This window comes from Notolepis coatsorum, assembly GCF_963971535.1.
Source record: "Notolepis coatsorum genome assembly, chromosome: 18".
Taxonomy (NCBI): domain Eukaryota; kingdom Metazoa; phylum Chordata; class Actinopteri; order Aulopiformes; family Paralepididae; genus Notolepis; species Notolepis coatsorum.
In genome coordinates, this window is record NC_140182.1 from 48,334,162 (window position 1) to 48,478,340 (window position 144,179).

At 43.4% G+C, this 144,179-nt stretch overlaps 4 protein-coding genes across 5 annotated transcripts; 2 read left to right on the plus strand and 2 right to left on the minus strand.

Moving 5' to 3' along the window:
- The first annotated feature begins 33,296 nt into the window (after positions 1-33,296).
- man2c1 (mannosidase, alpha, class 2C, member 1) lies at positions 33,297-51,388 on the plus strand. Its single transcript, XM_084334534.1, has 26 exons — positions 33,297-33,472; positions 33,649-33,774; positions 33,866-33,989; positions 34,552-34,622; positions 35,017-35,194; positions 35,301-35,490; positions 35,591-35,697; positions 36,082-36,192; positions 36,354-36,446; positions 36,589-36,705; positions 36,788-36,883; positions 36,978-37,123; positions 37,463-37,586; positions 42,879-43,000; positions 43,159-43,244; positions 43,361-43,516; positions 43,903-43,982; positions 44,073-44,167; positions 44,562-44,666; positions 45,063-45,219; positions 46,750-46,893; positions 47,933-48,042; positions 48,718-48,797; positions 48,919-49,061; positions 49,147-49,250; positions 50,684-51,388. Exons 1-26 carry the CDS (start codon positions 33,372-33,374, stop codon positions 50,793-50,795), a joined length of 3,078 nt encoding a protein of 1,025 aa, XP_084190660.1. The 5' UTR covers positions 33,297-33,371; the 3' UTR covers positions 50,796-51,388.
- A 1,224-nt stretch (positions 51,389-52,612) lies between these two features.
- On the minus strand, positions 52,613-71,233 carry neil1 (nei-like DNA glycosylase 1). The gene is made up of 10 exons (XM_084334995.1): positions 71,127-71,233; positions 69,043-69,590; positions 67,130-67,249; positions 66,759-66,867; positions 58,424-58,511; positions 55,867-55,988; positions 55,039-55,066; positions 54,859-54,929; positions 54,602-54,776; positions 52,613-53,004 (listed from the first exon to the last, which is right to left on the minus strand). Exons 2-10 carry the CDS (start codon positions 69,498-69,500, stop codon positions 52,961-52,963), a joined length of 1,215 nt encoding a protein of 404 aa, XP_084191121.1. The 5' UTR covers positions 69,501-69,590; positions 71,127-71,233; the 3' UTR covers positions 52,613-52,960.
- Positions 71,234-72,639: 1,406 nt separating this feature from the next.
- Positions 72,640-80,539, minus strand: commd4 (COMM domain containing 4). 2 transcript variants are annotated; one of them, XM_084335499.1, is made up of 8 exons: positions 80,461-80,539; positions 80,129-80,200; positions 79,948-80,013; positions 79,809-79,848; positions 75,167-75,286; positions 74,675-74,755; positions 74,419-74,595; positions 72,640-74,319 (listed from the first exon to the last, which is right to left on the minus strand). In XM_084335499.1, exons 1-8 carry the CDS (start codon positions 80,461-80,463, stop codon positions 74,279-74,281), a joined length of 600 nt encoding a protein of 199 aa, XP_084191625.1. In that variant the 5' UTR covers positions 80,464-80,539; the 3' UTR covers positions 72,640-74,278. The 2 variants fall into 2 exon arrangements, with proteins under 2 accessions (XP_084191625.1, XP_084191626.1); XM_084335500.1 differs by lacking the exon at positions 74,675-74,755.
- A 12,193-nt stretch (positions 80,540-92,732) lies between these two features.
- On the plus strand, positions 92,733-130,643 carry sema7a (semaphorin 7A (JohnMiltonHagen blood group)). The gene is made up of 14 exons (XM_084334704.1): positions 92,733-92,879; positions 95,560-95,699; positions 97,416-97,454; positions 97,583-97,678; positions 99,946-100,039; positions 100,223-100,333; positions 102,744-102,886; positions 106,306-106,484; positions 106,892-107,000; positions 125,045-125,240; positions 125,746-125,861; positions 126,077-126,222; positions 126,568-126,623; positions 127,971-130,643. Exons 1-14 carry the CDS (start codon positions 92,780-92,782, stop codon positions 128,432-128,434), a joined length of 1,989 nt encoding a protein of 662 aa, XP_084190830.1. The 5' UTR covers positions 92,733-92,779; the 3' UTR covers positions 128,435-130,643.
- Positions 130,644-144,179: the final 13,536 nt, after the last annotated feature.

A 144,179-nucleotide genomic window follows, 5' to 3' on the forward strand; every position in this document is an offset into this window, starting at 1 on the left:
TCATTATTTATTTTTTTCCATTTGACGCCGAAAATTCCACTCAGAAAGGGTTAAAAAGGTCCACGCACGAATAACATGTATGGAGCCAATCAAAAAGCTTATCAGACGTCACTACCGGTAACTGTTGCCTTATGCCTGTCCGGGTCATAGTACTACTGGCTATATGGCTCTGGCTAACGTTACCCCGCTAACGTTAGCATTATGTCTACTGTCGTGAACCATTTTAAATCGGGGCATGTAAAAGAGTTTTGGGAACGAGTAAAATGTGCAGGTCCTCTTCTCAGACCTGTGGGGCAAAGCACTGCACACGCATCATGCCGGCTAGCAAGCTACACGTCACGGCATGTTGATACGATAGTAGCCCCCTAGTAGCCCCACTCGGTGCATCACAGTCACGAAATGGGCTACCACGATAGCTATTAGCTAACTAACGTTAACGTTACAAGCTCAAACACCTTATAATAGGGTGACCATATTTTGATTTCCAAAAAAGAGGACATGCCCCCCCAGCCTCGAGATACTTAATGATACTCAGGCATGCGTTGCTCATGGGACGACTGGTTACACTATGTTTTAATGACGCTGCGCGCGCACGCTCCCGCGCATGCACATAGATGTTCCCTCACATAGCACAGACTAAAGACAGTGCCTAATTGCCTCTACGAATGGAATGTAATACATTTCATTCACAAGTTTTGTGTGAATGTATCTGAGAACGTATTTGAACACACCTGACGACCGGCCATATTGTTATGCAAAGTAGTACTTAGCGAGTTGGCGCATCAGTCGGGTGCAGCGCATTCCTGTGTGCACGCGTGTGCACATCCGTGCATGTGCGTGCTTCTGCTCACAGACTGGTTGCACGGCGTGCAACCCCGTCTCATGAGCAACGCATGCCGATACTCAACGTTTACTCAAAGATGCATTATTGTTTTAATATATTTAAAGTATGCCTCCTCTCTATGGATATACAATTATTATTTATATTATTTTATTGTATATAACACAACTCTATCTCTCTATAACCAAAGACACACCAAACCAAAGTTAACAATCAGCATGCTTGATGATTATGCCTATAGAATTATCTGACAAATCTCAATGGCACAATTACTTAAAAATCAACCTGTAACAAAATAATAGCTCTCTTTTCAAGTCTTACTGGACAAAAATAAATAACAAAATATATGAAATAATAGAAAATAGAAAATCCTGTTAACAAATATCTTTTTCAGACAAATCGTTGTTTTTTGCCATGTTTCAATGAGATATTATGCAATGGTTTCTGCTGTCTCATTTGGTGTATTTAACCTCGATTAATTTTGTTTGCATGCCACCCATCTTCCAGTCAAAGTACTATTATGATTGGGAATATTGTCACTGCTCCGTGGTTACTCCTGTCTGTAGAAACACCACAGTACTGGATTTGATTTGAGTGCTTCATGTGCGACATCAATCGAGTCGAGTGGGGCGCTATAACACATTGGCTTCGGATTTAGTGCGCGCACTAGTGAACTTCGCCTCCCATTTGTTCCGACGGGTCGGTACATTTGGAATTTCTTCTGCAGTTCATCTGTAAAAGTACATTCTTTGGCATTGTGAATGTGAGCTGCGCTCCACTCTGTCCCCTCTTCCTCTGTTTGTGTGTGAGTGTAGTTGTAGAGCCGCCCACAAAGCTTCTCAGGGATTACGTCACACACGCAACAGATTACCGTAGTATTCTGTGCAATGCGCCAGTCAATTTAAGTAAATGCAAACGGTCCGTGAAAGCCGGACATTTTCATGCATTTATAAACCCCCCCCGGACGGCCCGGACAGGGCGTGAAAAGAGGACATGTCCGGCCAAAAGAGGACGTTTGGTCACCCTACCTTATAACTACTACTATTGTCGTGTCCATAAGTTCCCTGGCAGAATACTTGTGAGGACATAGGTATACAAAGAGGAGAGAACCATTTAAAATCGGGGCATGTTAGGAGTTTCGAGAATGCTGGCTACCAAGCTAGCTAACTTAGCTACTAACGTTATATACACAATATGTACAACGACACAATGATTTACATTATTACAAATATGGTAATGTGGTTGTGGCTCTTACAAATAGTGGTTAGCTTTAGAGATGAATGGCTATGATCACGGAGCAATAGTGTTAGGTGAAACAGATACATTTTCATTCATTCACTCCTCGGCTAGTAGTAACAAGAAGGCTCTGCTTCCTGCCACTACCTGCCTGTGACTCTCAGAGCCCCTCGCTGCCCTGCACCTGCTGTGACGTCATCATTAAGATGACACACGCACGTTATGAACCATGGATTAAAATATCCACGTGCGTGGTGGTTCTATTTCATTATGGCTTTTGCTCAGCATCATCTTGCACTGTACTTCACTTCGTGCACGTGCACTGAATAAAAAATTCCACCATGTACCTTTACATCCCAACATTCGTCTGGCCACACCCCCATCCGCTTACCTTCATAAGCAAGTGTGTGGTCACCTACTCGCCTCCTTCTTCACTTTCACCACAAGGAAGTGCCTTCGGTAGATCCCACACTTGACGAGGTTGTTAGCTGAAGAAAGTTGAGACGTGTTTACATTGTTGCTTGTTTTTTTCTTCTCTCATATATTTCGATAGAAAAAAACGTAATGTCTACTTCGGGGAGTCGCACTCGCAACGCTACTCTTCACCAGCGGTTCTCCATTTCCGCCTCCGTCGTGCGTCTTGGAGCGGGGCTGAGACCTCTCTCGTGGTCGGCAGCCACGCCCGGTAGGCGTCCGATGGGTAGTTTGCCTCTCCAAGGAGCTGGTGCACCGGGGCCGTCGCCTGTGCGATGGCCTGGTTCCGGCTCTGGTTCCTCTGCTTCCGGGGAAGCGTCCGCTGTTGGGCGGCCGGTTCCCTTGGTTGCGGGGGATTTGAGACGCAAACTTTTTGCGTCAGCTCCAGTAGCGGCTCGTGGATGCTTCGCCACTAGGGGCGCTATACCAAACATTTTGCAAACATGTACAAGGCACGCATTGGCGAATATTATCACCATTGCCATCGATCAAGTTTCAAGTTTCAAGTTTCTTTAATAGTTGTCATACAGAAGTACAGAATACTTTCATACAAAATGCTTCTTACTGTTACGCTCCAGAGACTGTGCTAGACAAGATAGTATCAAATAACATAGTATAGCATGTAATTTTAGAAGAAGAAAATGAGGTCACAGTGTTCGGTATAGACATATGTACAATGTTCTGAGTTACCATATAATATACAATACTATGCAGTGTACTAATGTACAGTACTATATAGTGCAAAGCAGAAATGGGATGAGGTACAATTTAGGTACAATTTACAGTAAGGTGTACGAGTTGTAGTGCAATCCTTCATCAATAAATATAAAGTGTGGGGAGTGGGTGCTACAGTGTGTTTGTTTAAAGTGGGTGTGTGCTATAAAGTGTGTGGAGTGGGTGCTACAGTGTGTTTGTTTAAAGTGAGTGTGTGCGTGTGGATGTGTGTGCTATGTGCGTTTGGTGGTTGTTGTTGTGTAGTGTTCATTCATTGTTCGTTTAGCAGCCTGATGGCCTGGGGATAGAAGCTTCTTCTGAGTCTTTCTGTGCTCGCCTTGAGACTCCGGTATCGCTTGCCTGACCGCAGCAGTTCAAAGAGGCAGTTGTTCGGGTGACTGGAGTCTTTAATGATTCTCTTCGCCTTGCCCTTGCAACGCTTGTTGTAAATGTTCTGGAGGGTGGGGAGCCCCCCTCCAATTGTGCGTTCGGCTGAACGTGTCACTCTTTGTAGTCTGCTTCGGTCTTGTGCAGTGCTATTCCCAAACCAGGAGGTGATGTTGCCGGTCAAGATGCTCTCTATTGTACATGAGTAGAAGTTCTTAAGATATATGATCAGTCAGTCAAATGCAACCACGTTTCCAATAGCCCAACACAAACACGCACAGCTGTCTCTCTCTCTCTCTCTCTCTCTATCTCTCTCTCTCTCTCTCTCTCTCTCGCTCTCTCGCTCTCTCTCTCTCTCTCTCTCTCTCAGATGATGTCAGATCCATTCAATAATAAACACATTTGTATGTCTCTTAATTTTAAACAAGTTACCATTCATTGTCTGAGTGGTTATGCCCCACACACGGCGAAATTAGAGAGAGAGAGAGAGAGAGAGAGAGAGAGAGCGAGAGAGAGAGAGAGAGAGAGAGAGAGAGAGAGAGAGAGAGAGAGAGACAGCTGTGCGTCGAACAGACTGCAAACTACCTGGCGTTCTATCGCCATGCTCTAAGACAAACTCTAACCTTAACCAACTTTGAAAGAGTGCCTAAGCTTAACAGTCTAAAGAACTTGCAGTCACGGCACGCTCTAAGACAAACAGCTGCATGCATCTCACAACAACACAACTATCTCTACCACCAACGGACCAACCTAGGAATAAGCTAGAATTGGAACATTAGAAATTGGATTCGGCCAATCAGAGATTGTCTCTGTGAAATTCTGCTACGGAAAAAAATACTGGCGTCGGCCAATCAGAGAGCGTCTCCGCGAAATGCGGCTACAGAAATTCTTGACGCTACTGGCTAGACCGCTTCAAATCGCGCCCGGATTCCAACATAATAGTCATATTTCAACGCACAACGCATTACGCACTGATTGGCTGTGACGGATACAGCGATCAAACCGTGACGCGCACTCAGAGCGCTATCGCGTCTAGCCCGGGCCGAGAAATACAAAAAAAGAATAAAAAAAAATAAAAGTGAGTCACTTCCTGTTCAAGAAAACAATTTTTTTTTTTTATATATAATAACGTTATATTGTGCATTGGAAACACAAACATACTTAAAATGAGTAAATATTATTAATTTTAAACATGTTTATATTATTTATAGGGCTATAAAACAAAAAACTAAAAACTTATTTTTCTTCTTCTCTCATATAACCAGGGTAGGGCCTGAGGGGGGGGCGGCGCCCGAGCGCCCCTAGTGGTAGAGCCGCCACTGGTCAGCTCGCTCCCGTCGCAAAATGGTGGCTTGCAGACGCGAACGGCCCGGTTTTGGTGAGTTGCTGGAGCCAGGTGAGGATGCGTCGGTCTCTACATGCCCGATGGAGACAGAGGACTACATAATAGAGGCGGACGGGTTCTTATTTGAAGGCCCGGTGGAGACATGTCTCCCGCCCGTCCAGGTAACACTGGAGGGGGGTGAGATGTCTCCTTGGGGCGCCTCGTTCGAAGACGTTGGGGTAGAACCTCTGACTCGTCGGCGGGATGCCCTGCTATCAGCCACATCGGAGTGTGGCTCCTTGACCAGTAGTAGCCTGCTGTATGTGAGGGATGCGGGCTCGGAGGAGGAAAGTCTGCAGGGGGAACTGCGTGCTTTGTTTCCCGAGCTCATGGCGGCGGCGGCAGTCGCAAACGGCGTGCCGCTGCCGCAGCCACTGCCTGTTCCTGTCCCTGATGATCTCATAGGTCATCTATGGCAACGTCGCCTGGTGAGAGGGGTGGACGTTGTCTACCCATTTTTCCCCTCAATGGCGGCCTATGTCCGTCAGGGCCAGGTGGTCTCCCACATCATAGGCCTTACCCCTGCCTACGTGCAAGTCACGCGGGTGGCGGGTTTGGTCGACGGTATGAAGGAGGGCGTGCCACGGCTTGATAGGCAGATGGCGGCGCTCCTTTGTCCGGAGGTGGTGTGGGAGCCGTTACGGAAGCCGGTTCCTCAAGGGAAATCGGCGAGGCGGTTGGCATATTGGAGCGACCAGTCATTTATCACCGGAACACAATCTCTAGCTGCCGCGTCTAACATTGCGCAGCTGGCAAGATTCATGTCCGGGATATTGACGGGCGGCATGGAGCTGACTGATGTACAACATGACCAGCTCGCCCAGTCGGCAGGAGCCATCCTGCATCTGACTCAGCCGCAGGCTATAGCCGCTGGGAAAGTGCGCGCCCTGGCAACTCTGGTCCAGCGCCACCTTTGGCTGGAGCAGGCGCGTGTGCCGGAGAAGAAGAGAGTTCCACTTCTGACGGCACCCCTCTCCGATGCTGGACTATTCGGGACGGCCCTGCAATTGATGACCTCGACTTGCAGAGAGATGCAGGAGGAGCGATCCGTGCTCCAGCCTCATTTCCCCCCTCCCGATGTTGCCGGTGGAGTCAGACGGCCGCCACGTCGTCGAGCATCTTCCGCCGTGGCCGCCGCTGCCACCAACGCCACTGCTGGACCTTCGGGGAAGAAGGCCAGGAGGAGAGAGGGTATTTTTTGTTAACAAACTGTGTGTTTATTCCCCAAACATATGATGGGGTTGCAACGTGTGAATCTTCACTAGTATGGGTTGATAGGAGGGTTACGTTCATGTTAGAGCTTAAGCAAGGCCTGCAACCTACTGTACACTCGGTTGAAAAAGGGTTTTTTCTGCCTCGGCCTGAATCTCCACATAAAGGTAGAGGCTAGTTGTGTGTTCTGTTGCTTACACAGTGATATTGAGCTACAACACTGTTGTGTTGGGTTTGCAGTAATGCTCGTATGAAAACGTACCACGGCTCAGCCGTTCTCTCTCTCTATCAGTGTTTTTTCTGTGTTACAACATGGATACGGGTGTAGGATTCACACACACACACGACTTGGTCTTGTTATAAACCCTGTTCACAGATTGTCTGTGGTTAGCGTGCATTGTATTAGCTTGCGCTATTCATTAGCATTGCTACTAAAGGTATTATATGGCTAAGTTGTTGTTGTATGCAAGGGTTGGGCTTGTGAGGGGGTACCGGATAAACCCCTCCTTCCCTCTTCTGATTGGTCAGGGGGTTTATTTCCTCTCTTGTTAGTCCAGTCAGGGCCAAGCTGTTAGGCGGCTTGGCAGGGAGGGGGGGGGGGGGGGGAAGGGTTTCCCAGACTCTGCACCTATTAACAGGCGTTGAGTCTTGGGTTTCCCCCCGTCATAGCACACGTCACTACGCACGTTGCTATTTGACGATGGCTTCCGTGAGTTAGACCCGTATGTAAGGTCTGTTATTGTCAAAGTGTCGGGATAGAGCGTAGGAATTACGGTTCTACTACGCTCGATATATGTGTAACTTGAGTCGGTTGGTCACATGACTCAAGGTTACCATGGCTTTTTCAATCTATGGCTCACGTGGGAAGTCTCTCTGGGGAGTTCCGTCTATCCTCTGTGGTAGGGATGACGGGATATAAAAATTTAAACAGTTTTTATCCTCGGCTGCGTCAAGTGGGATTCATGTCAGTCGGTGTTTCTTTCTTTTTTAATAAAAGAGTGTGGAGTATATGAAGCACGACACCCTTCTTGTCGTTCTCCCAGGCGCCTTGAGGGATCAATGTGGGGTCTGGTTAGACTGTTCATTGATGTGTTTTGTGTCCCGACGCATGCATAGTGCTAGCTCGGGGTGTTTCTGATAAGAATCATGCGGGTGGCTAGTACGCCTTGGTTGCTTGTTATTAAAACAGCGTTTTTATAAAGCAACTGGGATGGGGGTTTTTTCCTCTTCCGAGAGCCTGTTACTGGGTCTCGACGGATTCTCGTTCATATCTGGGGGATGTTAACGGAATAGATCAGAACATAGGTAGAGGGGTCTCACGCCCTTGGGGTGGGCCACCGAGCACGGTTCAAACCGGCCCGTCTGGGTGGCGCCCTCTTTTCATGTTTTAGATCAACACACATATCTGCCCCTTCTCCTGGAGTAGGCATGTCGGCGTGGTTAGGGCACGGGACTGGTTCTGGTCACGCTGGTCCAGGTCAGTTAACCCGTTGTCCACCGGGGATGCAGATCTGCTGTTCTGGTACCCTGAGGAACTTGGGCTTTTTTCAGGGGAAAAAATGCCGGGTCGGCCCGGGTGTCACAGGATTAGGCGTTTTGGAGACCCTTTGTTGGGTACTCTTTTGTACCTGGCACTATCATAAGGGGCTGGTTCTCCTTTCTTTCGCTCCTCTCTCACACATGGCGAAGAGGGGGCTGTTGGGGTGGTCTTCTGGACCTCCTCTGGTAATCCTGTGTGCTTCCCGAGCCGCCGGGCCCGGTCCGAAGTAAAGTTTCGTTGATACCGTAGGCCTGGGATAACCCTTTTTTGGAAACTGAAACACTTGTACTGCGGTATAGCTGGTGTATACCCGCAGGTGTGTTTTGGGTTTTTTTCTTGAGGGGTTATAGGAACAACCACCGTCTGTACCGAGAGGGTAGTTGATTCCCTGGTATGTTGGAGCAGTGTCAACTCCCGGGTTGCCCGGTTGAGTGTGCCCCTGCACGTTCATGACGTCTGCCAATCATGTCAGCCTTCTCTGCCTCGACCCCTCTGGGTGGGTTTTTTTTAATGGAGGCTTTGTCATGGTGATCAACAACGCCAGCATACGCCCCTTCCGCCGGGGGGGGCTGTTTTCAGCTGACTCCTTTGGCGCCTGTCTCGTCCGCAGTGCTCCAGGCTCAGGTTACAGCCTGCTGCCTGGTTTCCCCGGTGCGCTGCCTGCTTCCGTTGGTTAACCTTTTTGAGTGCTTACGGCCATGCTGACTGCCTGTTCTGCAGGGTCAGTGTGCCAGGCGGTGTGCTATTGGGGGGAAAGGGCCCGCTCTTGGAGGGGCCTTATCCGAATACGCTGGCGATGTGGGGGGCGGTGTCACTAAGTGACCGCCTGGTGGGGTCTTGATGCCTGGCGTCATTGACCTCTCCGGGCCCCCTTTTTCCAGGGGATCCAGTCCCTTCAGTGGGTCTGGGTCTTCCTTCGCGCTCCGCTGCTACAGCCTTGCCACGGGGTTGGGTTTGCTCTTGACCCCGTGATTTTGGGGGCAGTAACGAGGTTTTTCCTTCCGTTCGTTCTCTGGTGGCATGCGGGTTGTGCGTGTGTGTAGTCGTGGGGTCAAGCCACGGTCTGCTCACCCTGTGCGTTGAGTTGCTTGAGTTCCTCTTCGCACGGTTGGATCCGTCTCCCTCCTGTAAGCCTCCAATAGGGGGGGTATCCTCCATTAGGGAGGGTCGGGGGGCTCGGTCCTCCCCGGTCTGATGGTTGTGGGGGGCCTCAGCGGGGTACATTTGTCGGGCTATGGCTCCCGCTCAGCCTCCCTTGTGCAAGATGATGCTGAGCGAAAGCCATAATGAAATAGAACGTAAGGTTATGTATATAACCAAGTTCTATGAATTATGGCGACGCTCAGCATCAGACGCCGCTGCGGCCCTTGATCTCGCCTTGTGGTGAAAGTTTGGGAAGGAGGGGAGTAGGTGACCACACACCTGCTTATGAAGGTAAGCGGATGGGGGTGTGGCCAGACGAATGTTGTGATGTAAAGGTAGTAGGTACATGGTGGAATTTTTTATTCAGTGCACGTGCACGAAGTGAAGTACAGTGCAAGATGATGCTGAGCATTGCCATAATTCATAGAACTTGGTTATATACATAACCTTACGTTCTATTTCATTATGGCTTTCGCTCAGCATCATCTTGCACAAGGGAGGCTGAGCGGGAGCCATAGCCCGACAAATGTATATACATAACCTTACGTTGTGGTTGGGTCGACAAAATGTTTGATAAAAACGCTAAAACTGCATACATTTTTTCCCCCTCTTCATGAAAGTCACCGTTGGCCTAGTCACATTGTTTATTGAACAAAAATACAACCTGCAAGTTGGCCTTTAACCTCTTAGGCCTGAGCCCTATTTTCTGAAAATCCGCCTAAAATACATACCTAAGTATGTATTCCATACCTAAATGGAAGATTGCTCCACTTCTACACTTGCATGTTCTTGGTATCTAGGGACATCTATGGATCTCATGGAATGTATTCCCAGTGTCCTAAATATTGTGTCTATTACTAGGCTTGCTTAAATTGTGATGAAACAATATGAATTATGATTTTTCTTTGCATCTTTGACAGTGAATAACACCATGCAAAAAATTACCAGACATGAAAAACTGCCACTGAGCTCGTTCAGTCCTGTCTTGAGATCACGTGTACAGAAAATCTAAGGAAATGAATAAAGGGAAGATGATTAAACAGAAGGTTTTGTAGATACAGTACTGAATTCTGCCATCCGGACCCATGCCATTTGAAATATTATTAATATAGAATATAGAATATGAGGCCTATAAATTATCTTATTATAGCCAACTCGCACATCTATCCTGCCAAATCTCCTCTTTCAAATGGCAGAGTTCAATTTGGATTTAGTATCACCAGGCGTGCATCGAGAATGAAGAATGAAATCTACTGTATGTACAGTTCGATTCTTAGAATGGATATGGCTCCGCCATTTTTGATCGGATTTCAACACAGATGGTTGCTAAATGTTCACAGAAAGTAGACACACTAACTGCACTCCAATCTATGCCAATAACGTTCAGTTTTGTGGTATAGAATGCAGAGAAATAAGAGAAATAAAAAAGATTCATACACAAGTAATTTGCTTGCAGGAAGCTAGAATTAGCTGGGTAGTGTAGTTTTTCAAAATGTCAACGCTCATTGAGAGCTCTGGATGCCCTGTGCTCATATAACTACACATCATCGTCATTCTAAAAGCTCACTAATAACACTTTAACCTATTGGTAAACAAACGTATTGCTGAAAATATACACTATGACTGCTGTTGTGACATGGTTATGATGTTTACTCTTGGATACATTTGAAAAAAAAGGCAACATTATGTCATACAGTCTAGACAGATTGATTTATGACGTGATGTCATTTGCGGTCCGCCGATGGACCGTACGGGTGGAAGAGGGACCTTAAGCATGAGCCAGTCATTTGAGCGGGTTACTGTAGATAGGGTCCAAAATTCCAATCTAGCATCATTGCAGTATAAGGTGGTAGCTTTCCGACAATGACCTTATAGGTAAACAAATACTAATGATCATTACGCCTCTCTGCCAGAGAAGACCAACCCACCTTATCATAGAGGACACAGTGGTGAGTAACACCAATAAATCTGAGGGCAGAATGATAGACCGTGTCCAGAGGTTTAAGACTGGAAGGAGCAGCATTTATATGAATCCAACACTGATAGGAAAACTGCTTAATAAACAATCCTTTTTCGACTAAATATAGGGAAGCTGCTTCTGTTTCTATAGAAGAAGCCAATTAATTGACGTAATCTACTGACAAGATCATCTATATGGTATTTAAAACGTAAACTTCACCACCACCATCACAGAGACAGGCCTATAGACCCCCACCACCATCACAGAGACAGGACTATTATAGACCTCCACCACCATCACAGAGACAGGTCTATAGACCCACACCACCATCACAGAGACAGGTCTATAAACACCCACCACCATCACAGAGACAGGTCTATAGACCCCCACCACCATCACAGAGACAGGCCTATAGACCACCATCACAGAGACAGGTCTATAGACACCCACCACCATCACAGAGACAGGTCTATAGACCCCCACCACCATCACAGAGACAGGCCTATAGACCACCATCACAGAGACAGGTCTATAGACACCCACCACCATCACAGAGACAGGCCTATAGACCCCCACTACCATCACAGAGACAGGCCTATAGACCACCACCACAATCACAGAGACAGGCCTATAGACCACCATCACAGAGACAGGTCTATAGACCCCTGCCACCATCACAGAGACAGGTCTATAGACACCCACCACCATCACAGAGACAGGTCTATAGACACCCACCACCATCACAGAGACAGGCCTATAGACCCCCACCACCATCACAGAGACAGGCCTATAGACCCCCACCACAATCACAGAGACAGGCCTATAGACCACCATCACAGAGACAGGTCTAGACTCCCACCACCATCACAGAGACAGGTCTATAGACCACCACCACAATCACAGAGACAGGTCCTAACTGAACTTGCAGTGCAAGAAATGCGAAACAACTTGGTAGAGAAACTATTCTGGAGAAGTGGATCAGAAGTGGATCAGAAGCAGACCAGAAGAGGACCAGAACCGGACCAGAAGCAGACCAGAACCGGACCAGAAGTGGATCAGAAGCGGATCAGAAGCGGATCAGAAGCGGATCAGAAGCGGTCCAGAAGCAGATCAAAAGTGGATCAAAAGCAGACCAGAAGCAAACCAGAAGCAGACCAGAAGCAGACCAGAAGCAGACCAGAAGCGGATCAGAAGCGGACCAGAAGCGGACCAGAAGCAGACCAGAAGCGGTCCAGAAGCGGATCAGAAGTGGATCAAAAGTGGACCAGAAGCAGACCAGAAGCGGACCAGAAGCGGACCAGAAGCGGACCAGAAGCGGACCAGAAGCAGACCAGAAGCGCACCAGAAGCGGATCAGAAGCGGACCAGAAGCGGACCAGAAGCAGACCAGAAGCGGACCAGAAGTGGACCAGAAGCGGACCAGAAGCTAATCAGAAGTGGATCAGAAGGGATGACAGGAGCTGTGAATTTGATGTCAGATTTTTTGCAGGATAAAGGTTCATGGGTGTGTCAAGGGCAGTAGGCCGACAGAGGCGAAACAGCCAGCAACATTTTATTTAAAAGCCGTCTGTGGTGAAGAGGATCTTGTGGTTTCTTATATTTTGGTTGTATATAATTGGTCTCTGTTTTGTCACGATGACTTCTTTTCATGAGGATTTCTTGGCGCGACAGTGGCTCAAGAGATAGAGCGGTCCTGGTTCAATTCCGGCTCCTCCCGGCAGCATGACGAAGTCTCCTTGAGCGAAACACTTAACCCCTAACTGCTCCTGATGAGCAGTTTGGCACCTTGCATGGTTGCCTCCACCATTAGTGTGTGAGTGAATGGGTGAATGAGAAGCATACATTGTAAAGCTCTTTGGATAAAAGCACTATATGTAGTCCATATAAATATAAATGCAGTCCATTTACCATTTTTCCTTTATGCTTCTTCTTTCTAGCTGTGTGACTCTAAACTGTCTTTCTCTTTGACAATCTGACCTCCACCCTGGTTCTCTCTCTTTCTCTCTGCTACCCAGATGGCCTATCTTGGACAGACCTTGGTATGTTGCTCTTTGCGTGTCACTTGATGTATCTCACCTGTCTCTACTGCTGTATGTTGTTCTGTCTATCCATGATTGCTTCACGTGATCCACATCAAGCATCATGCCATTCTTGCTCACAGTAGACTGTAGGCTACTAACACTTATCCATAAAGCCCCAATCAGAATATTGGTAGGTCTGTTTTACTATAGTGTTTACAGACATTTCCAAATGTACACAACCCTTTCATAGCCATAAAATACAGCAAATACAAATAAAAACTCTATTTACTTGTTAGTCCTTGTATCAAGAGCTCAATCAACTAGAGAATGAAAAGATGACTCATGGTTTTCTTTGAATTATTGATGGTGGGGCCACCCATTTGTTTCTGTTTAGAGTATAGATTGGGGCTTTAAAGGGTTTCAATAAATGTGCAACACAAGTGAAAACTACATCCTCTATGTCTTGTATATCTGTAAGACCCTTGGTTGCAAAATTATAACATCACTTTTAGCTTTTAGCTATTTAAAAAAAGTCTTTAAATGTTTATTTTTAATTTGTTTAGTACATTTAAATAGTCAATGGGTCCTGTTATTCAGCCTCACAATGCTATTGGATAGTAAATGTGTTTATAGGTCCCACATTCTGGCCTCTGAAGTTGATAATGTCAATTTAATTTGGGCCTTATAGGAACATGCTGTTCCTCATACTAGCTCCGGCTGGTTAGCCGCAAACCAATTCAAAGTCAATGTGGTGAAGCTCCTGTCTGTACAAGCACACTAAAATCTACTCCACCGTGCACACACAGTAGATTCCCGCTCACTTGTGCACAACATAGATAATTGTTAGCTATCTGCTGGATCAAGGCCAGTGGTTTCCCTTAATTGAACTAACACTATTTTTTTCCCCATGCTGGAAACATGCCTTTAAACATAGTTCCAAAACCACTCAAATGTTTGAAACATGGCCAAGCATTTGGTTTGGTTAAGATCATGTTGGGTTATGGGTTCGTTTCTTTTTGGACAAGCCGTCTCTAAATGACTCCTATAACCCTTCTCACCCTTGATCATTTCAAAACACACACACACACACACACACACACACACACACACACACACACACACACACACACACACACACATACACACACACACGTTACCAGGACATCCCTCATGGTTGTCTGTGGTGGTTCTTACCTCTGTCGCTCCCATGCTTTGCAGGTGTACTGGTTTCCATAGTGGTGGGCTCAGGGCTGGGACTCGTTCTCGCCATCTGCTTAATATGCTGTCTATCAAAGCAAAACGGGTAAGTGAAGAAGGGAAGAGTATAAGAGTATCAACAGAAACTACACACCCACAATATCAACAGCAACTACCAGAAACTACACACACACAATATCAACATAAACTACCAGAAACTACACACCCACAATATCAACAGAAACTAGACACCCACAATATCAACAGAAATTACACACCCACAATACCAACAGAAACTACCAGAAACTACACACCCACAATATCAACAGAAACTACCAGAAACTACACACCCATAATATCAACAGAAACTACACACCCATAATATCAACAGAAACTACACACCCACAATATCAACAGAAACTATACACCCACAATATCAACAGAAACTACCAGAAACTACACACCCACAATATCAATAGAAACTACACACCCACAATATCAACAGAAACTACCAGAAACTACACACCCACAATATCAACAGAAACTACCAGAAACTACACACCCACAATATCAACAGAAACTACCAGAAACTACACACCCACGATATCAACAGAAACGACACACCCAAGATATCAACAGAAACTACACGCCCACAATATCAACAGAAACTACACACCCATGATATCAGCAGAAACTACAAGAAACAACACACCCACAATATCAACAGAAACTACACACCCATGATATCAACATAAACTACACACCTATGATATCACCAGAAACTACACACCCACAATACCAACAGAAACTATACACCCATGATATCAACAGAAACTACACACCCACAATATCAACAGAAACTACACCTACAATATCAAGATAATCTACACACCTAAACTACACACTACCACTTAAAATAAACTGGACACAGCTGTCCAATCCAATGAATTGTACCATCCATATGGGAAAAGTGACACTTAGGTCTGACTTGGAGGCAGGGGTGGGTGCAGAGTTTGAACTTTAGGCGAGCTCAGCTCCCTCTAGGGGGGTCCAGGGGCATGCCCCCACCCAGCCCCCACGGGAGTATGTCTTTTTTTTTAATGAATTAATTATTTCGCTTTTTAAATTTTTTTTACAGACTCTAAATGCTCCTCTCCCTTTAGGGAAATAGAGACAAGTTTTCAATTAATATTTGCAAGTTAGGCTACTCTTTTATTATTATTATCGTGATTATTTGTGAGCATGAACAACTACCTTCAGAGAGTGGGAAAGGTACTATCTACCCGTTTCTGCAAAAATTATTCAAAACAAAAGCTCATAAGGGGTCATTTACCACAGACTGTGTCAAAGCGGTTCCATGGTCAAGGTCAAAGTCAGCACTAGGTGCCACATACAAGTGTCCTACAGGATGTAAAGCTGGGACCCTAAGGAGTCATTTGAGATGCAGCTCAACACTGTATGTCAATATGTACGTCTATTATTATGCAATAAACCTGTTTTAAATCTCGCCTATTCAAATGATTAAAATTCTGATTGTATAGAATAGAGGCTTGGGACATATCTATATGCCTAATAATAGACATTGCCATGCTCAAATATGTCTCATAAGTTAGTGACCACATGAGAATTGATAAACATGGTCATAAATCCCTCCAAAATATTCCATTAAGACCTTGAAGAATACTTCGGATAAATTCACTCAAAACTTTTTGACATCGGGAAGAATTGCATTTTTCGGCAAGCACTTCTGTTCTGGAAATGGGTCAGAAACCCTCCCTTATTGTCAATATACACACCCAACAGACACCCATGATATCAACAGATGTCGTACAGTATATCCTTAAAACGGCCCTGGACTCTAGTTTGTGGTTGTAAAGCGTCATGAGTCTGTGATTATCCAGAGGTCACACGTAAATGTTGGTCTCATTGGATCCGCAGGAGTCTCAGCTTTCTGGTCATACCCAAGTCATGCAATTCCCAGACTAAGGACCACAGTGTGCAGAAATAGACAAACACACGTTTTTAAAATAAGCAAAAAAATAACACATTTGTGGGGCGGCGTGGCTCAGTGGTAGAGCGGGTCGTCCAATGATCGAAGGGTTGGTGGTTCGAATCCCGCTCAAGCCCATATCCATCCCACTGCCGTTGTGTCCATGGGCAAGACACTTAACCTACTTGCCTCGTATGAATGTGTATGCATGTGAATGCATGTTGGTGGTGGTCGGAGGGGCCGTAGGCGATGATTATTCGCCACGCTTCCGTGAGTCTGCCTCAGGGCAGCTCTGGCTGCAATTGTAGCTTACCACCACCGGTATGACTGTGTATGAACGAATAATGGACTCTGTACGCGCTCTGGGGTCACTGGGGTGTCATGAAGAGCGCTATATAAATCCAATCCATTATTATTATTATTACTACATTCAAATAACTGCATGGTTTTGCCCCAACACTGCATGGGATTAGCATGACTTGGACATGTCAATAAAGGGGAGACTCTCGGTCACACATAGAACGCATTTTCATTCAGATACCTTGAGGTGAGAGGTCAACGGGCCCCTTTAAAAATGACCCTTCACCAAAATGTTACCTAAATTTGGAGTCTGCTAATTGTGGTTTATAATAACTGACGTGTATTCCCAGTGGTTTGGATTGGTGTGTGATGAGCAATTCATATGGATTTTTAATTTTAGGAAAACTTAACTTTAGAGGAGGCTGTGATGGATATTGATCCCAATCACAATAATAATCATAACTTTATTTGTGTAGCACTTTCTTTTATTAAAGTTTGTATTGGGTAGTTTTTTTCCCTTTCATTTTATCAGTTTGTCTGCACCTAGTTCTCAGCTATTTATCAGTAGGCTATAGGCCAAAGAAAATTATCACACAAAATATTTCCCTTCTATTCTAAAGGAAATTTATTGGTTTATGTTCCTGGAAAAAGTACTTCATCCCCCAATAATTTTTTATTTTGAACCCCGCCCCTCCCCAATCTTTATAGATGTGTTTTGTGCACATCAGACTCAATGTGTGTGCGCACACATTCCCGGCCAACCATGTATATATATGTTATTGGGCGCCAGCGGTTAACGGCCAAAAACGTATAATACGTTTTTAGATAGTTTTCCCTTTTATTCTATTTTAATACCCTATTCAATGTCAGGGAGCTATATTTTGCCTGTAAAAGGCATATTGGGACTCTGAAGGTGCAGTACCGGCCAGATCCTGCTAGTAGCGCTGTATCGAGAATGCAGTAACCCCTGTTCCAGACCGGGTGCCACACTGAAAACGCTCCGGGCGCTCTTTTCATAACAACGCTAGCGTGAGTTTCATAACAACACTAGCGGATGTTCCTGGGCAGAGCGTCAGGAAACATGGAGGAGTATAAGGCTACAGTCTATACTCTGCGCAAGGCTGTAAAGCTTGCTAAGAGGACATACGCTGACAAGATAGAGGCACAAATGGTCCGGAACGACATAAGAGGTTTATGGCGAGGACTACGGACGATAACTGACTACAAAGTCAGCGCCCCCTCAATGGGGAGTGCCGACGCCTCTCTCGCGGACCAACTCAACTCCTTTCACGCACGGTTCGGTGCAAACAGTGGCGACGCTAGCTCACCGGCTAACGACGTCACTGACGCACCGGTCGTTGTGGTGGGAGGGGGGCATCCGCGGGGGGGGGGGGGCACTCTCTCAGTGACGGAACACAGTGTGAGAAGAGCATTTATGCGGGTGAACATCAGAAAGGCAGCTGGCCCAGATGGGATAACAGGACGTATACTTAAGTCCTGTGCTAACCAGCTAGCCCCAGTGTTCACCACCATATTTAATCTATCCCTGGCTGAGTCCGTGGTCCCTGCCTGCTTCAAGGTGTCCACTATAATACCGGTACCAAAGAAATCCCCCCCAACAGGTCTTAATGACTACAGACCGGTGGCACTCACCTCTGTGGTCATGAAATGTTTTGAGAGGCTGGTTAACACTTTCAGTGCCACGAGGTGGCGCCAGAGTTAGCGCTTCAATGCCACCATCGGCGCCAATGTTACGCTTAATATCGCCTAATCTATGTTTTAAATTATGGCTATGTGTCTAATCTGCCCGTCGCTTATCAAAGAATCCTTTTCCAGTCAGTGCTGTCAAGGCAGATTGGTTTTTTATCGCTTCATTTTCGTTTGAGAGTATTTTGAAAAGCACCCGTTTTGAGGTAAAAAACAGTCCATTCTGGGGCATTCTATGGTAATCGTCTTTTACTGGAATATTCCAGAACGTTGTTATTTGTCGGCCTATTTATTAATCGTTTTCAAATAAACGCTAGATGATCAATATTATACATACACGCACGCCCATTCGAGCCGCGCGTGGATAATCGCTGTGTTCATTTCCTCTCGGATTTTTACAGTGAAACCGAAAGAGCCCATTTCACAAAACAGCTTATATCTTCATCCAAATAAGTCTGATTATCCTAACACTGATAACATAGATTCCTTACCTGACATCAGATGGTATCCAACTGGTATATTCCAATTCCTGATCACCATTCGAAAAAATCGATAAGTGTATAGATCCAACGTGATACAGTAGGAACTCATGATCCGCGATGCTCACAGGATCCAGAATGAACTGTGGTAACCCCGGCTGGATCAGTGGACTGGAAAATGTGGAGTACAGGATTTTTTTTCCCATCCATTTTCATTGAGTCCATTCCAAAATCCCTTATGTCATCTGGGAGACGATAGGGGGCGCTTTTTTCCACATCTGATCGCCGGCGGTGCTCGGGTATACTAGGGTAGGCTTGCGTGATGCAATATGATTTCAGATCGCGAAAGAAAAAAAAAGAAAATCAGAGAAATCTCGTGAGTGGCTTTCAACGAGATATTAATAATTCCGAGAAAACTCGTGAGTGGCATAGAAAGTGTTAAGGATTACATTTGTGCCTCCCTACCCAGTGATATGGACCCTTTGCAATTTGCATACAGGCCCAACAGGTCCACTGACGATGCAGTCTCTCAAGTACTACACAGTACCCTCTCTCACCTAGACTGCCAGAAGGGGGGCTATGTGAGACTGTTGCTCATTGACTACAGCTCAGCGTTCAACACCATAGTCCCCACCAGACTGGTGGACAAGCTGATTGAGCTGGGTCTGAGCTCCGCTCTGAGCGCCTGGATACTGGACTTTCTGAGTGAAAGGCCCCAGGCGGTCAGGGTGGGGGGTCAGACCTCCAACACCATCACCCTGAATATCGGGTCCCCCCAGGGCTGTGTTCTGAGCCCCCTGCTGTATTCACTATACACACGATTGTGTGGCCAAGTTCAGCTCCAACTCCATAGTGAAGTTTGCGGACGACACAGTGGTGGTGGGGCTGATCTCTGACAACGACGAGAAGGCCTACCGGGAGGAGGTTGATGCACTGGCACGCTGGTGTCAGGACAACAGCCTGCTTCTGAACATTGGTTAAAGGTGAAAAGGTAGGTTTGTGGGCAAAGGGTGTGTGGCTTGGTAGATGGGTTGAGGTGAAGACTGGGGAACCTTCATTGCCCGGTACACTAACCTGCTGGGTCTGACTGGGCGCTCGTGACCTCCCCTCACCTGGGCTCGGCCCTGGGGAATTAAATAGTTGTAAACCTCTCCCATAAGAATTAAGCAGCGATGAACCCCTCCCCAAACCAACACCCGGCGAGTTAATTCGAGCCAACAGCTGTGCCCCCCTCCCGGACGCAAAATCACTAGGGTCATGGACCACCCTCTCCCCAATGGCTCCCCCCTCTACAACAGACCCGCTCTCTTCGACGGCTCCCCCCTCTACAATAGACCCGCTCTCTGCGACGCCTCCCCCCTCTACAATATTGGGATCCATCTTTTTTTTCTATAAAACGGGCTATTCCTACACCAAAAGAGGAAAACAAATATATATATATATGTTGGTCACAATATTCCTCCCTTCTACTTGACTAAGAGAGGAGAAAAAAATATATATATATGTTGGTCACAATATTTCTCCCTTCTACTTGACTAAGAGAGGAGAAAAAAAATATATATATGTTGGTCACAATATTTCTCCCTTCTACTTGACTAAGAGAGGAGAAAAAAAAAATATATATATATGTTGGTCACAATATTTCTCCCTTCTACTTGACTAAGAGAGGAGAAAAAAAATATATATATGTTGGTCACAATATTTCTCCCTTCTACTTGACTAAGAGAGGAGAGAAACCAGATATAAAAGATAAAGAGAGAAGAAAAAAAATTCACATAATTTCACGTTTGACGACTTCCGGTGACCAAGCTGGTGTTGGTTCTTGTGCAGATCCGGGTCAAACGGCACCAATGTAGCCGGTCTGCAGCCTACTCCTCTGTCGAACATGCATGTGAAGTAAACACAGGCTCGTGATCCATTTTCAGTATTTATTCACCTGTGGTTCAAAACAGATAAACACAATTATCTTTTGTCCACAGGATGGCGCCAAACAGCTCGCAGGCTCCTCAACACCCAGTAGTGACTGCCATTTTTAATCAAGCATTGAGATAAAACATTTATAATAAAACAACACAATAAACCAATACAAAATAAACAATATGGATCATTCATTTACCTGTGGTTCAAAACAGATATACACAATTATCTTTTGTCCACAGGATGGCGCCAAACAGCTCGCAGGCTGCAATGAGGGAAATATGTCACACTATCAGGTCGAGGCCACACAACTCTCAGACCATACTACTAGCCTAATCAACATGTGTTCTTACAAAAGTTCGTTACCACGGCTAAATTCCTCCACAACAAGTGCACAACTGCTCATCCTTAACATAGATACTATTATATACAAATGGTTCATAGCCCGAAACCTTATTTACAACATTTAAACCATCATAACGTTCTTTTAGACCAGAAATATATTTACAGACAGTGAGTAGACATCTTACCTCCTCAACACCCAGTAGTGACTGCAACGTGAGGAGGGACGGTCAAAAGGAAATACGTCACTTCGGGAGGAAGTGACAACGGTGTCGATTTCAAAATAAAAGGCACCAAAAAGTGCAATAAAACAAAACGAAAGCAATGAAATAAAACCAAAGCAATAAAATAAAACATGAGGGATTATTTGTGGAATACATAACAGTATATTATATATACCTGCTACAATTGCACCTGGGGTCGCAAAAATCAACAGGTTTCCTCCTGTAGGGGTCATGGATGTTCTCAGCAAATGTTGTGACTGTACGACTAAACCGGTCAGGAGATTATTTGAAAACTCTTTCCTTGTTGATAGTTCCTTGTGAACTATCCATCCCGATTTGTAATGTAAAAAGAAAACATGGTGACACTCGAGGAGGTTATGTTGAGATCATGGAAGAAAAAGGTGTTTGATTTATTTTTGCAGCTTTCCATGTATGCGTTCAGCCTATCGCATCCACACTGCTCCCACTGTCGACGCGGTTCATTCATCTTGCCGATGCGCAGCGTTAATTTCTCAGGATGTGCACAAGGTACGCTCCAAAGGAACACAGGATACTCAGCTGATGAATAGACTGTGTTGGGAAGATCAGGAAGTGTACCCAGGAATAGTCTCAGTCAAATAAGGTTTGGTCTAGGCCTGTCCCCGACTAAGGATTTGTATAGTCTACTTTGATTGGCCGAAATTTGCCGATAGTCGAGTGGTAGTCGACTACCCCCCCCCCCCCCCCCCCCCCCCCCCCCAATTATAAATAAACAATTGTATTAAAAGAAAATATAATTTTTTGGGGGGATCATTCCATTTGGGCTGTGGGGGTGCTTAATGTCTGAAGGAGTCGATTGAAGGCTTCTTGTCCTCTGCGAAAGCATGCAATTGGTCCACTGATGGATACATCTTGATATTTGTCTAGTGTGTGAAATCCTCTTTCAGTGCCTCTGTGCCCGTTTTCTTAGGCAGTTTAGCCTCGCTGGTATATGTGCGCCATTAGCGTTAGCCACGCTTCTAGGCCTCTTTGCTTTTGGAAAGAATGATTTAAAAATATATATATACGGCTACGGCTCCTTTCGATCGATTAGTAGACTATTCGACTAGTCGAGGTCAGCCCTAGTTTGGTCATAGATGTATTTTCATTTTTATTATTATTAAATGTTTTATATATTAGCTTGAAATGGAAACCATTTGAATTCCAAGGTGGTTGTACTCATCTCACCGGCCTGTCATTTAAAAATTATGAGAGTTGTCTTTTGTATGACAATTCTTTTATTTAATTTTCTGTTTCAGAACAGATAACACTACAATAGAGTCAAGCTTGTTTGGTTGTGAAGACTTAGACAAATATTCTATGGATCCACAAAATATGTCTCCAATTCATTGTCTATACTACTAGACCAAAGGAATAACTATATGTAATTTCTTAAATTTACTGGTATTCTGTCTTAAAAAGAGCCATGACTTAGATCAATAACAATGTTCAATTATGTAGATGAGGAAACAGGCAACAGGCGTGTAGCTGAACAGGCAGGAAGACAACAAGAGGATGAGGGAATAGGTGGGGATGATCTCTTGATTACTACAGGCCAGTGAAGTGGCAGAGTCTGAAATGACACAACAGTAAAATAATACAGCAAAGACAGGCGGAAAATGAGATCAACAAAGAAATCAGGGACGATTCATGACAATGATAACAATAGATTCCATTATATTAACTGTAAAGCTACTAATATATTTGTGAATTTGGCTTTGGTGTTTGACGGGCTAGTAGCACAACCTCCTTTATCAAGGCTGGATTAATTCCCACAGGGGCCCCTCAGCACTGAGACTCAGAGGGCCGCCTGCATGCCGCTGTCACGCCTCACACACTGTGCCTCACACACCAGGCCTCACACACCAGGCCTCACACACCGTGCCTCACACACACCACGCCTCACACACCGCGCCCATCCCACACAACCATTGAACTCTACCTTAATTATTCATTATTTTGCACTTCCAGTCAAGCTGGCAGGTCAAGACTTATTAAATCACATGTCAATACCCTTTTTGGAAACAGATTTAATTTCATTCATTGGTCATATATTCATGGTGATAGAAATGACCTTGTTTTTCAATGTGTATATAATGTAAATATCAGTAGATGACAGCATCTGCTATTAGATCTCAGATGAGGAGGACAGTATTAGTGGTGTGTGCTTTCAAGTTAGACTGGGAAGCCACAGGCTAATAGAGCCATGCGCTGGGCTCCAAGGTCTGGTCGGCAAGTTGGTAACATCAACAACTGATAGCACTGGTGGGGGGAGGTTTGGTCAGAGAGTTATGGGGAGAAAAGGGACGTTTAGTGTGTCAAAGACCAGACTGCCATTGCCATGGTATCGTGTCACTTAGTAACAAGAAAAGGGGGCGGGCCCCGTTGCTAGGGGAAAGATGTTATGAGATGTGAGTTTCTTTCCAGGGTAAGTTAGACTAAGACACGAGGCGGATACGAGCAGACACGTTGACAGAGACTTTGAAACAACCCTCGCGGGGGGGAGGAGGGGAATTGCCACGACATCGCTGGCTTCGGTTAACAGGGACGGCCTTTTGGCTAACGACGAGGCCTCAACCACCATTGGACTAAAAGCAGAAGAGACGGTAGAATAATGAATTTAGTTTGTCTTCAAAGACTGTTCAAGGACATTTCAGAATGGTTTACATCTTGTACGAGGCTATGTTTATGAAAATAAACATCACGATCCGAGGAAGTAGATCACGTTGCCAGTGTCGAATTCTTTATGAGGCGGATTGCATGGACGGGGTTGATACAGTGTGTGACAGCCAATGTGAGATAACCAAGTATTGATGACAAACACAACACAGAGGAATGTCACGGAGGAGAAGGTGACGAGCTGATTAGAGGCTGAAGAACACTGTAATCTTTCAATGGTCATATATTTCTGTGGAGCCCAATGTAAAAGAAAATTATTAAAAAAGAAACTGCCACATGCTGGCACGTGCCCAGGTTGCCCATATGGTAGATCCAGGCTTGACCTTTATCCTCACTGAGTTAAAGATGCACTAATTACGACTGTTGATCATTTGAAACGAGGAATGTGTAGACTCAACCCTGTACAATTATGTGGAATAAGTACATCATTTAGTGATTGAGTCTACAAGGTCCTCATCGCCAGTCCAACGGCATGAGGACCGTGTCAACTCGACTACACTGTCCCTCATTTCAAATGATTGAATATTGGACCTCATTCTCGAACGGACATACGAGAAAGTTACCAAGACATTTCTTCGTAACTCGATTTACAAACTTATTTGGCATTCTCGAACGGCTTCTTTTTGTAAATTTGTTCGTAGAAATTATGAACTCGGACAGACTGGTGTGTGTTTTTAACGGCTTAATTTGGGAGAAATCCTTGGGGATTGTGGTCACTTCGATTCTACAGACATCTGCGGAATTAAATAATTATAATAAAAATAAATACGACTGTCTGGATGTATTGGTGTGCAACCAAGTTTTTAAAGGCTTCATTTCGGAGAGGTCTTTGGGGATTGTGGTCACTTCGATTCTACAGACATCCGCGGAATTAAATAATTATAATGATAATAAATACGACAATATTTGTATCATTAACAATTACCTTTTACATTTTTTTTTGTTTTGATCCACTTTTTCTCCCATTTTTCTATATTTTTCTCCCATCCCAATTTCGTATCATCCAATTCAACCCTCCCCTGTCACGAACGCTGTTTCTTGCCTCCCACAAGCCGGCTGCAATGTGGACTAAGTCATACATAGCACAAGTCCCCTCCGGTACTTGAGGTAACAGCAGTCGCATCTTTTCACCTGCGCAGCTCGATCTCTCAGTGGCGAGGAGTAACGCGTGGGAGGCTCACGCTGCCCCCGACACTTCCTGATTTTACTGCGCAGGCGCACCAACCGACCTGTAGGAGTCACTGTCCACAACGCCCGATCCCCACCCATCAGTTTCCCACCCCCTAATACGGCCAATGTGTATTAGTACGGACGACCAGCTAAACTGAAAGCAATGTGGAGCGCTGGGCTCGAACAGGCGAGCCCAGCGTCTCCAGTATTCGTGGCGAGTGCCTTGCCCACTACGCCACGTAGCCTCCCTTCTTATCTTTTACATTTATAGTCATGAATCAACAAACCATGTCCGAAAATAAATAAGAACTAAACCCAATCGCACGGATGTAGCTATAGTGGAAAAATGTATTAAATGAATAATAAAACAAGTCATTAGAATAATATAAGCCTACTGTAACTGTAACGATTCATTACGCACGTATACAGTACATGTATGCACTGAGTGCATCTGCCTTATGCATCATCACCAAACCATTTCTCCACTGGTTCTTAGATGTGCGCAAGCAATGTAAGAAATAAATAAAACCAACAATAAATAATATCATAGAGAACAAGACGGTATATGGAATATTAATACAGTCTATTCAACTAAAGCTACATCCACATGATTGGGTTTAGTTATTGTTTATTTATTTATTTTGACTATAAATGTAAAACGTAATTGTTAATGATACAAATATTGTCGTATTTATTATTATAATTATATAATTTGTGAACGCAATCACCATGATTTATCTGAAATGAAGCCTTTAACCAGTTTAATCACCTGTGCATTGTATGTACTATTGCACTTTACTGTTAGTGTTACATTTGCACTCTGGTTGGATGCCAAACCTGTTGCCAAACCTGTTGCACTACCTGTTGAATATTTCCCCCATAAGGGTCAACACAAAGCAGACGCAATGGATAGCCTCTCCTTATAAGGAGCTGGCAGGGCGTTTCTGTATGCAAATTAAGGTGTACTTCATTGTTATTGTTACTGTATGGTGTTTGTCTTGTTTTGTGTATAAAAAAAAAAAAAAATTGATAAAAAAAAAAGCAAATGAAGGTGTACGAGAACGCACTTCCAGTTTAACACATTGAACGCCATAAGCTTCCCCCATCCTTCACTGTCTAGCGCCAGCTTTTCATGACCATTTTCGCGATATTGATGGAGACAATAGCTATGGAGACAATAGTATGGCTCATTTGACAGACACTATTTCTAGTCCAACATGTAAATAAGAGTTTGTTTCTACACACTGTAGTTTATTACACGCTAAACATCGTCCATTTCCAAGATAATCCAGTCTTTTCCCATAGATTGCGAGATAAAACGCGTTATATGCAATAAACCCAAACCGTTCTGGTTGATCCCCAGAAACCCCAAATACTTCCAAATCAAAGGTATATACCGTGTACACAAAATTATCAAGGGTAGTCTTACCCCGAAAATGCGATCGTTACAACACGCTTGGTTTATGTCCGGTAAAGTAAGCCACTGTGATCGTTACAGGAACATGTTTCAGGTTCAGTAAAATAGACATAGGGGGTCCTTACCTTAGCCAGAAGTTAATCCAAAAAGAATAATTCCAATGATCCCATCGGCGATCGCGATTACTCGTTTATATGTAATTAATTACACGTGTTTACGGGACACTATACTTTTGAGGCAAGCAGATCTGCTAGCAATTGCTTTGGAAGAGCTCCTCCCCCTCAGAGTGAGTCTCGATAGTCCAGTTCATTCATTGCCTCTCCTGTTCCCTTTCTATCAGAGTTCAAAAGGTAGGCGATACTGCCACCTGGTGAGATTCGATCGGCATTGCAATTCCAATGTAGGGAAACGAGCCAGGGACACATAGAATGATCCGGATGATGGTTTAGAACGGGGCTCAGAGGAAAAAGATCAAAGGATCAAAACCCGAGAAATCTCGGGTATGACGCTCAACCGCTGGCGAGATAACCCAAGAAATGTCGGGTCTGGTGCTGAATGAGTTAAGAATGGGTGACGTTCTTCATTCATGGGAACCCAGCTGCGATGATTTTGGTCACTTACAAAGACCGTTTCACACATTCAGGAATCCGGAGGAGGATTTTCGTAAATCTGTTAGTATGAACTTTTTACAAAGATAGTTACGAAGATACTTACGAACATGTGCGGGAATGAGGTCCATTGTTTGTTGTTAGTATCTTTGTATGTGTGTGTGTGTATTTAAATTGTAATTAGGATGATATGTGGCTATACTTAAAATGATCAGAGAAAAAGGTTTGCATATAACGTTACCCTAGACCAGGGGTTCCCAAAGTGGGGGTCGCCAGATGATATAAAAAAAAGATAATAATAATAATACACTTTTTTTTTTTATGCAGTCAGGCCACTGAACTTAGAAGCAGGCCAGGCCAATGTTTCTAGTTGCAGCAGCGCAATAGTTAGATAACCTAGGTGGGGAACAACCAGGAGATCACTGTGATTGGTGGAGGCGGGACCCTTACAAAAAACTGTTGTTGCTAATCATTGACACATGCTAGCCTGTAATAATCCCCCCCAGAAAAATCTACTTTGCATTTGATATATTGCAAATATATGCCATCACACACACTGGCATTTAAAGGGTTAGAATTATAAAATGAATATGTGGTGTTATGATCAGTTGAATAAAAGATTGTATTTTTTTCAATCTGACATTACAAAAAACAGAGAATCCATCAAAATCAGTGTTGTTGCTAATCATACATAATGCTAGCCTGTTTTTTAACAATAATTTGTGATGCCATCACACACACTGGCATTTAAAGGGTACAAATTAAAAAGAATCCTGCACCAGAATGCAAAGAAATTCCTGGTGGGGGACCCTGCTTAAAAGGTGGCCTGACTGGGGCTATATTTTGCACTATATTTCCTGGCCTGAATGATTTCCCCAGTCCGGCCCTGGTTAAAAGCCTCCAATACTTATTAGTGTGTGTGCGTTTGAACGTTTGCATGTTTCAACCATACATTTCCATTTATATAAAAAATAAATATATATATATATATATTATACTTTTTTTTATTTTAATTTTTTTTACCTCCTATAATAGTGGGGGGCGCGGCTCTCTGACACCGTTATTTGGGGGTTGCGGCCTGAAAAGTTTGGGAACCCCTGCCCTAGACTGCACTATTGGTATCACAAGCTTTTTATATCCTTGGATTTAACAAACAAATATAGTTTAGATATAGTCAGATATAGTAAATATATTTATTGGCAGAGCGATGGATGAAGTTACATCTATGAAAATAATGAGACCATCTCTATTGCTGTTGAATGATGTTTTTCAGTTTGCAGCCCCTATACAGCTAAAGAGACTAGTTTTATCTGGTCTCACAGCGGCTAAAAAGCTGATAGCATCACGATGGTTTCAACCGGAAAAAATGTGCCGGAAGGTATGGGTTCTTACCTATCTCGATGTGATTTATCTAGAAATATCTACAGCAAGAATTTTAGGTGTCAGTGAAACCAAAATTGCAATCTGGTTAGAAGTGGTGGAGAGAATAAAAGCTAGCATATGAATTGTAGTGCCTGGTTAGAAACGAATGATAATGGATGGATTATCCAAGTGGGGGTCCGGGGGGGGTGAGCGAGCGAGAGCATATGTATGTAGGGTATTAGATAGAAAGTATTAGGTATATATCTCGTATACTACATTTATTTAAATGGTGATATCATTGGATGTTTACTGTTAATGCTTGTGTGTCTAATTTGATGTTATGTTTAAAAAATAATAAAAAAAGAAAATACAAAAAAAGAAAATAATGAGACCAAGAGAGGGTGGAATGGGATACAGAATAGAACCCTGTCACTGTGCTGGCGAGCTGCAGCGAGGACGCGACGGCTCGATTCCCTTATGGTAATAATGCAAAGCCCACTTCTGGAGGCAAGGGACTAAGCGGCTTTGTGCTCACAGATGGGCTTGGTACCAGGCTCCCTCCCTGCAGCCAGAGCACCATGGCAGGTGTTCTTCCTGTCTCCTCTCCTTCACATCCTCCAGTCCAAGGCACTGGAAACTTTTCAGAACAAACACCACTACTCTGCGATGGTAGATAATCTAGTGACTTTTGACAATATTGCCCGCATAGGAGGTCGGACAACATTGGATTTACGGTTGGTTTTAAGGAACAAAAGTATCATAATAGCCTACTGCAGTGTCCGGCAGCGTGGCTACATGAGTAGAGCTCCAGACTCATGATCGGAAGATCACCGGTTCGAGCACCGGTCAATGCCGTTGTCGTAAAGTGGTGTTGTGGTCCAGCAGGGAGCACTCCCTGTCCTGTCCTGATCGTTGCTCGCATGTTCCCCCCACTGGCCGGTCGTAGGGAGGATAGAAGCCCATCACATGTCCCCTCCGATACATGTGGAGGCAGCCAGTCACATCTTTTGACCTGCCAGAGCGGACTCTCATTGGCGAGGAGTAACGTGTAGGAGGCTCACACTGCCCCCGCCATTTTCCTGTCTTTGCTGTGCAGGCGCCCTGACCGACCTGTAGGAGTCGCTGTTTACAACGACCAGACTACCACCCATCGACTCTCCTCCCGCTGACTCTGCCAATTGAGTCAGTATGACGGCCGGCCCAAGCCGGAGGCAACACTGACAGCCGGATTAGATACCGGTGTCTCTTGCGTTGGTGACGAGCGCAATGTCCGCTGCGCCACCCAATGTTATGTACATATTAGTTGCCGTATACACTTCCTTAAATGATTGTCTGTGTGTATCATTATAAGGAACAAGGAAAATACTCTGTACTTGTGCAATGACAATAAAGTCACAAAAATGTTGATCATTATAGAATTTACTCCCAATCCAAGGGGCATTTTTCAAGGCCGCAATGTTTTTGAAAAATTACATGAAATATTATAGAAAACAAGTGCAGGGGAAGACTCAATTTCAGACTGATAAGTGCATGAGTGGTTGAAAGAATTCAAGAATATTATGTTTATCTGGCGGCCGGGTAGCGCAGCGGACTAAGCGTCTGTCTACCACCACAGATACACTGGTATCGAATCCAGCTGTCAGCGGTGCCTCCGGCTTGGCCGGTCCTCATACTGACACAATTGGCAGTGTCAGTGGGGAGGGAAGCCGATGGGTGGTATTCTGGTCATTGTAAACAGCGACTCCTACAGTTCGGTCAGGGCGCCTGCACAGCGAGGAAGGGATCTGGGTGAGGTAGTGTGCCCTCCCACGCGTTACACTCACCCAATGAGAGTCCTCACTGCCAGGTGAAAAGAGGCTGCTGGCTGTCTCCTATGTATTGGAGGAAGCATGTGATAGACTTCAGGGCTCCCTAGACCGGCAAGTAGGGGCAAATGCGCGCAACGACCAGGAAGGGGAGGGGGGAATCGGCATAACGACTAAATTGGGATGGGAGGAAAAGAATACAAGAAAAATAGGAGGAGAAAAAGTGTATAAAAAAAAGAATATTATGTTTATCTGTCTTTTTCCATCACAGATCGGGTGCCGCCCAGGAGAAGGGTAGCGATGTTCAGTACGACGTTGGAGACAGAGATGAGTGTGGCTCAAGAGTATAGCTCATTATACCTGGGCCTCCCATCTCAAGGAACCCAAACCTTCACCACTCGCCCTCCACCAAGATCGATCTCTTCATGCATCGCTTTTGTGTTTCTGAACCCTGGACAGTTTGGACGTCTGGTAGCATAGGGGTACATTTAGATCAGAGGACAGAGTCTTGCATGCATCTCTCTCTGTATTGGAAGGTGGGCTACTTCCTTTGCGATTTGTTGTTGCTGTGAGAAACAACATGGTCACGCTCCTTGATGTGAGTGGAGAGGAGGATGTTTTTTTTATATATATTTTTGCTATATTTCTATTTCCCAAGGGGAAAGAGCTGTCATCGTTTCTTGTCATTTATCTGACCCGGCGAGTTGAGTTTCTCAAGCACCCAAGCTTCTGGGCAAAGCAGAGTGCCGCCAACACCGAAATGGCCAGATTTCTCAGGCCAAAGTATGACCATGACATCTGTTCCCTCGGACTGTCCAGACATGGTGGAAAGCACAACCACAATCCAAACAATAGGGGGGGGCACGGGAGTCCACAGACATCCACTGATGTTCGGGTGGCCTGAGAGGGACGGGCTATACCACCATTTCAACCGCCCTATACTTAGAGCTGCTCTATGGATCTTATAATCAGAGGGCGCCCGGTTCAAATCAAACACAACCACTCAGTTCCTGTCCCTGTGAATAATGCTGGGAGAAAAAAAGCCTTTTGTCTCTCCGGGCTGCATGTGGGCCGGCCTGACCTTTGACCCTCCTCGGCTTCTCTGATCACAAGACTGAACTCCCCGGCGCTCCTGTGACGTTCTCAGCTGAGACCGTAGCCTACATAGTCCACCACAGCGGGTCTCACTGTAATGAACATTATGCTGTCTCGCCATCACTGAGCCTTTGTTTATTCTATTCATACGGATAATTTCGATCAGTTTTTTTTATAAAAAATAAAATAAATTACAATACAGTAGAATGCAAATGCTTCTGCTGCAGTTTAACACGTCGCCGAATAACTGATTTGTAGACGTCACGATAAATTAATTAATAATTAAGGTAAATAAAAAGGGGTTCTCTTGTAAAGCTAACGAGGAAATGACAATTAAATCCCAACGGCGTTGAACGGAGTTCCTCCCCTCAGCAAGCCTGGCTGGGCTGCTGGCTGTATATGTAGTTATTTGTAATACGTACACATTGTACATTTTCATAAATACGTCAATATATTACTTATGGCTATAACATAACGTACAATATGTACCTTTTTCTTGTGGTCGATAAGTACTTTATTTACATATTTTAAGTAATGGCACTTGACGTTTAATTGTCACTCACCGGACCCGCTCCGTTACGACCGCTCTCCCTGCTCACTGCTACTAGTGGTCTCATTACACTGTGTATTCCATAAGTAGTGTCATAATAGACCTCCTAGAAACAGCCAACCCCGTGGAAGCATGTATTCAAATGAAGTGGATTCAAGAGCTACTATTTGTGCAGATGGTGTTTTTGCTTTGTGATGATCCACAGAGGTTGGTGAGAAGACCATGTCACTCTAGTGTGATTATGGATGCACTGATAGGCTGCTGGTGTTGGATATCCCAGGCTAAACCAGGATATTGGTATTATTGGATAATTTGGCCAATACCAGAATCCAATTCCAAAAGACCCATTATGTAAACAGTAATTGGAGCGAGGCGACTTCATCATATGAATGAATGGCATGTTATATCTAATGGAGTAAAATGTTTTGTATCACAATCATTTTCATTAAGTGACCCCAAACTAATGGTCTAGGTTCATGAGCCTACTGATCACAAAAGTGATGAATGGGATCAGTAGGCCTACCCAGTATTGGCCGATACTTAAAGATGCTATAGATAAAAAAAAATGATGTAGAGTAATCATTAAAAAATAATAATACAGCCACAGAGCTTTTAGAAAGGTGCGGAATAAAAGTATTGCTCTCCCCCCAAAAAAGTATTGATTAATGAATGTATCGTATAAAAAAGGTTTGCAAGTCCAAAATCAATGTTGTCATTTACATTTACGTAGGCATGTATCTCCTCCCTACTTCCCATTTCCCCATGCAGAATGCACCTGATTGGATAAATGACATGCTGTACAACATCTAGTGGCTGAATATAGCACCTTTAAAGTGCATGACTCTGACTCAATATCAGCAGTAGATGATGAGTGGTATCCATGCATCAGTGTGTGTATTGGTTACTTTGTGTCACATTATAATAAATAGTTCCAATTCCAGTGTAGAATCTGATAATAAAGTAGTGTGGTGTAGAACGCATTGTCTCTGTTTTGCTTTGCATACATTTGGTACATAGCTACTGTTCTAATGTCACCTGTAAGACGTAAATAGTCATAAATGAGTCCACCTCTCACTCTTAACATATGTTTTCATGTTTGGAATAGGCCTAAATCATGAGGTTCAACCTGCAAAATAATATTTTGAATCTAGATAGTTATGTTATTGATTATGTTTTTGTTTATGTTACCCTCTCTTTGTGGTGATATTCCATAGACTTGCATTCCCTAACCCTGGGCCCTTGCCTTAAACGACTACATGCCTATATAATCCTATTATTTACCTTAACCTAATCCTACCTAACCTTAAAATGGCTCCTTTACCTTGAGAGACCAATGTAGGCTATCCCCAAGGATAAAAATAATTCACACACACACACACCAGATGTTGACAACCCAGTAAATTACTAAATAAAAAAGATGACCCCCTATAGCCCCATAGTTCTATGCAGAACATTACTGACATCTAGTGACCCTTTTCTGTAATTACAATAATATTGAGTTGTACTTCCGGTTTCTCAAGTACGACCTCGCGGAATATTATATTGCAGGGTTTATTGCTGGTTAAAAAGTTTCAGCCAGCTATCTAGCCACTACTACATTATGTATCACCAACCTGTATTGAAAAACAGGCGGACTCTTTTGGAACGGGCTGAGAAATTCATATCCGAAATTTATTTTACAGACTGCAATCTCAGAGGAAGGTACAGTAAGCACTTTCATTCATTCTTCATTTCTTGCAAACTTTGTTGACACAATTGGCAATATAACGTGAACGCAAAAAGGTGTATTTCTCTAACGTCGTTACGCTGCTCACATGAATTATTTGTAAATTCAGAATATGCAACATTAGTCAGAGATATTATATATTTTTTTGCAGACTCTATGGGGATTCTTACCCACTGGAGTCTCTCACCTCATTCCTGAGCTCCAAACGGATTCCATTCGTGGAAGCTGCCAAGCAGAACTTTGCCCCTCATAAAGTTGGCGATACCTTTGGACCGACGTAAGTGATACTGTCATATTTTATAATAGTTGCATGAGAATGATTTCTCCGTATCCGGCCAATGATGTTAATGAAGGTTTTGATTATTCAGATGGTGGACCTGCTGGTTCAAAGTGACCCTGAGAATCCCCGATTCCTGGAGAGGGAAGGAGGTTCATCTGTTGTGGGAGAGCGATGGAGAATCCATGGTTTGGAGAGATGATCAGCCAGTGCAGGTACAGTATCATCCAGTCAGTCAGATGGCCTTTACTCAACCCCTTTTTCCTTTTTTAAAGGAATGTGTCATAAATGTATAGATGTAGCAGTACTGTCTATCTGTATGTCATGTATGTCATATATGTTATGATGAATTGAAAATGGGGGACCCTGATGTAAACAAGACTAAAGTCTTTCTCTGGTCTGCATCCCCTTAACAATTGTATGTATTGAGCTGTACTGTATTGTACCCATTCTGCAATCTGTTAATAAACTTTTCAATCAATCAATCAATCAAAAGGTGAAATCTGTAACCCCAATGTTAACAAATGGGTTGCCCCACCATTGATTGTGAAAATGTGAGATTGGAGTGGCAGGCCTATTTTGAGTTATGCACATTAGAAAAAGCTTATTTATTATCTACAAGTCAGACATTTCAAGAATCTGACACCATGTGCATAGTCAAATCGTGTATGGTCAAATAAATAAAAGACTGGGCCTTTATACTGCCTATGGTGTCAAACTTAATACAGTGGAAACAATTACAAAAATGAAATAAAAATGCACTCAAATGTTGTCTAGGGCTTGACTAAAGAGGGCGAGAAGACCAGTTACATCCTGAGCGAGTGTCTGAAAGATGAAGAGCCACACAGGTCAGTCAACCTGACTCTACAGAGCTTCCATGTGTCAGTCCTTTTATAATCGGGTATCAAGTCAGTAGTCCTCACAGCCTCTCTTAATAATTGCACTTCGTCGTAAGAATTTTTACATTGCGGCACAGAAACATCTGGTTCTCTTGAGATTGTAAAACATCTCGTCAATTAAATGTATTTCCTAAAGAGAGTTTGAAAATGTATATAACTTTTACAATCTCAGAGAATATTTCCTGTGTCAACTTTCCCAGAGGCTGTGTGAACATAAAGAAAATACTTCCACAGCCCAAGTGGGCGGGCACATCGGAGCTCTATTGTCACTACTATACAGATCAAACTGGGTGGATCACCTCACCTCCCATTGACTGCCTTTCATTCTGTTTCTGATCCTCAGCGTCACTCTCTATGTGGAGATGGCCTGTAACGGGCTCTTTGGAGCCGGTAAAGGATCCATGATTGCAGCCCCGGATCCTAACAGGAAGTATTCAGTGCAGAAGGCTGAGCTGGTGGTGTTTAACCGTGACGTACAGGAGATGCTGACTGACTTCGAGATGCTGGTCGATATTGTAAAGGTACACTCATAGGGAACGAGGCGTATTGCCATGTTATTCTACCATGCTGATAGTCTGCTCATAAAGATGAACATTACATTCATATTGGTTCCATGCTTCATCCCAGCATTTGGGCGAAGGAGAGCAACGTGGCTACCAGGCCCTGTTCACCGTCAACGAGATGGTGAACCTCTGTGAACCGGCCGATCCCAGCTCTTTCTCAAAAGCACACAGTCTGGCCCGCAAGTTCTTCAGCCAGCGGAACGGACAAAGCCAGCACACTGTCCACGCGATGGGCCATTGCCATATAGACTCAGGTCTCAATCTATAATTGTAATTGGGGATACAGAATCTTTATATATACAGTATATATTTTAAATAAGTAAATAATCATGATCCCGATTCCCGTCTCCTCAGCGTGGCTGTGGCCTTATGAAGAGACTATTCGCAAATGCGGTCGAAGCTGGGTGACGGTGGTCCGCCTCATGGAGAAGAATCCTGAGTTTGTATTCACTTGCTCACAGGTACTGAACCACAAATACAAGCCAACTGGTGGCAGGGTAGATGATGCAGATGCTTGCTACGATTTCACTGAGTTTAGTTTTGATTTGAAATCTTTATTTCGAACATGTAAATACAACAATATAAAATCAAAACAAACATTGATCTCTAAAAAAAAAAAAAAGCAAACCATAACTCAATTTACATGTTCGAAAAGGAGTAGGAAGAAGTATACACTTATTTAATCCTACCCCTTTTACACTACTCAAATGAGTATACTAATTTAAAACCTAATAAAGTGTACTAATAAAAAACTAAAAAACTAAAATTATATATGTAAAACATGAAATAAAAAAAGAATAAAACATTTTCAGTTCAGACTCAAAAACCCATCGGTCTCCATCCAGGCACAGCAGTTCCAGTGGGTGAAGAGCTGGTACCCAGGTCTCTTCTCTGACATTCAGCGCTACGTCAAGAAGGGCCAGTTCATTCCAGTCGGAGGCACATGGGTGGAAATGGCAAGCTTAAATTTGTTTACACTGTTCACCTCCTGTAAACATGTGGTTTAACCTATTATATTATTCCTAATTGTGAACTTGTTACTATTCATACGTTATTGTAAACATCCAATGTGCCATCTCTGACCACACTGTGACTGACGTGCTGTTTAACCAATCAGGACGGGAACCTGCCTTCAGGAGAGTCCATGGTCAGGCAGTTTCTGGAGGGCCAGCGTTTCTTTCAGAAAGAGTTTGGAATCTACTGCAAAGAGGTTTGATTTCAGAAGACATTGCCATACCCTTACACATGTCCGCCTGCATATGAGATGCCGCTTACCTTTCATAAAACCTTTGTAGCATGTGCAGTTTGGATATGCAGTGTACTACTAATAATATTCTCCCTGTCCACTCTAGTTCTGGCTACCAGATACCTTTGGCTACTCTGCCCAACTACCTCAAATAATGCAGGGCAGTGGCATTTCCAACTTCCTGACGCAGAAGCTCAGCTGGAACCTAGTCAACACATTCCCTGTAAGTAACCAAAACTGCACCACTCATTAAACTCATTAAAACGTTTCGGTTTGCTGTTGAACATTTTTCTCTCTCCTGGAAGCACAACACATTTTTCTGGGAAGGTCTGGACGGCTCCCAGGTCCTGACTCATTTCCCACCCGGAAACTCGTACGAAATGAAGGGCAAGGTTGAGGAGGTGAGTGTTCCAATACATCCCAGAAGCCTTCAGAAGGGGCAAAATTCAATGTTTTAAACACGTTCTGAGTTATTCTTTTCCCTCCGTCCACCAGTTGGTCAACACTGTGAAGAACAACAAGGACAAGGGCAGAGCCAATCATAGTGCAGCTCTGTTTGGTTTCGGGGATGGAGGCGGGGGCCCCACACAGCTGATGTTGGACAGACTCCAGCGTGTTCAGGATACAGATGGGCTTCCCAAGTTAGTTCCTGTCCCACAGTTTTGACAACCCAGTCTAGACATCAAAACCGCACCGAAAAGCCAAACAATAAATTGTGACACGTTTTGTTAAAATCTCCCCACACTGTGGGATTCCTCCCATGACGCACATTTGAAATAAATTAACTCGCCCACACATAGTAGAGTATTCTGAGTCTGTCAGACATGAGACAGATATGAACAATTTCTATTGAACCTTTTTATTGAAGATATTCACGTTGTTGTGACGCCTTCTATTTCAGAGTGACGTTCATTAGAATCACGTCTTACTCAAACCAGTCACCTCCCTTCCCACTCAGCTTTCCGTCTCGTGTTCCTCAGGGTGCAGATGTCCAGTCCTGACGGGCTGTTCTCTCAGCTCCACACCGACTCTGCTCTGTTGTGCACGTGGACCGGAGAACTGTTCCTAGAGCTGCACAACGGCACGTACACCACGCAGGCCCAGGTGAGCCACGTACACCATGCAGGCCCAGGTGAGCCACGTACACCATGCAGGCCCAGGTGAACCACTTACACCATGCAGGCCCAGGTGAGCCATGCAGGCCCAGGTGAGCACACTGTCTTCAGTCACTCCTGGATTTAACACGAGTTCAACCACAGGCTTGCAGATTTCACGTCTGTGTGTTGGTGAATGTGACTGGTAGGGAGACAATGGGTTGCAGGCAGGCCTGCTTGCAGTGTACTGTATTTTAAAGTTACGCAACACTTTGATGAACATTGTTACTCAGCTGATAGAGTTGTACCCTTCCTGATGACTTGTCGTACAGAACTTGTAAGTCGCTTTGGATAAAAGCGTCAGCTAAATGTAAATGTAAAGTGTACCGGTACTTTAAAATGGTAGTTTACCAAATACTAGCTACTTCACAATGAAAAGTAGTTAGATCGGGAGAGACTATGTTTACGAAAATAAAATAATTGTTTATTTCAATACAATATTTAAAAGCTTTGGTGATGACTCCATTAGCTGTGATGGCTCATTCATGGGGTACAAGCAACTCCATATACATGTAGAATAGCTGTAGAGCAGAATACCCTCCTAAATAAAGAAGATGTTTAGAGTGGGAGCATTTGAATAGTGGATGATGACCTGGCTGTTAAATATGCCAATGCCAACTGATAGCATGGCTGCTTTTGCTGCCCAGGACATTATACTAAAAACATCTCTATGATCCACTTCTCAACGACTGAACCCGAAGAAGATACTGGAGCACACGATTCACTTTGATATTTTACTGATCAGGTACAAACAACTAACGTTTCGATGCACACTGCGTGTACTGTGTTTAACACATATCTCCTAATCTCTGGGAGAGAGTAATTTGTTCAACAGGTTTGAGCATGGGGGGCACCATTTACTGCAAACCACTAAGCAGAAACGCTCTCCCGAGAGCCACCTGAAAGGAAATTGCAGCACAGAGGAGGAATTTGAACTGAAGGCCTCCTTGTTAAAGCACCTGCCTGCACCTCTGTTTCTCCTCTTGGTTCGTTCTCCATCGGGGGTGAAATCAAGAACATTGTAAAGAAACACTGGCATGTCTTACTTACACAGCGGCCCTGAATCTGAAACTAATTTGTGCCGAACCCCCTCTTATTTCTTTCAAAACAGACAACCTTTCGCACAAGAAAACAGCAAAATACGATTTAAAATCTTTAATAAAACAGCATCTTTTGACCAGGGATATTTTAACAGATATAGAAACTTAAAAAAAAGAAAAAATTTAAACTATGTTTATTGTTTTTTTTCTTTGTTCGTTTACAGCATCAGTCCACATAGCAACCAAATAACATCAAATCATAAAAAGCCGCAGCGGTTAGGTGGCCGAGCGGAGATTGCGTTCGTCACCAACCCCGGAGCTCCGGGGTTGTCACCAGCTTGGCTGGCCGTTCACACTAATACAATTGGCTGTATTAGAGGGTGGGAGAAGCTGGCGGGGTGGGTCCGGGTCGTTGTAAACAGCGACTCCTACAGTTCGGTCGGGGCGCCTGCTAAGCGCGGATAGGACCTGAGGGGGATAGTGTGATCCTCCCACACACTACGCCCTCTCAATGAGAATCCGCGCTGCCAGGTGAAAAGAAGCGGTGATTGGCTGGACGTGTGTCGGAGGAAGCACGTGGTAGCCTCCACTCTCCCAGATGATCTGACTGTGGGGGGTAAGTGCGCAGCGACCAGGAAGGGATTGGGAATTGGCATACGACTAACATTGGGATGGGAGAAAATCGGAGGAAAATGGAGGGGAAAAAAGATTAAAAAAAAAAAAGAAATCATAAAAAGCCGCAAACTGCCCCCTCCCAGTCCCCGCCCCCCGAACCTCCCCCTCACCCACAAGCTCCAAAAACAACCACCTCCCCTCCAGTAAGAAATGCAGCCGTAAGCACATAAATCAAATCCCTCCCCCCTCAAGACCAGACCCCCCCACCCCCAGACTAGGGCCGCAACAAATTCCATATCTACACACCTTGAATACCTAAAAAGCCCAGCTACACCTGTCTGTGCAGGTGCTCCTACATCCATCCCAAACAATTAAATATTTAACGTTACATATTTTCTCATCAGAAAACAAATAACCACATTTGCATTTTCACTAATTTGCAATATATCCCGCACCATGTGTGAAGATATACAATACATCACTTAATAATTGCTTTCAAACAGAGTCACGCCGGTAGAGGCCTCAGACGGAATGCCCGTGCAACGGTTGTGTTACAGGCAGCCATACTGGAAGAAAGAGTTACAAACACTCCATGAGAGGCCTCCACTGCGCGGCCATACTGGAAGAAAGAGCTACAAACACTCCACATTATGTTTCCCTTGTACATTACCCATTCACAGCATCTTCTATGAATGACTAATGTACGCAGTCATGGGTAGACAAAGAATAAGTAGTGGTTTCTGAAGAAGCAAGATGTCATGTTTTGAATTTCCAGACGGTTTGAACAACAGCTTCTGCCCCGATCTTGGGGAAAACGTTACATTTATGGTCACATTTGAACGGGCATAGGCCTACTGCAGTTCTGCATGAGGCATAGTACTGTAAACCCATCCCAAAAAACAAACATCAACAACATTAACTTACTGTACATCGTCAACCTGCTATAAAATCTGTCCTATGTATTGCCTAAATCCAGACCAGCATTTATCAAAGATATGTGCTTTTCTTTTGAGATTGAACATAATTTTCTCTGGTGCCATGTATGAAAAATGTCACTAAGCCACATAGATAAGGGGGGGAATCAACACTCTTCCACAGCAAGGCAATACACTTATTACCAGCAATCATGGCCAATTTGATGAACCGCACCTTGTTTCTCTTATCAGGAGAGATGTCAGACATGTCGCCTAATAAAGCTAGTTTAATTGTACAAGGGATCTCAAACCCAGCGATCTCTTCGAGAGTCTCTCATATTGAGCTCCAGTAAGTTCTTAGTTTGTTACAGTCCCAAAACATATGGAGAAGGCTACCTGTTTCAGTTGAGCACCTAGTTATATGAAAAGGACAATGAGATATAGAAACTATTGAAATGTATGAACGTGTATATATGTGTATGTATCGGGAACGAGGTAGAGCAGTCGTCTGGCAATCCGGAGGTTCCCGGTTCGATTCCTGCTTCTCCCGGGCAGCATGTCGAAGTGTCCTTGAGCAAGACACTTAACCCCTAATTTCTCCCGATGAGCAGGTCAGCACCTTGCATGGTTGCCTCCGCCGTCGGTGTGTGAATGTGTGAGTGAATGCGTAAAATGTGAGGAACAAATCGTAAAGCGCTTTGGATAAAAGCATATTCTACAGATGTGACCACTGTACCCACTGTGCCAAGTCATCAGACACTAAACACGTTTTTCACCCACACACACGTTAAAAAAAAAAGATACAACATAAACTGCAGTACCACCCATGTTGTCTACATTCTGAAATGCCCATGAGGGTTGGTGTCTATGTTGGCCAGACCTAACATCCTCTCAAAACATGGATTGTGGAACATAAGGCTGTTATTCACAATCAAAACATGGACTATGTAATAATAGCAGGACACTATTCTCAATCAAAACATGGACTATGTAATAATAGCAGGACACTGCTCAGTCAAAACATGGTTCCCCTGCATCTCTCAAATGACTGTCTCCCAGAGAGGAGGAGATAATAGTAAATACATAAAGAAAGGCGTTTTGGATATAAACATTAAACACAGTTGAACCACATGGACTTAATGAAGAACTAAGCTTCTCTTGTTATCTATATGTTGCTATATGACTCCTAAAAGAGCAATATGTGATGTAATTTAAGATATTGATCGTTACATTTGGATTCTTGTTATGTGTAATATGGTGATTGTTGCTTCATAGCACCTCCCTTCTTGAATTAGTGCTGTCAAGGTAGTGGTTTATTTATTGATTGATTGGTCCATTAACCAGTGAGAGACTGCTCTCTGGATAGAGGAGGGTTTATAACTTGTTCTTTAAGATTGTGCATCGAAACGCTAGACGTTTGTACCTGATGGTTAAGGTCTCAAAGTGAATTGTGTTCTCCAGTGTCTTCTTTGGGTTCAGTCGTTGAGAAGTGGATCATAGACATGTTTTTAGTATAATTGTTCTATTCTGAGCACCGACCTGCAGCCGTGGAGGAGCTGAAACACTAGAGATTCATTTAATTTGCCCACTTGACTCACAAATGGCTGCTTTTGCTGCAAACAGATGTCCAGCACATGTGCCTCACACATGGCTGGTTTTACAGTGGCCCAGGACACCTCACTCACACATAGATGGCTTTGCTACAAACAGATGCCACTGGCTTTCCCCAGGATTTACAAACAAGATGGTGCTGAGGCGCAACTAGGGGGTGGTCCGGATGGGGGCTGTGTGTGTGTGTGTGTGTGTGTGTGTGTGTGTGTGGGGGGGGGGGGGGGACACATGGCAAACACGGTATTTAAGTACCGTGTATACGGATGCACAACAAACAATGAACTAAATGTTTCTTCTTATATTTAAAACTGAAAAACATTGAATCTGAAATTAAAACATGTATCCCAGCCAATTTCTTACTTACATCAAAACTTTTTCATATCTCATATTCCATATTTGTAGGTTAACTCTCAACTTATCTGCCAGGAAATGCACAAACAAAGAGAAAAAAAGTTATGAAAAATAACAGAGGACCAAGCAATCACGTATTAGACAATGATGCGTCTGTTTCTAAGCTGGTCAAGCTTTCAGTATTATTTAGCTAATTATTGGATATTGGAGGTGTGTGTGTGTGTGTGTGTGTGTCTGTGTGTGTGTTAGGACCATCAGACACCCAAATGTATGTGCACAAACACTGAAAAGTGAGTTTTTCATAATATGTGACCTGCAATGCAATCAATCATGAAACCCAAAATGTTGAAACATTCAAACGGTATTACCATCTTCCCCTGAAGTCAGGTTACCAGCAGCGATGTTGGCCAAATGCTCTGCAATTTAGATTGTGGTATTACTGACAAGATTTGAGAACATGTATAATGGACACGCAAGAATGCAAATCCAACTAAATAAATTGGATTAAAAAGAAAATAGAAAATTAGGCAAAGAAAATAGATGCAACAGAAACACACAAATCACTCATTTGTGGTCCAAGATGACAAGACTTTGAAGACTTTGGTTGAAAGCAATCAGTATGTTGTCAGCTGATCAAAAAACAAGGTCTAGTTTGAAAATAACTGTAATCATTCATTAAGCCTCTGTTCATCCCAGATTTGATGTTTGCAGATAAAGCTTGGGAACCGCCAATGTGAGACACTGCTCCACGACATCGAGGTAGCCAGCAGCTTGGCACTGTCACGGGACAAGGCCTTTGAATACCCCTCAAAACAGCTACAGGAGCTCTGGAGGTACAAACAGAACCAGTAGACTTTGATCAAGTAAAGCAGTGATTCATAGTCTCTATGCTAAGCAGAAGGAACTGGTTATGTATGTGTCTAGGCGACCTTGGGTTTCCTGAAAGGCGCTATAGAAATCTGATTAATTATTATTATTATTATTCTTGCAGGCTGCTTCTTCTGAATCAGTTCCACGATGTGATTCCTGGCAGCTGCATCGAGATGGTCGTCGAAGACGCACTTCGGTATTATCAAGGTACATTATGATGAACGAGATTTGTAGTTATTCACCACAATAAAGAAGCAGATGAGTTGTTTTAGGGGTTTCAAATGGAAACACTACACTGTAACCACAGTAACTTTATGCCTCAGATATCCGGAGTGCCGGTGCCAGGCTGCTGAAAGATGCATGCAGAACTCTGGGGTCAAAGGAGCAGAGGGGTGACTCTACTGCTGTGTTCAACTCTCTGCCATGGGAACGGAATGAAGTCATCCAGCTCCAAGCGGACACTACTGACCCTGGTCTAGGTACGTCAGACAAAGAGTTATGTCTTGTGTCGTGTCGTGGTGGTGATGTCTTGTGGGGATCCCAGAGTTATGTCTTGTGTCGTGTCGTGGTGGTGATGTCTTGTGGGGATCCCAGAGTTATGTCTTGTGTCGTGTCGTGGTGGTGATGTCTTGTGGGGATCCCAGAGTTATGTCTTGTGTCGTGTCGTGGTGGTGATGTCTTGTGGGGATCCCAGAGTTATGTCTTGTGTCGTGTCGTGGTGGTGATGTCTTGTGGGGATCCCAGGAAGAATAGCTGTTTCTGCTGGAGCTCACGGGGAACCTAATAAAATAAAATGAAATATTTTACATAGTTGCATTCCAGTCTATATTGTCATGTCTGATGCAGTTTATCTGTGGTATTGCAGCTCTGGTGCGAGTTCCCAGTGTTGGTCTGGCGACTGTGAAAGACATACAGCCTGCGCTTCCGGTCTCTGTCACTGTTCAGGTATACTGTATGTACTGTAGATCTTATCAAAAGGAGCTCCGCTTGGTGCCATTTAATTAGACTGACCAAGGTGTTGTCTTGACATCCCAGGCTGATGGTACTGTCGTCATGGAGAATGGGATTTTACGCACGGTTGTAAACAAGGATGGACGTCTGTCGTCCCTGTATCTGGTCGAGGCAAACAGGTAGGACTTCATTCAGAGAAGAATACAGTCGACACCCAATGGCTTAGATATTTGTGCTTGATTTATTTTAACATCTGTGTATGAAATGCAGAGTTCCTCTGTTAATGGATTATTCCTTAGGTTCTAGCATAATATTTAAGTTGCGTATAGTGTTGAACTTGTTGTTTTTCAATATAGAACCACCACATTTAGAGACATCTGTGTATTGCGTACTACAGTATGATTTACCTGTCTCAAGCCCTGCCCTCTTTTCTCAATCCTCTAATTGCAACTGTTGCTTCCATCGGACAATAGCAACAGCCGTGATTGGAGGATCAAGAAAAGAGGGCGGGGCTCGAGATCTAAGTCCATTGGAATTGCATTCACGTTTTCTCGCCACTCTGTTGGTTTCCAGAGAGGCCATCTTTGACGGCTGCCACGGAAACCAGTTTGTGATGTTTGACGACGTGCCTCTGTACTGGGATGCCTGGGATGTGATGGACTACCATCTTCAGACCAGGTGTCACTTATCCCTCTTACATATTTGTCTATGTTAAATATTTTACATGGTTACTTTCTATTAGCCTACATGGTCTATTTTTAGACCAGATGTGAATATCATAAACTCCTATATAATATCATAAAGTTCTAGCTCACTAAATATTTTCAAAAGTAAGCTAAAAACGTACCTCTTCACCTTTTAATACACTCTGCTTCTTAGACTGATTACATCCACACTGTAGGCTACTGTAAATTATTATTGCATTGCTTTTATTCTGTCCATTCTATGCTCATTTTATGCCTATGTCTATTTTATGTCCATGTATGTCTATTTTACCGCTGTGAAGCACTTTGGGCTGCAATTATTGTATGAAAGGTGCTATACAAATAAAGTGTATTATTATCGCCCCCAAAGGAAGCCAGTGGTAGAGGTGGTGCAGTCTGTTCAAGTGGTTTCTACAGGAGGCCTCCGAGGCAGCGTCAAGTTCAGCCTCAAGATCAGTGACAAGAGCACCGTCACGCAGGAAATAGTCCTGGATGCCATGTGTCCCTACATCAAGTTCAACACACAGGTACTCTACTGCCATGTGTCTCTACATCAAGTTCAACACACAGGTACTCTACTGCCATGTGTCTCTACATCAAGTTCAACACACAGGTACTCTACTGCCATGTGTCCCTACATCAAGTTCAACACACATGTACTCTACTGCCATGTGTCTCTACATCAAGTTCAACACACAGGTACTCTACTGCCATGTGTCTCTACATCAAGTTTAACACACATGTACTCTACTGCCATGTGTCCCTACATCAAGTTCAACACACATGTACTCTACTGCCATGTGTCTCTACATCAAGTTCAACACACATGTACTCTACTGCCATGTGTCCCTACATCAAGTTCAACACACAGGTACTCTACTGCCATGTGTCTCTACATCAAGTTCAACACACAGGTACTCTACTGCCATGTGTCCCTACATCAAGTTCAACACACAGGTACTCTACTGCCATGTGTCCCTACATCAAGTTCAACACACATGTACTCTACTGCCATGTGTCTCTACATCAAGTTCAACACACAGGTACTCTACTGCCATGTGTCTCTACATCAGGTTCAACACACATGTACTCTACTGCCATGTGTCCCTACATCAAGTTCAACACACATGTACTCTACTGCCATGTGTCTCTACATCAAGTTCAACACACATGTACTCTACTGCCATGTGTCCCTACATCAAGTTCAACACACAGGTACTCTACTGCCATGTGTCTCTACATCAAGTTCAACACACAGGTACTCTACTGCCATGTGTCCCTACATCAAGTTCAACACACAGGTACTCTACTGCCATGTGTCCCTACATCAAGTTCAACACACATGTACTCTACTGCCATGTGTCTCTACATCAAGTTCAACACACAGGTACTCTACTGCCATGTGTCTCTACATCAGGTTCAACACACATGTACTCTACTGCCATGTGTCTCTACATCAAGTTCAACACACATGTACTCTACTGCCATGTGTCTCTACATCAAGTTCAACACACAGGTACTCTACTGCCATGTGTCCCTACATCAAGTTCAACACACATGTACTCTACTGCCATATGTCCCTACATCAAGTTCAACACACAGGTACTCTACTGCCATGTGTCCCTACATCAAGTTCAACACACAGGTACTCTACTGCCATGTGTCTCTACATCAAGTTCAACACACAGGTACTCTATAGTCAAAAGTCAAAGTCAGCTTTATTGTCTCTTCTCGTAATGTGCAAGACATACAGAGAAATTAAATAGCATTTCCCCCTTCCCACGGTGTATATAAAAAATATCTAATATAAACAAAGTAACATAGGACACTATAAACATAAAGTAACATATGGGACACGATGTATACACAATATACAGGACTACTATACTACTACTATATACAATAACAGTAGCTAAAACACTACTAAAATACTACTGCCATGTGTCTCTACATAAAGTTCAACACACAGGTACTCTGTATTACTGCTTTTTTTTTACGTCCGATTTCGTTCGAAAGGGTCAACGGAGCCACTGATTTGGCACATGTTCCCGTCTCAGGTGGAGTGGGCAGAGTCACATAAGTTCCTGAAGGTGGAATTCCCGGTGAGCGTGCGCAGCCCCAACGCCACCTATGAGATCCAGTTCGGACACCTGCAGAGACCCACACACAGGAACACGTCCTGGGACTGGGCCAGGTTTGAGGTACAGTGGTGTGGAATGAGGAACTGTATGGCTACAGGGAGGCAAATGCATACTTAGATATACATGCATGTTCTATGTTTATTATTGCTACTTCTTTCTGTGAACAAGTTTTTTTTTTTAGTAAAGTTCAACATGTTATGTTACAGTACACATTGTATATTTAATTATTTATCATCTCTGCATATTCACATTGTCCATACATCTCTGTTTACTTCTCAAACAGTCCTGTTATCACGGAGGCATAGACCACCGCAACACTTCCGGTATTTTCAGCTCATGGGAGACCACAGGGGGATAAAATTAATGAATGTTGATGAGAGCCTTGACGTAAGTGGTTGCAGCTACGGCTGTGTGGGTGCTGGAGACATGATCCAATAGACTTTCTTATACTCTTGAGTCTCCTGAACACGGAGAGACTAACCCCAAGTCGATCGGGACTTTCGCGGCCAAGCTATAGTAAATTTTTCGCACCTACTCCCCAACCGGCGCATGCGCAGATTGCCCAAGGAGGCTCTCTGGACAATTTGCACATGCAGAGTGTTCTATCCCCCTTCCACATTTCCAATGTAGTGACCTTGGCTTTGTTAAACCGTGCAGTGGATAGTTCTAGCACCATCACAAAGTACTCTCACCATTTCTTTAGTGTACAGTTTGTGGTGGTGGCAGTCAACGTTGAACTATTGCGTTTTTTGCCTGCGGTCACACCCGCAAGCCACAACTTCTCATTCAGTTCCATGTGTGCGTCATCATTAAGTAACAGAGGAATCGGTTCCAGGGGTACAGGTTTGTCAATCACATCAGATATAATTGATGTCACTTTCCTCTATACTGTATGTTCCAGGTACATTAAGGAGCACAAGTCATATCATGCGTTTATACTGTATGTTCCAGGTACATTAAGGAGCACAAGTCGGTTAAGGGCTCACTGCATATTTCATATGAAATCTCCCAAGTGGTGTATGTTATGCCCTTTGACACAGCTTGAAATTAATCTTATTCTTATTTTTGGCTGCTGTGTTTACGTTGTTTTCTCCCTCAGGTTTGGGGGCACAAATGGGCGGACCTATCGGAGCACAACTTTGGAGTAGCTCTGCTGAATGACTGCAAATATGGTTACTCAGTTCATAAGAATACCATGACATTATCCCTGTGAGTGTTTCATAATGTAGCACCTACCGTAACCACAGAAGAAGAGTACAAACTGATGACTGAGTGTAGATGAGTGAGATGTAGTTTTCTCTAGTCTCCTAACTGTAGCCGTCTTCCTCAGACTCAGGGCCCAACTGTAGCCGTGTCTTCCTCAGACTCAGGGCCCCTAACTGTAGCCGTCTCTTCCTCAGACTCAGGGCCCCTAACTGTAGCCGTCTCTTCCTCAGACTCAGGGCCCCTAACTGTAGCCGTGTCTTCCTCAGACTCAGGGCCCCTAACTGTAGCCGTGTCTTCCTTAGACTCAGGGCCCCTAACTGTAGCCGTCTCTTCCTCAGACTCAGGGCCCCTAACTGTAGCCGTGTCTTCCTTAGACTCAGGGCCCCTAACTGTAGCCGTGTCTTCCTTAGACTCAGGGCCCCTAACCGTCTCTCCCTCAGACTCAGGGCCCCTAACTGTAGCCGTTTCTTCCTTAGACTCAAGGCCCCTAACTGTAGCCGTTTCTTCCTCAGACTCAGGGCTCCTAACTAGCCGTGTCTTCCTCAGACTCAGGGCCCCTAACTGTAGCCGTCTCTTCCTCAGACTCAGGGCCCCTAACCGTGTCTTCCTCAGACTCAGGGCCCCTAACCATGTCTTCCTCAGACTTAGGGCCCCTAACTGTAGCCGTGTCTCCCTCAGACTCAGGGCCCCGAAGGCTCCGGATGCCAACGCAGACATGGGGACTCACGGTTTCACCTATGCGATCATGCCACACACAGGTGGGTTTCAATTAGACAAGATATCGTTATTATTTCCCAAATCAAACTGCGCTTTGCGCATCCACACTCGTGGCGAAAGCAACGTGTAACTATCCTTCATCGCTTTGTCGCTTTGCTACAGGGTCCTTCCAGGATGCATCTGTCATCCAATGTGCCTACAACCTGAACTTCCCACTGAGGCTGGTCCAGAACGCCCCAGATACCGCGCCATGGAGCGCGTTCTCAGTCGACGTTCCGGCTGTCGTCCTGGAGACAATTAAACAGGTGTCTTCCCGGGCCTAATGTTCAGTTTGACCTCAGTCCACCCACCTGCCCCCCTCACCCTGCAATGTCTTTCTTTCCTCCACAGGCGGAGGACAGGAAGAGTGTCCTTGTTGTCCGGCTCTACGAGGCACATGGGAGCAGTGTGACGGCCTCTCTGTCTACCTGCCTTGCTGTCAGAGAAGCCTGGCAGTAAGTATTCCTGGAAGAACTTCCAATAACTTTTAGGTTGCGTCATTTGTTGGTACTGTAACTAGGGATGGGCGTGCGTAATCCATTGTTTGCCGTTTCAACTGGTGGTTTTTGAGGAAGACAAAACACTGGAAGCTGTAGAGCAAAACGTTAGTTGCGTTGGAATACAGCTAGCATAGCATTATCTAAAAGATAAAAACAGCAGTATGTTGTGCCAACATGTAGCCCACTTTGCATAGCATTCATGGATTATTGATACGGACATGCCGTTCCATGAGTGGAGAGACGTTCTGCAGATAGAATGGCGGTAATTATATAATGCTCTTTAAGAGACATTCTAAAAATAATCGATTACTTGATCACTACAAGTTATTCATGAGTACTCGATCTGGGAAAACATTACTCGTGCCCATCCCTCATTATAACTGACCCCCTCTTAGCTGTGACCTCCTGACCCCCTCCTTCTTAGTTGTGACCTCCTGACCCTCTTAGCTGTGACCTCCTGACCCTCTCTCTTAGCTGTGACCTCCTGACCCTCTTAGCTGTGACCTCCTGACCCTCTCTCTTAGCTGTGACCTCCTGACCCTCTCTCTTAGCTGTGACCTCCTGACCCTCTTAGCTGTGACCTCCTGACCCTCTCTCTTAGTTGTGACCTCCTGACCCTCTCTCTTAGTTGTGACCTCCTGACCCTCTCTCTCTTAGCTGTGACCTCCTAACCCCCTCTCTCTTAGTTGTGACCTCCTGACCCTCTCTTAGCTGTGACCTCCTGACCCCCTCTCTCTCTCTTAGTTGTGACCTCCTGACCCCCTCTCTCTCTCTTAGCTGTGACCTCATGACCCCCTCTCTCTCTCTCTTAGTTGTGACCTCCTGACCCCCTCTCTCTCTCTTAGTTGTGACCTCCTGACCCCCTCTCTCTCTCTTAGCTGTGACCTCATGACCCCCCCTCTCTCTCTCTTAGTTGTGACCTCCTGACCCCCTCTCTCTCTCTTAGCTGTGACCTCATGACCCCCTCTCTCTCTCTCTTAGTTGTGACCTCCTGACCCTCTCTCTCTCTCTCTTAGCTGTGACCTCCTGACCCCCTCTCTCTCTCTCTTAGCTGTGACCTCCTGACCCCCTCTCTCTCTCTCTTAGTTGTGACCTCCTGACCCCCTCTCTCTCTCTTAGCTGTGACCTCCTGACCCCCTCTCTCTCTCTTAGCTGTGACCTCCTGACCCTCTCTCTCTCTCTTAGTTGTGACCTCCTGACCCTCTCTCTCTCTCTTAGCTGTGACCTCCTGACCCTCTCTCTCTCTCTTAGTTGTGACCTCCTGACCCCCTCTCTCTCTCTTAGTTGTGACCTCCTGACCCTTTCTCTCTCTCTCTTAGTTGTGACCTCCTGACCCCCCTCTCTCTCTCTCTTAGTTGTGACCTCCTGACCCTCTCTCTCTCTCTTAGTTGTGACCTCCTGGAGAGACAGGATGATACTCGTCCGGCACAAATGACATCTTCTGGAATCATCTTGAACTTCAGTCCCTTCCAAGTGGTGTCTCTGCTCCTCTACCTGTAACGAGGCATGTTTTCATGTCTGATTGTAGCCTGCAGTAATTGTAGTCCCTCAGTGTTGGACAGATAAAAACATGTTTTCTTACAATCTGATTAAAGAGGGTATACCATTCAATTCAGGGATTCATATTTGTTACTTAATTTAAATTAGAAACTATACACAGTTGTGATTTTAAAGGTTTCAGTTCCATCAAACGGTCCAACCTGTAAGTGTGAATGTTTCTCCTTTGAACCACCCAGGACCTGGTTTTAGAAAACTGAAGGTTTTTGTAGTTATGGGTGTTTTTACAAGGGTTGATATCAAAGCATCGCCTTCTCCATTGTGGCATAGGTTCACATACTGCATGGAAATATTAAATCAATACTTGTATAGTGTGTATCGTCGTTGGAATTATGTAAAATCATGTAACTGCAAATGTTTACAAAATTAAGCCCTGAACAAAGTGTGGGCGAAGCCAGACACCAATTTGTGACTGATGTACAGCGTGGAGCTGCTTGTGTACTTTACCTACTTGTACAATGTTTATTTGAAGGTTTACATCCAAAAGGGCTACATAATGTAGTATGGTGTCCCAATAAAAATCACCCTGGATGCTATCACCTTACCTTGTACAATTAATTCTCTGTGGAGCTGTACTTCTGTGTGACATCATAGATTGGGCTGTGGCAAATAAATCTCTAGCGAGAGGGTAAGTGATGTTTCAACAAAAATATTTAATCTCACTCCCTTTACTTTGCTTGCATCACAACATTATATTCAACAGGGGAACTTTTCAAATGTTTTGGGGAAAAGTATTTAAAATGTACAAATATTGTATATAAATGGTCCCACACAATAATGTACACTTCCTATATTGAGCAGTAGAATAACATATATTGTTCACAGTATTTTGCTTGCATTGCATCAGCACACTATCGGAATTTATGTAAAAAAAAATATATATATATTTAACCAGGCAGGTCAATTAAGAACAAACTCTTATTTACAGCGGCCTGGCGAGAGGACAAAATGGCCTCTTGAAGGGTAACAAAAAATAGAACAAAAGAGACATACGGTACATCAGAGGTAAAAGGGAAATACTTAAAACACATCAGTGTTTCCCTTATATGCATTCAGCAGCGGCGCTGCGCCTCTGCTGAATTAGGACCGCCGCTGCTATGAACTAGACTATTAAAAAGAGTATTATAATATATATATATATTTTTATCATTTAATTTTGGCTGAGGGGGGTGCTTAATGTAAAAGACTGACCTGAGGAAAAGGCTGCAGGGAGACCATCTGGCTGCTTGTATGCGTCTCAGCATCAATGGCCCCTACCAGTGAATTCCCCTACCAAAGAGCCCTGGAGCTTTTCTTTCAAAAGCCCAGGAAAATGAAATGCTCTAAGGCAGAATGTAGCCTATGCCACTGAGACTTCTTAGGTGTAAAGTGCTGTTGTAGTGTTATGATTTGTGTATGTTAGACAGTTAGTATGTTAGTATTTATATTATCTATTAAATCATCTATATCTATGTTCAATACAAATAGTAGTGTGTTGAGGCATGTCATTAATCTTGACATTTACTTTTATTACAACTACACTGCAAAAAAAAGTATCTTATCAAGTGAACATATCTTGTATTTGGTACAATAAGTCTATATTGAGTAGAATTATCTTGAATTATCTTATCCCACTGGCAGATAATTTAGCTTTTTTTCTGATGTCAATTTAATCTTATTTTAAGAAAACAAGATTAAGAAAACAAGATTAACATTTTCTTAAAACAAGATTAAATTGACCAATCAAGAAAGAAATAAGCAAAATTATCTGTGGAATAAGATATTTATTTAGATTTCTTTTTTTTGCAGTGTACAAATATGCAGCTATACCTGGGCCTCCAGAGCACTTCTAGTGTCAGCGGACACATCAAAAACATCCTAGCAAATTCACACGCACATGACTCCATGAACATGAATAACCTATCTCGAACAATTCTAAGGTAGTTTTAAGTTATTTCTTTTCAGGGGAAACACTGCACACCAAACAAACAAATACAATTACAAAGTATGTAATACATGAAGCAGAACAGACAATTTACAGTTAAAAATGAAATACATCAGTATTTTACAAAACCAGTATAGAAATGGTCCCAATCAATGGTGTCCCATGTCCCGTGGTGAGCTTGTTTTCATGTGCTGTTCCGTCTGCTCCTTCGTCCACTCCTTTGTGGAACTGCAACAAACATCACTGGTTACAGTACAACCTCGTTTTGGTAACAACTTTTGGTCCACTTGTCCCTCTCCTACGCACCGGTCTCAGGAGATAGATGTGTGTTCCATTTTGATACATATGAACTAGTAAAAATGTATCCGTACCTTCATGTACACATCTACTGAATAATTTGCTAGGAGAGAGATTTTGTCCCAATTTAAAAGTAGAATACCACCTGTTTTAAGAATTCACATATGTTTTTCCTGTATCCCAAGACAGTTCAGTCAGTATTTATGAACATTCAGCACTCTCTCCTAAAGCTAGAAATCAGAGAGAGAACCCTCCAAACTCATGTGTAAAATCTACCGTTGCTCCATAAACGATGAATGAGGCCATGAAATGTTTATGTGAGCTCTTACACCCTGATATGGAATCATTTGACCCGATTATTTATGGAGGCAGACAAAAGTAAGTGGTACCTTGACGTACTACAGACTATGAGAAGGCTATGTGGACAGAAGGCTACATGGATGTATGTGTGTGTGTGAGAGGGAGCGTGTGAGAAATAAAGTGTCAATATGGTATGCAGACAGAAGGCTGTGTGTGTGATGTGATATACTGTATGTGAAGGTTATATAGATATTTGTGTGTGTGTGATAGAAAGAAGGGGAGAGAGATGAGTGAAGGCTATGTGTTAGAAAGGGGGAACAATATGAGTTTCTTGATCTTGCACTCTAAATATGGAGATAAATCTAACCTTTAACCGCGTTGAAGGTTAAAAGGCACACCACCAAAACAATGGGTATTTACAAGGCTGTACCATCCATCTGCAGATCAAACTGTCAAAGTCGACAAGCAAACATGCCGCCATTTTCTTTTTGGAAACGGGACGGAGAACCACAGACTGCCCACTAGCAGTGCATGTATCCAATCAGGTGCATTCCATGTGGGGAAATGATTGGTGCATCCCTAGATACATGCATACACAACATGCACATAACCCTTTCACCGCCGCAACGGTTAACCCTTTCACTGCGACAATACACAGAAGGTTAACCCTTTCACTGCCACACGACAGCCGGCGACCATCGGTTGTGTGATAGTAAAGGGTTAACCTTCTGTCATGTGGCAGTGAAAGGGTTAACATGCACTTGCACTCACTGCCCAAAGGTTGACACCCAGACACGTCCCAAGCAGCAGAATAAGAAAATCCAGAGGGTCTATGCAGATAAACACACTTGTAGTGGGTCAGAAGTCATGATTGAGAGGGATTATGTTTTGTTTGTATATACATTATACCTCAGTATGTCTTTCAAACCTGAGGTTTAAAAAAATATATATATAAATGACCTCATGCAATTTTTACGCTGACCAATTTTTCAATGGAAATCGAATTTTAAAAAGTAAAATCTTAAATCGGAATGCTAGGAATTGGGGACATGCAAATGTTTCCAGAAAAATAGGTCTTAATTTAGAAAGAATCTTCAAAGCGATGATCATGCCATACCTCCCCTCCCCCGTGCTGCTAGGACACCTGCATTTCCCCAAAAGAGGAACTAAAGGAACAATTGACTAGTATTTCTCTCACATTTCGAGTGTAAGATGAAGCTCTTCCTACCGGTAGCTGGTGTTTTTCTAAGCGCCTTGGCTTCCTTGCCGTTCCTCTCACACGTCGGCCTCGTGGATCCGGCCTCCCTCTGAGCTGTATCCTTTGCTTTCTTTGGCCTTTTTGTCACCGTTTCCTGGCTGGCCGTCTTTTCCTTCTTTGTGCGGTTAGAGCGACTCTTGGCCACCTGATGGAAGTAAAACATTGCCGTTAATGGTTTTCGTGGGGTAAGGGAGGAAAGAGTGCCATTGTTGTTTGTATTTATTTACCTTTTTCTCACTAGTGTAATCATGGCCATCGTCTTTCTTTGCTCTCTTTTTTGCCTTGGGTGATTTTGAGTCTGTAGAAGAAGAAAGAGAAACCAGACATGTGTTCGGTATAATCCTAGACTTCACTCACAGACGCAGGCTCAAGTGTTTTCCTGGTCTTATTCACAAATGAGTGTGTACCTTTGGGGGCCATGGCGCCTGCGTCTCCCTGAAAATGACAACAGATGTTGGTTATTGTCCTTGTACCATAAAACACCTACCATATACCATAAAACACCTACCATGTACCATAAAACACCTACCAGAGATAAGACCTTCGGCCACGTTCACACTGCAAACCTTAGTGCTCAATTCTCATTTATTTCTCTATCTGATTTTAGTTTGGTTTTTTTTTTTCATTTCTTTTAAATGTGGCCGATATGAACTGATCCCGTTCCTGAACTGACCTGCATGCTCAAAATGAACAATAACGAAGATGAATGTAAACATGAAGAACACTGGTCAGTTTATAGTTTAATTTATAAGTTGATGTGCAGTGGAGGCCAGCTAATTTGTGAGCAGATGATAATGGGTGCAAGGAGGAGGTGAAAGAGACATTTCCTCTTTCAATATGCTTTCAAACATAGACCAGTTATGAGACGTCCCCTCAAGTTTTGCTTGTACAGAAGTATCACCTCAAATACTTACAGTATATGGTAAACGCCTCACTGTCCACCTCCATCACAGCAGTCCTCCATGTTTGTATTCACAGAGTGACTCCCGAGTCTAGAGTGACTACGGTGAATTTCAATCTAGAGTGACGTGTAAGTTGCATGAATTCTGATATGACTGTTCAGACTGAAGTCGCATTGCAAAAGAATATCAGACCTGTATCTGATTTAGGACCAGATATGAAAGTGGCCCAAATCATAATTCAAAAGATCAGATTCTATGTGATTTGTGCTGTCAGATTTGGGCCACTCTTTCCTGCAGTGTGAAACGTAGCCATAGAGGTTCTCTTTTACTTACAGTGAACCACATTGTTCTCCCATTGTGGTCTCTGATGGACTTCATCCCATCTACATAGTAACACTGGAGCCACGCCTTGAAGTCAGAGTGGTCTGCTTTCTCAGGATCGTAGCCCTTTCCACCTTCAAACGTTAACAATCACACCATGAACAAATTTCAATAATAGTCAGCATGCATTTAAGAAGAATAAATACTGAATAACTTCTACTTTTTACATGTAGTCATTTAGCTGACGCTTTTATCCAAAGCGACTTACAAATTGTGTACAAGTCACCAGGAGGTAGGGGTGGGAATCGCCAGAGACCTCACGATACGATACTATCGCGATACTTGCGTCACGATACGATAGTATCACGATACTAAATATATCGCGATACGCTGAGTATTGCGGATTTTTTTTTAGATCAAATTTGATTTATTACCTTTTTTCAACTGCAAAGTAAAACTTTGTCAACATGTTTTATCTAATAAAATAAAGGCGAGATCTCACTTCAATCATTTTTATTGCAGAACATAATATTTTCTCAAGCAGACAGATGTAAACACTGTAATCTGTGTTGCATGTACCTGACAAACTGAACTGTTTGTATTACAGTCATATTCCAACTTAACTGAATGCACATGTGTGTGGACTACTGTACTATTACAGGTATTGAAATGAACAATGCAACTTCCTTATACAAAAACATTTATAAAAATGTTTTATGAATAATTAAATATCGATACTTGGCGTCCCTGTATCGATACAGTATCGCCACGCAAAGTATCGCGATACTACCACGTATCGATTTTTTCCCCCACCCCTACCAGGAGTACAACTCTGGCAGTTAAGGGTAAGTGATATTGTTCGTCAAACAGTATACACTCTGAGTGCATAGTAGTATAGACATATTAGCATGATGGGCAGTAGTATAAGGATAGTAACATGGAGAGAGCATGGCTCTATAGATAGCAGCCTGGGAGGAGAGAGATTTTGCCGTAATGAAAGCCCCCCCCCCCCCATGCTGCGGTAGCCAATAAATCACAGCAGAAGACAAGAAGACAAGGGATTTAGGGGGAGGGGGTTAAAAAGCTCACAGCATGATCACACAAAATGGCCCATCCACACCAACGCACTACCCTGCAACAAGGTGCTGCATTGTCTGATTAGATCTGAATGAGCCATACATTTCCTGTTGTTTCGATTATTATACAATTTGTTTATGGTGCGGAGGGCCTGACTAAAAGATAAGTTATCGATTTCCCAGGATAAATTAGGGACCATGTGGGAAAACAGCATTTCCAGCAGGTGGATTAGCTACCTCTGGAGGCTAGGTCAGTTGAGCTTGGTTAGATACCTCTGGAGGCTAGGTCAGTTCCGCTTGGTTGGGTACTTCTGGAGGCTAGGTCAGTTCCGCTTGGTTGGGTACCTCTGGAGGCTAGGTCAGTTCAGCTTGGTTGGGTACCTCTGGAGGCTAGGTCAGTTCAGCTTGGTTGAGCACTTCTGGAGGCTAGGTCAGTTCCGCTTGGTTGGGTACCTCTGGAGGCTAGGTCAGTTCAGCTTGGTTAGCTACCTCTGGAGGCTACTGTAGGTCAGTTCAGCTTGGTTAGCTACCTCTAAAGGCTAGGTCAGTTCAGCTTGGTTAGCTACCTCTGGAGGCTACTGTAGGTCAGTTCAGCTTGGTTAGCTACCTCTGGAGGCTACTGTAGGTCAGTTCAGCTTGGTTAGCTACCTCTAAAGGCTAGGTCAGTTCAGCTTGGTTGGGTACCTCTAAAGGCTAGGTCAGTTCAGCTTGGTTGGGTACCTCTGGAGGCTAGGTCAGTTCAACTGCAGGGTGGTTCATAATATAACAACAGAGCACCATAGTACCTCAAAGACCACTTCCACTGAACCCAAAGAAGATACTGGAGCACACGATTCACTTTTAATATCTTAATGATAAGGTACAAATGGCTAGCGTTTCGATGCATACTGCGCCTTCTTCAGAGTCAAACAGAAATGGCACAGAAAGGACAAGTTATAAACCCTCCTCCATTAAGAGAGCAGTCTCACTAATTAATGGACCAATCAATCAATAAACCACTAACTTGATTCTTACCCAGATCCCCTCCTGCTGTATAAGTGCCCAACCGACCAGTAGGATTGGCTACTGCAACAACCAGGACTCATACCCCACCGGCTTCCCACCCATGAACACTGCCAACTCGTTCTGACCAAGCTGAAGGTACTACTACAGGGAATTGGCCAAAATAAAGTATTTCTATTCTATTCTATCTATTGAACCCGGGTCTCTGCGGTGTGTAGGCGAGTGCTTAAGACCTCTACACTACCCAGACGCCCAAAGAGGGGCTCTTTTGCCTAAACGTTGCCGTTTGACAGTGTTACACATTATACTGTACAATTCCCAAATTTATTTTCCATACCTAACCACACTTTCCAGACCTGCTTAGGAACCCGGTTTCATCTTTGTTTCAGATTCACTTTTGTAAAAGTAATTTTTATCAGCCCAAATATGAGCATTTAAGTCTAAAAAGGAAGAAAGGTAACAGACGAGACGGCACACAGACTGCTGCCTACCTAGATTCACCACCTCCAAAGGAACCGTGTGACACAGTCTTAGTAGGTCGGCCGTCTCTGCCTTGGCTTTCTCCTGACCGTCACAGGCCTGTTACAATACAAAAAGAGAAAAGGTCTGTTACAAAGAGCTGGTTAGTTTTAAAAGGGCCACTTCGTCGATTTCCAGCCTTGAATACTATTGTTCTGTTGTGAGGACACAAGGATAATCTGACATAAAATGTTTTCTTTTGTTTGGAGAGCTTCATCAAAACTAGAGCCAGACCTCTAGTGAAATGAAAGACACCATTTCCTCAACTATGCTCAACTGTAGTGCATCCAACTCAAGGACAGTTGAAGATAAAGGCGGCTAAGTGGCGCAGTGGGCAAGGCGCTCGCCACTAACGCAGGAGATGCTGGGTTCGAGCCCAGCTCTCTGCATTGCTTCCGGCTTGGCTGGTCGTTCATACTAATACAATTGGCAGTATTAGGGGGTGGGAAAGCCGGTGGGTGGGGATCGGATGTTGTGGACAGTGACTCCTACAGGTGGGTTGGTGCGCCTGTACAGCAGAATCAGGAAGTATCGGGGGCAGCGTGAGCCTCCCACGCGTTACTCCTCGCCACTGAGAGATTGCGCTGTACAGGTGAAAAGATGCGACGGCTGCCTCCTTGTGTACCGGAGGGGACACGTGATGCAAGGCTTCGTCCACATTGCAGCCGACCAGTGGGAGGCATGGTCTAGCAACGTTCGAGACAGGGGAGGGAAGAATTGGATAATACGCAAATTGGGATGGGAGAAAAATAGAAAAATGGGGAGAAAAGGTAGATTAAAAAAAGGACAGTTGAAGATAGTTGAGGAAACAAGTGTCTGCAGTTCACTAGAGGTCTGCTCTCCTCTGTGTTTGTAGTTCAAGATTCAAGAGATTTATTTGTCACATAAATACACATGTAGTGAAATGAAGGTGGCCATGCCCTCCTTGATTGTGCAAAAATACAAATAATAAAATAGAATAGATAATAAAATAGACATGATAAAAAGTAATAAGAAATTCATAAAATACAATACGATGCTAAGCTTAACACATTGACCGCCGGGGGTTGTGCCCATCTCATACCCCTCTCTGCCACCGTTAACACTTTGAGTGCCATGCCGGGTTTTCCTTTTTACCCCCTGAATGCCACCATCTGTGCCAATGTTAACGTTAATATCGCCTAATCTATGTTTTAAATTATGGCTATGTGTCTAATCTGCCCATCGCATTATCAAAGACTATTTTCCAGTCAGTGCTGTCAAGGCAGATTGTTTTTTTATCGCGTCATTTCCGTTTCAGAGCATTTAGAAAAGCACCCGTTTTCAGATAAAAAACAGCCCATTCTGGACCATTCTATGAAAATCGTCTTTTACTGGAATATTCCACAACGTTGATATTCGTCTGCCTTTTTATGAATCGTTTTCAAATAAACGCTAGATGATCAATATTATACGTGCACGCAAGCACATTCGGGCCGCGCACGGATAATCGCTGCGTTGATTTCCTCTCGGACTTTTACAGTGAAACCGAAAGAGTCCATTTCACAAAACAGCCTATAACTTCATAAAAAAGTAGTCTGATTATCCTAACACTGATAACATAGAGTCCTTACCTGACATCAGATGGTATCCAACTGGTATATTCCAATTCCTGATCACCATTCGAAAAAATCGATAAGTGTATGGATCCAACGCGATACAGTAGAACTCCATGATCAGCGGGGCTCAGACGCTCCAGAATGAACTGTGGTAACCCCGGCTGGATCAGTGGACTGGAAAATGTGGAGTACCGGATTTCTTTCCCCATCCATTTTCATTGAGTCCATTCCAAAATCCCTTATGTCATCTGGGAGACGACAGGGGGCGCTTTTTTCCACAATGATCGCCGGTGCCGCTCGGGTATACTCGGGTAGGCTCGGTGATGCAATATGATTTCAGATCGCTAAAAAAAAAAAAAAATCCGGGAAATCTCGTGAGTGGCTTTCAACCACCTATAAATAAACCCGAGTATTCTCGTGTGTGGCAGTTAAAGTGTTAACACATTGGGCGCCAGAAACGCTTTCCAGCGTTATTGCCCGCCATGCGTTGTCTGCCAAGATCGCTGTACAGCGTTTGAGATCAATATTAAATTTTTTCGCCATGGCATTCATAATTCATCCAGCCAACCCCCGATGTTCTAGTGGGACCCTAGATGTGACTGCAACGGCTCAATACCGCCGCCTGGTGGATGGTCGGGCGAGTTACACTCTCGCAAAAACCGGAAGTGCCATCGGTGCATCGAGGAAATTCCTCTGGCAGTCACATCTCGCTACGGGACTCCTGACAGACACTATAGTACATATGGATCGCTTTCTAAACTTAATAATCGATATGATTTCGGCGTTTATTGCGCCATACAAACCGGAAATGGACCTAGGCGATCGGCGTCGAATAATTGGGATCTTTCACCGCCAGTCTCATCGGCCCACGGTAAGGGGAATATAACGTTATTTTCAGCCAGATTGTTTATTCATTTCACTGCAAACCATCAGATCAATATATCACCCATACTACATAAAGCCGTTACTGATGATCAAGGAATTATAAACGACCCCCCCCCCCCCCTTTCCTCCACGCATGATGAAGCATAATGTATACCGATCATATACATTTGAATTTTTTAATATAGCGTGTATGGGAAAGAAACGGCAATCGATAATCTATCATATGCGTTCGGGCCTATAACTAGCGTTTTTGGAATTACAGCAGAAAAGATTAAAAACATACTTATATTCTCGAAGGTATTAACACAACAATGTATGAATGAAAAAGTATAACGTTCCCACATCCTGAACGATAGATAATCGATAGGGATGCTCGATATTGGCTTTTTTACCGATACCGATATTCCGATATTGTCCAACTCTTAATTTCCGATACCGATACGATACCAATATCAACCGATACCGATATATGCAGGGTTTCCCCCCAAAGAAACTGAATAATTTCAGGTAACTAATAATTTCACTGGATGCATTCAAAAGGCTTTCTAAATGTAAGCATTATCTGTGCAAAATATGATAATTAAAAAAGTAAAAATTAACATTACATATCTCTTGTTGTTGAATTAAACCAACATGCATACTTTTGACAATAAATAAAATAAGAATTGGTTCTCACTTGCTTGCCTGGGTAAATAAAGGTTAAATAAATGTAAAAATATATATATATATATATATTGTTATTGTTTATTTTTTTTACCGATACCGATATTTTCCGATATCACATTTTACTGCCGATATCGGCCGATAATATCGGTCGGCCGATAATATCGGACATCCCTAATAATCGATGTTGAATGGGCCATAGTAATGTCAATATAGCAATACAATTTAAAAGTGAAAGGTAATGAGTACTATATACAATAATATACAAATATAGTTATGTTTTTTAAAGTGACCTTTTTTGTAGTGTGTTTGTGTGTGAGAGAGTGCAAGTGAGGATGTGTGTGTGTATGTGTGCTTGTGTGTGGAGAGATCAGTGTTCTGATGGCCTGGGGGAAGAAGCTGAGTCTGCTCTCCTGTGTCTGTAGTTCACTAGAGGTCTGCTCTCCCGTCTGTAGTTCACTAGAGGTCTGCTCTCCTCTGTGTCTGTAGTTCACTAGAGGTCTGCTCTCCTCTGCATCTGTAGTTCACTAGAGGTCTGCTCTCCTTTGTGTCTGTACTAGTTCACTAGAGGTCTGCTCTCCTTTGTGTCTGTAGTTAACTAAAGGTCTGCTCTCCTCTGTGTCTGTAGTTCACTAGAGGTCTGCTCCAGGGTTTCTGTTAGAAAAAATTGTTGCCGGTCTCAGGGTCCGGTAGATTTAAATCTACCGGTCAAATGAGAGAAATTCCGGTCAGAGTTTATTGAGCTTAAAAACAATTGATAGGTAGGCTATATAAAGAATGACATCCTCAAGGCATGTAGATTTATAATATTTTAACTTAAAACTAGGCTACTTTTGCGTATAGTCATTATATTCCAAATAAAATAAGTCCAGAGACTCCGTGCTGCTGCCGACTTTAAATCAAATAGGTGTCTGTGGGCAGTCGCCCGACATTAATAAACAGCAGTCTGTTATAATCACATTTTTATGAGCTAACGAATTCAGTTATATTGGACATTTGTATTAATTATATCAAGCGAAGAACTGAGAAATTTGGCAGAGAGAGACAGCAACATTATCGTGGGCGTGATGACTCTCTCCACCTCCCAACGACTTATTTGCGAGAGTATGGCGCTGCAGAGCAGCAGATTCAGCTGTTTTCAGGCTCTATCTGGGGACCGCTCAACAGCGCCCCCCACCCAACAGCTGAATTGCCAATGGCTGAATTTGAGTACAGCACTGTGCCGGTACAGATGGGTGGGTTATGGTGGATTCTGTGGCTCTGCAGCTGCATGCAGTCGCAAATCTAGCAGCAAGCTCCCGCTGACACAGCGGTGTCATTATTATACCTGCTTGGTGAAGCAACAATGAAACAAATGTAATGATTGTTTCGTTCATCGCATAGGCTATTTAATTTTAGCCTATTTTAATACAATTCAAATAATCAAATTGTGCTTAGAGGGAATTATTTTCACCGGACATTAAGACCGGAGAGATTAAATATGTCGGACTTCAACAGATTTTGCCGGTCAAATACCGGTAATTACCGGCTAACGGAAACGCTGGTCTGCTCTCTGTCTGTAGTTCACTAGAGATCTCCTCTCCTCTGCATCTGTAGTTAACTAGAGGTCTGCTCTCCTCTGTGTCTGTAGTTCACTAGAGGTCTGCTCTCCTTTGTGTCTGTAGTTCACTAGAGGTCTGCTCTCCTCTGTGTCTGTGGTTCACTAGAGGTCTGCTCTCTGTGTCCTCAGTTCACTAAAGGTCTTCTTTCCTCTGTATGTAGTTCACTAGATGGCTGCTCTCCTCTGTCTGTAGTTCACTAGAGGTCTGCTCTCTCTGTAGTTCACTAGAGATATCATCTCCTCTGCATCTGTAGTTCACTAGAGGTCTGCTCTCCTCTGTGTCTGTAGTTCACTAGAGGTCTGCTCTCCTTTGTGTCTGTAGTTCACTAGAGGTCTGCTCTCCTCTGTGTCTGTGGTTCACTAGAGGTCTGCTCTCTGTGTCCTCAGTTCATTAGAGGTCTTCTTTCCTCTGTGTCTGTAGTTCACTAGAGGTCTGCTCTCCTCTGTCTGTAGTTCACTAGAGGTCGGCTCTCTGTCTGTAGTTCACTAGAGGTCTGATCTGTCTGTAATTCACTAGAGATCTCCTCTGCATCTGTAGTTCACTAGAGGTCTGCTCTCCTTTGTGTCTGTAGTTCACTAGAGGTCTGCTCTCCTCTGTGTATGTGGTTCACTAGAGCAGGGGTTCCCAAACTTTTCAGGCTGTGACCCAAAAATAAGGGGGCAGAGAGCCGCGACCCCCACTATTATAGGAGGTAAAAAAAAAAATATTAAAATAAGTATCTTTCTTTTTTTCTTTTTCTTTTTTTTTAATAAATGGAAATGTATGGTTGAAACATGCACACGTTCAAACGCACACACACTAATAAGCATTGGAGGCTTTTAACCAGGGCCGGACTGGGGAAATCATTCAGGCCAGGAAATATAGTGCAAAGTATAGCCCCAGTCAGGCCACTTTTTAAGCAGGGGGTCTGGGGGTCCCCCACCAGGACATTTCTTGTTACAAAGACTTCATTTCCTGCATTCTGCTGCAGGCATTTTTTTTTATTTGTACCCTTTAAATGCCAGTGTTTGTATCACAAATTATTGTTAAAAAACAGGCTAGCATATGTATGATTAGCAACAACACTGATTTTGATGGATTTTCAGTTTTTTTGTAATGTCAGATTGAAAATAATACAATCTTTTATTCAACTTCAGCCCTGATCATAACACCACATATTAATTTTATAATTCTAACCCTTTAAATGCCAGTGTGTGTGATGGCATATATTTGCAATATATCAAATGCAAAGTAGATTTTTCTGGGGGGGATTATTACAGGCTAGCATGTAATGTCAATGATTAGCAACAACAGTTTTTTGTAAGGGTCCCGCCTCCACCAATCACATGCGGCTCCTTTTGTGTGTGTGTGTGAGAGCAAGAGAGAGAGAGAGAGATAGTTCTCCAACTTGTGTGAGTTGCAGTGATCTCCTGGTTGTTCCCCACCTAGGTTATCTAACTATTGCGCTGCTGCAACTAGAAACACTGTCCTGGCCTGCTTCTAAGTTCAGTGGCCTGACTGCAAATTTTTTTTTTTTTTTCGGATTATTATTATTATTATTATTATTATTATTTTTAAATCATCTGGTGACCACCCCCCCCCCCCCCCCCCCCCCCCCTCGCGACCCTCCTGTGGGAACCCCTGCACTAGAGGTCTGCTCTCCTCTGTGACCTCAGTTCACTAGAGGTATTCTTTCCTCTGTGTCTGTAGTTCACTAGAAGTCTGCTGTGGTGTGTCTGTAGTTCACTAGAAGTCTGCTGTGGTGCGTCTGTAGTTCACTAGAGGTCTGCTCTCCTCTGTGTCTGTAGTTCACTAGAGGTCTGCTCTCCTTTGTGTCTGTAGTTCACTAGAGGTCTGCTCTCCTCTGTGTCTGTAGTTCACTAGAGGTCTGCACTCTGTGTCTGTAGTTCACTAGAGGTCTGCTCTCTGTGTCTGTAGTTCACTAGAGGTCTGCGCTCTGTCTGTAGTTCACTAGAGGTCTGCTCTCTGTGTCTGTAGTTCACTAGAGGTCTGCGCTCTGTGTCTGTAGTTCACTAGAGGTCTGCGCTCTGTGTCTGTAGTTCACTAGAGGTCTGCTCTCTGTGTCTGTAGTTCACTAGAGGTCTGCTCTCTGTGTCTGTAGTTCACTAGAGGTCTGCGCTCTGTGTCTGTAGTTCACTAGAGGTCTGCGCTCTGTCTGTAGTTCACTAGAGGTCTGTGCTCTGTGTCTGTAGTTCACTAGAGGTCTGCGCTCCGTGTCTGTAGTTCACTAGAGGTCTGCTCTCTGTCTGTAGTTCACTAGAGGTCTGCTTTGTGTCTGTACCACTAGAGGTCTGCTCTGTGTCTGTACTTCTAGAGATATGCTCTCTGTCTGTAGTTCACTAGAGGTCTGCTCTGTGTCTGTACCACTAGAGGTCTGCTCTGTGTCTGTAGTTCACTAGAGGCAGGGATTAAAGCAAAAAAATATCTCCTGACTGAACTTTTTTCAGGCCAAGTCTATTCTTATTTTAACCTCCACTGTATTTTTTTTAATAGCGTTAGCGTTTTAAGGGAGCCTACTTGTAGAGCCTATACTGTCCTGACTGTGACTATAGACCCTACTGTTGTGGTTGTTGTGCCAGGCAGGGAGGCTGTGTGCTGGAGAGCGTGAATGCAAGTCTTGTGGCTAGCTTCTGATTGATGGCGAGATAGCACCCCTTTCCCATTACTTTGAACCATGAACTAAAAGGCTTGTTATCATACAAACAAGGGACTAAACACGTTTCGCAATTATGCCACAACAATGTGGAACGCCTTAACCACAGCCGTAAAAAAATTTGAATCCTCAGTGTTTCCCACAGGATTTAGTGAGACTGTGGTGGTGGGTGAACCTCTGCCCCTCCAGAGGGGTCCGGGGGCATGCCCCCTCGGATTAAAAAAAAATAAATTACGTTTTAAAGTTAAATGCATCAATCTGGTGCACTTTGAGAGCAAAATTAAGAGGCTAGATCTATGATGATCTTTGTGCTCAAAACATACATTTGAGCCATCAAAGAAATTAAGCAAAAGTGGTTGCCTGTGTTGAACTAGTTTATTTTTTAGAAGAAAAAAAATAGACTGGATTACTATTACGACTACTACCAGTGCCAATACTACTGAAACATCCCTATTGGCAAACTTTATATATATAAAAAAAAAAAAGTAAAAAAAAAAAAAAAGTAATTTTTTTTTTTTTTTTAATATCAATTAAAATATTATATACATATAATCAAATAGACTGAAATCCGTCTCAAGACGGAACGCTTTAATGCCTGACTAGAGGTCTGCTCTGTGTCTGTACCACTAGAGGTCTGCTCTGTGTCTGTAGTTCACTAGAGGTCTGCTCTCTGTCTGTAGTTCACTAGAGGTCTGCTCTCTGTCTGTAGTTCACTAGAGGTCTGCTCTGTGTCTGTAGTTCACTAAGTCTGCTCTCTGTCTGTAGTTCACTAGAGGTATGCTCTCTGTGTCTGTAGTTCACTAGAGGTCCTGCAGTGTGTCTGATAATCACAATGATAGGATTAAGGTTACAAATCGGCGACCCTTTCAATAAGAGACTGAGGAGAATGATGTTAGTATCGGACAAAGAGCCTCCTATACTGCTTCACCTTGGTGTCAGCCATCTCCTCTTTGACATTATCCTCATCCTCATATAGATCTTCCTTCTGAAGGCCTTCCAGAACCGTCCTTGCCTGCATGAAGGGTGGAATGGTTAATCTGAAAGGGGAGGAAGAGAATGATTTAAGATGCATTCTTTCATATGAAAAGGCTTGTTTGTTCTATAAGTGGGTCCTAATCATTATGCCGCCTTTCCACAATGAATGGGAGGTCAGGAACAAAGTGAAAGAAAGCCATTCATGATACATTTGAAGAGAGAGCGCCCAGTAACTTCTGAAAAGAGTCATTGTTTTTGGCTCAAAACAATACAACACTTGTGCAGGAAGTAATGGCCCAGTATTATGAGTGTTCGATGGATCACCTGTAAAGGATTTCAGCCCGTAAGTAGTTCCCAATACCGTTGAAGTACTTCTGATTCAGCAGGACTTCACAGACGGGCTTGTCGAAGGCGCGGTCAGAAAGGTGTGACATGACATTATCTCTGTAACATTATAAAAAAAAATCAGTGTCTGCATAAAAACTCCATGCTAAAAAATTTCTTTGCAAAGCTTTTTAATATTTGCAAATAGTCTCCCCTCTAGGAGGAGGAGCCCTGAATGAAACCAACACACAGTTTTTATAGAAGCGACCTTGGGGTTCATCAACACGGCATGTGGCTGACCCTAGCAGTGACCCTAGCAATTTCATTCAAACACACTTATCCCGAATCATTGTGTGGTTTGAGCAGCCACACCTGCCCTGGGTCAAGCTAATCAGATCAGGGAGCAGGTGGCGTGTGTCAAGGTCACATGCTACGTATTGTACTCCTCTCACAACATCAGCAAGGCTTGCAGGTGCTTATCGGTACCTCTGATGTGGGGAGCTTTGGGAAACCGGCCCAATATTGTCTTTTCACATCATGGATTAATAAGCAGGATAGAATGTTTTGTACAGACGAGTGATATGGTTATCTTGTATTTTGACGAGTCTCAGGACTGAACGGTTTCGACTGTTCTTGTGGGAAACAGGGCCTTTCAGCAAGAATAACTCAGCGCAGAGTCGAGACGTTTTCTGGTGACTCAAGGAAATGGTAAATGGCGTTTTATTTTTCCTCACAGTTTACCCATTCACTCACACACCTATGGCGGAGGCAACCATGCAAGGTGCCAACCTGCTCATCAGGAGCAATTAGGGGTTAAATGTCTTGCTCAAGGAAACTTTGACACGCTGACCGGGAGGAGTGGGAATCGAACCGGGAACCTCTGGATTACCAGACGACTGCTCTACCTCCGGAGTCACTGACGTTTATTTCTTATCCCCCCCCCCACAAGTGTACATGCCATGGTATATACCTTTGATTTGGGAGTATTTGGGGTTCCAGGGGATCAACCAGAACGATTTGGGCTTATTGCATATAACGCGTTTTATCTCGCGATCTATGGAAAAAGACTGGATTATTTTGGAAATGGGCAATGTTTAGCGTGTAATAAACTACAGTGTGTACTAGAAACATAACATTTTTTACATGTTGGACTAGAAATAGTGTCAAATGAGCCATACTATTGGCTCCATAGCTATAATATAGAATATACAATAGCTCCGCAAAGATCGTGAAATATCGTGAAAATGGTCAAGAAAGGGCGGCTGGGTGGCGCAGCGGACATTGCGCTCGTCACCAACGCAAGATACACCGGGTTCGACTCCGGCTGTCGGCGTTGCCTCCGGCTTGGGCCGGCCGTCATACTAACTCAATTAGCAGAGTTAGCGGGTGGAAGTCGATGGGTGGTAATCTGGACGTTGTGGACAGCGACTCCTACAGGTCGGTTGGGGGACGCCTGCACAGCAGAGACAGGAAATGGCGGGGGTAATGAGCCTCCCACACGTTACACCTCGCCAATGAGAGTCCGCGCTGGCAGGTGAAAAGATGTGACAGGCTGCCTCCACATGTATCGGAGGGGACATGTGATGCAAGGCTTCTATCCTCCCTACAACCAGCCAGTGGGGGGCATATGCGAGCAACGTTCAAGACAGGGGAGGGGAGAATTGGCACAGCGAAATTGGGATGGGAGAAAAATAGGAAAAAAAGGAGAAAAAGTGGATAAAAAAATAAAAATACAAAAAAATTGTCAAGAAAAGCTGGCGCTAGACAGTGAAAGATGGGGAAAGCTTGTGGCGCTCAATAAGCATGGTGAACAAAACTGTCCATCACATCAGACTAGTATAACATTTATGAGGGCAAATATTTTGGTTTGGATCAGGCAATGGTAATAATACGATCACTAAACCATTCATCACCTGAAGCTCTTGTACTCAAACATGACACATGGCCCTCTGTCCGCTTGCCAGGTCCCGTTGGGCTGCCAGCCGCCAAACCTGCGTGCATCTACAAAGCTCAGCACTCTGCAAGGCCTCTCGCTGGAATAGAAACGCAGATGGGCGTGCTTCGGGACCTCATCCTCAGTGGTGAAGCGGAAAAAGCCGGACATCCCAAAACGGAAGACAACGTCCATGGGCAGGTCCGCATGCACCGTGTTTACTGTTCGCTTGTCATCATCATCACTTTTAATGGGTGTTAGTGTGAGCCTTACTTCCTTCCCTCTGGAGGTGGCGGTGATGCGGTAGGCCTCGCAGGTGAAGGAAACGTCAGGACTCTTGCTGACCTCTGACTTTCTAACCGGTCCCCTGAACAGTACTCCCTCACACATCCTGTTCACAAACAGACTGGCCAAGTGGAGCTCTGGTCCTTCAGGCATTTTGTTAGGAGGGCAGATGGTTTAGTCAAGAGATGGTCCGACCATGGACCTACTGCTGTAGAGACTCAGCTGACTTGAGCTGTTAGAGAGCTGGATGAGTTTAGAAATGCATTATTGAATGAAATATGATGCATACATTCCGAGCAAATTAATAAACCACTATGACGACATTGTTTCACTATTCCATCACCCGAAAGAGTGAAAGCTGTAAAGGAATGTGAATCACTACCCACTTTCAAAACCACTCTCAAAGAACACCTACGGGAGACTGCAATTCGAAACTGGCCCCTGTAAATGTCCTAACCCAACCCCCTCCAATGTACAGTAAATTACCTAGTATGGTTGTCAATATTCCAATGTACAGTTTTGATTGTGCAGTGTTCCCCCCCCCAACCCCCTCCAATGTACAGTAAATTACCTAGTATGGTTGTCAATATTCCAATGTACAGTTTTGCTTGTACAGTTGTACAGTGTCCCCCTCCCCCCAACCTCCTCCAATGTACAGTTTTTACGTCAAATGTATATACTCCCTTTTCTGGACTCTTTTTGTATCACAAACAGTACTGTATTTGCAAATCTGGTATGTCATAAATGTATAGATGTAGCATAGATGTGTCAAAATACTTCCCAAAGGTCAGCGAATACCACGATCACAACACCAGAGGGAGCTCCACAAATCCTGTTAAACCCAGATGCGGCTCAAACAAGGGACTAAACACGTTTCGCAATTATGCCACATCAATGTGGAACACCCTACCCAAAGCTGTAAAGGAATGTGAATCACTACCCACCTTCAAAAACACTCTCAAAAAACACCTACGGGAGACTGCAATTCGAAACTGGCCCCTACAAATGTCCTAACCCAGTTGTACAGTAAATTACCAAGTATGGCTTTGTCAGTATTCCAATGTACAGTGTACAGTGTCCCCCCCCCCCTACCCAACGTACAGCCCCCCACCCCACCTCCAATGTACAGTTTCTACGTCAAATGAATATACACTCTTTTTGTATCTTTTTGTATCACAAACAGTACTGTATTTGCAAATCTGGTATGTCATAAATGTATAGATGTAGCAGTACTGTCTATCTGTATGTTGTGTATGTCATATATGTTATGATGAATTGAAAATGGGGGACCCTGATGTAAACAAGACGAAAGTCTTTCTCTGGTCTGCATCCCCTTAACAATTGTGTGTATTGAGCTGTACTGTATTGTACCCATTCTGCAATCTGTTAATAAAGTTTTCAATCAATCAATCAAGAGATAACTCTAATGAATGAATGAATGAAAACTTTATTTAACAGATTGCAGAATGGGTACAATACAGTACGTCGTAGTCTACGAGGTAATGCAAGAAAGGTACAAGCTGCATGTAAAAGTTGTTTACATTAGCTAATGATTGATTGAAAACGTTATTAACCGATTGCAGAATGGGTACAATACAGTACGGCTCAATACAAACAACTGCTACGACTCGATGCAGACCAGCCGAAAAAGACTTTCGTCTTGTTTACATCAGGTGATCAGGCCGGGTCCTCATTCACTCCATTTTCAATTCATTATCAATATTAAACGTGCAGATTGATTGTTGAACAAACGTGTAAGTAGAATTTAAGGAAACTTACCACGGGAGGCTAACGATTCAGACAGGTATTAGCCAGATTGTAGTACAAAACAATCTGCCAAATTGCTGCATGTGAGATTGTTACTAAACACGCCGTCTCAACTCTCGTTCAATCCAAAACATCGCGAGACAACTTCAAATCTCATTCCTGAAACGTTTCTGGTTCTAGCTAAATATTTTGTACTAATGGATTTGAAATGTTTCAGTTGTGAACGAACTAATTTACCTGTAATCTGAGGTTTTTTTTGTACAAGTAATGCAAATATATAAATCATGTTGAAATTAAGAAGACCCGATATTATTTAACCTTACTAATGTGAGTTATATCACATGTATTCTTGGATAATTTGATGTATAGATATTAAAATTTAAGCTCTTTGGAAATTTGGGAATGCCAACCATAAATAATTCACATAAAGTTCTTCCTGTGCCCCAGGACAGTGAACACTTTGAACCACCTTCTAAAATTTGAAATCTGCGAGAGAACCCTCCAATCGGTGATGTCACATGTTTTTGTGAGCTCTTGAATGAGGTTTATATTCCATCATTGCTAGAAGGTCTGCACCTCAATTAAACCCTAATTTGGGTGTAAGATCTCAGACCAATATTTAATGGCCTCACAAAGTCAGAGCCCCCATCACAGCCCCAGATGGCTCAGGAGGTAGAGCAGTCGTCTGGTAATCCAGAGGTTCCCGGTTCGATTCCCGCTCCTCCCAGCCACCGTGTCGAAGTGTCCTTGAGCAAGACACTTAACCCCTAACTGCTCCCAATGAGCAGGTCGGCACCTTGCATGGTTGCCTCTGCCGTCGGTGTGTGAATGTGTGAGTGAATGGGTAAAAATTTGAAATTGTAAAGCGCTTTGGATAAAAGCGCTATATAAATGCACCATTTATTATATCAAGTTTCAAGTTCGTTTTTATTTGTCACGTATAAGGTACATGTGCATTACAGTGAAATGCTTGGTTCTGTATGAGCCCGAGAATGTGCTTGATACAGTAAAAAAAATTAAATCCCAGTGACACCATGGATTGATTTCTAGCTTTAGAAGTGGTGCATGTTCACAAATACTTGGGGCACAGGAAGAACATTATGAATTCTTAGATACCTCCCCAGAATTCTCTATATTAAATAAACATTTGTATGTTTCCCCCAAATTGTTCAATAAATTACAGATAATGGCTTAGCAGCATCTCTACACCTTACCTTCATTGAGAATGCAATGATTTATGAATATGCAAATTAAGCAACATTCAAATCTGCAGCTTATATTCAGGACATGTACCTACTCAGCTTTATGTGTGAAGCTAGAGATGTCAAGTTACCACATGCTACACATGCAGCTACAGAGAAGAAGGGTGCTCTGGTAACAAGTTCTGCACAAATAATCTGTATAGTCAAGAGGCATGCTTCCAAGAGGAGTTAACCATAAAAAACGGTGGTGGCATTCCCCTATAACCATAGGTTTGTGTTAGACATTGCCAGCATAAGCATCTCCAGCCAAAGAACACAACAAATACATTTAAACACTCGTGTTTATTGTTAGTCCTTGTATCAAGAGCTTAGTCAGTCAACTGAGAATGAAAACATGTCCATTTCATGTTTGTTTACATTTGGATCAGATTATTTGGCCTTTAACTAAATTAACCATTTCCAAACAAAGAACACAGAATTCCTAACCATTCAAATTCTCATTTATTTTTAGCTCAAAGTTGAAAAATGTTAAAGGGGAACTATCTTATAAATGGCCTTTTTCAGTGTTTAGCATTGTTTCCTAGCTATGTGGACTTATATTAATATGATCTATGTCTCTAATTCTCATATTGGCGCATTCTTCCAATTCTCCTCTCACAATATTCACCCTCACTGAACTGAGTCATCTGAAAATGTGCTGATTTGTGATGTCAGAGAGACACCGCTGCATGATAATGTTCAGGCGAGGCAGTGGTTTACCATTGTGGTTGGAGCCCAGGCTCAAAACGGCTTAAGATCTTGAGGTAGAAAAATGTTGTTTTTGAGGACTGGATTAGAAATACAAAACAATGAATTTAAAAAAAAAAAAATTACAGAGGTGTTCCATAGACTCACAGGAATTGTGTAAAAGTGCCCAAATAGTGAAAGAAACAGTAAAATAGTTCCCCTTTAAGTACATCAATGTATAATAATGAAACTTTCAAGTGGTTGCAATAAAATATTATTTACAAACATGGTCCAAATAGTGTTTTTGCTTCAATACTCCACGCGTGATGAATAATTCATTCTAGCGACGACTCCTAGAACTTTATTGAAGGTATTCGTTTTAGGGACACACAGATACCACTTTTTCACTGCCGATTCTGAGTACTAAACTTTCAGTATTGGCCGATATCAAGTACTGATCTCATCCATCGCTTTTACTGAACAGTATAAACTTCGACCATCAGTATGCGGTCACTGGACAAAAATGATTGATACCATTTATTAGGGAGATGTACAGTATATCGGCTAAAATAGCTGAAAATCATGTTAACATGTTTCTTGGCATCGGATTTTAGTATTGGGTAAATCTTCTCTGACCTGTTTTAGCCTGGTATCAGGCCTGTTTTTGCCTGGTATCGTATCCATTTTAGCCTGGTATACCTGTTTTAGCCCGGTATCAGACCTGTTTTAGCCTGGTATCGGCCCTGTATCGGACCTGTTTTAGCCCAGTATCAGACCCGTTTCAGCCTGGTATCTGACCTGTTTTAGCCTGGCATCACACCAATATTCAGTACTGGTGCGTCCTTAATTAGTTTACAAGCTATTTCAGAAGAAAAACAATCAACGACAGCCAGGTCTTAAAATGCACTTGCGGCCACAACTTTTTCACAAGTGTAGACCCGTTTCAGCCTGGTATCTGACCTGTTTTAGCCTGGCATCACACCAATATTCAGTACTGGTGCGTCCTTAATTAGTTTACAAGCTATTTCAGAAGAAAAACAATCAACGACAGCCAGGTCTTAAAATGCACTTGCGGCCACAACTTTTTCACAAGTGTACACACTGGCACCTCGGTTCGACACTTGTGGCAGTCTAGCTGCTCCCCTGGCCATGGCATGAGTAATATATCAAATGTAATTGTTCATATCAGTCATTATCAAAGACAGCAAGTACTGGAGAAAGGCGATGCTCGTTCAGTCACTGTAGTGCATTCATCATCGCTTGGGCTTGTTTCAGTTCTGTAGCAAAACAAGAGAATTATCATTAGACATGAACCTACAATTACTGAGAAGTGAGGTAGAGTGGTGTTTCTTTGATGAGGTACAGTCTGAGCTAACCTGTGAGCAGGACTCTGAACTTGTCAGCAGAGATGGTGACCACAGTGGTCTCGGTGGAGCCAGACTCTGCTCCTTGTGCCTGCAGTCTCAGCTGAACAGCCGGCTCCTTCACTTCCCTCAGCTCACTGGAGCTCAGTGTGTAATCGACCCGCCAGGACACAGCCTCCAGTCGGCCCACTGAAACGCATTACCCAGCAAGATTATCAGACGGCACACATTAAATACCCTTGTCAGCAGTTACAGAAAAGACACTCACATCGCAGGCTCGTCTCTCTCAGTTTCTCCTGTAGGGCAGAGTGCTTGTCCTCATATGACTTACACAGGCCTGTTGTGTGTTCTGATAGAAGAGATACATGCAATTGTTTGGTGTCACAATTCATAATTAGCTATTTCATTTAATTATTTTGCATATATTAAAACATGGTTTGCATCATTTAAAATGTGAGGTAACATGCTGGAGTTCCCAAAAAGCCCTCATAATCAGGGGGTTTTAATCAAAGGATAACACACTTGAAATACCTATCCATATGCACATACCATCATGCATGCACACACACATTTGCAGAATAGTTCAGATCAATATATGCACAAGACATAAAATCGACACTAGTCACTGGACTAATGGTGCTAAATTTGACCTGTGCAGGGTATCATCAACCCTACTCCTCTTTAAGGAATATGCAATGATGTGCAGCCGTCAAAAATTCTGCTGTCTGTGCTTGAGATGAGCGAAAACCAGTGGGCTTACCTTTAGGCAGGCCAAGCTGCTGCAGTTCACTAGATAGAGATTCGCTGTCAACATCATGCTTTGCTGCGCTGGAGAGGATGAAGCTTAGCACTGCCACGCTCGCTTTGATGTCTCCACTCTCTAAAAAGCAGGAACGCAAGAAACCATAAGGGATGTATTGCTAGTATTTATTTTCATCATACAGCACAAGTACAGTACAACAAAAATAAGTTTGCCATCTAACCATAGTGCAAATGTAACAGTAAAGTACAATATACAATGTACATTAAACTGGATATAAAATATAAAAAGAGTACTACTGAGTAATAGTGCTAATCAGGTGTATGTTATAGTATTTTACAGTGATAATGGTATAAAGACACTATAGTCTATTTGCCAACACAATGAACCCAGAAATTTTGGAACCACCAAACTTTTATGATAGATATGGATAGTATGGGTCACCAGCACTTAGAAACTGCCGGATGCTAAGTTGTACGTGTTTGGCAACTTTTTTTTTTGCATAATTAGGACATTTGCATAATCACCTAAATGGACAAATCTCGGAAACTACTTGATCAATTTCAACAATGTTGGAGTGGTTTTGGGGGTTATTCGGGATACTGAATCCATTTATGAAGAGTTTCGGAATTGCAATATTTACTGGAATTTACCAAATTTCAATTTCAAGAGAAATTCTGCTGAATAATATTATGGGGAAACTTACTCCTTGCTTACAAGTCTTGGTTATCATAGACTCAGGTCTACTGTAAGCTTTAAGTCCCACATTAACAAGGTGACAAAAACATAGTACAACCATTTATAAATCAAAAGGATGCTGAAAAACGGATCCATGCCTTTATTCCAAGCCGACTGAAGAAAATACTTCAACTTATTCAACTCTCAGCTAGGCTATTACACTGGCTTCCGGTAACATTTAGAATTGATTTGAAGGTCCTCCTCCTTATGTACAAAGCCCTAAATGGAAACAGACCAAGCTATATTGGCAATGTTCTTGTCAACTACATGCCCCCAAGAACACTACGATCATCTACTTCTATCATCTTGTATTTTTATTTTCTGCATTGCATTTATTCTGTCTATTTTATGCTCATTTGATGTATTCTAGTGTATTTTCTGCTGTGAAGCACTTTGGGCTGCAATTCTTGTATGGAATTTGTACAAATAACGTTTATTATTATTATTATTGCCATCCTTAGAGTTATTTGCTACCTCTATCTAGCAGGGCTAAAATGATTTGAAATGGTTTTGTTAACCCTCCTGTTATCCTCAAATTGACTTTACACTCTTTATCCTTGGGGACATTTTGACCCCAGCAGTTTAAACCTCCAGAAAATGATCATAATCAAAAGTGTTACCCAAATGTATGTTTCAGGTGCTTCATGTTACCTTGTTGATTACCTAAATAACCATTTAAATAAAACATTACCCCTACCCCCCCCCCCCCCCCCCACCCACCCAATTATACATACATAATATATATTATGTTGTTCAAGTGGGGAGTGGGCCCATGATAACTTTCTGTTTTTGGAAAGTAACGTGTCTGCTTGTGGTTGAGAGTCAACAGGAGCATCTGCAGGGTCTCATTCTCATCAGAGGAGGACGCCTCATAATCAGGGTCTCAGACACATTCTCTCCTATGTCACTTTCACCGTCAAATATCTGTGACAAAACTTCACTGGCAGAAAACCTTTTCTTCAAGGTCATTTTCAAATTAGAGTTTAGAAGGCTGCTATGCAAGCTATGTTTGCTCCTCCCCTATGTTGCGTAAAGTTTAGGTAGTCAAAAATCACAAATAACAATAAAAATACAGTCCGGGATATACATTCTAAAATATATACATTCTAAAATATACAGCCAAAAATATACAGTAAAATTTACAGTAATAAATGTAGAATTTTTTTTAATAAAAATGTTTAAGTGTATATGTAAAAATAAGATGTCAAAAGTCCAGGAAGATTACCAAAGTTTGTACTGTCACTCTGTGGTGAGGCAGTGAGGCACAGTGATGCGTTGTATACTCCAATGGTTGTTGGAATTAAGGACTTCCTGTGCCATTCAGTGTTGCATCTAGGGAGTCTTAGTCTAACACTGAACATGCTCCTTCTATCAGCCAAGTCTGTGTATAGCGTGTGGGAGGGGTTGTCCATGATGGCGTGGAGCTTAGCAAGGCTCTTCCTCTCTGACAGAGGAAGAGTCTAGCTCCACTCCCACCATGTTACTGGCCTTCCTGACCAGCTTATTTGTCACATATAAGGTACATGTACATTACAGTGAAATGCTTGGTTCTGTATGAGCCTCCTGAGATTGTGCTTCATACAGTAAAAAAGGTAAAAAGAATAAAGACCAAACACTATACAAAATATACAAACTAGTACAAGTACACAATGCAAACAAATGCAAAGATGAGTTAGAGAGGTAGTGCAAATCTTTTACTAATAAATAGATACAATATGGTGTAGTGTTAAAAAGTGTTTAAAGTGAATGTTAAAGGTGAGTGTTATTCCATACACATGGAATATGTATCTCGATACGATAGAGGGCACACATTGTGGAAACAAAGAACAATTTACCTCCTAATAGAGGCCTTGCACAGAGTGTTTAGAAGGCCCATTTCTCCTTGTTAGGGACCAAGCAGTGAGGCAGTGAGACAATGAGGAAACAGGAGTTGTAGATGAAAACTGGGTTTTTATTTACCCACAAGGTGCAAAACCATTGCAAACCAAGAATTTGATAACTAGGCCTATAGATGGGTTTCTCATCCACGTCAGCAAGGAGGCCAAAAGAAGTTGCCTTTGAGAACCAATGGTTCTCGAGCCATAACGGCACATGGGACAGGAGCCTATCTCCTGTTTCCGTAGCGTGAGGCAGCTTGATGTACAAGTACACCCCTTGGACATGACGCAAGTATGTCGCAAGGACTTCCCCCCCCAAACCAACCCTTGATGCTGAGTGTCAAGCAGGGAGGCTATGGGTACCATTTTTAAATAGTCTTTGGTATGACTCGGCCGGGGCTTGAACTCCCAGCCTCCCGAACTCAGGGCGGATACTCTACCCACGAGGCCAAAAGGAACGTAATAATCCTGGTCAGAACAATGGGGCAGACTGTATAGAGGATACTTTGTAGGACATGACCTTGAGAACATTTGAACCTGTTTGGGGAGTGATTTCACACAACCAGGAATGAGGAAGATATGGATAGTGGTTTAACAGTGTATCTTTGTTCCTGGATTGTAGCCAGCTCTTGATAACAACTCATCAACAATTCCGGGATTCTGAAATCGGGGAGGAGATAGCGGGGGGAGCAAATGAATGAATGTGGATGAGAGCTGTGATGCAAGTGATTGCAGCTACGGCTGTGGGGGTGCTGGAGACATGATCGAATAGACTTGTATGCGCCTGAATCTCCTGAACACGGCGCGACCCATTCCTAATCGATCAGAACTAAATCGGCCGAGAAAAAGCCCATTTTAAGCACCTATTCCCCATGCACATACGCAGATTGCCCACGGATTGTGACGCCACGCACACCCGCCCTGGACTGTTCCATCAGAGGGGGGAGCTTCGGTAGTAGTGTGAGTGGCTACAGACCACTGCACTTAAATATAAACATTAGTCTACCTGGAGACTCAATGAGGTAATTGTAGATGTCGCCATAAGACACGTCTGGCCATTTAGTGGGATCATTGTTTCATTATCCTGTTCGGCTGAAAGGACACTGGCCACCGAAGCTCGCCCCTCTGATGGAACAGTCCAGGGCGGGTGTGCGTGGCGTCACAATCCGTGGGCAATCTGCGCATGTGCATGGGGAATGGGCTTTTTTAAAATGGGCTTTTTCTCTGCCGATTTAGTTTTGATCGATTAGGAATGCAACCACTTACATCACGGCTCTCATCCACATTCATTAATTTGCTCCCCCCGCAATCTCCTCCCCAATTTCAATGTAACGCGGAAGTGTAGTGGTCTATTAGGCGCTCTACAAATTAAAGTTATTATTATTATTATTATCATTCTGTTTACAATTGAACATTCCATGAAAATTATCTATAAATTCGGCATCTTCTGAAACATTTATAAACAGAAAATTCATAAAAAATGAAAACTTTTTTCTTCTCTTAGGTATAATAACTGGATTCAGTATCCCGAATAACCCCCAAAACAACTCCAACATTGTTGAAATTGATCAAGTAGTTTCTGAGATTTGGCCATTTAGGCGATTATGCAAATGTGTGCTAATTATCCAAATAAAAAAAGTTGCCCAACATTTACAACTTAGCATCCGGCAGTTTCTGAGTGCTGGGGACCCGTACTATCCATATCCATCATAACACTTAGGTGGTTCCGAAATTTCCGGGTTCACAATGGGGCTCTATGGGATGGCAAAAAGACTACTATGGTAGTAGTAAGTCATATTGGCCAGTGTTATGAATGGCATTGATTGAACCTTCTGATTACCAGACGACCGCTCTACCTCCTGAGCCATTGTTACCCAGACTAGTAAGAGTAGGTAAGGGATATATAGATATATACAGGTATGTAAAAAGGATTATATGCAGGTAGCTATATACAGACAGATGTGGATAAATATAATATATGGCAACCGGATGACAGGATGGAAAAAGCAGACTATGTTGTTACTCACCAAACTTTGCATCTGCAGTGAGTTTTACAACTTTGTCATACTGCAAAGAGACAACATCATAATGTGAACATGGGGGTGTATTGCTATTACAATGAATTAGTTAGCGTAGCCTATTTGGATCTTCAATTGACACACTTACGTCAATGTCATCTCCAAGCAAATCTTTCAACACTTGAGCACAGAGGAGTTTCATCTTGACACTTGACTGTAATATTAGAGAGGGGAAATGTTAGTTTTACCGAATACATTTTAATGGAAATAACCGTTAGTTCACTATGTTATTCTAACGTTGTATGTTTAGCAGCTAGAAAGCTACTTACTATTTTCGCCAATGTGCTTATTTCGGCAAGTACCCAATCTGGGCAATCCAAATCTCCACAAAATCGGAACCGCTAGAACAGACAAGCCAGGAAAGATATACGTTAACGCTAACCCTGGCAGCAAAGTTACAAATGAAAATATGAAGCCCCACATTAGCTTTGCTAGCTTAGAACGCTGTTGTAAACGGCTAAGCTATTTTGAAGTAAGCTAAAATGAAGAACTAACGCTAGCCATTCATCAAGTCATGCAACACACTCACACATATATTAAGCGTCAAACAAATATGTACTGTGACAATTGCATACTGAACATCTTAAAGTATTAATAATACCATTGTTATTTGCAGTTCAGTCAACCAGTATCCGACCGACTAGGGGAAACCAACCAGCTGATGTTTACTCTGTCTGTGACGTCGAAAGGGGAGGGGGCGGGGATATTGTTATTATTATTATAAAGGCAGCCTGTTACTGTTCCGCAACCGTTCCTACTTCCGGGCGGAACAGTAACAGGCATAAAGTCAGGCGACACCGGCCGTTTCGACTCCAGCAATGTCCAGCAGTGCTGCATTATTTTTTTCTTTTTTCTTTTTAATACCTTTGTATTTCAAACTGTCAAAATACACAATACATCAACGGTGGGCGGGGTCGCTGCAAACTGGAAAGCCTAGGCGCGGCTTATGCGCCATAATTAATTAACTAGAGTTCAACTTTGAATGAATCAGTCCAAAGCAGCGCACCTGCCTCGAGCAATTCGGATCAAACTGCCAAACTTGGATTTAGAAGCTCTGTGTAGGATTGTTAGTAACTGTCTAACTGTACATACCATATGGCTGTTTACACTAGTAACTGTTTACCTGCATATATAATTGTCTCCACCAGTGACTGTCTAGTTGCATATATATCTGTTCCCACTAGAGGGCGCTCTAGGCGGAGCCACCCAGGTACTCCACCTTGTGGCGAGTATAAAAGCAAAGGTATACTCCCATTTCGTTCTCTCCCCCAATGTCTCTCAGTGAGAGAAGAACATGTATGTTACTGCTGCTCTTTCCATGTGAATAAAAAGAAACCAAGCCAGTTCAGGCTCAAGATAGAAACCATGCCTCTTGACCACATTATTGTCGCCCTATAGCCGAATTCTGTTAACACAGATCATTATTACGATCCAGCAACTTGATTGAACCGTTTAGGTAGAAAAATAGAAAGTTTATGACCAAGCCCCATGATTGAAAACTGAGAGCTGAAACCGCAAGGACCACCCACCTCCCGGTGTCTCTCCAATCAACTATCTGCAGTGCAGTGTTTCCATGGTAGACAGCTTGTTTGAAAATATTTCCTCTATCATGACATGATACAAAACAATGTTTATATTTCATGGAAGAAAGGCTGATAACAGCTGTATCTGGGTTTCCAAACCTTTACAACGCATGCTGTTGTGAAGGGCCAGATTAAAGCTGAGAATCTACGTTTTTATTGTTTTATATACCTTGTATATTATTTATATATATAAGCTATATCCCTTTAAGCCTGCGTTTGAATCCTAGTAATATTCACTTTCCTCATTGGATAATGCCCTTGACGTTCTCGGCGCCAGGCAACGCGCCCCTGAAGTCAGGTTCAAAGGCGAGTCTGGGCATGTTGGGACATGCCTGGTGCCGGCGCATTGATTCCAGACGAGAGCTGAGGCTTGGCACTAGAAAGCCACTTAAGTATATATAGCGTGGAAGGCGCAGCAGCAGTAGTGTGATTCTAATGTAGTGTGAAGCAGTTCGTCTAAACAGAGTGTTGTGAACCTAACGTGCGAAGTGAATAGTAAAAGTGTCAGAGTTAATGCAATAACGTCAAGTTTGACTTAACTTAATGTGAAGTAAAGAGTCGTCATTTAGTGTGAATCGTGTTACAGCAGTTCGTTCGGTATGTAGCATTACAAGCAGTTCGTTCGTTGAGTAACTAGTGAAACCTTAGCAAGTGTGCGTGGACTTAGTAATTAGTGCCAGTACAAGAGGAGGGCCTAGTCGTGGAACTACTGGACATGTGCATATTGGAACCTACGGCGGCGATTGCAGAACCAGTATTGGTTGGATTATAGTGATTGTGGAACGTACTACCGTGGAGAAGAGCCTCGTTAATACCCACTGTCGTTTGGATTTAACCACCTTGAAGATCTTACCTCGGGCTAGCTTCGAGGACCGAAGCTAGCTGGCTATCGTCATTGCTATCGAGCAATTGGATTACAGCTATTGCTTTGCTGCTGAGCATTTGGATTATAAGGACTGGATTCCGTACGAGAACCCCCTTTCTTCAAGTGAACAGACTGAGTATCCGAACATTCTTCCTTCCTCCAGAGCTTACATCTCTGGGAGGACACCCCCTGTCTCCAGCGGTACCATCGTTTGCCCACTATAGTGCCATCCTACACCAGGCGGCGTTTAGTCTAGTATCCAAGCTTAGGAATTATTCATTCCAACTGATTTAGCTACTCACTGACTTTATTCATATTCTTCGCCATACAAGCGCGACCCTTAATTCCCATTCTGTACAATTACTGCATAATAATAAATACTATAAATGATATTTCTTTGTCACCGTGCCGTCTTATTCTGAGTGTCTGCCATATTATAACTATACTTTCTGGCAAGTAATAATAATAATAATTAGCAGTGGTTTAATCTATCACAATCTTTAATACAGTCAGGGTTTTGTAACCCCTCAGTTACAATTGGTCCTTCGAGCCGGAGGGTATCAGTAATCTTAATATCATATTAATAGTGATATGGCCAGCGGCGGACACTCTCCAAATGGCTCTCCCAAACTAGAGCGCCCTAGGCGCCAACGTCAGCCCCCTCCACACTTGGAGGACTACGCTGTCGTTCTACCTCCTAGCTTATCTAAAAAGACGTTAAAGGGGAACTCCAACATTTTGGGAAATTAGCTTATTTAACATCTTCCCTGGAGTTAGACAAGAAGATACATACCTTTTTTGTCTCTGTGCATGCATTTTAGCTTTGGGAATAGACGCTCCGTTAGCATAGCTTAGCTTCATCACTGGAAGTGGGGGAGATCCGGAGCCTTACAGTGCCTTACAGTGTATTGCAAGGTCTGACATTGACCAAATTTGATATGCATGACCTTGGTGGGCTCTAGGTCAACTCCTGAAAAGGGGGTCAATGTCAGACCTTGCAATCAAATGTTAGGGGGCGCACTGAAATTATGGCAAGGGTTATTAGCCCCCTAACTTTTGATTGCAAAGTCTGACATTGACCCCCTTTTCAGGAGTTGATCTAGAGCCCACCAAGGTCATGCATATCAAGTTTGGTCAATGTCAGACCTTGCAATACACTGTAAGGCACTGTAAGGCTCCGGATCTCCCCCACTTCCAGTGATGAAGCTAAGCTATGCTAACGGAGCGTCTATTCCCAAAGCTAAAATGCACGCACAGAGACAAAAAAGGTATGTATCTTCTTGTCTAACTCCAGGGAAGATGTTAAATAAGCTAATTTCCCAAAATGTTGGAGTTCCCCTTTAAGCACGGATAAAACTAATAGCTTAAGCATGCCCAACCTAATCGACTTGTCGGCCCCACAAGTAGAGACCCCAGTGGGTTCAAACGAAACTGACTTAGCTCACGGGGGGGGACAAGCGGGACATGACTTGACTATGCCCAACGACCACAGCGCCACCGAGATGGACCTCGGAGCGCCGGGGGATAAAGACAGCGCCACCGGGATGGACCCCGGAGCGCCAAAGGAGAAAGACAGCGCCACCGGGATAGACCCCGGAGCGCCAAAGGATAAAGAGTACCGCGTCTCAGAGATGGACCTCGGGGCGCGGGAGAAAATAAGAAGCAGCGCTCCAGAGATGGACCTCGGAGCGCGCCAAGAGAACAGGTCACCACCAAGTCCTGTCAACGCCAGATCACCCTCATCAGCGTCATCCCCCAGCGAGGCTGACCAGAGACTAGCGCAAGCCTTAATCGCCACGCTGACAGCTTCAACGGAAAGAGAACGTCTCCAAGCGCAACAACAGAGTGCGCGCGAACAGTCTGCAATGGAAAGAGAATGCATCCGACTAGAAGAGAGTCGCCTCCAGGCTGACGCAGCGATGACCATCAGACTGGAGGAGAGGCGCCTCCAGGCTGAAGAAAACATTCAGCGAGACCGCACCAACGCGCAACGCAATGCACAGCGCGACGCCGCCAATGCACAGCGCGACGCCGCCAATGCACAGCGCGACATGGAGCGGGACCGCCTGCAGGCGCAGATGATGGAGCAATTACTCCAGAGGGCGACCCCCCACTCCTCCACCCGGAGCTCCCGGAGATCATCTCTACATGGGTCGAGGGCACCTTCCCCTCCCCGATCAGTCCATACGGGACCCGACCACCGGGAAGACCCCACCTACGTCGCCGAGAAACTAACTAAGAGACTTCAAGGCCTAACGGAGGATGAGGGAGGACATCAAGCCCACCAGCACGAACCTATTTTGGACCAGGAGGCCCAGTACAGCCCCGACCTCAGCCCCGAGCCGCTGCGTTACGAACCCCCGACCCAACCCATGGGTGAGTTTAATACACAGTCAGCACCGAGGAGCAGTACCTGGGGGCCCGGCCTCTGGTACCCACCCAGCACTAACCCACGACCACCCGTACGGGGAGACTCGCCCAGGAGGCCTCTCCCCCTACGCGCATCTGTGTCCCAGCCATCCATGGCATCTTACCTTGGAACACCCACGTTCCCAGACTTTACGCGTGAGGACAGAGCACAGTATACTGAACTACGCATGTGTTTAGAGACTATCATGTCCGAGGTACACGACGAGTCTTATAAATATGCCATCCTCCTCAAGCACCTTAAAGTGCCCAGAGCGCATAACATATTCGAACTCAAGAACCCCCTACTCTGATGCTCTGGTGGCCCTCGACGCGCGCTATGGACGCATATGGGATTACGTGATCCAAGAAATACGAGATATCGACCGCCTCCCCCCAGCCAAAGACAATAGAGCACTAGATGACCTCTCTATCAAGGTGCAATCCCTTGTGGGGATGCTCGGGTCACAGAAGGAGAAGGGGAGATATGAACTATATGCAAATTCCAACGTGGAGCGGATACTGGAGAAGCTCCCTCCAGCCTGTCAAGAGCGTTTTCGGTGGCAGAGAGACCACCGTGACCCCCACGGCCCAGAACCATCCCTCCTAGACTTGGCTGATTTCCTCGCCAGGGAGGTCAGCAGTCTACGACTAGACACGTTCGTGTGGGGTGGCTCTAACCCTAAAGATGGACCGAGGAGGTTCAATGACAACCGCCGGTCCGTGACCGTTATGCACCAGGCCGAGTCAGTGCCGCGGCACAAGAGCCATAACACCCCCCCCGCGAAGGGAAAGTGGAAGATTGCCTGCCAGTATTGTGAACATGAACATTGGCTGTCTCAATGTGACACCTTTAAGAAGTTGACTGCTGACGAAGTGAGTCAGTGGATCAAAGCGAACCGCCGCTGCTTCCGCTGCGCGCGCAGCCACATGGCAGCTGAGTGCCGCCTCAAGAAAAGATGCAGCAAGTGCGACGGCGCCCACCTGGATGTCCTACACGACAGCAACAAGCAGAGACCCGTACCACAAAGCAGCTCGAGAGCAGATGTCCTGTATATAGACACTGCGAAGAGCGGGAGCTCCCGAGTGCTCTTGAAAGTGGTCCGAGTGCTCCTAAGCTACGAGGACAAGGTCCTGGACACTTACGCCGTCCTCGACGATGGGTCTGAAAAGACTCTCCTCCTCGCTTCCGCCGCAGCCCAGTTGGGCCTGCGGGGTACCGAAGAAACAATGACAATCCGTACTATTCGGCGAGATCTAAAGACCATAAAGGGCGAAAACGTCTCATTCACAATAGCAGCGGTCGAGCAGCCCGAGAAGCGGTACAGCATCACTAATGCCTTCACAAGCCATGACATAGGTCTGTCACGTTATAACTACCCCATCCCACAGCTGATGGAGAAGTACGTGCACCTACGCCGACTGCCTATACCGCTCATCGACGGCGCCACCCCGACCCTGCTCATAGGCTCCGACCACGCAGACCTCATCGTCCCAACGGACGCGGTCCACATCGGACCCAGAGGCTGCCCAGCCGCGGTCAAGACCCGCCTGGGCTGGATGCTCCAAGGCCCCCTCTCCGGGTCTTCCAACCGACCGACGTCCACACGCTGCCTCTACACGAGGGTAAGCGACAACGACACCACCCTCTTGCAGCACGTCGAGAGACTATGGAAATTAGACTCGATGCCCTTCAAGAACGAACGGAAACTAGTTCGCTCCAAGGAAGACAAGTATGCCATAGCTCTCCTCGAGCAGAAGACAAAGAGGGTCGAGGTCGACGGAGTGATGAGATACGCAACTCCACTCTTGAGGCGAGAGGGGATGCCCACCCTCCACGCATCAAAAGAAGCGACACAACGCTATCTACTGAACACCGAGCGGCGTCTAGCTAAAGACCCCCCTCAAGCAACGATATACCGCGCTGAGATCGACAAACTGATCACAGCTGGACATATAAAGAAAATCGACGACCAAGAGGCAGACCAGACGACTGAATCCTGGTACGTGCCCCATCACAAGGTCCACCACAACGGCAAGAACCGCATTGTATTCAACTGCAGTTATCAGATCGGACTACAGAACCTGAATAACTTGCTCCTACGCGGCCCGACACTCGGCCCCTCCCTCCTCGGCGTACTACTACGTTTCCGCCAGGACAAAGTAGCCATCAGCGGCGACATCAAAGGGATGTTCCTACAAGTGCGACTGATGGAGGAAGACAAGCCCCTGCTGCGGTTCCTGTGGAGAGAGAGGATCGACGATGAACAACCCTCCATCTATCAATGGGAGGTCCTCCCCTTCGGCACCACATGCAGTCCATGCTGCGCTACGTTCGCACTACAAAAGCACGTGACCGAAGACCCTGGAGCCGACGAGGAGGTCAGACAAAGCGTGGAGAGGAGTTTCTACGTGGACAACTGCCTACAGAGCGTATCAACGCCAGAAGAAGCCAAAGCCATCCTGCTTAAGCTCTGAGCCTCCCTGGTCAAAGGCGGCTTCGACCTTAGGCAGTGGGCCAGCAGTGACCCTCAAGTACTTCGCAGCCTCTCCCCAGAGACAAAGGCAGCAAGCAGCGAGACCTGGATGGCGACCACCCCAGGTGAAGCACAGGAAATTACATTGGGCCTCGTCTGGCGCTTCAAAACAGACTCGCTCCATTACAAGCACACACCCCTGACCAAGGAGCAGGGAAGGTCGACCCCTCTACCGACCACTCGACGGAGTGTATACAGAACACTCGCACGCCAATACGACCCGCTGGGGTGTATCCTACCTTACACCACTCGGGCGAAGATGCTGGTGCGAGAACTGTGGGACAAGGAGCAGGGCTGGGACGACCCCATACTCGAGCACCTGGCTTCCACCTGGAGAGAGTGGGAGGGAGAACTCGACTCGCTCCAAAATGTGAACATTCGCCGGAGCTACTTCCCACCCACAGTGCGGCTGGAGACGTGTCAGATGGACCTGCACGTCTTCAGTGACGCCTCAGAAGTAGCTTACGGTTCGGTGGCTTACTTGAGAGCCTGAGAGGAGGGAGGAGAAGTACATACAGCCTTCGTCCTGGCTCGCTCAAGGATCGCCCCCCGCAAGCAGCAATCTATCCCGCGTCTAGAGCTCTGCGCAGCTCTGGTAGGCGCGCAACTCGCCACGCTGATACAACGTGAACTCACCATAACGGTGCGAAAGACAATCCTGTGGTCAGACTCCATGACTGTGCTCACATGGATCCAGTCCGATTCTTGTCGATACAAAGTCTTCGTCGGAGTCCGAATCACCGAGATTCAAGACTTGGTAGGATCAGCGTGCTGGAGATACGTTGACACCAAGCAGAACCCAGCAGATGTCATCACACGGGGATGTCCTTAGACGACCTCACACGTCTTAACCCTTACAGTGACGGTCCTGAGTTCCTCAAGCTCCCGGAGGAGGAGTGGCCTACCCCCACACCACGGGAGGCAAGTCAAGAGGAGGCAGAGATCAAGAAGTCTATGTTCTGCGGGCTGACGCACGCCCCGGCTCCAACGGACCCGAACCTAGACGACTGCTTAACCCTTGAGAGTGCTCAGAAAAGGACATTCTTGTGGCACCACCCTGAGGTTCCCCCCACCACAGATCTTGACGCATCGAACTATAAAGAGGCCGAACTCCTTCTGTTAAGGAGAGCCCAAAGAGACTCATTCCCAGAAGAACTAGACTGTCTGAAAGGGGAAAAGCCAGTTCCCTCAGACAGCCGACTTCTCACTTTGGCCCCAGAGCTCGACGCCCAGCACCTCATCAGGGTGGGTGGTCGTTTGAGACGGGCCCCGGACGTGACTGACGATGCCAAGCATCCTATCGTCCTCAACAGCCGACACAAGATAACCGAACTGATCATACAAAAGTACGACGAGGTGGTGCACCACGCGGGGGCAGAGAGAGTCTTCGCTGAGATCCGACGACGCTTCTGGATACTCCAAGGGAGAGAAGCAGTACGTCGCTTCCAACGGACTTGCCTAACCTGTTGCAAGTGGCGAGCACAGCCCAGTATACCGATGATGGCCGACCTGCCTCCCTGCCGCCTCCGACTAGGCGAGAGGGCCTTCCACTCCACGGGCGTGGACTGCTTCGGCCCATTCAACGTCAAGAAAGGAAGAGGGACAGAGAAGAGGTGGGGTATTGTGTACAAGTGTATGACCACCCGAGCTGTTCATATAGAAATCCTCCAGACCATGAGTACGGACTCATTCCTCATGTCCTTCCGGAGATTTCAAGCCCGAAGAGGAACCCCGTCTGTGTTGTTGTCCGATCAAGGGACAAACTTCAAAGGAGGGGACAGAGAATTGAGAGAGAGCTTCCTGGCTATGGGTGAAGGACTTAAGACCCGCCTCGCTCCCGCTCAGATCACATTCCAGTTCAACCCCCCGAACGCCCCTCATTTCGGGGGAACCTGGGAAAGAGAAGTCCGTTCTATAAAGACTGCTATGTACACTGTGCTTGGGGCCCAGACCGTGGTGGAGGAAGTCCTGATGACAGTCCTCACGGAGATCGAGGGCGTCTTGAACTCTAAGCCCCTCGGTTACGTCTCAAGTGATGTAGCAGACGTCGACCCAGTCACCCCAAACTATCTCTTGATTGGGCGGCTGGACCCTGCCCTTCCACAGGCGGTGTACAGACATGATGAGATGAACGGCCGAAGAATGTGGAGATACAGCCAAGTATTGGCTGACCAGTTTTGGACCCGTTTCCTCCTCCACTATCTACCATCCCTCCAAGCCCGTCAGAAGTGGGTAAAGGACAGGGACAACCTGAAGGTGGACACAGTCGTTATGATAATAGACCAGTCACTACCCCGAGCTACGTGGCCGGCCGGCCGCGTGAGCAGAGTGATTACTGGTGCCGATGGGAAGGTCAGAGCGGCAGAAGTCATAGTCCAAGGGCGGACTTACACCCGACCTGTGGCGAAGCTGATAGAGTTGCCGAAGCTCCCTGACTCCCCTGATGACGACCATGACTCACTGACTTTGTAGATTGACCTACTCCTCACAACAAGTATGGAGCAATAATCTGTCTCCATTAACCAATTAGGTGCGGACTAATTAGGAGGCGGCTGTTGTGAAGGGCTAGATTAAAGCTGAGAATCTACATTTTTATTGTTTTATATACCTTGTATATTATTTATATATATAAGCTATATCCCTTTAAGCCTGCGTTTGAATCCTAGTAATATTCACTTTCCTCATTGGATAATGCCCTTGACGTTCTCGGCGCCAGGCAACGCGCCCCTGAAGTCAGGTTCAAAGGCGAGTCTGGGCATGTTGGGACATGCCTGGTGCCGGCGCATTGATTCCAGACGAGAGCTGAGGCTTGGCACTAGAAAGCCACTTAAGTATATATAGCGTGGAAGGCGCAGCAGCAGTAGTGTGATTCTAATGTAGTGTGAAGCAGTTCGTCTAAACAGAGTGTTGTGAACCTAACGTGCGAAGTGAATAGTAAAAGTGTCAGAGTTAATGCAATAACGTCAAGTTCGACTTAGCTTAATGTGAAGTAAAGAGTCGTCATTTAGTGTGAATCGTGTTACAGCAGTTCGTTCGGTATGTAGCATTACAAGCAGTTCGTTCGTTGAGTAACTAGTGAAACCTTAGCAAGTGTGCGTGGACTTAGTAATTAGTGCCAGTACACGAGGAGGGCCTAGTCGTGGAACTACTGGACATGTGCATATTGGAACCTACGGCGGCGATTGCAGAACCAGTATTGGTTGGATTATAGTGATTGTGGCACGTACTACCGTGGAGAAGAGCCTCGTTAATATCCACTGTCGTTTGGATTTAACCACCTTGAAGATCTTACCTCGGGCTAGCTTCGAGGACCGAAGCTAGCTGGCTATCGTCATTGCTTTCGAGCAATTGGATTACAGCTATTGCTTTGCTGCTGAGCATTTGGATTATAAGGACTGGATTCCGTACGAGAACCCCCTTTCTTCAAGTGAACAGACTGAGTATCCGAACATTCTTCCTTCCTCCAGAGCTTACATCTCTGGGAGGACACCCCCTGTCTCCAGCGGTACCATCGTTTGCCCACTATAGTGCCATCCTACGCCAGGCGGCGTTTAGTCTAGTATCCAAGCTTAGGAATTATTCATTCCAACTGACTTTGCTACTCACTGACTTTATTCATATTCTTCGCCATACAAGCGCAACCCTTAATTCCCATTCTGTACAATTACTGCATAATAATAAATACTATAAATGATATTTCTTTGTCACCGTGCCGGCTTATTCTGACTGTCTGCCATATTATAACTGTACTTTCTGGCAAGTAATAATAATAATAATTAGCAGTGGTTTAATCTATCACAATCTTTAATACAGTCATGGTTTTGTAACCCCTCAGTTACACATGCCCTTGTGCAGGGACAACCTGCAGATAAACAGATGGCGAGATGTAACCCAGGTTTCAGATTCATAACTATTTAGTCATAGGACATAAATAGTTAATGCCATTGAATAAGAACATAAATAGTTAATGCTATTAATGTAAGAACATTTGTGATGTCACAGTATGATGTCATAATAGAACATTCTAGAACATAGAATCTTCTAGAATGTTTGTGGTGATGTCGTAATAGGCCTTCCTGGAACGTAAAACATTCTAGAAGTTCTAGAATGTTAAATCAACATAGTATCAAATTAAATGATATTGTATTTTGTATTTGATTTGATTTAATTTGATATGGGTACTGATATTCTCCTATAAGAAGGGATAATTAAAGGGTATATACACCCAATAAGATACTTGATACATATTGATTATAGCTGAATCACTGATGGTTCTCCTGTAAAGAAAGATAGTTTAAAGGGTAAATTCACCTAATAAGGTATTTGCATTCCTATAACCTGGAATATTTCTATTGGTACTTTGTTTGTGTTACACCTTCAAAGGAAGAGTTTAAAGGAGCATTTCACCTAATAAGGTATTTGCATTCCCTGCACACTTAAAGGTTTAAATTAATATGTTTAAACATTTACCTATTGAAATGATAAACTGATATAGTTTACTGATGATAAAAGGATACATCCAATATCCAACCTTGAACCTAGCTTTTAGCTATAGAGATAACCTCAGAGAAGTCTGAACCAACCCTCCCGAAAGGAGAGGTTGAATGAATGAATGAATGAATGAAAAACTTTATTTAACAGATTGCAGAATGGGTACAATACAGTACGGCTCAATACACACAATTGTTAAGGGAATGCAGACCTGAGAAAGACGTTTGTCTTGTTTCCATCAGGGTTACTGAAAGAACCTAAAAGGGATACTTCAAACCATTTAATTGTTTAAGAGTTTAAGATAATAAGATGGATCATGATTCATTATTAATGTAGGGAAATTCGGTTATTAATTTGTAGCACAGGAGAGGGAGAGGTGGGTTTGTGATGGGTTTAATAGGTTAAATAAATTATATATATAACATGATGGGATTGTTCGTCTCTCTATATGTAATGATATTATTGTTATTGACACTGTTGACAGAATTCGGCTATAGGGCGACAATAATGTGGTCAAGAGGCATGGTTTTTATCTTGAGCCTTAACTGGCTGGCGTGGTTTATTTATTCACATGGCAGAGCAGCAGTTCTACAGGTCTCCTCTCACTGAGAGGCTGGGGGAAAGAGAAAGAATGGGAGGAGACATCTCTATTTATACTCGCCACCTGGTGGTGTTCCTGAGTGGCTCCGCCTAGAGCGCCCTCTAGTGGAAACAGTTATATATGCAGTTAAACAGTTACTAGTGGAAACAGTTACTAACAATCCTACACAGAACCTCTGATTTCAACAGACACAATTTGTATAGTTACCAATTTCAATAAAGGAACAACTACAACATTCAATTGGCCATGACCATAGAAGGATGTGTGGGCATGACATAATAGGGAACCTGCATTGGGAACTGTATTTCAGTGAACGCCCATCAAGCTGACGCAGTCAGGACTGCTCCAGCGCGTCTAATTCTATATGGACATAATTCGTCATGGGCCATGCAACGTTTACGAAAATGGGAATGCTTGATAAGTAACAGGAAGCAAACATGAGGACATTAACGTTAGTAATGATTTATTTCGTTTCGAATTTTCTAAATATTCAACTGAGTCTTGGATGGAGAATACCCAGACGTATCCTTAACCGAGGTATGTTGCATGTCATTCCTTCATTTACTTGGTTGGTGTGGGGCAATATTTAAAAGACAATAGCTTACTATTCCATTCAAGTTCTGTAGCAGCTCTGAGTACACCAAGCTATATGCTTGAATCAATGTCAAGGACCCACAAATGAATAAGGACCACAGTTTGATACAGGGAGTCAGGGACCCCCACCTGGAGAGATAACTTAGGGCAATGAAGGAGTAGGTGTCCGTTAAATGATTAATAATAATAATAGTTATTTAGTTGATATTAATAGTTGTTATACCCACCGACCTACCATGGTCTGGGTGAATACTCTTCTGATTGGCAGGTGTGCGTTAAAACCGTTTGGTTTAATTAAGGCAAACACTGTAGCAAGATGAATCACCGGTCAAATGAATCCCAAAGTAACCCATAGCAACATTAAAGAGCACAGCTGTCAACGTGTACTCGAACTGCACATATAGCTGATTTATCCACATGAAGGAAAACATACCAATGCAATGCCAAATGCTAAACTTTCACCAACATTTGCACCAACAACACAAACATTTTATATTGTTGGCAAATGGTATAGGCTAAGCGGAATAATAAACGTGTGTTAAACAGTTTTAAAGCACTCTGCGCGCGGCGTCGGGTGGTCGCCTCCTGCCTTGCCGACCGGCTACTATTGTTGATAGGTTTAGTCGAGCAGCATAGTGGAATAATGACTAGACGGTTTTACTGGAATTCTTTTGCTATAGGGAATGAATGAATGAATGAATGAATGAATGAATGAATGAATGAATGAATGAATGAATGAATGAATGAATGAAAACTTTATTTAACAGATTGCAGAATGGGTACAATACAGTACGGCTCAATACTACAATTGTTAAGGGGATGCAGACCTGAGAAAGACGTTTGTCTTGTTTCCATCAGGGTCCCCCATTTTCAATTCATATAGACATTTATGACATACACAACATACATGACATTTATGGCATAGGGACATAGGTATTTAGTACTGATACATTTGTGACATAAGCGGTATTCAAATATACAGTACTGTTACCCCTAGATCCTGACAGAGTATATACATATGATGGGGAGGGGACTGTACATTAGGAGGGGTGGGTGGGTGGGAGGGAAATATACATACGGCGGGGAGGGAATATATACGCGGTGGGGAGGAGACTGTCTATTAGGAGGTGGTGGGGGTTTTGGGCATTTACGGTGGCCAGTTTCGAATTGCAGCCTCCCGTAGGTGCTCTTTAAGAGCGGTTTTGAATGTGGGCAGGGATTCACATTCCTTTACAGCTTTGGGTAGTGCGTTCCACATTGTTGGCATAATTGCGAAACGTGTTTAGTCCCTTGTTTGAGCCAAATCTGGGTTTAACATGATTTGTTGAGCTTCCTCTGGTGTAGTGGTTGTGGTATTCACTGACCTTTGGGAAGTATTTTGACATGTACATGGGCACCCCGGTCGTATAGTGTATCTTGTAGACCAGGCCCATTGCAAGTTGCTGTACTCTGTCGTCTACTCTAAGCCATCCTAGGTTGGCAAAGTGGGCAGGGGTGAGGTGGGTTCTGGGGTTCAGGTCAAGTAGTAGTCTGACCAGTTTGTTTTGTGATGTTTGTAATTTTGTTTTAAGCGCCTTTGAGGTGCTTTGGTACCATGAGGTGCACGCATAGTCATAGTACCCTTGAATGAGTGCTCCTGCCAGAGTCTTCAGGGTATTCTTGTTTACCAGAGAGGAGATCCGGTACAGGAATCTAGTTCGTTGGTTGACTTTTTTTATTACATTGGATGCCATTTTGTCACAGGAAAGATTTGCCTCTAGGATGGAACCCAGGTAGGTAATTTCGTCTTTCCTTGTGACAATATTGTCACCCACTGTAACTGAGAATCCGTCGGTCTTGCTGAGTTTGTTATTTGAACCGAAGAGAATGGACTCTGTTTTGCCCATGTGTAATGATAGTTTGTTATCAGCGAGCCATATGCAGATTTTGCCTAGTTCCGTGCTGAGGGTTTTTTCAACCTGCAATTTGTTCTTGTCGGAGACCAGCAGGGCTGAGTCGTCCGCAAACAGGAACAAGTTGCAGTCACAGGCTGACGACATGTCATTTGCATAAATTAGGAAGAGTAGCGGTCCTAGTATGCTTCCTTGTGGAACACCACAGCTCACTGTGAGGGGGGGGGATAGAGTACCGTTTACCTCTACCATCTGTTCTCTCCCCTCCAGGTAGGATTGCATCCAGCTCACTGATAAGCTATCAAAACCAACACTTTGAACCCAATATATGTCCTGCCAACTATTGCATTAGCTAACATTGCTACAGCAAATAAACGTGGGTCCTTTTATATGTTATTGTTCTGAATATACTGTAGGTGGAGAGATAACGGAGGAGAGAGGAGAATAGTAATTGTTATTCATTCCCTCATGAGTGAAATTAAACTATTCCCCATTTTGCCAGAAACCCTCTCAAGTACCCCTGCCCCTGGGGGTTCCAGAACCCCACTTTGAGAACCACTGCGAAGTCATAATAATCTTAAATCCACATGGGCTCTTAGATCTAGTTAGTGTGTTCATCTATATTCACTGTGTCCTCACATCTTGAGTCAAGCTTTTAAAGTCATGGGATTGCCTTTCTTTCAGTCCCATGTTCTCTTTGAAGCAAACTAATAATCTGACCCTCTCTTCAGACATGACCAATGTTAAACTGAAATACCCCTCCCATCAAAACCATACGGTGTTCTTCCACCAAAAGGACTCCGGTGAATTGTATGTTGGAGGGACTGGCTTTGTCTTAAAAATTGATGTGGAGCAGAATCACATTATTGAGGTAAGTTTGTCTCTGTAGTCAGGTTTTGTATGCCTATTCTATTATTTCTATTCATTTATTTTCTTGATGTTATCAACTGCAGTGCACTAACATCATATTAGATAAGTTATTCCTTTATTGATCCCCTTGGGGAAATTCAGGCGGAATATATAGCCTATATGAGTAAGAGTAAAAGTAAATAGTATACACAAGGTGCAGTATACACAAGGTAGACCTTGATACACTTAGTGGTCATGTAGACATTCCTAATAGTTCTTGAGTTCTTCACATTCCTAATGCACATACGTAAACCTTCCTGGTCTCCCATCTGTGCCTTGATTTGCTTGGTCAAGTGCCTGATGAGGAGTCGTACCACAGTAGTCTGTGGTCTTGTATAACAGATGGCGGCCGGGCGGCTGTGTTACAGTAAATACAATGGGCTGTCTGGAACACCCTGTTTTAATACCCTCTGACAACCAGGGCCTTTAGTCTTGTTAGGAGCGACTGATTAGCAATTCTTGGAGAGAAGCAGGCAATTTGAGATGCATTTAAACATTATGGTAACATCCATTTGTTATAGCCACACCCATGAAGGATTTGATAGCCAAATGAATAGTGTAAAATTAATCATGAGGATACCATAGCAACCCATAATAGACTACCTGTCTAATTTACATTTACATCTACATTTTGTCATTTAGCTGACGCTTTTTTCCAAAGCAACTTACAAGTTATGTACGACAAGTCAGCAGGAAGGGTAATGAAATAATAACAAGTGCATTGATGATAATAATAATAATAATAATAATGATAATAATAATAATAATAATAATAATAATAATAATAATAATAATAATAATAATAATAATAATAATAATAATAATAATAATAATAATAATAATAATAATAATAATAATAATAATAATAATAATAATAATAATAATAATAATATGATTATTATGATTATGATTATGATTATTATTATTATTATTATTATTATTATTATTATTATTATTATTATTATTATTATTATTATTATTATTATTATTATTATTATTATATCCATCGTATACAAAGAAATGACTGTTTTAGAATGAATGGGGAAGATTGTAATTGCGATGCATTTTGATCATTGAGCCTAGTTTCCCAAAAAACAATGAATAGTGTCTGGCAGCAGCAACAGTGTTTGGTATACTGACACAGGGCATAACATCATTCAAAGCGGAATTCAGGTGGTATTCCCATTTAAGCAATAATCCACCAGGTGCTGTTGTTTTGTATACATGATATGATATTGTGTAGCTCATATCAATGCTGTTGCTATTATATGCCCTATCTAGTCCTTGAGCATCAGATGGGAGCTGTCTGAAAGACATTACACTCCCACTGGCTAACAGTGAGTGTATACAGTACTCCTAAGCAATGTGGCCATTTTTCAAATGCTCAAAGAACCACCATAGCCAAAGGCACTTTAGCTATTTCACTCTTCTGTGGCGCACACAAAGCCAAAGTTCACAAACAGCGATTCTTCCCTTTTAATCCAAGTATTTCAAATATTGGTTGCAGAGAAGCACTTGGGGTTTGGGCAGAGATAAAGTAGCATTCCATAATATGGTCAAAATATGTCTTACTGTATGTCAAATGTTTTTCTACTTTATTAAAAGTTAGCGGTTATTTCCTCAAAAGTGGAACATTTGAAATACGGTTAATTTCTTTGTATGTTGATGTCCCCTGCAGGAATTTCCACTGATAACAGACAAACAAGACTGCTCTGAGGTAAAGGACAATGAGAATGTGTGATATTAGAGATGACTACACTAGACCACAACTGTGTTAATCTAAATGTCATAAACTATGTGGCAATTATCTGCAAGGAATGTAATTAAATATACCCTATATTTTAGGGTCCATGTGAAAATGTCATCACTGTCATTGAGAAGTTCCAAGGCAGCCTGTTTGTTTGTGGAACTAACGGACACAAGCCCCTGTGTTGGAAGCTGGTGAGTACGACGATTTCTGTTGCACAGACCACATTTGTACAGTATGTCTCAGTAAGTACAGGTAATGGTATCTTTTTACCATGTGTCTATAGACTGAATCAAGCTGTGTTGATTTCAGTGGCAACAAATTATTATTAGACTGGTTTGGTAACAGCACGGCACAGGACAGGAAGGCATAGCTGTCAACATTGGGATTTGAAAAACGGGAGATTTGGCCCGCACCCCCTCCCAATATAGTCTCCCGCCCCTCGTATGTATATATTTTCTGTTAGGATCTCTGTTTAACAGTACTGTATATTTGCATATCATGTATGTCACAAATGTAACAGTACTGTATATCATGATATATATCTGTATATTGTGTCTGTCATAAATAGAAAATGGGGGACCCTGAGGAAGGATATCCCAAACCTGGAAGTAGATTTTGATTGGGATGCAGTCTGGGAAAATGTTCGGCTATCATCACGCAACCCAGATCACCAACAGATTAATCTTAATTTTGTTCATAGGACTTACCTGACCCCTAGACGATTGCACTTAATGGTTCTCAGACCGGACTCTCGATGCTCCTTGTGTTCAAACGATGCTATTGGTACATATATGCATATGTATTGGGAATGCCCTCCTGTCAAGACTTTCTGGGAAAATGTCACCACTCAATTATCAGAATTTCTTTCTCTGACCATACCTACACTGCCTTCTGTATTGTTGTTGAATGATGTTTCTCAGTTATCGACCTCTGTACATGTAAAGAGACTCATTTTGGCGGGTCTTACGGCTGCCAAAAAGTTGATAGCGTCACGCTGGATTCAAACGGATAAAATGTGCCGGAACTTGGAAGGCATGGGTTCTTACCTATCTCGATGTGATTTATCTAGAGATATCCACTGCACGGATTTTAGGTGTTAATGAAGCCAGCATAGCAGTCTGGGTAACTGTGGTGGAGAAGATAAAGGAACGCATATAAATTTGTAATTTTTCTGATGTTAAATGAAGTAGTGGATGTATAGTCCAAGTGGGGGTCCTGAGGGGGGGGGGGGGGGGGGAGCGAGCAAGAGCCCATGTATTGTATTTATTATTTTTATGTCTTTTAATCTACATTAATTCTGATTTAATTACTGGACTGTCATTATTGTTATTATTATTTCTGTTATTGTCCTGTGATTTATCATTGATTATTACTGTTATATACTGTATTGTTTGTCTTGTTTCATGTTAAAAAAAAGGGAAAATAAAAAACATTTGTTAAAAAAGTATATGGGTAGACAGTGAAAGCAGTAGGTATAAATTCAGTATAGGCAACAGAGTTCAGAATCGTACAGTATGGGCAACAGAGCCTAGAGTTTAGGCAATGGAGTCAGAGTTCAGGGTTTATGTGGTGAGGGGCTATCAATGTGGCACAGAGTTCAGAGAGAGGACAGCTGAGGCAAAGAAGCTGTTCCTGAGTCTGCTTGACTTGGAGTGGAGGTTCCTGTAAACATTAGAGATCTTAGTTAAGACTCCGGACAGCTGCTCAGCGCAGTTCCTGAGCACACTGCCAGGGATGCCATCAGGGCCAGCTGCCTTACGTGCATTAGTCCTGCTCAGTGCTGTACAATGTCAGTGGGGGAGAGAGTGAGGGGTTGGAGGTTGGCAGGGAGGGCAGCCTTGGTGGGCGCCTCCTGGTTGTCTGTCAAATCGGGCATAAAAGTTATTGAGCTCATCAGGGAGGGAGGGGTCAGTGGTTTGGGGAGAGTTGTTGGTGGGTTTATATTCTGTGGCCTGGATGCCCTGCCACATGCATCGGTCAGAGTTGTTGAAGTGCTCTTCAACCCTTAGCTTGTGGCTGTGCTTCGCCTGCTTGATTCCCTTATTCAGGTTAACCCTGGCTGCACAGTAGGCCTGCTTGTCACCAGATCTAAAAGCAGTGTCACATGCCTTTAGTAGTGAACGGACCTCTTTATTCATCCAAGGCTTCTGATTGGGGAATGTAGTGATCTGTTTAAGGGTGGTGACACTATCAATGTTGGAATTGATGTGGTCAACAACAGAGGAGGTATAGGAGTCAATGTCAGTGTGGGAGTCCAGGGTGGCCTGAGTGGCAAACATACTCCAGTCCGTGTGTTGGAACTTGGAACCGCTGCTGAAGCTCAGAGTCTGCCCCCTCAGGCCATATTTGATCTGTTCTGATTGAGGGATTATTGTGTTCCGTGTCCTTTGGTCCATGTTGTGGTGAGTGTTTACTATTTATTTGTTGGTGAGTGTTTACTATGTATTCCTCTTCCCAGGTGAACAATCAATCCCATGAGATTGTGGAGACATATGAAGGGACTGGAATATCTCCCTATGCTTACACACATAACTCACTGTCTCTCACAGTAGGTATGTAAATAGTTACTCCCCTAGTCTCATTTAGGGGAATAAATGCATGAATCATTCTGTTCTATGCTTACATAACCACATCCAATCATTATTGTGTAGCCAGAGAGACTATGCATTGTTGCGGAAATGTGAATAATTTAATCTCTACGCCTGCATGATGTGATGTTTGTGTGCTATTCTTAGAGGGCGATTTATATGCTGCGGCTCCCCTGGATGACGATGGCAGATCACTACAATTTAGAAGGACAGCTGGCAGTAAAACCAAAGTGGGGATGTATGACAAGTGGGTCTCAGGTCAGTACATCTCACTGGAGGTTGGAGTGGAGTTCCAAAATGGAAGTTCCACAAATCATGTTCAACCCAGATTCGGCCAAGGGACTAAACATGTTTAGCAATTATGCCACAACAATGTGGAACACCCTACCCACCTTCAAAACCACTCTCAAAGAGCACCTACGGGTGGCTGCAATTAGAAACTGGCCCCGGTAAATGTCCAAACCCCCCCCCCCCCACCCACCCAACGCCCTCCAATGTACAGTTTCTTCCCCTTCGAATGTATATATTTTTTTTATCATCTCTTTCTCATAAACAGTACTGTATATTTGTATGTCATGTACAGTATGTCATAAATGTCCTGATGAATTGAAAATGGGGGACCCTGATATAAACAAGACGAAAGTCTTTTTCTGGTCTGCATCCCCTTAACAATTGTTTGTATAGAGCCGTACTGTATTGTACCCATTCTGCAATCTGTTAATGAAGTTTTCAATCCGTTACACCCCCCCCCCCCCCCCCCCTGTTGGTTACTGGCAAAAATTACACTCCACCGCATATCAATTTATTTGGAACAACAAACCTCCACGAATAAAAAGATCCACTGCACAGAGAAATAAAGCCGAAGGGGGTTTAGCATTTCCAGACTTCAACTACTATTTTAAAGCGTTCTCTTTAAGACCACTGATCACCTGGTTTGATTATCAAGCATCTGTATCCTGGAGACCATTAGAGGAGAACATAGTGGCACCACATAGACTGCAGGATATAGTATACACCAACTTATCAATTAAGCAATGCAACTTGAAATTTGGCCCTCTTATTACACATGTGATCCGGATATGGCGTGACACAGAAAATTTTTACTAATCAACATAAATGGCATAGTCATTCTCCCCTATTTAATAACAATTTACTCCTTATTGCACAACAACCTATCAGATTTACCAAATGGGAAAAGAAGGGCATACATACACTGGGGGATATCTTCAACGACCGGGGTTTCTGCAGCTATCAAGATATATCTAACAAATTTAACCTCACCAACTCCAACTTTTTATTTCTATCTACAATTAAGAGCAGCTTTAAGGGCTCATGGAGTCCCATTAAAGATGCCACTTGAGCACCACAGATATCACAAATTCTTTTATGAAAAGGAGTCATCGAGAGGCTTTGTCTCTGACTTTTATCGTCACTTACTTACGTCCTCATATGATGTCCTTCCTCTAGACTTAGTCTGGAGGAAGGATATACCAAACTTGGAAGTAGATTTTGATTGGGATGAAGTTTGGGCAAACGTACTGTACGGCTGTCATCACGCAACCCAGATCATCAACAGATTAATCTTAATTTTATTCATAGGACTTACTTAACTCCTAGACGTTTGCACCTAATGGAGTTCAAACAAGACCCTCGATGCTCCTTATGTTTAAACGGTGATATTGGTACATTTATGCATAATGTGTTGCCCTCATGTTAAGATATTCTGGGAAGAAGTAACCACGCAATTATCAGAATTTTTATTTCTGACCATACCTGTACTGCCTTCTGTATTGTTGTTGAATGATGTTTCTCAGTTAGCCGCCTCTGTACAGGTAAAGAGACTAATTTTGTCCGGTCTTACGGCTGCCAAAAAGCTGATAGCATCACACTGGATTCAACCGGATAAAATGTGCCAGAAGGTATGGGTTCTTACCTATCTCGATGTGATTTATCTAGAGATATCTACCGCACAAATTTTAGGTGTTAATGAAGCCAGCATATAAATCTGGTTAGATGTGGTGGAGAGGATAAAGGATAGCATATGAATTTGTAATCCCTGGTGTTAAACGGAATAATGGATGGATTGTCCAAGAGGGGGTCCTGAGGGGGAAGGAAAGGGTGAGGAAGAGCAAGCAAGAGCATATGTATTGTATTGTATTTATTATGTGTATATCTTTTAATCTACATTTATTTTGATTTAAGTACTGGACTGTTATTATTGTTATTATTATGTCGGTCATAGTCCTGTGATTCATTGTGGATTTCTACTGTTAATGTATTGTGTGTCTAGTTTTATGTTAAAAAAGGGTAAATAAAAAAACATTTGTTAAAAAAAAGAAATTATAATTTCAATCAATCAATCAATGGTGATGTATGACAAGTGGGTCTCAGGTCACTACATCTCACTGGAGGTTGGAGTGGTGATTTAGATTGCCGGCCCATGGTCGGTATTATTTAAAATGTATCTGTCTGGGCACGTTGTTTTGACTCCATCTCATCCATTTCCCAGAAGAACACAACTTGATTACCCCCCTTTGGCGTCCTCCCCTGTGCCAAGGCTATTGCATCGCGTATCATGTTTCGTGGTGTCATGCTGTAATGGAAATAATGGAAGAGTTTGTAACTTGATAGCAAACAGCCATTCAGGGGAGTCTTCCTCTCATTACAGAACCCACCTTCATCTCTGCAGCCTGGGTGAAGAGGCAGGAAGACGCAGACAATGAGAAGATCTACGTCTTCTTCCGGGAGAAGAACTCTGACAACAGTCCGGAGGCTGACCCATGGATCTCCAGAGTGGCCAGGGTCTGCAAGGTACACTGAAACTGGAGCTGACTCAGTGAAGTGAATTCATGTGAATTCTCGTATCAATGAGATTACCTGAGATGACTGATGATGATATGTCGTTTTTATACTAAAGGTATGAAATTGGAAAAGGCGAATCCATTATTAATAAATTCTACAAGTAACATGGAATTCCCATAATTGTATCATACATTTAGGAACGCTAAATATGCAATATGTCAGTGAATAGCAAAACTGTAGTTATCTGGCAATTATGCGATCGGTTGGCAAGAGAAAAGGCAAGAGATGGATGACAGCAGGCCAGGGACATGACTCCTGGAATATTCCTCAAATCGGTCAATGACAAGTATTTTACTGGAATTAACTTTACTAACTACAACCATTATTTTCCATTCAAATAGATATTCGGTTTAAAGTTACACCTTTTACCTTTTAATTCCCATCATTGTCCATTGAAATAAACCCCATCCCTTCGTGCTGTTTCTAACATGCTTCCCATGCTTCCTATCATCCTTCCTATGCTTCCTAACATGCTTCCTATCATTCTTCCTATGCTTCCTAACACCCTCCCTAATGCTTCCTATCATCCTTCCGTATGCTTCCTAACATCCTCCCTATGCCTCCTATATCCATTCCTAAGCTTCCTATGCTTCCTAACATGCTTCCTATTACGTCTATTAACTATAATTGGAGAGAGGTCAGTGTGCCTGTTGATTGATTGATTGATTGATTGATTGATTGATTGATTGATTGATTGAAAACTTTATTAACAGATCGCAGAATGGGTACAGTACAGTACAGCTCAATACAATTGTTAAGGGGATGCAGACCAGAGAAAGACTTTCGTCTTGTTTACATCAGGGTCCCCCATTTTCAATTCATCATAACATATGACACACACGACATACAGATAGACAGTACTACATCTATACATTTATGACATACCAGATTTGCAAATACAGTACTGTTTGTGATACAAAAAGAGTCCAGAAAAGAGAGTATATACATTTGACGTAGAAACTGTACATTGTAGGAGGTTTGGTAGGTGGGGTGGGGTGGGGTTGAGTGGGTGGGGTGGGGGGGGGCTGTACATTGGAGGTGGTTGGGTAGGGGGTGGGTGGGGGACACTGTACACTGTACATTGGAATATTGACAAAGCCATACTTGGTAATTTACTGTACATTGGAGGGGGTTGGGTTAGGACATTTGCAGGGGCCGGTTTCGAATTGCAGTCTCCCGTAGGTGTTCTTTGAGAGTGTTTTTGAAAGTGGGTAGTGATTCACATTCCTTTACAGCTTTGGGTAGGGCGTTGATCAGTGTGTTTGTCTGTGTGTTTGTTAGTGTTAGTGAGCTAATGCTAATAACTATAAGGAGCGGTCAGTATTTTTGTGTGTTTGTGTGTCTGGCGTGCTGCCTGGTGGATATTTGTGTTCTACTGAGTGCACCTTTTTAATTTGGATCTAGTTTTTTTTTAAGCCATTTTTTCTCTTGATCGCATTAACCCATTCTCTCCTACCAGGATATGAAATTGAGACCTGACAGTAAACCTATTGTCAACAGAGTTGTGTTGCTACCAGCAGTTTGTGTTTCTGTGAAAGACTATGGGCTAGATCCACAAAGAATGGATTGCACGGTGCTAATTGCACCCTTACTTACAATTCATTATGAATTGAAAATGGGGGACCCTGATGTAAACAAGACGAAAGTCTTTCTCTGGTCTGCATCCCCTTAACAATTGTGTGTATTGAGCCGTACTGTATTGTACCCATTCTGCAATCTGTTAATAAAATGTTCATTCAATCAATCACCGTGCAGGTGATTGATTGAATGAAAATTGTATTAACAGATTGTAAATTTGTAAGTAAGGGTGCAATTAGCACCGTGCAATCCATTCTTTGTGGATCTGGCCCTATGTGTGTTTCTCCCATGCTTCCTGGGTTTACAAAACAAGGGAAGGCAAAAGCTGTATTGTCATCATTTACTGTTTCTGGTGTTAGATATTACCCTCTGAAAAGAAATTGGTAAGATCAGTTGCCATTTTGTTTTCTTTATTTTATTATCTTACATGGTATTAGAAGATTATACGGTTTATTTTTTACATGCTTTCTTTTTTTTATCCACTTTTTCTCCTCCTATTTTTCGGTATTTTTCCTCCCATCACAATTTAGTCGTTATGCCAATTCCCCCCTCTCCTTCCTGGTCGTTGCGCGCATTTGACCCCTACTTGCCGGTATAGGGAGCCCTGAAGTCAGATGCTTCCTCCGATACATAGGAGACAGCCAGCAGCCTCTTTTCACCTGGCAGTGAGGACTCTCATTGGTGAAGTGTAATGCGTGGGAGGGTCACACTACCATCACCAGTTCCCTCCCTCGCTGTGCAGGCACCCTGACCGACCTGTAGGAGTTGCTGTTTACAACGACCAGAATACCACCCACCAGCTTCCCTCCCGCTGACACTGCCAATTGTGTCAGTATGACGACCGGCCAAGCCGGAGGCACCGCTGACAGCCGGATTCTATACTAGTGTCTATGCGGTGGTAGACAGACGCTTAGTCCGCTGCGCTACCCGGCCGCCCATTCTACATGCTTTCTTGAAATGTCCAACTGTCCACATAAAGGGCTCAGTTTTATCAAGTCAAGAGTTCCATTATTAATCCCTTGGGGGAACTTAGGACGGCTCAGTTTAATTACATGTGGGACTGGGCTGTGCTGGGAAAGAATAGGAGATGGAAAATACACCTCTCTCATTGTCAATACATGAGAACCTGAGACACAGCTGACACCAGGCTTTAACTAGCTGGCTACCTACATGCAGCTGACACCAGGCTTTAACTAGCAGGTTACCTACATGCAGCTGACACCAGGCTTTGTTTAACTAGCAGGTTACATGCAGCTAATGCCAGGCTTTAACTAGCAGGTTACCTACATGCAGCTAATGCCAGGCTTTTAACTAGCTGGTTACCTACATGCAGCTAATGCCAGGCTTTAACTAACTGGTTGCCTATATGCAGCTGACACCAGGCTTTAACTAGCTGGTTACCTACATGCAGCTGACACCAAGCTATAACTAGCTGGTTGCCTACATGCAGCTGACACCAGGCTTTAACTAGCTGGTTACCTACATGCAGCTGACACCAGGCTATAACTAGCTGGTTGCCTACATGCAGCTGACGCACACAATCAGGCCCCTTTCCATGTGGTACTTCTGTCCTGAGTGGTGTTTATATTCCTAGCACCTGTACTAACAGCACATTCCACACATCTTCTTGAAAAGTTAACACAGCACCTCCAACTATTTTGTTGAAACGCGAACCTCCACCACCAAGACCTTTTTAGCAGCCGTTGCAATGTTGATTGTCGGGGGGCCATCTGTGCAAGAAGGTCGACTTCTCCAAACCCTTTTCTGATTCTTGGTCACTGTTTTGCCAGGTGGATGAAGGTGGATCAAAGAGATTCTTCCAGCACACGTGGACGTCGTTCCTGAAGGCCCGGCTTGTTTGTGGGTATCAGAAGGAGTCGCTGTATTTCAATCATCTTCAAGACGTCTATGTGCTGCATGCGGAGAACTGGACCAACACCGTGGTTTATGCCCTCTTCTCAAGCAGCTGGTTAGATGCCTCTCCTTCTTTACAATATCAACGACCAAATTAACTGTGACACAATTGACCTATCTCAAGCCCTGCCCTCTTTTCCTCTATCCTACAATCACAACTGTTCCCTCAGACAGGTTTTGAGATCAATTATAGTGTCGATTTAAACTCACATTACACTTCAAATGGGTCTCTTAAAAACAAAGAAAAGTCCAGCAATTAGTTCAGAAACATAAACACACTCAAATCTGGTTTACTGAGATATAGTCATATAGTAATAATAATAACATAAAATAATAATAACAAAATCTGAAAAAGCAGGGGAAAATGCAAAGATAACTGTTCAGACATATTTATGAGAAAGGGTTTATTACTTTATCTCTCTGCCACTTCACATGACTTCAGCTATCTTACTCCTTTTCTAGGAACTCCACAGCCGTTTGCATCTATTCCATGGAGAAGATCGATCAGTTATTTGAAAACTCGGCTTTCAAGGGCTACGATAAAGAAATCCCCAACCCCAGGCCAGGAACAGTAAGGATCCTTTATTTCTCCTTGTCTCCATTAAATATGGGTGGATGTGTGGAAAATGTGTGTCTCTGAAAAAGCGGAACATATGTATCCTGGCAACTGTGTGAAATATTTACTCTTCAAGCCCAGCTCACTGTTTCCACTGCTATTCTGGCTAAGTTCAGTCAGTGCCGTCTGGGAGAAATGCGAGGCCCTGTGCGAGATTTAAACGCGAGCCCCCCCCCCCCCTAAAGGTAAAAAAAAATTATAATAATTATATAATATATATATATATATATTTTTTACTAAATACAAATGTATTTATTTCTGTGCTACAGTCAACGTATTCTTAAATAATAGCGCTGCCAGAGGCTGGGCATATGATGCAGTCAACATATTCCTAAATAATAGCGCTGCCCGAGGCTTAGTGGCAATGCACCTGTACAGTCGTACACTTGGCAGTAACAGGGAAAATGCATAAAACACCCCTGGAACCTGATAAACAAGCTTAAAGCCAGGTACATTTTTCAAGCACGACATGCAGATTTGCAGTTTTGCCTTATTTGAATCGAACTCTATAAGCTTAGCAGTGGCGGCCGGTGGGTACTTCGCCACTAGGGGCGCTATACCAAACATTTTGCAAACATGTACAAGGCACGCATTGGCGAATATTATCACCATTGCCATCGATCAATATATGATCAGTCAGTCAAATGCAACGACGTTTCCAATAGCCCAACACAAACACGCACAGCTCTCTCTCTCTCTCTCTCTCTCTCTCGCTCTCTCTCTCTCTCGCTCTCTCTCTCTCTCTCTCTCTCTCTCAGATGATGTCAGATCCATTCAATAATAAACACATTTGTAAAGCTCGTTATTTTAAACAAGTTACCATTCATTGTCTGAGTGGTTATGCCCCACATGCGGCGAAATTAGAGAGAGAGAGAGAGAGAGAGAGCGAGAGAGAGAGAGAGAGAGAGAGAGCGAGAGAGAGAGAGAGAGAGCATTTTAGTAAAGTTACATTTTCAACAAGATTGCTGCTATTTAAACACTTCATGGAAACGGGGTAACGTTAACCTTATGTCGACTGTAGTATTGTATGACCTCGACATAACGTTTAAACGTTAACGTTACTCCGTTTCCATGAAGTAATTATAAAAGTGGCCAGCTAAGATAACGGAGCTAACAGCTAGCAGTAGCTAACGTTAGCTGAAAGCTGTAACGTTACAACGTTATGCGGCATCAGTAGACAACGTATCATGTATTAAACTAGAGTTAAGATCGCTAATCTACCTTGTTGTTGGCTTGTTGATAAAGTATATCCACTCCATGGCATTGTCCATCCAGCCTGTGTTGATGTCCATCCATTGTTGTCCCTCCGCATCCATATAGCTTGTTGTTAGCCAACAAGCTGTGTGAGTGAAGAGCTGTGTCTTTGTCCATTTCCGCCTCGAACAGCCTGCAAACTACCTGGCGTTCTATCGCCATGCTCTAAGACAAACTCTAACCTTAACCAACTTTGAAAGAGTGCTTAAGCTTAACAGTCTAAAGAACTTACAGTCACGGCACGCTCGTCTAAGACAAACAGCTGCCTGCATCATTCTCACAACAACACAACTATCTCCACCGACCAACCTAGGAATAACCTAGAATTGGAACATTAGAAATTGGATTCGGCCAATCAGAGATCGTCTCTGTGAAATTCTGCTACGGAAAAAAATACTGGCGTCGGCCAATCAGAGAGCGTCTCCGCGAAATGCGGCTACAGATATTCTTGACGCTACTGGCTAGACCGCTTCAAATCGCGCCCGGATTCCAACATAATAGTCATATTTCAACGCACACCGCGTTATGCACTGATTGGCTGTGACGGATACAGCGATCAAACTGTGACGCGCACTCAGAGCGCTATCGCGTATAGCCTGGGCCGAGAAATACGAAAAAATTAAAAAAAATTTAAAAAACGTGATGTCACTTCCTGCTCTGGAAAACGAGTGTTTTTTAATTGCGATAATAACGTTATATTGTGGATTGGAAACACAAACATACTTAAAATGAGTAAATATTATGAATTTTAAACATGTTTATATTATTTATAGGGCTATAAAACTAAAAACTAAAAACTTATTTTTCTTGTTCTCTCATATAACCAGGGTAGGGCCTGAGGGGGGGCAGCGCCCGAGCGCCCCTAGTGGCGAGCCGCCACTGAAGCTTAGTACACACGTCACAAACTGCACGAGCACAGTGTGAAATGTTCCCAGAGAGCAACTTGTAAAGCTGCATGATGCAACACACCGAGTAAGAGAGAGAGAGAGAGAGAGAGAGAGACAGAGAGAGCGCGAGAGAGAGAGAGCACGAGAGAGAGAGAGAGCAAGAGAGAGAGCGAGAGAGAGAGAGAGAGAGAGCAAGAGAGAGAGAGCGAGAGAACAAGAGAGATAGCGCGTGAGAGAGAGAGCAAGAGAGAGAGAGAGAGAGATCCACGGCGGGAACAGAATAGATTGCATTAAAAACTCACCCTAACGCAGAATCAGGTCCAAGAGGAAGGAGACGACTGTGGAGCTGACAAAGTTCACCAGTCCCATGATATTGTCCGCCCCGTTGGGATGAACTTGGGAGTCTGTTCCTAGTTTATCTGCCACACGTTAGCACTCGACGATAACGTAGCTAACGCTAGTTAGCTGTCCCTGCCTTTAGCTAAGCTACTAGCCGACATGGCTAGCCTGACTGAACGTTATAACACGCAACAACTTTCATCTTCAGTCCATCTGCCGAACGTCCTCTTCGTCTTGGCATAACCTAATCACTATACTTGGTATTGATAAGCTTACGGCACGCAGCGTTATTTCTTCTGCTCCGATGCTGCACATTTGGTTTTCAAAAGTAGGATGCTCTTGGCCAAGACATCCACTCGCTCCCGTGGATAGCGCCGAATAGACCCCGTACCTGTACCCCCTCCCCTCGTGGATAATACCGGTCTTCTTCACATCTCTCTACCGACTACCAGACCGACGCCAACCAGCTCCCCCTAGTGTTAGTCCTCCCACGATGCTTTGCACAAAAGTAAACGTGTCATTGAATGAAACCAATAGTATATCTGCAGAGCCGCAGAGCCCGGAACACTATTCTACAAACATGTCTAATGTGAAATATATAAGCATGTAAGCAAAACTAGATTTTAGGTCTGTGATGGAAAGTGATTGTTAACATTCTATTTTTTTTTATTTTTTTTTATAAAAAAAAAATAATAATAATAATAAAAAACGTTCTTCTCTCTTCTCGCGAGGCCCCCCTTCTTGCGAGGCCCTGTGCGACCGCACTGCTCGCACGCCCCTAGCGGCGGCCCTGAGTTCAGTATGTTATTATTATGTCGTTTGTTCAAAGGACAATGCATAGTTGGCGGTATGGTGTAAGCACAGGGTAGTATTTGGGTAAACACAAGATCTATGAAGTATGCAGATTGTATGAAGTATGCAGGTCGAGCTATGTACAGTATCTGTGAAGGTTCATGGGCTGTTATGGGACCAGAATTCTAGAACTGACACTGCTGGTCCATCAGTCAACAAACCTCTGCAATTGTTATAAAGCCATAATTGGAGATTGCCCAATTTTTCTCACTTCTCTGTTGGAGTGGACGTCTGGACCCTATGGTACACATTCCAATGGTTGGCTCATGCTCAAAGCACCTAGAGAGTTTGTACTGAACTTGGGAAATCTGCTTTTAGCTTATGTGCTCCTGACACGTGGAACATCATACAACAGACTCTAAAACTCAATACCTTTGGTATCCTTTGGTCAGTTTAAATCCTTAATCACCAACCATTCCACCATAATCTGCAGTTGTTTTAATTGATTGTACAAACTCTATTATGGTTGCATTTATTGTATAATTGTATTGTTTATTGTATATTTATTGTATTTATCATGTATTTATTCAACGTCATTGAAAATTAGGGTTGAAATAAAGATTGAGTGAGAGTGAGTGAGTTTTTAAGGAACATATTGTTTTATCATCATTGTTTAGGCCTGACAATCCTCTTAAAAAAAGAAACCGTAGGTCCAGGTTTTATTTTTGGTAAAGTTTGCTGTCAACAACTTCCTCACTCTGGCTTCATGGCAGTATACCCCAACTAGCAGTGTACTAAGGCCGCATAAGGGTGGGGCGTCGAACATCTGGCATTCTTTTGGACTGGTGATGTCGTCAAGGCCAAGCATGGGGCGATGCCTGTAATAAGAGGTGCGGCTGAGTACTGGATAACTGGTCTCGGGCCACACTGGGTATGGCGTAGATGGTCTACATCTAGAAATAAAAGACTCTGGCCATGTTGGGCATGGCGTAGATGGCCCACATATAGAAATAAAAGACCCAAAATTGGTAACTAAATTAAATACCATACAATTAGGTACTGTGTGTGTCAATATAATATTTTAGCTGTTGTAAAGAATCGCGATTCCTTGTTCTGCTGCTCATTTTGGAGCATACCACATGCTCGTTTCATTTCATGAAGTGACCATGTGAAGACAACACTGCTTCCGTAAGTATTTCAATTTAACGTTATGTCTTTACTGTACAGTATACTGGTAACTGTCTGGAAAGTACTTTGCATGCTCATTTCGATGCCTTGGTTTGCAGGAGTCTTCAGAGTTCCCTGCTCTGTATACTGTGGCTATGTTATTAATTCAGAACATTATCAATAGCGGTCAGGTTGCGTAGCGGAGATTGCGTTCGTCACCAACACCGGAGACGCTGGATTCGCCTGTTCGAATCCAGCTCACAGCTCCGGCATTGTCACCAGCTTGGCTGGCCGTTCACACTAATACAATTGGCTGTATTAGAGGGTGGGAAAGCTGGCGGGGTGGGTCCGGGTCGTTGTAAACAGCGACTCCTACAGTTCGGTCGGGGCGCCTGCTCAGCGCGGATAGGAGCTAAGGGGGGTAGTGTGATCCTTCCACACGTTACACCCTCTCAGTGAGAGTCCGCGCTGCCAGGTGAAAAGAAGCGGTTGCTTGGCTAGACGTGTGTCGGAGGAAGCACGTGATAGCCTCCACTCTCCCAGACCGACTGTGGGGGGTAAGTGCGCAGCGACCAGGAAAAAATGTTTGCACCTTATGGTGTTCTTGTTCTGTTCTTGACTTATTGTTATGTTTTCTTCTTGACTTGTTTAAAGAAGATCTGTACGGCCCATGGGGACATTAACGTGTGTTGTCGGGCCCTATAAATAAATTTGATTTGATTTGATTTGATTTGATTGGGAATTGGCATAACGACTAACATTGGGATGGGAGAAAATCGGAGGAAAAAGGAGGGGGGAAAATATCAATAAAAAAAAATAAAAGAACAGTATCAATCATTTGCCCACTTTGTTCCAGGCTAACGTTAGCTGCCGGTTAGCTTAGCATTGTGTATGGCTAGGTAGGTCAAGATGACTTACTGACTAGCTAGTTAGCTTCTCTATCAAGCCAATCCGTTTGTGTGTCTAAATATGGGAGAAACTGAACATGAAATCAAACGGAATGCAATTCAGCACAGTCTGGTCTCGAATAATGATATATAGCTGTTCAAAAGTAAAATTGTTAGCTTTATGTTGTTATCATCACCAGGCGGAATCCTGGTGGGGTTTATGTGATCAGTTCTATGAGTCTGTCTGTCTGTCTGTCTCTGTCCGCAGCTAATCTCACAAACTACAGGGCCAATTTGAGATTAGAGAGATTAGTGTAATTTGGATGAGCTGTTGGTCATAGGCTGACAACAGGCCAGGGGCCTGGATTCTGGAATATTTTTCAGATCGGTCAACGACAAGTATTTTATTTGATTTTTTATTAGGGGATATTTTTAATAACAAGGGCCTCTGTAGTTATGTCGAAATATGCACAAAGTTTAACCTCACGAGTCCACATGGCTTTTTTACATACAGTTACGACTTTGTCTGAGGTCTCACGGTGTTCCATTACTCATACCAATTGAACACCACAGATACCACAAATGTTTCTATGAAAGAGAAACATTGGGAGGTTTTGTATCAGGTTTTTATTATCAATTACTAACGTCCTCGTATGAAACCCTTCAACTAGACACTGTCTGGAGGAGGGATATACCAGACCTGGAAAATGACTTTGATTGGCAAGGAGCCTGGGCAAATGTCCGACTTACATCAAGGAACCCGGATCATCAACAAATCAATCTGAACTATATTCACAGGACATACTTGACTCCTATAAGGCTGTGCAAAATGGGGCTTAAACAAGACTCCAAATGCTCCCAATGTACAAATGGGGACGAAGGAACATTTATGCACATGTATTGGGACTGCCCACCAGTTAAGGCATTCTGGAAAGATGTGTCCCAACAATTATCAATACTCGTATCTTGGAATATACCTGTACACCCCTCGGTATTACTATTGAATGATGTTTTTGAGTTTGCAGTGAATCCACAACTAAAGAGATTGGTTTTATCGGGTATCACAGTAGCTAAAAAACTGATCGCATCACGTTGGTTTCAACCGGAAAAAATTTGCCGAAAAGTGTGGTTTCTTACATATCTCGATGTGATATATCAAGAAATATCTACAGCAAGAATTCTGGGTCTCAATGAATCCAAAATGTCAATGTGGTTAGAAGTGGTGGAGAGAATAAAAGCTAGCTTATAATGGTAGTGTCTGGTTAGGAGTGAGGGATAATGGAGGTACTATCCAAGAGGGGGTCCGGGAGGGGGGGGTTCGAGCTGGAGCATATGTGTGTAGGGTTTTAGAAAATAGGTATTAGGGGTATATTATATACTAACATTTATATAATTGTAATTTCGCTGGATATACACTGTATACGGTTAAAATGTTATTATAGACTAATTTAGTTTTATCTTGTTTCTGTACTTGCATATATTTTAACCACCTTTACTGAAAGTTTCATTATGCATTGTGTGTTGAGTACTGACTTTTAATAATTTTTGTTTTGCAATAATAAAAAAAAAAAAAAAAAAAAAAAGTATTTTATTTGAATTAATTTCCATAATTGTCCATCATAATCCATCATAATTCATTGTCCATTGAAATACATATTCAGTGTGAAGTTACACCTTTTGACTGCAAGTGAAGAGTCACGATACTACACATGTTTGCTGGTAATCAGCTTTGGCACCTGTTTACAACATGGCATAGTGAACCTATTGTCATTGATATGCCTATGCATTATCACTTTCAGCACCACGCTTAATCCCCATCTCTGCCGCTAGAATGCCATCTTAAAATGGTCATTTCTGCTGTTCACGATGTTTGCAGAGCTGTGTGTGTTCTGTATTATAGCAGTGGAGACAATGGTGTGGCTCATTTGACTTGTAGTCCAACATGGAAAAAAATAGTTTGTTTCTACACACTGTAGTTTGTAGTTTATTACACGCTAAACATCGCGCATTTCCAAGATAATCCAGTCTTTTTCCATAGATTGCGAGATTAAATGTGTTATGTACAATAAGTCCGTAACGTTCTGGTTGATTCCCTCAAACCCCAAATACTCCCAAATCAAAGGTATATAACATGTACATATGTTCCTTCACAAAATCATCAAGGGGGGGGGGGGGGGGGGGGGGGTAGTTTTAACTCAAAACTGATCGTGTTTGCCGAGCATGTTTTAGGTCCGGTAAAACACAGAACTGTGATCGTTAGAAAAACACATTTCAGGTTTGGTAAAATAGACATAGAATATACCTTACCTTAGGTATTCCAAAAAGAATAATTCCAAGTGATTGCATCGCCATCGCGATTACCAGTGTATATGTCTATACATGTTTTGATGGTAAATACGCTTAGGCAATGGAATTTCGAGGCGATCAATGTGAATCTCTGTTCAAACAGGAGGAGGAGCCCTTACAAAAAAAAAAGAAAAAAAAAGGCAGACGTGTATCCACGCCAATGCAATTCCAGTTCAGACACCGACGATACTGCTACCTAGTGATATTCGATCGGCATTGCAATTCCAATGTATACAAACGAGCCAGGGATGGCTAGAATGATCCGGAATATTGATTTAGAACGGGGATCAGAGGGAAAATATCAAAGGATCCAAAAACGTATTATTACATGTTTGCCGCTCAAGCGTTGGCGAGCAAACACGTATTATTACATGGTTGGCGCTGAATGAGTTAGCATTTCTTAATTAATTTCCATCATTCATTGAAATAAGTTCCCTTTCATATCTCATGAACCGTTTGTCGTAGAGACTTATGGAAGGTGTCAATGCCCTTAAAACTTTAAAGGTTTATTCCACCCAATAATGTAATAGTGTGTATAGTACATAGTAGTACTCAGTGTATATAGTAGATTTGCACTCTACTGAGTGCACCTTTCTAGTTGGTTGGTTAATGCTTATGAAGTAGTAAGTATTTGTTTGTATTCAGTCTGTTTTGCCCCATAGCTTTAGCTTGGCTCAGCCCCTCCCAAATTGTAAGAGTGACGTACCTCCAGGCTGCAGAACAGCTTCTTCCCGAGAGCCATCACTGAACTGAACAATCACCCCCCCCCCCCCCCCTATTGCCACCACATCTACATCTACCTCACTATAATACATACTTGTATGTGCAATATGACATGTTGGGACATGTGCAATAATGCAATAATGGTATTTGTTAATGTGCAATATTTTCCACCAATGTGCAATATTTTTGTGCTGATTTTGCAATGCTTTTTTTTTTTAAACCTTTTTAATGTTCCTGTGAATAAGTGCATATCTAGTAGAGGATATGAACATGAATGTGTCAGTGAGTATGGGTACAACAAATGTATGTATGGTAGTGTGTCTATAGGTACATCATGGATGTGTTGTGTGGTAGAGTGGGTATGTAGGTATTGTTATTTTAGGGGCTGCACAAACCAATGTCGTTGTACTGTATTGTGCAATGACGATAAAGCTTTATACTACTTCTACTACTTCCTAAGCTCTGCAGTAAACAGACATTTCTTTTTCTGGTATCCCGTTCCCACTTTATCCAGTCAGAAGAGAGAACCCTAGATTTTTTTTTTGTCCACTTTTTCTCCTCTTTTTCTATTTTTCTCCCATCCCAATTCCATTGTGCCAATTCTTCCCTCCCCTCTCTTGAATGTTGCTTGCATATGCCCCCCACTGGCCGGTTGTAGGGAGGATAGAAGACTTGCATCACGTGTCCCCTCCGGTACACGAGGAGGCTGCTTTTCACCTGCCAGCGTGGACTCTCATTGGTGAGGTGTAACGTGTGGGAGGCTCACACTACCCCCACCATTTCCTGTCTGCTATGCAGGTGTCCCCAACCGACCTGTAGGAGTCGCTGTCCACAAGGTCCAGATTACCACCCATCGACTTCCACCCGCTAACTCTGCCAATGAGTTAGTATGACGGCTGGCCCAAGCCGGAGGCAACGCCGACAGCCGGAGTCGAACCCGGTGTCTTGCGTTGGTGACAAGCGCAATGTCCGCTGCGCCACCCAGCCGCCAACCCTAGACATTTTTACTTATTTCAAGAAATCTAGCCAAGCCAGATTTGCTTACTGTACTGTCAGATTATTTGACCTGTTTAGAGCACATATTTGATTAAATCTTTTTATTTCTTATTTTTGTCAGACATTTGTTTTCAGTGTGGAGTTCTCTGTCCTGATTGGATAAAGTGGGAACGGGATACCAGAAAATGTATTTGCTGTTTACTGCAAAGTGGAGGGACTGGGAGACCCACGTTACTGACCAGACACTCTATATCAGTGATGGCTGTCAGAATGTAGAGCTATTATTTTAACATGTAGACCACTCATTTTAACAAAAAGAAATACCACTTACAGCTCTTTTAAAGGGAAAGCCACAGAAGCAGACCCCATCAGAGGTTTCTAAATGTAATTATTTTGGAAGATCAACTGCTCATCAAAAAAACTAAAACATATACAGAAATGTGGTGGCTGGGTGGCGCAGCGGACATTGCACTCGTCACCAATGCAAGATACACCGGGTTAGAATCTGGCTGTCGGCGTTGCCTCCGGCTTGGGCCAGCCGTCATACTAACTCAATAGACCTATCTCAAACCCTGCCCCTTTTCTTGATCCTCCAATCACAACTGTCGCTTACTTTGTCCGAGGTAAGCGACAGTTGTGATTGGAGGATCAAGAAAAGAGGGCAGGGTTTGAGATAGGTCTATTGGCAAAGTTAGCGGGTGGGAAGTCGAAGGGTGGTAGTCTGGTCGTTGTGAACAGCGACTCCTACAGGTCGGTTGGGGCGCCTGCACAGCAAAGTCAGAAAAAAATGGCGGGGGCAGTGTGAGCCTCCTACACGTTATTCCTCGCCAAATGAGAGTCCGCGCTGGCAGGTGAAAAGATGTGAGAGGCTGCCTCCTCCACATGTATCGGAGGGGACATGTGATGCAAGGCTTCTATCCTCCCTACAACCGGCCAGTGGGGGGCATATGCGAGCAACGATCAGGACAGGGGAGGGAGAATTGGCACGAGGGGTAAATTGGGATGCAGAGAAAAATCACAGAAAAAAGGAGGAGAAAAAGTAGATTAAAAAAAACATACAGAAATGTCTCAAAATGGGACATTTTTTAAATCTCCCCTGAGAAGTGCACAACTTCAACCCGTCACTAAGACTATTCCACAATTTAACTCCCAAGATTGAAACACATCTAGCTTTTACATTAGTTCTTACCTTTTTACATGTTTTAAGAATACACAACCCTCTTAAATTATACTTTCCTTCTCTTGGTTGAAAGTTCAAGTTTCAAGTTTCTTTAATAGTTGTGATACAGAAGTACAGAATACTTTTATACAAAATGCTTCTTACTGTTACGCTCCAGAGACTGTGCAAGACAAGATAAGTATGAAATAAAATAACATAGTATAGCATGTAAATTAGAAGTAAAAAAATTAGGTCACAGTGTTCAGTATAGACATATGTACAATGTTTGATGCAGAATAGACGTAACTGAGTTACCATATAATATACAATACTATGCAGTGTACTAATATACAATACTATATAGTGCAAGGCAGAAATGGGATGAGGTGCAATTTAGGTACAATTTACAGTAGGTGTACGAGTTGTAGTGCAAATCCTTTATCAATAAATATAAAGTGTGTTTGTGTGATCTAAAGTGTGGAGAGTGGGTGCTGCAGTGTGTTGTTTGTTTAAGTGAGTGTGTGCGTGTGGGTGTGTGTGCTGTGTGCATTTGATGGTTGTTGCATAGTGTTTATTGTTCGTTTAGCAGCCTGATGGCCTGGGGATAGAAGTGCTCGCCTTAAGACTCCGGTATCGCTTGCCTGACCGCAGCAGTTCAAAGAGGCAGTTGTTCGGGTGGCTGGAGTCCTTGATGATTCAGCTTAGCCTTCCCCCTGCACCGCTTGTTGTAAATGTTCTGGAGGGTGGGAAGCCCCCCTCCAATTGTGCGTTCGGCTGAACGTGTCACTCTTTGTAGTCTGCTACGGTCTTGTGCAGTGCTATTCCCAAACCAGGAGGTGATGTTGCCAGTCAGGATGCTCTCTATGCTCTCTCTAGGCGGCACGGTGGTGTAGTGGTTAACACTGTCGCCTCACAGCAAGAAGGTCCAGGGTTCGAATCCCGCTTGGGGACCAGGTTTCCATGATGCCAGTTACCCAGGTGGGGTATCTCCCAGGCCTTTCTGTGTGGAGTTTGCATGTTCTCCCCGTGCTCGCAAGGGTTTCCCCCCCGATAAGATAAACCCAATGGAAAAACATGCACAACAACAAGATCGCTAACGCTGTGGCGTCCTTGACGAAGACGGACAGGAGCACTTGGATTGGTCCCCTGGCGCGGCTCACGTTGCGCCTGTCTGCTCCCGGCTGCCCTTGGGGGGGAAGGACGACGGGATGGGTTAATCGCAGATACGAATTGCATGCATGCATCGCATGTGTGCCAATTGATGACCTCGGAGCAGGTCCTAAATTATTATTATTATTATTGTACATGAGTAGAAGTTCCTAAGGATCTTCTGACTGACTTGGAACTTCCTTAGGCGCCTGAGGAAGTAGAGGCGTTGTTGTGCCTTCTTCACAACACTGTCAATGTGTGTGGTCCATGTCAAGTCCTCGGATATGTGGGCTCCCAGGTACTTGAAACTGTTCACTCTCTCAACCGGTGCCCCGTCGATGCTGAGGGGGCTGTAGTCCTTGACCCCCGACCTCCTGAAGTCCACAATCATCTCTTTTGTTTAGCTGACGTTCAGGGAGAGGCAGTTCTCCTGACACCACTGTGACAGATTATCTACCTCTTCCAGGTAGGCCCTCTCGTCGTTTGCAGAGATCAGGCCCACCACTACTGTGTCATCAGCAAATTTGATGATTGTGTTGTTGTTCCGCTGTGCCACGCAGTCATGCGTGTACAGGGAGTAGAGGAGGGGGCTCAGAACACAGCCCTGGGGGGCCCCTATGTTGAGCGTGATGGATGAGGAGGTGCAGTTGCCTGCTCTTACCACCTGGGGTCTGCCCGTCAGGAAGTCCAAGACCCACTGGCAGAGGTCATAGTTCAAGCCCAGGTCCCTGAGCTTGGCTATGAGTTTGGAGGGGACTATGGTATTGAATGCTGAGCTGTAGTCGATGAACAGCATTCTCACATAGTTCCCCTGCCTCTTGGTGGTCCAGGTGTGATGCTGCTGTGTGCAGCACATGGGCTATGGCGTCCTCCGTGGACCTGTTGGGGCGATATGCAAATTGCAGGGGGTCCAGGTTGATGGGGAGGGAGGAACAGATGTAGCCCTTCACTAGCTTCTCAAAGCACTTCATGGCTATGGAGGTGAGGGCTACAGGGCAGTAGTCGTTGAGGCAAGCGGGCGTAGATTTTTTGGGTACAGGGATGATGGTGGACTTCTTCAGACAGGAGGGGATGACAGCCTGTTCCAAGGACAGGTTGAAGATGTCAGTGAATACCGGGGCCAGTTGGTCGGCACAGACTTTTAGGACGCGGCCGGGGATGCCGTCTGGTCCTGCTGCCTTCCTGATATTCACTTTTTTAAAGGTCCGCCTCACCTCATGCTCTGTTACCCTGAACACTGAGTCTCCATCAGCAGACCCCCCCCCCCCCCATTGCCGTGGTCTGTAGGCTGGTGTTGTTATTCACAGCCTCAAACCTTGCATAGAAGGAATTGAGATAATTTGCTAAGGAGATGTCACTGTTCAGTTTGAGGGAGGTGCCTTTGTAGTCTGTCATTGTTCTGAGGCCCTGCCACATACCTCTAGAGTCAGCCTGTTCAAGAGACATTGAATACAAGCTGGTAGGTTCTTACTCTTAGCACGAAAATCTAATCTAATCTAATCTGGCTAATTTACCTTTGATATATTGTATATGTGGCTTCCAACAGAGTTTGTGATCTATAATCACACCTAAGAATTTTGTTTACTCTTTCAATTTCGGTTCCATTTAAATTCAGTTTAATTTCACAGTCGGTATGAATGACCATGAAATACCATACATTTTGTTTTGTTTTCATTAAGAGACAACTTATTCCTATCAAACCATTTCTTTAACTTTATCAATTCCCTTTCTACTGTTTTCAATAATTATTTTATGTCCTCCCCTGAACAAAGTAAATTAGTATCATCAGCAAATGTAACAATTTTCAAAATATTCGATACTGTAAAAATATCATTTAAATAAAGTATAAATAACTTGGGTCCCAATACGGGACCCTGTGGAACACCACAAGTTACTCTTCTAAGATGTGATTCTGTATTATTAATATTTACATATTGAAACCTATTATCTAAATAACTTCTTAACCAATGATGAGTGACACCTCTTATTCCATACCGTTCCATTTTTTGTAAAAGCAGGGAATGATCAATTGTGTCAAATGCTTTACGTAAGTCAATAAATACACCTATTGAGGGTTGTTTTTCATTAATTGCTGTTATATTTTCCACAAAATCTATTACTGCGCTAAGGATGTTGATCTATTGCTCCTATAAAACCATATATGGTCACTCAATAATCCATATTTTTCAATAAAGCCATCAAGTCTATTTACAAATAATTTTTCAAGTATCTTTGAAAATTGAGCTAGCAATGATATAGGTCTATCATTTGATATAGTATGTATGTCACCACTTTTAAATATTGGAACCACCTTGGCCATTTTCATTTAATCAGGAAAAATACCAGTCAAAAAGGATTTGTTACATAATAAGTGAATGGTTTGAGGACAGAGTCAAAGACTTATTTTATAGTTGACATGTCAATAGTATTACTATCAGTGGATTTCTTTTTCTTAAACTTTCTAACCACTTCTAGCACATCACTCTCACAAACACCACCAAGGAACATTGAGTTGCTGTTTGATGGTGAATCAGAATAAGTTTCACCATCTGTAGGGAGGTCAATTTCATTAGCCAAATTAGGGCCTACATTAACAAAATACTCATTAAACTCATTAACAATTTCCTCTATACTTTGAATAAATGAATTGTAATTTTTTTCGAAGTATATTGGAAAGTCCTTTTTACTGGACTTTTTAATCATGTCATTAAGCACACCCCAAGTAGCCTTAATATTATCTTTATGCATTTGCAACAAATGATTATAGTAGTCTTTTTTTTGTGATCTCATAATATATGTCAATCTGTTTTTATAGTTGTCCTCCTTATCCTTTGTTTGATGTTTGATAAATTCCCTGTAGAGCCTATTTTTCTTAGTGCACGCTTTTTCCAGACCCTTGGTTAGCCATGGTTTCACCCTCTTTTTAGGATTTTGTCTGCACTCCTTCAATGGACAATGTCGGTCGTAATATGACAAAAATTTACCCAAAAATGCATTGTATGCTTCATTGGTATCCTCTACATAAACCTCCTGCCAATCATGACTCAAAAGGTCTGCCTTCAGAGCCAGTATTGCTTCAGGTGATTTTTTCCTAACCAAATTGTGTGAATGCCTATTTGTTCTTATTTTAAATGTATTCTTAATTTCAAACACAGCAAAGACAGGCAAATTATCACTTACATCAGTCACTAATAGTCCACTTATTATCTTCTCATCCATTACATTTGTAAAAATATTGTCAATCAGTGTTGCACTGTCCTTTGTTATTCTATAGGTTTTACAATTAGGGGATAGAAACTCAAACTAAACATAGTATCAACAAATTCCTTCGTTTTTGTATGTTCATTAGATTTCATCAAATCAATATTGAAGTCGCCACAAACAAAAATCACCTTATCCATATGCATTTCATATTCTTATTAAATTGATCAATACACGACCCTGGTGTTCTGTAAATGCAACTAATTCATATATTTTTGGATCTTTCAACATTGATTTCAATGGTTACACATTCCATCAGATTGTCATTGTCAACCATCTGTAAGATAGTTCTGATAGTTCTGCACCACCCAGACGTTTCTCTACACAACATTCATTGTGCAGAGTGCAAAAGAAATCCATGACAAAAAAACGGTTAGGGAAAGTACTTATCGGTCACATAACTCTTCAAAAATGCTGAACGGCATTCCATTTTGCGATTACATTTGTTAGACCTATTTGCCTCTGCAGAACGACCATCATCACTGCAACCCAATGCAATGCTGTTCAGAAGCCCTGGGGACGTCTCGTCACTCACTCTCTGAATCTGCATGTCAGAGAAATCAGGCTGCCTAGCTTAGCCTAAATCAGCCTAGCTTAGCACAATGAATGGAAGCGGACAATGCCGGTTAGCCTTCGGGAGAGGTGTTAGTTGGACAATGCAGGCTAACCGGCACTGTCCGCTTCCATTCATTGTGCTAAGCTAAGCTAATGTGCAGCCAGATAGTTTTCTACCGAACGCACAGAGAGGAAACTGGTATCTATCTTCTTGTCTCTCTCTGGAGAAGACGGTAAGCTAATTTCCCAAAATGTTGGAGTGTTCCTTTAACACATACTGGGCAGGCAAGTGCAATCATAATGCTGAATGTTTGGAATAAAGGAAAGAAAAACAGTTTTATAAGATTAGGCTGAGCAGGGGAACTCTTACGTTTTTTGAAAACATTAAAAGTTAAAACAAATTTGAATATGTAATATATGTACTTATTTTTAATATGTACACATTGTACATTTTCATGAATACGTCAATATATTACTTATGGCTATAAAAGAATGTACAATATGTACCCTTTTCCTGTGGTTGTTAAGTACTTCATTTACATATTTTAAGCGAGATCGGGCTAGATTAGGAGGATGATTTGTCTGTTTGTATGCAAATAGTCATTTGGATTGTGTCAAGGATGTAATAAAGTAAGAGCTCTTTGTGTCTCAGACAACTACTAGCCCAAGAACTTCAGAGAAGAATACTGCTACTTTAACATCTCCATCCTCATGACCCCTGATGCTTTGGAAGTCTGCAGAACTCTACTGTTGACTATTTCTCCAGCAGCTTGATACAGTAGTATCAATGCATGAAGATGAGCATGACCTATGTAAAACAAATAGAAGGGATAGCTTGATAGTCCAGGCTGATGGTCTGCTTTGTTTTGTTCTCTGTATGGAACAGAGTGAGGACGTTTTCATGGAACAGTACAATAATCTTAATATTGATTTTGACATTGTTAACCCTGTAGATTGCTAGAATCAGCAAAAAATAAAAAATACATTAATATATATATATATAATATGTATATTTAAAAGGCTTAGAGAGAATTTTCTTTTTATGTATGGAATGCACCTCCAGACCTAAATTATGTTCTTGTTAATATTAGGAATCTATACTTAAAGAGGCACTTTAATATTTAGTTATTTCTCTGCATATGTATATATGCTTCATATCACAGCCTGGTAAATGAACATCTCCCGGAGCAACGGTACGTCATGTAATTTCATGTTACTTACTCAGACGCATTTATATTAATAACCTAACATTACATCTGGGCCACTTATTTGTCAAAACACTTACCCTGAACTTCTCACAATTTCAATGGAGAGTGTCTGTTTCAACACAATACAGTCGCACTGGATTCATTTTGTATTTGTTTATTTATTTTTTACATCTTCAGTTTCCACATCAATGTAAATGTGCCAGATTTGAGCACAGATTTCTTGCTGTGAGGCAGCAGTGCTAACCACTGTGCCACCGTGCCGCCACCGTGCCGCCATCATGGCAGTGCCCAGCAAACAGAAAGACTCTGTTGAAATTTTGAGAAGTTGGACCATTTCAACAACTTTGGGGTGTTTTGAATAAGTGGTCTGGATTTTATGTTTAGGTTAATATAAAATGCTTCTGAGTACGTAAAATGACATGATGTACCGTCGCCGGGCGATCTAATGTTAATTTCATTCTATGTTCATTTGCCCAGCTGTGATATGAAGCCTAAATACAGCCAGGAACCTGTAAATATGGGACTGACCCAATGAATGAGGAAGTGGTTGTTTATATGTAGTCTGTTAATGTAGTGCACCACGTCAGGCCCCTTCAGTTTACTAAATGCAAGTGCTTTGTGTACTCAAAACTAGAACATGCTGATAAGTGACTGATAACGTATCTAAACTTGCAGCTTGCAAGTACGGTGCACTGTCAACATTCCCACTCTCGAATCACGTCAATACCTTTACCAGCCTGCACATTTCTGTCAACATTCCCACTCTCGAATCACGTCAATACCTTTACCAGCCTGCACATTTCTGTCAACATTCCCACTCTCGAATCACGTCAATACCTTTACCAGCCTGCACATTTCTGTCAACATTCCCACTCTCGAATCACGTCAATACCTTTACCAGCCTGCACATTTCTGTCAACATTCCCACTCTCGAATCACGTCAATACCTTTACCAGCCTGCACATTTCTGTCAACATTCCCACTCTCGAATCACGTCAATACCTTTACCAGCCTGCACATTTCTGTCAACATTCCCACTCTCGAATCATGTCAATACCTTTACCAGCCTGCACATTTCTGTCAACATTCCCACTCTCGAATCATGTCAATACCTTTACCAGCCTGCACATTTCTGTCAACATTCCCACTCTCGAAATACATTTACCAGCCTGCACATTTCTGTCAACATTCCCACTCTCGAATCACGTCAATACATTTACCAGAGTATGGCATGCCATGGCACAAAAAAACATCCTGCGTCTTATGTGTCTTCCAGTGTGTTAAGAACAGCAGAAGCCTGCCATTGGCCACCGTGAACGTCGTCAAGGATCACCCTGAGATGAGCGACTGGATCCACTCAACACACCCTCTCGCCCCCTTCTACATAAGCAACAACAACTACACAAAGATAGCTGTGGACAGAGTTCAGGCCGCGGACCAGCGCCTGCACAATGTCCTGCTCCTAGCCACTGGTACGTTGTGGTCGGGGGAAACCACAAGGTTGAACATTCCCCCTTCTTTCAGTGGCCCCTTTATCTGTTATTATTGTTGATGCTATTTTGAGACATCCCCATGCTCATTTGGCTTGTGAATATACATTGTTTCACAATCAAGTCTGTCTGTTCAGAGGATACACTGAACAATGGAATATCAACATTTTGTTTAATCAAACAATCGATGTGGGTTCTTGTTGCTTCCTTGGACTTTGCCTGAAAAACCATGTAACGTTCACATCTGAACAAAGAATGTCATGATATTATGTGTAACGTCGCTTCCTTATAACATTATCACATTCAAACCACACGGGATCACAATAACAATGTTTCACGTTAAGTCATGTACTGGAATCACACGTGAACTGTTTTTCAAAAACATGTTGAAAATGCAAATGTGCTGATTCAATGATCTCTCATATATGAAGTTGCTGTGGCTTCTCCGCACTGGGTGCAAACCTCTCACCGTATTCCACGTCCACAGACTCCGGAAAGATCCATAAGATATTAGAAGACAGCGCTGAACCTTTCATCATCTCCGAAACTCAACTCTCTAGCCGCTCAGCTGTTATTCAATCAATGAAACTTGACTCCAAAAAGGTACAGCTTATTTATATATTCGATTATACAGTACATTTCAGTGCTTCCAGTGCTGTTTTGTCAGCTGGTGTTATATTGTAGCTAAGCAAAAATATATTCTCAAGAAGATGACGTTTGATGTGAAATGATGTAATGTAATGTGCTCAGTGTTAAAAGTACTTGAATTGTGATTATTTATGTTGATGTTGATGTTGATGTTTCTGCCTCGTGTTTAGAGAAAACTCATCGTGGGCTTCCCTGAGCACATCGCTAGCCTGGACCTCCAGATGTGTCAGGATTATAACGCCTCCTGTGAGGACTGTGTTCTGGCCCGGGACCCATACTGTGCCTGGACCGAGTCTGGATGCACCCCTACTGTCCTGTAAGTGTTATAACACTGTGTTGGTGTAGGTCCCGTTGTTGAGTGTTTTCTGTAGTGCTCCAATTTTGAATTTGATCACATCATTACATTTGGAACTTTTCGAAGGATTACATTTCGATTGAAAAGTGACAGCCCTATTGTGTTTGAATCGGAATCTGTGTTCATTCACGTAATACAATGTTATAATTTTATTTCTTTACTATTTACTCCTCTCTGCAACGTGTTGCTAACAACAAATAATAATTTCAAAACAGATTTAATTTTTTACAATTATCAAGTGAACGCTAAATAAAAATAAAACCCTATATACCAATATGTAAGAAACACTGTTGTTTTTGTCTACAGAGGAGCCACACAGAACATCACAGGACAAACAAACGTGTGCCGTATGGCAAAAGAAGGTAAATTAGGATTATTGTTATGATATGACTGTATATAGTATCATTATATACATTTTATGCAGTACCATTGGAGCATGTAGGACAGTTTTGCATTGGGTGGAAATTAGTTAAGTACTTGTACTCAAGTACTGTAATTGAGTACAGTTTTGAGGTACTTTATTGTATTTCCATTTTAGGGAACTCCACTACATTTCCAAAGAAAATATCTTACTTTTTACTCAACTCTGAACCCTGCAGTTACTAATGACTTTGAGGGGGGAAAAGGTTTTTGCATACAAAACATGTGATTGATTGATGAAAATGATGCAATTTCAGTTTAACTTTCAAGCCTGACAATTCTAAGAGGAAGTAATCATAGCCAGCATAACTGGACCACCAGCCACCTTAACACAACCTTTATTTGTGGGTTTTATACAGTAATACAGTAGACTTAATAAATTGTTTATATTCCATCAGTGTCAAGTTTCACTTAATGTTTTTGGAGAAATTGTAACGAGTCCACCCCCATTTGATTGACAGGCAGTTGATTTCGAGGGAGATTGTATCATCCAATCATTTTGAAGCACAAGGGCATGTTTACATGCCTCCAGTGCACTCTCTTTGTGTCTCTACTGAAACCCCCATGCTCATGGCACCTGTTGGTGATATAGTGCCACATCTAGCGGCTGAACGTTATATATAGCACCTTTAAAGGGGAACTCCACTTTTTTTGGAAATTAGCTTATTTAACATCTTCCCTGGAGTTAGACAAGAAGATGCATACCTTTTTTGTCTCTGTGCGTGCATTTTAGCTTTGGGAATAGACGCTCTGTTAGCATAGCTTAGCTTCATCACTGGAAGTGAGGCAGGACAGTAGCCTTACAGTGCCTTACAGTGTATTGCAAGGTCTGACATTGACCAAACTTGATATGCATGACCTTGGTGGGCTCTAGGTCAACTCCTGAAAAGGGGGTCAATGTCAGACCTTGCAATCAAAAGTTAGGGGGCGCACTGAAATTATGGCAAGGGTTATTAGCCCCCTAACTTTTGATTGCAAAGTCTGACATTGACCCCCTTTTCAGGAGTTGACCTAGAGCCCACCAAGGTCATGCATATCAAGTTTGGTCAATGTCAGACCTTGCAATACACTGTAAGGCACTGTAAGGCTACTGTCCTGCCTCACTTCCAGTGATGAAGCTAAGCTATGCTAACGGAGCGTCTATTCCCAAAGCTAAAATGCACGCACAGAGACAAAAAAGGTATGCATCTTCTTGTCTAACTCCAGGGAAGATGTTAAATAAGCTAATTTCCAAAAAAAGTGGAGTTCCCCTTTAAGTAAACAAACTGCACTTCTTCCACCATCTCTAGAAACAAAAACACTGAACAGGACCAGACGGCAGACACCTTCGTCCCACCCAGTGGTTCACTCAGTCCCCCTGGATGTTCCTTTCTACCTGTCCTGTCCCATCCACTCGTACCACGCCGTCTACACATGGGAGCACCAAGGTCAGAGCAATCCCTGTCTGCGAATGCAGTCGGAGTGCCTTCACCTCATCCCTGCCATGGCACAGGACAGCTATGGTGACTACAAGTGTGTATCCAAAGAGAGAGACTATACCAAAGTGGTGAAAGAGTATCGGCTACCCAGGCAGACGATTCCTGACACAAACAGTGAGACGATTCCTGACACAAACAGTGAGACGATTCCCGACACAAACAGTGACATTGGCGTGAAGACTGGCAGCGCGACAGCACTCGTGCCGCAGATAGGCTGGCTTGTGAGTGTGGCAGCGCTATCTTTGTGTCACGCTTTCTTTAGAGAAGCCGCCTGAACGAGCACCTAGATCCTGACGCTTTCTATCCCCTTCTCTCTGTAACGTCTTACTGCTGCACATGTCGGCTCATTAGAAGCATATCTCTCTTGTATTGGTAGAAAGGTTGCTTTACAACAAAGTAAAATGAGCTTGAACTCCCTGCATATCGTCAGGTCCCAAACTTCTACGCCTGCTCCATCTTCACGCTTTATGAAGGACTACACTGAGGCGAAAAAAAGAGTGTCAGACAACGCCAGTCAAAGGTCACCACTCCAACCGAACGCACACAAGGAGTGGTGGAGGTGGTGAGCATTCACTTCTGGCTACTCCGTCACCTGGCGAGAGAGAGTGGGAACCTGATCGAGAGAGACATTCGAGAAACTTAAATCACCCACCCATTCTAGTACTTTGAACATTGAGCAAGGGTGGAGCTATGCTTCATTATGACGTCCAGCTCTACCTAGTTAGCACTTTTCCGTGGCCCATGTTTCTGAGCAGAGATGGCTTTGGCACAGCCACATACACAGAATGAATGAGTCACAGCCACATACACAGAATGAAGGAGTCACAGCCACATACACAGAATGACATACACAGAATGAAGGAGTAATGCTTCAGCAATGCCTCAGTCTGTTAAATGAGTTTCAATAGGCTTACACCAATGACAACACCGGACATAGTTAGGAAGTTTAGTACAATAGTACAACAAAATGGAACGAATGAGTGGGAAACATGCCAGGAACTGGCTGGTGTGCAGAGTGGAAGAACACACAGCTGCAGGGTGGAGCCTCTGACTGACGCCAGTGACCCGCGGGTGTGAAACCTGGAAAAGGAAAGGAGAACTCATCACATAGCCACTGGGTCTGGGCCTCTGAGCTGGAGGGACCTGTGTTTGTGAGTGACCTGTGTTTGTGAGTGACCTGCGGGTGTGAGTGTGTGTGGGTGTGAGTGTGTGCGGCGAGCTGATTACACTGTCCAGATGTGTTCTGGATAGGAGCAGATCCCCCCTTTTTCCACAGGGAAGTAAAGGAAACAAAAACAAAAATAATACAAAAAACAGGTATCCCTGAGACAATTTGGGATAGACCGGGAAAGAGACCTTCCCTGGCCTCCTTAACGGACAGCCGAGCAAGCACCTGGAACAAGGGGTCTCCGTCTGGATAGGCAGGGGAGGGATGGGTGCAAGCTTATAATGAGAGAAGCAGGCAGATCTGAGGCAAGAGAGGAAAACGTGGAGTTAGAAAGTGAAATGACAGAAATAAAGAGAAATAAAGACGTAACCTTCATGACTAGAATCCAACTGAAGGAGTGACAGAAATAAAGACGTACCTTCAGGACTAGAAACCAACTGAAGAAGTGACAGAAATAAAGAGACTTACCTTCATGACTAGAAGAATCCAACTGAAGAAGTGACAGAAATAAGAAGAATTTGCTTACTGCACTGATAGATTATTTGACTTGTTTCAAGCACGTATTTGAAAATGTATTTTCTGTTTGCTGCAGAGTGGAGGGACTGGGAGACCCACGTTACTGACCAAAACACTCTATATCAGTGATGACTGTTGGAATGTAGAGCTATTATTTTAACACATAGACCACTTATTTTAACAGAGAAATACCACTCACAGCACATTTAAGGTATACAGTAGGTGCACTCTTAAAGGTAAAGGGGAAATGGGGCTTAGCAGGGTTAACTGGGGATTAACTGTGGGGGTGCGTAAAGGCTGCAACACTGGTGATCGCCTTCCTCTGAAATGTCATTATTCAACTCCAATTAATGTTGCTTTTTGTGGTGGAATTTCTCTTTAACCATAAACACCTGACCTCCTTTCAGGACAAGGAGACTGCTAGTCGACTATCTGCAAATGTTGGCCAATCAAAGTCGACTATACAAATCCTTAGTCGGGGACAGGCCTAGCTCAGAGTAAGAAATGCGTAAGTTGTTGAGTCTGTTTTAGTTACGTACATATTTTGAAGTCTTTCACTGGACCACCATGGAACCATATTTACCACCCAGTTTGGTGACGTACCACTGGTCCCACTTTTTTAGAAAGAAATTTATGGGCAAATATTGTTATGTTTGTGTTGTTGTTTTTCTTTCGTCTATATATATTGGGCTGTTTTGGGCCAATGTCTTTTGTATTGTTTGCCTGCATGGTGTTTGTACTGTTGACCTGTTGATTGCAACCATGGTGAAGCCATGGACAAATAGAAATATCTATCTATCTATGGACTGAAATGAATTTCTTTTTATTGAGAGTTAATGTTCAAAACATCCAATGTGGGGTTTATTTAAAAAAAATTAAAAAAAATTGGACATTTGAAATTATGTCCAACAAATAACCAACAAGAGAGTGTTAAAAAAAAAGCAAAATTAACTTATTATCCAAGGTACTTACAAGGAACTGTGCTGTCTGTCTGAAAGAGACTTGCCATATAATTATATAGAAGCTACTGTGCATGAGAGCAGCCAATGCATCAGGAAATGCTGGGTATTGTAGTTCTCTTGTTCACACACACACACACACACACACAACCGGCAATTGTGTTTTTGATTTGATTTAAACGCAATGGTGTGTATTATGGATTTTCTATCGCTGATATGTTAAAGGTTAGTTCATAAAATGCAACATGTCTTTATAGAGGGTGACTGAAAAAAGCCCAACAGGAAAATGAGTATCTTCCGGTTGTATCCGGGACCATATAGTAGCCTATGCCTGTGGCAATGGCTAATGGGGATCCGAATAAACTAAACTAAACTAAACAGGCAGAGAGAGAGGTGGAGTTGCTTGATGGCATTGAAACATATGAGTTATTGCCGGGACATAACCACATCCCGGTCCCACCCAGGTCCCACCAGGTCCCCTGAGAATGTGAGAGATTATATCATAGTGTTCAAGGAAGGGTGTGGTAGAAAAAACAGAGGGAAAAAAGGAAAAAGCTTGGCCACTTATATAACTTCCATGTCCTGTAGGCATGGAAGCTGGCGGAAGGTATTTTGTAAACAAAGATGAAAGACAACTCTGCTGCAAATTAAGACTCTCAATCTTCTAACTACATTTGTTTTATTAAAAGGGTTTTCATCCACAATTTCAGTTTTTACTTTAACATTCTACAAATACTGTAAGCCCAAGGTGTGTGCATCATCAATCTGACTAAAATGAAGGCAGTTCAACTCAGCACCTTGTTGTCCTGGGATGCCAGTATTCCCATTTCCCAAGGAAGTTCAACTCAACACCTTGTGGTATGTTTGAGGTGGCTGTTTAAAACATGGTGTTTGTGACTCACAACAAGATGCTCCTCAGACAGTTTGATACTCTACAGTATGGAGTCCTGTATTACTGTATTAAGTTCATCATCTTTGGATGTTGTTTTTTTTAAGTATATGTGTGGCGTGTGGATGGCTAGTTTGAGCAGCCACACCTGCGGTCAAGCTAATCAGACCTGGGAGCACCTGGCTGCGCACCTGTTGCACACTGAGGTAATCAGTGTTCAGCACAGGAATCTGAGAGCCTTTGTCATGACAACATCATATCTGCTCCTGGCTTGTTACATCTTGCCACTCTCTTCAATAAACTGGTTTGTATTTACCATCTTTTGTGTGTCTCTGACGGAGAGCCCAGTAAAAAGAGGGGGGGGATAAGTTGTCAATACATTGTTGCAATATATATTATATAATAAATTTTGAGTGAAAGTATTTGACAATAAAAAGTATTAAAAACAAAATCACTTCTTTCATTATGCTTATTTTTTTTTATTTTTTTCACCCACAATGGGAAATGTATCTTTGATATGTATAGTATGTTTATATTCCCATATTAGGCCGTGAGCCAGGGCCCCAAATTTGGGCCACGGCTACCATCTTGGGGGACTAACTTTCATAGTGATTTTTGGGAAGGTATACACCCCTGCTGCTAGAAAATATGTGATAGCAATGCAGCAGTTGCCTCCAAATGTGTGCTATCATATCTTTTATAACACTACCAAGCATATTTTTCAGGCCTCCTGTCCGAAATTACATGCCCCAAATTAATCATGATAGCTCCTGAACCATAAGGCCTATATGCATGTGTCTAGTCTCCTTTGATAGGTAACACGCTAGGACATATGGATCCAGTGTAAGTAAACCCACATATATTACCATTCCAGAGTAAATGGAGATACAATGAAGGAAAACATCATATTTATATCCTCGCCTGGTACATAATTTTTATTTAAAAGGCAATATGACCATTATTACCAATATCATATGGATAATAATGCAACTGAATGTGTCCTCCTACTCCTTGACTACAAATGTAACTCTGGATCTGATGAAAATACACAAAAAATACAACATTTATGATACAATTTATAAAGATATCCCATTTGATCCATGGACATGACTTTTAAAGGCTATCTAGATCTATAATTATTATTATTATCTGACTCCACCCACCCATATGAACAAACATTTTATTGGATGTCTATAAGCCAACCACTGTTCCACATCATCTAAAGTGGACTGCATTAGAGCCACACCCCTCTTTCAGCAAGCATGGCCGATCGTGATGCTAGGAGAAAGCGTAAGGAACATTTTAATCAAGTAATCATGTTTACATTTTTAACACAAACCACCTTCTACTTCCTTATGTAGTAAAAACATTGACGGGTAATACTGAGCTCATCCAAACACTGAACAAGCTTGGGCATGGGGTCTATTACTCCCAACTTGAAGAGAATGACACTGCTCTGTGTCTCCAAAAGCTAGCAACAGCCTCAACTCAAAGAGTTGTACTTCCAGCATCAATCTTGCATGGGACAATATTGATAGACTTGAGGAAACTCTCACTGGAAAGGGCACATCACATAGAGTCAATGGTATAGTTGTACAGGCCAATGTCTATGGACCACAACTACCAAGAGCTGAGCTTCCACACATTGAGAAACTGAAGCAGAGATCGGTCACCATTGAGGACCAAGAACTGGGAGTATATGTAGCAGGTGCGTGTGTGGGCCCACAGCCTCTCCCAACCAGGGAACACTGTGTCCAGGAAACCAAGAAAGCTGCTCTTCTTGCCTGCAAGAAGAACCTGGTGTGGGCACTTGCAAGGCAAACAGATACAGAGAATCAGACAATCCCAAGCTGGACTGGTTTTAATATCAGCACCAGGGACCAAGAACTAATCTCACAAGATATAGTTGGGTATCTGCCAACCGTCAATTCACCAGCCACACAGTTGACCAGTGTTTGAAATCCTGAATCAATCAGAGATAATCAGAAAGGAACTGCATCTAGAATCAATTGTGGTAGTCATGGATCAAGCACTATATGCGAAAGCCACTGAAATTGCCTGGAAGCACAAAGAGTGCTTCTCCAACATTCTTCTCAGAATGGGGACATTCCATACCATACGTAATGCCTTAGCCATCCTAGGAAAGCGATTTCGGGATGCTGGTCTAAAGGACATATGCATAGAGGCTGGAATTCTCGCAGAGGGTTCTGTCAATGGAGTCCTTGATGGTAAACACTATAACCGTGCTGTCAGGGTCCACAAGTACATCTATGAAGCACTGATGAGACTCGCATGGGCAGAGTTCAGAGTTCACACTGTGGGTTGAGGACAGCATTCCAGAGAAGAGTGGGATGATCAAATCATTCTTGGACAATGTGAAAGACATGGCCAGTGACTTGAACCAACAGACGGCGAACAATCTGCTGCAAAGTCCACTCTTAGCTGAGCTGATAACGCTGTGGACAGATTTTCTGGAACACCTCCGTCACAACAATGGAGAGCTTTCTGCATTCTGGATGTCATACATTGACATGGTAGATAACGTAATACTTGGCCTTCTGCGTGCCTCTCGTGAGGGGGACTGGGAGTTGCACCTCCATGCTATAAGAAGCATGATCCCATGGTGCTTTGCTTATGATAAGATAAATTATGCCAGGTACCTGTCCCCTTACTTTGCTCAGATGAAAAACCGCCCAGAGAAGCATCCTGCTGTGTATGAGGCCTTCAAGACAGGCCAATTCTTGGTGCAGCTGTCAAGTAACAACCCCTTTGGACGGATCCCTGTGGACCAGGCTACTGAAGTCACAGTTAACAAAGACACACAGACTCCTGGAGGCACAACATGGTTCAGCCTGAATGCTGGAGCTGTCAAGTGTTACTACATAACAGCTGAGCACCGCAGTGCATTCCTGGGACAGTTAAGGGAGATGGTGCAAGGTAACAAATCAGAGGTTTGTCATGCGGAGCTACAGCAGCCAATAATCCTGAAAGATGAGGAAGCAGTTTCAGCAGTGGTTAGCCTCATACAGGAATGGGTCAACCCATTTGCAGAGAAGCGGGACCTCATTAGAATCTCTACAGCAAAGACAGCCCCCAAGGAGATTGACTCCAACCTGATGAAGGCATATGAGATTGGTGAGCAATGCTATGCAATCTTCAAGGATGAGAGACTGGAGAAAGACCTACCAGCAAAGAAATTCCATGACCCAATGAAAACCAACAGGCTAAAAACATTCAGTGATATGTGTAAGAAGAGATAAGTGAAATCAAGTGGGAGGGCAATCATCTTGAAAGCAAACAGGTCTTTGTTTGGACACATCAAAGTGATGGCACAAGGGCGCAGTCTACATATGGAAGATATCCTTTCTCATCCCCTTGGGCGATTTTCCTTGGCCCTGTCCACAGTCCACACCCAGCGGATTGCTGAGAAAGACAAATAAAGCTACTTTGGCCACGACCTTGCAGAAACATTTAGCATTAGCATAGCAACTCCCAGGGAACTCTGCTACAGTGGTTGATGGAATGAACTTGGTGATCAAGTTAGAGTGAAAGGTGATCAAGTTACTTTCAGAGATGTTGCCACAACAGTTCTGGGTATGGCTCTGAGGGAAGGCAGTCAGAGTAGCAGAATAGATGTTGTGTTTGACACATACAAGGAGAACTCTATCAAGAACAGTGAAAGATCTCTACGGGGTGAAGAGACTGGTCATGAGTTGCAAGGTATCACAGGTACACAGATGGTGAGGCAGTGGAGGAGCTTCCTGACCAAAGTCAGTAACAAAACTAGTCTCATTAGCTGTATAGTCGATGAATGGAGGAAGGCAGAGTACAGAGCAAAGCTACAAGACAAGATGTTGTATGCAACTGTGAATGACAAATGTTACAGAATCTCATCTCAGGACAGTGAGGAGGTGTCAGCTCTTCAATGCCAACAAGAAGCAGATGGCCGCCTACTTCTCCATGCTGCCCATGCCACAAAGAGAGGGATACCCATCTGTAGTTATTTGCTCAGAAGACACAGATGTCTTTATCATGTCTTTAGCGTTCTGTGACAAGATTGAGGCCCCATTGTTCCAGATGTGTGGCAGTAAATCCTGTGCAAGGCTTGTGGACACCAGGAAGGTTGCTGCCACTGTTCGCGTAGAGGTGTGTAGGGCTCTCATCGGGTTGCATGCATATACAGGATGTGACACTGTAAGTGCTTTTGCAGGCAAAGGGAAGACAAGTGCCCTAAAAATTCTGACCAGCAATTGGCAAAATCAGGACACATTCTCAGAGTTGGGTCAGGAATGGGATCTCTCCCCAGAGCTGAGGGACAAACTAGAGGCATTTACATGTCTCCTGTATGCCCCAAAAGCATCAACCACCAAGGTCAATCAGCTCAGATATCACATTTTCTATGCCAAAAAAGGTGAACTTGAAAGTCATCAACTCCCACCATGCAAGGACTGCTTAACAAAACATGCACAGAAAGCCAACTACCAGGCTGGTATATGGAGAAGATGTTTGGAGAAGGACCCACAAGTGCCAATCCCTGTTGGCAGAAGCCTGAAGATGGAGAGAGAAGAGGAAGCTGAACAGTTGGTGGTGGACTGGATGGAAGGCCAGCCAGCACCCGATGCCTTCCTGGATCTACTGGCCTGTAACTGTCCAAAAATGTGTTTACTCCCAAGATGTATGTGTGTTGCAAATGGCCTCAGGTGCACTGACATGTGTAGACTGGCAGACTGTGAGAAACAGGCATCCACCTCAGAGAGTGTGGAAAGTTCTGATGAAGATGTGGAAGATGTAAAACAAAGTATGGTAGGTTTTGTATTATTATTATTATTATTATTATTATTATTATTATTATTATTATTATTATTATTATTATTATTATTATTATTATTATTATTATTATTATTATTATTATTATTATTATTATTATTATTATTGTTATTGTTTTTTTACATCTGTACTAGTCTCGGCTCCCAGACCATTGGAGAGCACCGCCAACAGCGCCACGGATAGAGACTGAGAACTGTCTGTACTGAGGGGAGCTTTCCCACCCTCTAACACTGCCAATTGTGTTAGTATGACAACCGGCCAAGCCGGTAGCAACGGCGAGAGCCGGGCTCGATACCAGCACCTCATCTCTACTATTTTTATTATTTGTGTTACTGAAAACTGTAAGCGGAGAGCCTATTGGGATGCTAGATCCTAATGTGAAACACTGTGATTTGCCATACCTTGCTACCTGTCTATCTTTTTTATGCCCGCTTATGCCTGTATTTTTTACTGTTGTGAAGCACTTTGAACTGCAACCTCTGTATGAAAAGTGCTATACAAATAAAGTTATTATTATTATTATTATTATTATTATTATTATTATTATTATTATTATTATTATTATTATTATTATTATTATTATTATCTCCTGCGTTAGTGGCGAGCGCGAGCATTGATCAGCTTGGCGGCTGAGGGGAAGAAGCTCAGTCTGTGACGAGCTTTCACAGCCTTTGGGATCCTCAGCCTCAGGGTGGGAGGGGTCGGCCATGATCTTCCTCGCCCTCTTCAGCGCCCTGGAGTCATGCAGGGACCTGAGGGAGGGCAGGGGACAGCCGATCATCCTCTCCGCGGAGCGAATCACCCGCTGCAGCTTGGCGAGATCTTTTGCCGCTGCAGCGGGGAACCAGGAGATGATGGAGTGGGTGAGGATGGACTCAATGATGGCCGTGTAGAATTGGGCCATCATGGTCCTCTGCAGTTTGTATTTGTTCAACTGCCGAAGGAAGAACATCCTCCCCTGGGCCTTTTTGAGCAGGCCCGTGATGTTGAGCTCCCATTTCCAATCCCGGGAGATGGTCATGCCAAGGAATCGGCATGACTCCACGGAGGCCACCTGAGTGCCTCCCAGTATGATGGGAGGGGGCAGGGCTGCTTTGATGGGAGGGGGCAGGGCTGCCTTGCCCACTGCGCCACTCAACCGCCCTGAGTATACCTTTTTAAATGGTATCATAAATGTTGTATTTCTAATGTATTGTCATCACATTTACAGTTACATTTGTAGTCAAGGAGTAGGAGAACACATTCAGTTGCATTATTATCCCTGGGATATTGGTTATAATGGTCATATTGCCTTTTAAATTAAGATTATGTACCAGGTGAGGGTAAAAATATGATGTTTTCCTTCATTGTATCTCCATTTACTCTGGAATGGTAATATATGTGGGTTTACTTGCTATCATGATTCATTTGGGGCATGTCATTTCGGACAGGAGGCCTGAAAAATATGCTTGGTAGTGTTATAAAAGATGTGATAGCACACATTTGGAGGCAACTTGCTATCACATCTTTTCTAGCAGCAGGGGTGTATACCTTCCCAAAAATCACTATGAAAGTTTGTCCCCCAAGTTGGTAACGACCAACCCTACTGGCTCACGGCCTATAATACATGTATGTACATCAAGGAATAAACAATTGTGTTGTATTATCTGATTAATTTGTTTGATACTTTACATTTATAATAACGTTTAAAATAACATTTTAAAGCCTAACTCTCATAGGCCTACTGTTACTAGATCTCATACTGTGTTGTACAATGAATGACAGAAAGGACATCAAAGGGAGATGAGGTAGGTGGTAAGTGAGGATTCCGTGTGATCACCAAAGAATGTTGTTGAATCACCTTGTTGTTGATCCTGGAAACACCAGCCACGATGTCAGCATTACACAGGTGCTGGGTGTCATAGGACTAACTCCTCTGCGTTTCATTCAGCTTTAGGTCCTTTCCCGTCAAACACAGGGCTTTACAGACATGGTGCTAATCTAGTTGTTGACCACAGAGTGAGGACAGTGTGGAAAGATCTTAATCAGCTTAATCTGGTTTAATCCTGGATGGGGTGTCTCAACACTGCCTTCATGACCTCTCTTCTCAAAGTAGATGATGCATCTTGGAACAACTAACTATGACCTCAGAGCATAACTAACTTTTGCTGATATGAGCTAGGATAAATATGTCGCCAATGTGAGGGGTTCTTGGGTGATTTTCAGTTTGTGATGTCTGTTCCTTTAGACAGACTCTTGTGATGGGGAACCGATTTCAGTTATTACAACAATACCACGTTTCAATTGTTTCAATAGTGCAATATACACATTTCTCTGACCCATGTACAGAATAATTTAACCCTGTTCAGTCACTGAACTTTACCTATAGCCTGTCAGACAAATGCATTCATCTTCTAACCATTCCAGCCCATGGTCATACATTTCAGAAGGAATTCATATAGAGTACTGGCTTAGTTCGCTCATTATTTTTATTTGATATTTTTCAGAAGTCAGAACATCACTAACAGGGAAGACAGGGCAGTAGGATCAAACCATATTAACTCACTCCAGGGTCTAACTACAACAAACATCTAACGACTGACCTTCTGGCCCTACTGTTTGTGCCTTTTATTTATTTTGTATTATATATTTTTTTGGCTCAGTGTTATTTTCTGTTCTCAAACCATTGCCAACGGTGATACAAATTCAGAGAACGAATAATAAGAAATAGATATGTCCCAGTAGTTTGGCCTGAGTTGCACTGTGGCTAGATACTGTATAATAGTTGTGGTAGTAGAGGAACCAAGTGCAGAGATGAAGGAGGCAGAGGCAGGTAACCGGGGAAACGGAAAAGTGGACAAAACAGCGGGGGACGAGTAACTGGCTAAACTAAACAGGTAACAGAATAAACACTAACACTAGTGTAAACTGTGTTAATATGTACCTCAGTTGCGTGTGGGTCAATGAACACACTTGGGTTTACCAAACCGTAGGTTTATTTAACATCTAGTTGTGACGTGACGACAAGAGCAGGTTCACAGTAGCGAGGCAGTTTGTAAGTAGTAGCACTACCGGTACGGTGGCTTGTAGTAGACAATAGTCAAACTGGATAATCATTTAGCCAATGATCTACAACTAGCAACTGGAACGTTTCTGAGGTTTAGGAGATTGAAAAAAACATCGGTTCATATTTATTTCTCCATCAGATGCTTGGCACTTCTGACCACCCTCTCTGCGAGCCCATTAGACTGTGGGAACTCTGGGCTGCTGGTGGTATGGACAAAATCCCATTGTTTGGCAAAGTCCTTGAAACTCTGACTGGTATATTGTCTAGCATTGTCACAGAAGAGGGTGTGCGGTGAGCCGTGGACTGAAACATTTCTTTTCAACTTAGATATCACAGCCGATGATGTCAGGCTGTGGAGAAGGTCGATTTCGTACCAGCCAGAATACAAATCTACTAGCACTTGGTAGTGTTTACCATAATAATAATAATAATAATAATAGATTGGATTTTAAGAGAGAAGCGCCTTTCTCAGACTCAATGACACTGTACAAGGAAAGGATGGAAAAAATAAGAAATAAAATTGAAAAAATATAATAAAATACATAAAAGATCTGTGTATAGTAACAACAAGAAAAAACAAATAAGATAAAAGAGATAAAAAATAAAATAAAAAGGAGGCAAGTTCTGTCCAATTGGATGAAGTGGTTGAAATTAACAAACAAACAAACAACAAAACAAAACGGAATCTGTGGCTTAAGAAAAAAGTCAGGGGTGGGCTACTTGGGAGCGGGGCCGTGTTGCGTGAAGGCAAGTGTGAACAGGTGGGTTTTTAGCTTGCATGCCATTCAAACATGTCCGTGGCAACTGTAGACCATGGGAGGTCTGGAACTGATTGAAGTTTCAGAGGTTCCTTTTGCTTGTGGGACTTGGTGCTGTTGCACGTTGCACATGAGAGCAGCTCTTCAGCGATGTCAGTTGACATTGCCGGCCAGAATATGATGCCTCTGGCTCTGCGCTTTGTGGCTTCAACACCTGGGTGACCTTTGTGCACGATGTTGATGTACTCTCTGTCCAGAGACTGGGGGATGACTGTCTTGTGGCCTTTCATGATGATTCCATCCTCCACTGCGAGTTCGTCTCTATAAGGGAATGACAGCAGGCTGGAGCTGGCTTTCTCTGTTGGGCCATCCTCTCTGAATGACCGCTCTGAGGGTCTGTAACATCTCATCCTCTGCTGTGTGCTTTCTGAGTTCTTCTAGGCGAGCGGTGGAGATGCAACTCACCGACATGACCTCATAAGCACCGTTTTCAGCAGGGCTCTGGGTGACATGTTTGTTTGGAGCTCTGGAGAGGGTGTCAGCCAGGTACATGTACTTGCCCTTTTTGTACACTAGGCTGATGTCGTAACTCTGTAGACGGAGTAGCATTCTCTGGAGACGGGCTGGGGCTGTGTGAATGGGCTTTTTCAGGATCGTCACATCGTCGGTTGGTGGTCTGTTTCCACGATTGTGGGCTTTCCATATACATAGTCCTTGAATTTTGTGCAGGCAAACACGACAGCTAGAAGCTCTCTTTCTATTTGGGCGTACATTGTCTCTGTATCTGTGAGGGTACGTGACGCAAATGCTACTGGCCTGCCACTTTGCATGCATGCTGCTCCGAGTCCATAGCATGACGCGTCACATGTGAGTGTGACTGGCTCCTTGACGTTGTAGTATACCAACACTGGTGGGCTCAAATGCCTCCTGGTGCTGTTGGTACCAGCACCACGCCGTCTCCTTGTGGGTCAGCTTCCTCAGTGGCACTGCTATGTCACTGAAGCTGGGGATGTACTTTGCCAGGTAGTTTACCATCCCTAGGAAACGCTGTAGTGAAGTGACATCTGTGGGGACTGGCATCTCAGTTATAGCTGCAGTTTTAGAGGGGTCTGCTTACAGGCCTTCGCTCGTGAAGATGTGGCCTACATAACCTACTTGGTCTAGGCGAAACTTGCACTTTGCTGAGTTTAGCCTAAGGTTGACCTCTCTCACCCGATCAAGCACTTTTCTCAGGTTGGCATCGTGTCCAGCCACTCCGCGGCCTCCGATGATGATGTCATCTACTATCACGGAGCATGGTAAGCCTGTGAACAGCTGTTCCATGGAGCGCTGAAACACCTCGCTTGCGGAGTTGATGCCGAAAGGCATTCTTTGAAATTTGTAGCGCCCGAACGGCGTGCTGAATGTGGTCAGCACTGAGGATTTCTCGTCCAGACGTATCTGCCAGAATGAGTTCTTGGCATCCAGGACGGAAAACACTGTTGCTCCCGACATCTGTGCTGCTACCTCTTCAACACTACGCATGGGGTGATGGGGCCTTTTCAACGCTGTGTTGAGGTCCTTTGGATTTCTTGTTTGTCTTTCTTGTGTGCTGCCACCATCAAGTTCAAGTTCAAGTTCTTTAATAGTTGTCATACAGAAGTACAGAATACTTTCATACAAAATGCTTCTTACTGTTACGCTCCAGAGACTGTGCTAGACAAGATAGTATCAAATAACATAATAACATAATATAGCATGAATTTAGAAGAAGAAAATGAGGTCACAGTTGTTCGGTATAGACATATGTACAATGTTCTGAGTTACCATATAATATACAATACACTACTATGCAGTGTACTAATGTACAGTACTATCTAGTGCAAAGCAGAAATGGGATGAGGTACAATTTTAGGTACAATTTACAGTAAGGTGTACGAGTTGTAGTGCAATCCTTCATCCATAAATATAAAGTGTGGGGAGTGGGTGCTACAGTGTGTTTGTTTAAAGTGGGTGTGTGCTATAAAGTGTGTGTAGTGGGTGCTGCAGTGTGTTTGTTTAAAGTGAGTGTGTGCGTGTGGATGTGTGTGCTATGTGTGTTTGGTGGTTGTTGTTGTGTAGTGTTCATTCATTGTTCGTTTAGCAGCCTGATGGCCTGGGGATAGAAGCTACTTCTGAGTCTTTCTGTGCTCGCCTTGAGACTCCTGTATCGCTTGCCTGACGGCAGCAGTTCAAAGAGGCAGTTGTTCGGGTGGCTCGAGTCCTTAATAATTCTCTTAGCCTTCCCCTTGCAACGCTTGTAGTAAATGTTCTGGAGGGTGGGGAGCCCCCCTCCGATTGTGCGTTCGGCTGAACGTGTCACTCTTTGTAGTCTGCTTTGGTCTTTTGCAGTGCTATTCCCAAACCAGGAGGTGATGTTGCCGGTCAAGATGCTCTCTATTGTACATGAGTAGAAGTTCTTAAGGATCTTCTGGCTGACTTGGAACTTCCTTAGGCGCCTGAGGAAGTAGAGGCGTTGTCGTGCCTTCTTCACCACACTGTTAATGTGTATGGTCCATTTCAAGTCCTCGGATATGTGGGCTCCGAGGTACTTGAAGCTGTTGACTCTCTCAACCGGTGCCCCGTCGATGCTGAGGGGGCTGTAGTCCTTGACCCCCGACCTCCTGAAGTCCACAATCATCTCCTTTGTTTTGCTGACGTTCAGGGAGAGGCTGTTTTCCTGGCACCATCCCGCCAGGACCTTGACCTCTTCCAGGTAGGCCCTCTCGTCGTTGGCAGAGATCAGGCCCACCACCACTGTGTCGTCAGCAAATTTGACGATTGTATTGCTACTCCGCTGAGCCACACAGTCGTGTGTGTACAGGGAGTAGAGGAGGGGACTCAGAACACAGCCCTGGGGGGCCCCTATGTTGAGGGTGATGGATGAGGAGGTGCAGTTGCCTGCTCTCACCACCTGGGGTCTGCCAGTCAGGAAGTCCAAGACCCACTGGCAGAGGTCATAGCCCAAGCCCAGGTCCCTGAGCTTGGCTATGAGTATGGAGGGGACTATGGTATTGAATGCCGAGCTGTAGTCGATGAATAGCATTCTCACATAGTTCCCCTGCCTCTTGTCCAGGTGTGATGCTGCTGTGTGCAGCACATGGGATATGGCGTCCTCCGTGGACCTGTTGGGGCGGTATGCAAATTGCACCATAGATGAAACCCAGTCTGTGGGCTCAGAGACAGGTGTTATGACACCTATGCTTTGCATCAGGGGCGGATTTAGGATTGTAGGAGATCCGGGGCTTAGCCCAGATAGGGGCTTAGCCCATGGATTTTTTTTACTTCGACACCACAACCTTTAACTTATACCACCACCTTAAAGCGGACAAAAGGCACTAGAGAACACTTAAATTCACACCCTTTAATTAATGAAGCAAACTATAATAATAATAATAATAATAATAATAATAATAATAATAATAATAATAATAATAATAATAATAATAATAATAATAATAATAATAATAATAATAATAATAATAATAATACACTATGTTTGTATAGCACCTTTCATACAAGAATTGCAGCTCAAAGTGCTTCACAGCAGTACAAAAAGACAGGCATAAAATGAGCACAACATTGGCAGATCAAGAGCAATGCATAAAGTGCAGACATAAAGCATAAAATAGATAGCAGTAAAATAGACAAAGTCAAGGTAATCACATCGTTTTTCATATTAGGATCTAAGATCTAGGGCAGTGGTTCCCAAACTGTGGTGCACACACCCCTTGTGGTGCGCGAGCGCCCTCTAGGTGGTGCGTGACATGAAAAGGCTTATGGTGGTTAAAAAAAAAAAGATTTACAATAAAATGTCATACAAATCTTAGTAAAACCTT

Excerpts from the sequence above, each read along its gene's own strand:
- man2c1 (XM_084334534.1), top strand. The coding sequence starts at position 33,372 with ATGTATCACCAACCTGTATTGAAAAACAGGCGGACTCTTTTGGAACGG. Across the intron at positions 33,990-34,551 it reads GAGATGATCAGCCAGTGCAG|GGCTTGACTAAAGAGGGCGA; the intron begins GTACAGTATCAT and ends AATGTTGTCTAG. Across the intron at positions 43,245-43,360 it reads CGCACTTCGGTATTATCAAG|ATATCCGGAGTGCCGGTGCC; the intron begins GTACATTATGAT and ends TTTATGCCTCAG.
- sema7a (XM_084334704.1), top strand. The coding sequence starts at position 92,780 with ATGAGGACATTAACGTTAGTAATGATTTATTTCGTTTCGAATTTTCTA. Across the intron at positions 95,700-97,415 it reads AGCAGAATCACATTATTGAG|GAATTTCCACTGATAACAGA; the intron begins GTAAGTTTGTCT and ends TGTCCCCTGCAG. Across the intron at positions 100,334-102,743 it reads GTATGACAAGTGGGTCTCAG|AACCCACCTTCATCTCTGCA; the intron begins GTCAGTACATCT and ends CTCTCATTACAG.
- neil1 (XM_084334995.1), bottom strand. The coding sequence starts at position 69,500 with ATGCCTGAAGGACCAGAGCTCCACTTGGCCAGTCTGTTTGTGAACAGG. Across the intron at positions 55,989-58,423 it reads TTTGGAGGTGGTGAATCTAG|GTGGAAAGGGCTACGATCCT; the intron begins GTAGGCAGCAGT and ends TAACGTTTGAAG. Across the intron at positions 53,005-54,601 it reads TAGAAAAACACCAGCTACCG|TTCCACAAAGGAGTGGACGA; the intron begins GTAGGAAGAGCT and ends TGTTTGTTGCAG.
- commd4 (XM_084335499.1), bottom strand. Across the intron at positions 80,014-80,128 it reads TAAGCACATTGGCGAAAATA|TCAAGTGTCAAGATGAAACT; the intron begins GTAAGTAGCTTT and ends CTAATATTACAG. Across the intron at positions 74,756-75,166 it reads GCAGCTTGGCCTGCCTAAAG|AACACACAACAGGCCTGTGT; the intron begins GTAAGCCCACTG and ends CTCTTCTATCAG.